The 143,068-nt window shown below is 50.9% G+C and overlaps 1 protein-coding gene across 1 annotated transcript; it reads right to left on the bottom strand.

The window, feature by feature from the left end:
- Positions 1–36,373: 36,373 nt before the first annotated feature.
- CACNA1E (calcium voltage-gated channel subunit alpha1 E) lies at positions 36,374–141,478 on the bottom strand. The gene is made up of 48 exons (XM_054384678.1): positions 141,212–141,478; positions 132,673–132,778; positions 132,028–132,167; positions 119,947–120,050; positions 119,022–119,174; positions 118,232–118,413; positions 101,260–101,363; positions 85,930–86,045; positions 84,952–85,005; positions 84,473–84,595; positions 83,980–84,189; positions 82,539–82,651; positions 82,165–82,277; positions 81,908–82,039; positions 81,534–81,606; positions 81,052–81,169; positions 80,680–80,747; positions 79,201–79,298; positions 75,990–76,046; positions 73,746–74,354; positions 73,371–73,645; positions 72,633–72,792; positions 71,625–71,754; positions 70,615–70,674; positions 70,175–70,281; positions 65,588–65,599; positions 64,078–64,174; positions 62,785–62,945; positions 62,269–62,406; positions 61,525–61,726; positions 61,180–61,344; positions 60,643–60,753; positions 59,572–59,655; positions 59,358–59,483; positions 59,091–59,156; positions 56,433–56,524; positions 55,833–55,998; positions 55,512–55,639; positions 52,755–52,851; positions 46,305–46,410; positions 43,972–44,079; positions 43,617–43,717; positions 43,232–43,338; positions 42,189–42,297; positions 40,264–40,392; positions 38,640–38,820; positions 38,335–38,528; positions 36,374–36,913 (listed from the first exon to the last, which is right to left on the bottom strand). The coding sequence occupies exons 1-48, from the start codon at positions 141,475–141,477 to the stop codon at positions 36,374–36,376; spliced, it is 6,891 nt and encodes a 2,296-aa protein (XP_054240653.1). The 5' UTR covers position 141,478.
- Positions 141,479–143,068: the final 1,590 nt, after the last annotated feature.

The following is a 143,068-nucleotide window of genomic DNA, read 5'->3' as shown; positions in this document are numbered from 1 at the left end:
GCTGACACAACCACCTGCTGTGAGACTGTCACTCAGACACTAGCCCTTATCAGCCACTCTGACCCAGTCAGAGTACAGATGACACACTGAGAGACCACCACAGCTTTCCACAGCTGTAGCCTGACTGACACTGAGGGCAGTCACCCCACTGGTGCTCCATATGCAGGCCCAGAAACCGTGATGACAAAAGATACCGGCACACCTCCCATTCCCCCAGAATTGCTGACAGGGGGCAGTTGCCTGTCACAGACCTACATGAAGTGATGTCCTCCCTCCTTGTGCTGCGGACAAGCCCAGGCTGTATCACTTTTGTGGGGCTGAGGAAGCCTTCTAGACACCAAAAATACCCAACAAGAGATGACATCACTGCACTCACAGGAGGAGCACACTGTTCTGTAGGGTAGTTATCTGGGGAGAACACCTTCTCAGAGTATAAAGCACTCCAAAAGGAATAAAAGGGTTCTCCCTCTGTTACATGTTCAAACCCACCAACTCAATCCTTCTCCAAAATACACCCATCAAACTGGAAGGATATTTGTCTGCTGGAAGTCTTTTGAGTAAACTCCTCTCTTGGACTTATGCTGCTGCAAAGCTACCTAAATGTCCACAGATTCCTTACCTTGCGAGATGAAGACCATTGACATCCAAATGTAATAGGGCTAGGGATGCTGAGCTGTGCTGAGACACAGCTCCTTTTCCTGATCCTCATCCCAATTTCATGCTGGCAACCTGCATCTCAGCGTCTCAAGATTTTTTGTTTGTTGATGTTGTTGGGGTTTTTTTGTGTTTTGTCTCCTCAAGACTCTTACATAGGTTCAACAACTCCAGGGACAATTTGTAGTTCCTAATTGAAAGTCATGTCCTGGCAAAATCAGTTCCACCAGTTTGTCAGCGCAGCCTTCACTACTGCTATTCCACATGATCAACACAAAGTTTTTTATGCAGAGTCTTCCACCTGTATGTTGACACACATTTTTTAACAACACAGGATCACAGAATCATAGAATGGGTTGGGTTGGAAGGGACATTTAAAGGTCATCAAGTCAAAACGTCCTGCAGTCAACAGGGATGTCTTCAACAACTAGACAACTAGATCAGAACCCCAAACAACCTGACCTAGTGATGGGGCATCTACCACCTCTCTGGGCAACCTGAGACAATGTTTCACCAATCTCAGTGTAAAATATTTCTTTTCCCTAGTCTAAATATTTCTCTTTTATTTTCAAGCCATCAATCCTTGTTCTGCCACAACAGGCCCTGTGAAAAAAATCTGTTCCCATCTTTCTTACAGGCCCTCTTTAAATACTAAAAGGCTACAATAAGGTCTTATTGGAGCCCTTGCTTCTTTCTATTCTCAGAACCGGACCCAGCACTGCAGGTGGGGTCTTAGCAGAGAAGAAGGGCAGAATCCCCTACTGGAGATGCATCCCAGGACACATTTGGCTTCTGGGCTGTGAGTGCACATTGCTGGCTCACATTCAATAAGGTGTCTGCAGAGCTTGCTTTTTACCAGGCTGAACAGTCCCAACTATTTGAGTCTTGAGACAGGTTACAGCCCTTTGATCATTTATGTAGTGTCACCTGGACTTACCACAACAGGTCCATATCTCTCCTGTGCAGAGGACCCCAGAGCTGGACCCAGCACTGCAGGATGTCTGCATACAGCATGGAGCTCCAACAGCAGAGGCTGTGCCCCAAAGCCAGGGTCTGCCACACCTGTTGCAGATTTACCCTCACAGCAGCTCTGCTGCCCACAGCCACCAGAGAAATGACTGCACGAGGGAGTGTGAGCTCTCAGTGCACATGAGCAATCCCCAGACATTGAAGGCTACATGGGAGAAGCCTCCAGAGCCAGGACTCTTTGCTAAATCGAATCAGGGGTATGATGCCTGTGCTATGCAGATGAGCTGTCATATTGTCTCCCACACAAAACCATCTCCAAAGGAACCTACACCTACTGCAAATATCCTGCAGCATATGGACATTTATAGGTCAACCTGAAAGAAGTGAGAGTAATGATTGTCCAAAAAAAAGCAGGAACCCAAATAATTTTTCCAGTGTTATTCTGGAAAAGGCAGACAGGGAACAGTCTGAATTATACATACCTGAGAGCCATTAGAAAATGTCAGATCTCCTCTAAAGTGCATTAGAAGTTAAAAAAAATGCTTCCAGCTTTCCTGTGCAAGAAGAGAATGCAGCATGTAAATGATTCCCTAATAAAAATCAGCACTGGAATCAATTTGCAGGCATATTCTAGCCCTCTTTTGTGATGGGGATGGAGTCTGGGGTTTCATCCTAACAGCCAGAAAAATCATCAGGCTGAAACTTTGATAGAGGAGCTGCACTTTCATTGCAGGAGCAACTGTGATGTATAATCCAGGAACAACTCCTGTAATGATTTCACAGCAAACCCAGAAGATTTGTTACCTTTCTCTAAATTGAGCTGGAATGAAAAAATAACTTCTGGTGCCAGCTCTATGAAAACAATACATGTGTCTTGACAGCATAATGCTTGCTGATTTAAAAATGGAGACCAAGCAACAATGCAATATTCCAGGTGTTGGAGGAGGAAGAGGACTGGCAAATCCCAAAGACTGAAACCCTCAGCATTCACCTCCAGTATGTTTCTATCCCATCTCCCAGTTGAATGCACCATCTTCAGTATGTTTTTCTAAAACATCAGCTTCTGAAAAGAGCTAAACCTTCCTTGACTGATGCTTCTGCCAGAGGGCTGAGATTTCTATAATTAGCATCAGAGAGGATTTGGGGAGGGAGCTCTCTTTTTTCGGTTGGGCTTCTTTTTTTGGTAAGTTAGGATGTTGTGTACTTTAAAACAAAACATTTTGCTTAAACCATCAGCTCATGGGTTCCTAATTGCAGAGTGGAGATGAGGAGCGTGTCAGGAGTTGAAAAAACACTAAATTTGCAGGGAAGTGACTGGAACGTTTGCACAGGAGGGGGCAAATAGAGATAAGACAGGCAGTCTGCTGGTGTTCAGCTGCCAGGAAACTTGCACAGCAGAGACTTACCCTTTATAACAGCAGCAAGGGGGAAAAAATAGAAAAACTATAGAAACACCTGCTTTCCCTTCTCTCCTGTGTCTGCAAACTCTCATTAGATGAATTATTGGACCACAGCTTGATCAATGGAGACAGTTTCTTGCCACTGGAACACATCCCTCTCACATCTCTGCTGGGGTCTCTGCATCTACTTCCAGTTGCAGGACTGCACAACCATGTTCACAAAGGTCACATCATTCAAGAGGGAGAGCCCCTCAGCCCTGAGTGTTCTAGTCACCACTGAGATGACCAAGGTGCCTGTCTTTGCCCATTTGTATGAATGTCTTTTCTTTTGGCTCCTTTTTAGTTTTCTTTGTCATAATCCCCAGGAAGAGTTGAGACATCAAAATTCCTTGCCAATAGGCAGCTATTGAGTCCAACCTGGTCATTTCCAGCTGCTGCAGGCTGCCGTTTCCCATTAAAGAGAAACTTGGAGTGAAGATGGTCATGTGGGACTAGGCACACTTAGGGCAGCAAAGAAGCTGTGCCTTCAGCCCTGCAAATCTTCCATGAGAGCCTTTCTCTGACAGGGAGCGGAATCTGTACTGTGCCATGGGTATGAGGTGGCCATGGCAGTGCTGGCAAGGTTCCTGCCAGCACCACAGCTTTCCAGGCTGAACTGCTTCAGCAAAATCCCTTTGCACTGCCCACAGCTACTAACTGCAGGAGGACACCCAACTCACATTAAACACACAAATAATCTCATCAAAACCCCTTGAACTTGAAGCACAAAAGGTCTGTACTGATTTGCATTTAGCAGCCTTCTCGACCTGAAGTATAACAAGCACAGGATCATCTTCTGACTCCGGGGAGATATCACAAAGTGCTTACCTGAAATAGAGGCGTCTCTTCTCCATCTGCTAGCAAAACAAGCTTAACATTTAAAAACTGCCTGCAAGATGGGAGCAAATGAAGGCCTGAATGAGTGCAGAAAGGAACAGAATGTTATAAAACTAAGCAGGTAATTGCTGATAGATTATCTAGAGACACAGGCTAACAACACCAAACGAACAGGGAGCCAGAGCTTTAAAAGAGCTGATAACCAAAGCACAGCTCCAGTGCAGAGTGTGGTAGGTTGGACTTGATGACCTCGAAGATCTTTTCCAGCCTGGCTAATTCTGTGATTCTGTAGCAGGCAATCTCATCCCTGGCACCTCTGTGTTTGCCTTTTTTTCTTTTTTTGCCCCTCTTTTTTTTTTTTTCTTGAAACTCTGCAGTTATTCAGATTACAAAATACCACTTGCATGAATCCAGCTAATGTTAGTCACATCAGTTTGCACTCCACAAGTGCCTCTGTGACTTCACACTGAAAGTAAACCTTATTTTATATCAAACTTGCCAAGTAAAAGCTAAGTTGCCCTACTTTTTTTTTTTTTTTTACTTTTTTTCTTTCCAGAGAACTGAAACTCAAGCTAATGAATCAGAAAATGTAAAACCACCAGAAAACACCTGGAAGAAGAGGTTAAAATTGTTATCTTTATTCAGCTGGAGAACCTATTGGTTATCTGTCCTGGATTTAATTAGTGAAACCCACAAAGATTGCCTTGCTCAGCACAAAACTTTGACCTGAGCCAATTTCAGATTTGACAGGATAAAATACAGCTGCTTAGAAGACCTGGCTGAACAACACTTACATAGCCTGCATGCTGATGAGCCTTCAGAGAGCAACTGGCTTTATGAATCCAGACCTGCTTTGAGGAAACACCTTTGAGAGACTCAACAAGTGTGGGGAGTAATCAGGGCACAGCTGGGTGCTTTGGTGTACCCAGGACTGCCTTGGGGTGTGATTTTTGTCTGCTCTATCCTTTTGGGTGACTTTTAAACTGAAGAATCATGGGCAATGCAGAGCAGCCAACACAATCAAAGCCACTGTCATAGGTAATAACTTCAAGATTCCCAAACTGCTTATAAGTACATGATACTCATATAAAAATTAACGACCCATTGACTGCAAACAGCAAAGTACAAGGCAAAAACAGATTTGTTGATCTATCTATTTGCCATTTGCTGCCTGTCCTCACACAGAAAGTGTTTCTGGTTATGGTTACTGTTAATTGCTTTTTATCTCACAGTGGAGCTAAGAGGTTTCAGCTGAGACAGAGTTTCACAGTGTTAGGCAATTATCCAAACACCCAGATGCACAAAAATTCCCTGGTTTGTAATCTGAACGAGGCAGAACACAACAAGTTATCTTGAGCCTAAAGAGAGGTTTCTGATCTGGAGAAAAAAAAACAAAAAAAACCAAACAAGGTCTGACTGACCAAGGAAGCATCAGGGAAGGTGAAAAAAATGAATCACTGCCTTCTTGTGCTTCATCTGTTACAGCTCACAGATTTAAAATTCATCCACGGGTGTCTGAATTTTAACTCCTCAACAGGAACACACAGAAGCGTTGTATTTTCAAACACTCCCCATCTTCTGAAGACATCCCTCCTAAGGAGGGCTTCCTTCTGCAATGTCATTATCTCCGACAGATCTGCTTTGGAAATTTCCTCCCGGGGCTCCTCCAAGTTGACAAGTGAATTCTCTGCATCAGAAATATTTGTTCAGAGGCTGCCAGGCTCATCAGTCACTTCCCCGAAAAGGAGGCAGTCCAGGGGGGATTCTGCTCTCCCCCCTCCTATTGCCCTTGCAAAAATGATGTTATTGAGGGGACAACAACTATAACCACATGTCTGTACCACTCATCTCTCTGTGACACTGCTCATTTCTCTGTGCCAGGGCTGGGAACAACACTGCTGCCTGGCCTTGGCCCTCACAGCCAAATCACAAACAGAACAAAGGTGAGAGAATATCCTGGACTAGCCTGAGCAGAACTTCCTGCCCCTTGGCACCCACCTGCTTTGGGAGTTACGAGGGCTAAGACACCCCTGCTGGCTACTGACACAGGACTAATGATTTGAGAGCTATCCAGAAGGGAAGCACAAACATCCCAGTATGGCACAGTTTAACATGCACCTTTGGTAGTAGTTCTTGGTGGAGCATAGAGTGATTTATGGTATCTCTGTGAAGCATCATGAGTGGACAAGGAGAAGATGGCTGGATCTCAGGCAGCATCTAGACTGGTGGGTCACCAAAGGCCTCCTCTAACAGCTCCCTATTTACTTCCTTCCTACAGCTCTGCCACTCCATCATTCATCATTAACAAAGCACTTAGGTGTCTTCTCTCTGAACAGTGAGGTTTCTTGTGTACATATAAATCAGCCTCTCTCTAGTGAGAAAGCTCAGCTTTCACCCAGCCAGCTCTTCCTGAAAGCAAAATCTGTGCCACAAGAAGGAAAAATACCTCCCCCTTTTCATTCTCAGACATGCTACATGACAGTCCTTTTATTTTCAAATGCTATTCAGTACTCTTCTTCCCATGTTCACCAATTATTAAAATGATTTTGCTTAGACAGAGACGAGCAAAGTATAGTGCAGCTCCTTCTTGTTGTTTCATCTTCTGTGTTTTTGTCACACAAGAGAAGATTGGATTTGGTCCCTTTGAAAGATGGCTAAGGACTCATTTGTCTTGGTTATTCCCCTTTTAAGCTGGTGCTGGTGTGCTACATGTCTGAAACCAGATGAACCTCGTGGTGAATGTCAGGTTTCAAAAGATGTCACAGGAGAGGAAGTGTTACTAGTTCATCCCACTAACAAAGGTGTCAGGCTGGGTTTTCAGCCTTGCCACCACTGCCGTGTCTATGGTTGCTGAAGCCGATAGATGAAGGTTCATTAATTAACAAAAGAAGCTGGGAGATAATCTTGCAATTAAGTTATTGGAGTGGGACCTGGGAGAACTGGGTGGATTTCTCAGTCCTGGACTGGTTGCTATGTGATCTTACTCAAATCACTGCATGGAGATAAACGCAGAACGCCGGTGGTGCCAGCTCCCATAGGCTGCGGGCGCTGTGGGCAGGGGCTGCCACACGTTGTATTTGCCATTATTACCAGCTGGAGTCAGTTCTGCTCTAAGACAAAGGGAGACAACCTCCCAACTTCAAATACATGTCATGTTCTGTGACTGCCTTTGCTCAAGCTTGCTATTTTTCCAGAATCTCCTGTGATTGACTAAATCACTCCTTTTAGTTTAGTTGTTTTTTTTTTTTTTCCGCCTTTCTTCTGTTTCCTAGTGAATGTCTTTACCTTCTGCTGCTGCAAATGAGAACAGTTTTAATTAGGTGCTGTTGAAATGTCTTTTGCAGTTTGGCATCCTGTTTGCTTTCGCTCCTCTCGTTCTCTTTGCAGTTCTGTTCCTTCCCACATTGCTTATGTTTTCTTGTTTGTGGAAGCTCTTCCTTATCTGCAGAATTTATTCATGCTGCACTTCAGTTTCACCTTTAATAAGCATAAATAGGAGAAAGGACATCTGAAGTCCACCTCTCCAGGTGCTCCTCAAATAGTCCTCTTTACCTCCAGCCTGTCCCTCAAACGTTAAGGGTTTCCAGCTGAACTCAAGGATAAAGCACTCAGCTCACCTCAGTGGATTTGTTGTGTTTCAAATTACATTTCTAAATTACGTGATTTTTTTTTCTACAACTTTAGAGGTCATACACCACCTCTAAAGCCTACACCTTCAACAGAGGTCCAGAACAGTGGGGAACTGCTCAAGAAACTCATCAAAAACTCAAATCCTCAAGGATGGTGCCATTAAAGCCAGTTCATCCCTTCCCTTTCCTGCTCTAAGGCTGAACTACTGGATTTTGCTTTTGTTCAAGTTATCCTTATGGTGTCAGCAGAAAATCTACATGGTCTTCTTTCCCCATGGAGGTTTGCTATCAGTGTCTCACTACTCCATCTTCAGAGCTCCAAGCTGTGAGCTCTGGATATCACAAGTCATTTTTCTCTATTAACCAGATCACTGTTGATCTGCTTACATCCATCTTCTCTGGGGCAGTCAGTAATTTCAGTTAAACTTTGGTATGCATTTTATTTCTAGTTTCATGAGAGAAGACAAACTACCCCTTTTATTCTTCCTGATCTCCAACAGCAATACTACAGAAGTGATAAAAAAACAGTCTGAAGTGAACAGCAGAGGTTGGGCAGTTCACCTCTCTAACATGAGGGCATGGACATCTACACCTCAATCTACCCCAAGGAGAGGATTTTAACATACACAAATTCCATACACAAACTTTTCAGAGGCAGCCTCTGTCATCTCTCATGTCATAGTTTTATGGAGAGGACAGACACTCTTTACCCCTCCCCAAAGGAGTAAAAGAAATCTCTCCACACAGGATTTGGACAGAAGTGGAAATTCAAATGGGAGTACTGTTCACCACTATATACAATGATACAAAACCATACAAAAATACCCAACAATTCATATTCAGCCTCGGCCCAGATCTCCAGTCTGGGCTTCTCCCCAACCTGGCCTTAATCCCCCAGCCCCCCACACCAATACCTCCCTCCCCAGACCCCAATGATGCAGTAAAAATTAGCTCTGCCACAGCCCAAACCAGACCACAAACCTCCCCTGCATCATGAGAGAGAGCAGTCTGCAATGGGAAGGGAGCAGAGAGCAAAAAAGGAACAAACTGACTATGCAGACAGGTTATAGAGAAGATAAAGGTGCAATATTATGGGATGGAATAACATAATTCCCAGTGCCATCCCCCCTGGGACGGATGGGCTGCCCAGTCCCCCGGGAGGAGCTCTCTGTGGTTAGGCAGCTATCCCGTAACCCACAACATCTCCCACCATCTGCTCTATCATTTACCCTATATCTCTATCATGACTCTATTTTCTTTCTCCTGTCATGTTCAGATTGCATCATCTACTTTCTTATTGTTAAAGCCTACCACTTCTTCTCCCACCAAGCCCATGCATGGTGAGCAAGGTTTTTATAAACCTGCCATTTATTGTCAGATCTCTCCATTTACTTCTTCCCTCAACTGCTGACCTGGGCCAGTACCTGTAGAGGAGTGGTAGAGGACAGGCAGTGCACTGTCTGAGCAACTTAGGTTTGGGCTGAAGTCAGTCCCACCAAAAAAAAAAAAAAAAGGGAAAAAAAGGTATTTGAGAAGCAAGGATTTGCAAGCTGGATGTTATGAGAAGTGGATAAACTAATAGTGACACTTCTTTAAAATCCATTTTTCTGAGGTTTGACATAAGCCAGTCAGGAAATCACCTCCTATCACGTTATCAGGGACAACTGCCTTGCTGCAGTGAAATCATTTAGCCAGGCGTGGAAGAAGAGAGGATTAGACAGAAGAAGACTTGGTGCATGATGAATGGGATTTACAGGCAAACTCTCACAGTCATTGCCCTGCCTCCATCCATGAGAGGGTGACAAATATGGAGCTGATCTCTGGGGCACTTTGTCCTGCTGCTGATTCTAATCAAAATGTGAACGGTGTTGCCAGGCTTTCTTTGCTCTTTGGGTTGTCAACAAAACAATTTGGAGGTGCTCTGTGGTGGAATACTTGGCTTTATCCTGACCTTGGGAAGCAGACAAGCTTGCCCCTCCTTCCACACTTTGCTTGTGGAAACACACCAGCATGGCAGTGCACAGCAATTCCACCTCTGCAGTTAGGACTCCTGCTTTAATGCTAGCCAGCAGAGATAAAGAGACTCGGTTTTACTCTTGTGTCATCAAATAAGGACACACATAAAAAGTCAGTATCCTGTAGCTATTTCCCTAGTGAACAGCACTTCACTCACCAAGTGCTCCTAGTTCTATCCCAAGGGGACACCTGTTGCATTTAATTCCTTTCTGCACTTACTGGAAAAACAGCAGCCCTGAACTCTAAGATTAGAGATCTGTTCTGGGCCTATGCCAAAACCCCAAACTATTAAAAAGTGACATTTCAGCTACAGCAGATGAAATCTGTACCCTAAAATCAATTCTTTCAGGATTCCTTTGGAGGATTCAAATCCTTGTTCTGCCTTTTGGTTTGAGTCCTTTTTTTCCAGCACCTACACAGATCCTTTTTAATTCAGGCTTCAGCCACAGACAAAGAGGGACCAAACTGCCACAAAAGGCTCTGGAATGGGATGGCTTAGAGAGAAGTGAAAGACTTTTCAAGAAACCCTTCTCAGCACAGCTTCCTGCTCAAGTTTTCAAACCCAGCACTGAAGTGACCTCCAGAATTATCCAGCATGTTGTTTACTTAGTGGAGGCTCTGACACATTACAGGTTTGCTCATGCTTAATTGAAGTAGGAGAAGCCTTGTATAACTTGGCTCTGACAGGCCCTGTGACATTTTCTTTCTACAAGGGGAAACCTCAAAGACACCCATGCCTGATAAGGTCTGACTGTTTCCACAGTTCACATTTACAAAGAAAATAGGCAAAAATATCGACAGCTACAGGAGAAGAAAGTGAAGCATTTTATTTCCTGTGTAGAGTGGAAACTCTAGCTTCAAAATTAAGGCAGCTAAAAATCACTAGTTGCTTTTCCAAATGCTGGCCAAACAGCTGCTGTTTGACATTTGTGTGTGCAAAGTTACTGTACAAGAAAAGGAAAGAGGAGAGACATGTTTGGAAGCACAGCAGTAGCTTCATGCAGAAGAAAACACATGGCTCTTTCCAGCCTGGATTGTGCCATTTAACACATCTCTGGATGGCAGAGCTGAAGGCATCATGGGGCTGTTCAGCCTGGAGAGGAAAAGGCTTCAGGGAGACCTAATAGTGGTCTTAGAGTGCCTGAATGGGATCTACAAGAAGGCAGGAGAGGGACTGTTTACAAAGGCCTGTAGTGAGAGGATGAGGGGCAATGGTTTGAAATTAGAGAAGAGCAGATTTGGATCAGATGTCAGGAACAAGTTCTTTACCACGAGGGTCATGGAACAGTGGAACAGGTTGCCCAGGGAGGTAGTTGAGGCCCCAGAGTTGGAGATATTCAAGGTCAGGCTTGACAGGGCTCTGGGCAACCTTGTCTGATGGAGGATGCCCCTGCTCACTGCAGGGGTGTTGGACTAGATGACCTTTTGTGTTCCCTTCCAACCCAAACCATTTTATGATTACATCTGATGTGTTCACTGGCTATCCAAGAAACACCAGGGGTGGAGCAGGTCAGCAGTGGTAACACTAGCAGGGATTGCCCTCACTGCACTGCTGGACTCACCAGCTTTTGGTCATCTCATGTGCCTCCTATAAGGACAGGAAAGCTCAAGAGAGGATGGTTGTCCTGGCTGAAAGCCAAAACTCCTCTAGCCCTCATGTTGGGTTTGTTGTACATCACCACATCTGCAGGACCAAGTTCATGTGGGACAGTGGTCATGAAACAGGTGAGCTCCAGTTTGATGCAGGATGTGAAATAGTTGTGCCTTAAGAAAAGCAGCAGCCGTGGCAGAGTGGAGAATAATGCCAGCAGTGTCAATATAACAGTCAGGGAATTCTTACAGCAGATGACCTGGCTAGATAAATTCCAGGTGGTACCGCAGATTAAGTGCATGCCACTAAGCTAATGAAAGCAGAGCCTGCATTTCAGGAGGGCCTCACTGCAGTGTCAGCAGTCAGCTCATTTCTGCTGGTCAAGATAATTGTGATGGAGGAGCAGCAATGCCAGCGAGCAAGAAATCCTCTGAGAAATGGTGACAGATGGTTTCAGGAGACCCTTAAAATAACACTAAGAGTAGGACAGAGGCGTAGATGAAGCCATAAAAACTGACCTGTTGGATCAAATCCCTTCTCCATCACAGCAGAAGGTCCTATGGTTGCCAAGACGTTCAGCTACAATGAAGCAAGACTGATAGGTGCTTAATTAGAATGAAAGATGGGGAAAATAAATAAAAGATGAAAGCCTTTGAGTGAATGGACAGCAAACCTCTGCAAGCAGAGCCTCTAAACCTGCACTTGAGAGAAAACAGGTAATGCTGATGTGGCAGTGGGAGAAAAGCAAAGGAGGTAAGAGTGCTAGGTGCTCCAGACACCCCATGAGCTACCTCAGTACCTGGAGCTTCTTCTGCTGCTTGGGACATCAGGTCTACCCTCTAAGAATAGGAGGCTCATCCTGGCTGTGGGGTGAGGCTGTAAGCTCTTGGATCCCTTCAAAGTTTTCCCCTGACTGCCAGCTAGAAACCAGACACCACAAACTCCTTAGCTTATTTGCCTTCATCAATATTTTAACAGATATTGGTTTTTACTGTAAGAGACATCACTTCTTGTTAATTTGAGTGCTGGAATGGCACTGGCAGGCAGAATACCTTGGCTCCAAACAAACCCTAAGGGAAAAAGGGAAATATATTCCTAAGAACAACAATTGGAAAGAATCTAATTCAATAATAGATTTTGTTTGGTATCATTCTGGCACCAGCACTCATCTTCCTGTTATTTTTAGGTTCTGATGACGCCAGCAGGTTTTGTTGTTTTGTTTGTTTGGTTTTTTATGGGATTTTTGTCTTTTTTTGTTATGCAAAAAAACTCCCAAGGAGAAAATTTCCATAGTTTAATCACATTGAATGTAATCACAATTATTTCTGGAATTCAAGACTTTTTACCTCTAGATCCTCAGCAAAGTACAAAAAGGTTTACCAGAGAGGAGGGTAAGGACTTCTTGGATGGCTTTTGGGGAAGGATAGAGGGATGGGATGAGGAGAGAAAGCAAATGCATATTCACCTAGCAAGAGACTAAGAGGGTTTTAAATGAAGCACATTATACAACCCAAGAGGCAAAATTTGGGTTTATAAGTACAAAACAAACATCAAAATCATCTTGTTTCATGTGACAGCCTCTTTCTTTGTGTTTCTCTTTCCAAGGGATTAGTTGGGGAAGTATTTCTTTGGGGATATAAGCCACAGCAGCTATACAAACCAGGCACCAAATATTGCAGAAGCCTGATCTAGTATTGTTTGTGCTTTCCACTAGCTTGTGAAACTCTTGATCTGGGGAAAGAAAAAAAGAAAGAAAAAGCATGTTTTGAAGAGCTTTTCCCCGTGACTTCCTTTGCCTTGTGCATCCTGGAGACTTATTTTTTTGGTGTGCTAAAGTCTTGATAGCAGGGTGGGGACTGCAAACCCAGAGGAACTCAGGAGGGGCTCCCAAAGAGAGCAAGGGTGAAAGGTAGTGCACCAGCACTCAGGGTGCTGTGATGGGGTGTAAGAGGTGTACCTTCTGAACCCAAATCTCCTCACCTGTACTGACTCTGAAATCAGGAGCTGTTGCAAATGGAGATGGTCAATCAGCCCTGTGGTTCCTGAGCCTTGTTGCCTGACTCATACACCCACTCACCGAGGTGCAAAGGGATGCTCACCTGGCTGTAAGCACACCCATAGCACAGCTCAGGGTCACTATCCAGCTGAAATACCTCTATCCTCTTTCCAGTTGCTGTGGATTTCTTACTCTTCAGTGGAAAAGACTCTTCTCATATTTTGTGTCTGTAGAGGAGCAAGCAAGGAAGGGTTTCACTGAGCATCTCTGTCTCTTCCCAGGACTACCTGGCTAAAGGAAAAGGAAGAGGAAAGCAAACACCACGAGAGCTGCATGTCCAATGATGACAAATACCAGACCAAGGAAGGCCATTATTGTTCCAGGGCTGGTCAAAATGAGAGTTAACCAAGCCCTTCCAAATGAAGGAACTTGTACTTAAGGACAGCAGGATTCATGTCCACTCACTGCATTTGCTGCTAGACTTGAGGCATTTTCTGTACCTGCATGAACAGTTGGGTTGAAGAGACATTGGTTACAGAACTGCTTGACTAAGCAACAAACTATAAATTCATGTTTTCAAGAGATAGTTCAGATTAGATGTCACAACTCAGAGTTATTCAGGACCTCATATTTTTCAGTGGTTAATAACTGGGGAGTTCTTTCTGCTCTGGGTGTGTGGGGTTTTAAATTCTTTTTTCTATCTCCTTTCATTTTTTTTTTTTACATTTTTATTTTTACAATTACAAAAAGTATTTGCAAAACATTTTTTTTTCTTTTCCCAGATAGCTTCTGGCTGCTTTCAAGCTGAAATTTGGCAGTCAACCTGCATTTCTTATTCAATAACAGACACAGATTCTGCGCTTTAAAACTTGTGGTGGGTCCAGAGTGAAAAGATTTTTTTTTTTGCCTTTCCTTTCAAATCTGCATTAAAATCACACATGACTTTTTTTCTTTTTCTTTTTTTTTTTTTTGGGGTGGGGGGGAGGAATTGTGTTTTTTTAAAGCAAAAGATACAACAGAAAACCCTAGGACATGTATTAATGACAGCCAATTAGCCACATAGTGCCTGGGCAGCTCTTGCAGAAAGGGTTTTTATCAATAATAAAGTCGTAGAAGCTGATGAATTTTATAGTGGGACAATTTAATATCGGGGAACTAGATTGCCTTGGATGCAAAACAGAAGTGAGGATGTGTGGCTTTTTGTTTCTCTCGGGCACTACTCCAAAGCCAGCCCACACCAACCCTGCCTGGTGGTTTTACTGTTTGCCAGTCGGTTGGGGTTTGATGTTGGGTGCCCAGTGGGGTGAAGGATCTGGGAGAAGGAGGTTCATTAGCATTGCTGGAGGGGAACCCCTCAGCTGATCCTGCTCCCTCTAGGCTTTTGCATTCATGACCCATTTCCCCGGAGAGAGCTACATTAGAGCAGAAGGAAATGTGCACATCTAATTTTAACTTTGAAGTGGGGGAAATTGTGGTGGTGTTTTTTTTTTTTTTTTCCTGGAGCTCCTTCTTATTCCCCTCCCCCCCCCCCCCCAAATATCTTTGCAGACTTTTAAAAACCTGGTTGGCTTGAATATGCACGGGCTTCTTCAGCTCAGTTTGCTCAGACCAGTGCCTTCGGGTAGCTTTTTGAAAAACATGAGAAATTAACATTTGAAAAGGCATTCCCACACACTCTTTGAGCAGGAAATGTGGCTTCCTTCTCCATCCACTTTATCACTAAGCAGCTTGGAGATAAATAATGGAGAGACTTTCATGGCCATTGTGATTAAACCACATCACTGGGGCTCTGGGATAATCTCCCAAGCGTTTCTTTGCTGAGCAGGGAGCTGCACCTAGATATCAATGTATTGTCTCAGACATTGCAGACAGTCACCCACAGACCTCTGCTTAAGAGTGGGTGAAATTGGACAGGGAGCATCGGACAGGGAGCAAGTCAAAAAACCCATGTGGACATGAGCCAGTAGTGTGCACTTGCAGCTCAGAAGGCCAACTGTATCCTAGGCTGCAGCAAAAAGAAACATGGCTAGCAGATCCACAGAGAGGATTCTGCCACTTTGCTCTGCTCTGGTAAGACCTCACCTCGACTACTGCATCTGGCTCCAATGTCCTCAACACAAGAAGGACATGGACCTGATGAAGCAGGACCAGAGGAGGGTCATGAAAATGCTCAGGGGTTTGGAGCACCTCTGCCAAGAGGACAGGCTGAGGGAGCTGGAATTGTTCAGCCTGGAGAGGAAAAGGCTCCAGGGAGACCTAATAGTGGTCTTACAGTGCCTGAATGGGGTCTACAAGAAGGCAGGAGAGGGACTGTTTACAAAGGCCTGTAGTGAGAGGATGAGGGGCAATGGTTTGAAATTAGAGAAGAGCAGATTTGGATCGGTTGTCAGGAACAAGTTCTTTACCATGAGGGTCATGGAACAGTGGAACAGGTTGCCCAGGGAGGTAGTTGAGGCCCCAGAGTTGGAGATATTCAAGGTCAGGCTTGACAGGGCTCTGGGCAACCTTGTCTGATGGAGGATGCCCCTGCTCACTGCAGGGGTGTTGGACTAGATGACCTTTTGTGTTCCCTTCCAACCCAAACCATTTTATGATTACATCTGATGTGTTCACTGGCTATCCAAGAAACACCAGGGGTGGAGCAGGTCAGCAGTGGTAACACTAGCAGGGATTGCCCTCACTGCACTGCTGGACTCACCAGCTTTTGGTCATCTTCATGTGCCTCCCATAAGGACAGGAAAGCTCAAGAGAGGATGGTTGTCCTGGTTCAAAGCCAGGGCCCCTCTAGCTGTCATGGTGGGTTTGTTATACATCACCACATCTGCAGGGCCAAGTTCATGTGGGACAGTGGTCATGCAATGAGGGGCAATTGTTTAAAATTAGAGTAGATTTGCTTTGGATATCAGGAATAAGTTCTTTACCATGAAGGTAGTGAAACATTGGAACAGGTTGCCCAGGGAGGTAGTTGAAGATATTCAAGGTCAGGCTCAGCAGGGCAACCTGATCTGATGAAGGATGTTCCTGTCCACTGCAGGGGTGCTGAACTAGATGACCTTTTGAGTTCCCTTCCAACTCAAACTATTCTATGATTCTATGTCAAAACACTCACCTTTCAAGCTAGTCTGTCCCTGACAGGCTTCTCTTGCTGGACTGCCACAGTACTCATCTAGGCTGGAGAGGATGCTCTGGTTCCTTGCTTCTTGTCTGCCTTGTAAACATCCTGGGTCCTGACACACCACCAAGCTACTGGTGGCTTAAAGCTACCTCCTGGCACCTGTATGGGCAGGTCAAGCTTTCCCTGGGCAGGGCACCTTGCTTTAAAACACTATGCCTTAGGGCATCATCACCTGAACATGCCAGGCTTGGGGTCTAGAACCTGACTTAGTATCATTCCACAACCCTGTGTCTTATGCTGACAGACTAGCTTGCTTTGAGGTAGCACGGGGAAGGGACTAAAGGCCTTGCAGGAGAGACAAATCTTGAGATACAAAGTTCAGGAAAGGCTGAAGAGAGAGTTTTATAGGTCAAACGCTACCAGACCTACTGCACCAGTCATGGAGACAAAATCTAGACTGTTGGAGTGCAACATCTGGGAGCCAAAGCTCTCCCAAGGGGCGCCTTTCAAAGCAGCTGTAACTAGGTAATGGTGAGCATCACCTTCACAGAAAATGCAAGGAAAAACTAGACCAAATTTGCCATCCAGGCCTCAGCGTTTTCTTGCCCATTTTTGCATGTGCACCAATCTGCCAAGCCAGATGTACAACTGTGTTGTGTGGGCAAACAGGCACTCGCATGGGCAAACATTGCCTTGACGCGTGTGTTCTTATGGGCATGGAATCAGGCGCTGCACAGAGGCAGTGAGGAGAAGCAGGGCTGGGTGAGGGCTGTCCTCTCTCCCTGGCCATGAAAGCCCTTCCACTAATCCCTGAAACCAAGAGTTTGGGACAACTAAGCTCAACAAGGCTCAGAAAGGTGGGCCACACTGCAGGCCCTCCTTTCAACCAGCTTCCCCAGCAGGCGGAACTGTCCCACCTTGCTGGCATTGCCATAGGGCTTGACAAGCAGCCAGCCATGCCTACAGAGAAAGCCATGCTTGACTGAGTCACATCTGAGGTGATGTGATCAGCTTGGATGCAAAATGAATCACATCAAGGTGCTTACCTCATCTCATGTATGAATCCTGTCTTCTTCAGGCTATGGAAGGGCAGCCAAGGAGGCAGGGAAGTGCTATACCACTCTAATATGACATGCAACGCTGTTTATCTTCTTCCATCTATGAATAACCTTGTGCAAGCCATTAAAAACAGGTGTGAAGTAATGCATTTGCAATGCTTTCACAAGCTAATTGGGAGCATTACAACAAATGACTAGGTAATTAACCAGTGTTTCAACCCCAGTAATCAAGGATTGTAATTCTAGCAGAACCACAAAAACTCTGTAAGATTGTCTCCTTTTGGAAGAAAGCACCATTAGCCTTACAGTCTGGACCCTTGTTCTTAAAGCAAATAGAATTCTCCCAGAAACAGCAGTGGGAAGAGAGTGTTTTCCATGGGCGGTGCCCTTGGAGCACCCTGGAGCTGAGGATCTCCAGACATCAGCCCTGATTGCTCCAGCTGAGCAGCCCCTGGGCTGTGGCTCTGGTAGAGTAGGGGAATAGGTGAGGTGGATTTCCTCTGGTGGTTACACATGGCTAGTTTGGGCTGAACACAGAGAATTGCTTAAGGAGAAGCAGGGCAGGGAGAGAGACCTCTTAAAGGACATCCTTCAATCCTCCACAGGCCAGGGAGGCCCTAGCCAGTATGATGGGCAGCAGGACCAACTGCCAACGGGGAGAGGACACCAGCTTCTGGTTGGGGGGGAAGACTCTCCTTCCAGACCCAGTCCACCAGTGTTCATCTTTGTGTCAAATTCTTTGTGTCTATCAATACTTCTAATTCAGGGTCCAGTTCACCATCTGGGTGGAAAATAGAGACATCTTGGAGTGTCTTGGAAAACCCTTGAATGTATTAGTCTACTGAAGGTTGCTTTGGACGTAGCAGCCCCCACAGCCTCTGCAAAGGCCCAAGGTTGCTGAATACCAAGGGTGACTCCCAGCAGGAACAGCTGACAAACACAACCCCCTCCTGCAGCTCAGAGCCTGCTTTGCTGCACTGCTCTCTCTGATGCAGAGGATGCCAAGCTGGCACTCAATTCCTTCTTTAAAATATCCCTCTCTCAGCTCCTAAAACATCCCTCTCCCTCCCCAAAATAAACAAATAAGTTGGAGAGCTCACGAGCCTGGGAACGGGCTGCAGGCAGGAAGCTCTGCGGATGACGGAGCTCCAGCGTCCCACGACGGTGGGGGCTTGTGCATCCTTCTGGCTCGTGGTGGTTTCCGGTCCCTTCACGTCACACCCTGCAGCTCCCCCTACACAACAGCTAGTGTGGGGGTGGTTCACATGGGCACCATGCCAATGTCACACTGGGTGCTGTCAGGACATTGAGATGGGACTAGCGTGGAGTGGCCTTCAGCAGAACCAGGTGCTGCAGGGCTGGGAGCTCACTGAGGAGGCAAATTCTGTGTTAATTCTGGGCAAGAATGACTTACCCCCATTCAACACCACAGTGCATCCCTCCATCCAACTGGCACAGCAAGGAGGGCTGTGTGAGTCAGGTGCTGAGTCCTCACCAAAACTGAGAAGGGCAAGAAGGGGATCTGGTTGATCTCAGCCTCCACCACACATCAAGTGAAGGCAGCACCAAGGGATGCTAACACTGCTTCTGTCTGTGCCAAGTGCCAAGACAGCCAAAACATCTCTCCCTGCCTAGAGCTCCTCTGCCCTTTCTAGGTCTCTGCCCACCTCCTTCCTCGGGAGCAAGGAAGCAGAGTGGAAATGAGAGGCTTTGTTTTGAACAGTACCTGTTTCCATAGAGATTTGTTTAGAAAATGACACGAGACAAAGATGGAAGTTAGCAGGGAAAACAGAAGGGCTTCTCCTTGTGCATCACAGGAGATGTCTCATTTTGCCTACGGCCTTCAGCAACCTCCACTCTCTTGGATGAGGCTGAGTGTGGGTGCATGGCATGAACCCCAGCCCATCTCCATCAGACACAGGAGCTGGTGTCCTCTGCCACAGCTGATCTTCTGGTAAATCCTGGCATCTCTTAGGAGGATGTCCCCAGCCAACCCCTTCTGGAGCTCAGAGGTAAAGGAGAAGAGCCTGGCTGTAAAACAGCAAGAAGATGGAAAGCAGAAACAACATCTTATGGAACAGACCTCTAAGATCATAGAGTCAAACTGTCAACCTAACACCACCCCGACCATGAAACCATGTCCTGAACTTCCATGTCCACGTGTTTCTTGAACACCTTCAGGGATGGTGACTCCACCCTCCCTGAGGCAGAAAGCATGAGAGGCATGGGCAGCAAGGCCTTCCCACCTGGCAGATGCAACATCCCACCCCACAACTGCAGCATCACTCTGCAGCACAGCTACTGGGAGAAGCCTCCCTGCATCCTGAGCGATGCTCAGCCTGTGATTCACCAGCTACATTTGCTGCTCTGCGTGGGACAGGTCAGCACAGCCCCAGCATCAGTGGCTGCCTCTGCCCAGCTGTCCTTTCCTGAGGTGTCTGCTGAGGAGAACCTTGCTGGTCTCTTTTCCTGTGCTTGGCACAAGCCAGGCCAAATTCACCCTGGTACAGCTCCACTGACACCAACGCTGTTATCTGCTCAGCAAGAGCTGACACTTCTGTTTAACAAGGGAGATTAGTTTCCTCCACCCTGCAGAATCCAGGATTTTCTTGTTCTTCTGGCAAATCAAGATGCCTCAGGAGGAGATAAAAGCATGGATGCAATTAGATTCTCTCCTGTTTGCCTTTAATCAGCTCTATGAGGAAATTTGCTCTGTAGAAAATTGTTGCAAACCCTTGGTTACTTCCACAGCTTTCCAGAGTAGGGAAGGAGTTGCAGAACAGTCAGGGTGGAGGGAAAAAGTGGGAAGGGACAAGCTTGCAGGATTCTCTAGCAGTTCCTACCACAAGTAGGTGACAGATGGGGTACCAAGGGACATGGTTTAGCACAAGTTTTGTTAGTTAGATAGTGGTGGGACTCCCTGTTTCAGTTTTCCAACTGAAACAATTCAATGGTTCTGTTCAATGATGCTGGCTCATAGAATCACAGAATGATCTGGGCTGAAAGGGACCTTAAAGATCACCTAGTTCCATCCCCCTGCCATGAGCAGGGACATCTTCTACTAGACCAGGTTTCTCACAGCCCCATCCAGCCTGGCCTTGAACATTGCCAGGGAGGGAACATCCACAATTTAAAATGAATAATAGAATGCATTGAGGTTGGAAAGGACCTCAAAAGTCATCTTGTCCAAATCCCCTGCAGCGAGCAGAGACATCTCCAACTAGCTCAGGTTGCTCAAGGTCCCATCAAGTCTGACATTGAGTGTCTCCAGGGACAGGGCCTCCACCACCTCCCTGGGCAACCTGTTCCAGTATTTCACTATCCTGATTGTGAAGAACTTCCTTCTAATGTCCAACCTAAATCTACCTTGCTCTAGCTTAAAAACTGTTGCATCTCATTCTACCACTACATGCCCTTCTCAGCTGCTCTGGGCAACCTGTGCCAGTGTCTCACCACCCTCATAGTGAAGAATTTCTTCCTTGTATCTAATCTAAATCTATCCTCTGGTAGGAAGTAGCTATTCCCTTCACCACATAGAGGGGTAGAGATATGCTGGTCCCACAGGTTTAGTATAGAACATAAAGGGATGCAAGCAAGGAATTAAATAGATGAGACCTTCTTAGAGCATGAAATCTTGTCTTGAGGAAAGGCAAACCAACCTGGGCAGCATTGCCAGGGCAAAGGCAGCGCACCTGGGCTCAAAGATGCTGGCAGCCAGCTTGTGAGGCTGGACTGCCTCAGACCAAGATGGGGTCACAACCCAACACTGCTTTCATCTGCACACCAGCCTGAACTTTGGGGAGCCTGTGGTTGACTTCAGGCCTCAGGAGTGCCTGCTACTCTGATGGGGAACCAAAGATGGGTTTTTATCAGCATGCTCAGCTGCATGGTGTCTCTCACACATATACCTTCATCCACAGACCAGTACAACTGCCTCCCAATAGCTTATTCCCAGAGAGAACTGGCCATTTTTATGGAACAGGGATATAAGAATGGCAAACAAATTCCTCAGGGAAAGGAACCCATGGATTCACAAGAAGAAAATTACCACATTCTCGAGAGGGACACAGGCTTTGCCACACAGGGAGGCAGGGACAGACCAGCTGGGGGCAAACAAACCTTCTCCTTGAAGAACACCTTCTCCTTGAAGAACAGCAATGACTCAGCTCCATCAGCTGGTTAAAACAACCAGCCAGAGCTGGGCATCTTTTCAGCATGGGAAAGTCTCACTGGGGAGGGGGCAGGAGGTGGCTGCTGCTCGCATCCAGCCTCTGCGAGGCACACCAAGAAGCCAAGCCAAGCATCCTGCTGTGCTTTTTCACAGTCACAGCACCAGCACTCTCCTGGCCACCCTGGAGCCCTTGATGTCACTTTGATGCCACAGCTCCTGTCAGACAGAGCGGCAGCCAGGGCAAGCCCAACTGCTGCTAGTGCTACCCTTTGCCAAGCGTGTTCACAGGCGCACACCGCCCACAGAGGGGCAGAACGGTGGTGTCTCAGCTTTTCCCAGCAGGGCTGGGCAGTTAAAATGCAAGCAAGATTACTCAGTATTATCTTAGCTGGGCACATTGAGAAGTCATCTGCCTTTTGCATTCCTGCAAAACAAGAGGTGCTCTCCGCTGGTGGGGGGCCTCCCAGCTGCCTCTGCATAGCCACTGCTTAAAAAGAAAAATTCCTCCACCCTTGGCTCCACCTGCAAGATCAGCACCTGAGCAGACACACAGCAGCAGGTACCTGCAGGGTGATAGAGCATCGCTGCAGAAAGGGCCAGGACAAGCTGCTCCACACATCTCTGAAGGCTTATGATGCTCACACAAGGCAGGAGTGGCATCACCAGAGGCTTGGGCCACTTGGTCCACCAGACAGCAGCTAGTACTCGCAGGGGACAAGAGCCACGAGTTGGCATCATCCATCTGTGACAGTCCCAAGCACTTAGCAGACACATGGGGACAGCTGGAAGTGCAGTAGAGTGAAAGGAAGAAGGAACAAGGTTTGTATAAAAAACACAGACATTGCATTCACTGGAATGGTTCAGCTGAAGTGACCAAAGCCTGGTAGAACCTACACATGGATGAGCAGGTTGTCAGGCACGCACTGGCACTCAGCCAGGAGGGCTCCTCTTCCTGACTCATGGCTAATAGGTCACTGATGAAGAGCCATCAGGGTCCCTGTGGAAGAAGTTATAATGAGACACTCATGGCTCTGGCTGCTGGTTGAGAGCTCAGAAAATGCTGGAATCCCCTTTTATAGGGGTTCCTTGCTCTGCTGTTCCATGAAGCCCATGCAGAGTGAGCTCATGCAGCCACTGAAGCCTGGTGGAGCACCTTGAGTCATCTTTTTCAGCTGCAGCTGCAGACCCATTGCTGTGCAGCCTCTTTTGTTCACTGGGCAAGCCACACAAACTTTCATGTGACAAAAGAGCCACACTGGGTTTTTTTCTCTAAGTGGGACATGCTGCTTGCACCTCCTGAGATGCAGACCCCCCCTCCCCCTCATGACATCCTGGATTTAACTGATTCCCAGAGCATGGACCAATTGCTGAGTGCACCTTGATTATCTGTGGACAGATTTTTAGCTTTCATCAAAATAGTTGCAGCCATCCTCACCCCAGGGAGCATCCCACCAGCCAACACAAGGCACAGGCAACCAACCAGGCATGCAAACAACTAGTCTGCAGGGAGCCAGCCCAATGCCAGGCAAGCTCAATCTGCACTGGGCAGGCAAGGCAGGCAACCGCTGCCTGTGCGGCGAGCAAGCAAGCTGCTCACAAGCATCTGCTCTCACCAAAGGCAGGCTCTGCTCTCTCCACTGCTAAGATCTCAACACCACCAGTAACTCATGCTTGGAGCCAGAGCTGGGATGCTCAGGACTCAATAACTACCTCTAGTAAAGTCTCCTTCTTCCACAGATGAAGCTATTCATGCCTCCATAAAATAGGATTTGTTTCTCCCACCCTGAGCTGACATGTTTCAGGGAGCAAAGGCTGCCTCCTCCTGTGCATCCAGATGGCATCACCCCCAGGAGCCCCAGCCCTGCTGAGAGGCAGGCTGTCACTGCAGAACACAGCACCACCAAGCCAGGGGCTTCTTGACAGCATCAGAGGAGCACAGGAAGAGCTTTTGGTTAGAAAGTCACAGCACCTTGCAGACATCTGCCAGTGACCACCTGAGCCTTGTGCAGGAACACCACAGCTTTATGGAGTGTGAAAGAGCAGCTCTCAGGTTGCAGCTTCCTCCTTTAATTTTCTCCTTGTACTCCTGGGGACAGGAAAGGGGCTGCACAGGTCACCTCTGACTCTGCTGCTCTCTCCCCTCTGTTTTGCTTTTGCCCTCCCTTCCTGTCTACACCCATCATCCATTTGAGTCCACAGTGACAATTTCATCCTGCACCGCAGCTTATTCAACCAGCAGCACTGCAGAAATCAAGCCAGGCTGAGGTTTGGATTAACAGACCTAAAGCCACTAAAAAAGACCCCACCGGCTGGTACACTTCCCAGTTCCCAAGCCGTTGCTCTCAACCAGCACTGCTGTGCTAACACCAGGATCGTGGGCATTTAGTGCATCCCCTGATGAGTACAGCACAGGACCCAGCTTTCTGCCACAGCCCTAGACCTACAAATTAACCTATGGCTGTTCAAGGGAGGTTTTGCTAATTCCCAGGCTCCAAACTGAGCTACGTTTCACACCTGTCCCCACATGCTGCAGCCTCAGACACAAACACAGGGATAGGCATGAGAAAAAATTCCAGCTGCATCTTGAAATAAATCTAGCTGTAGTTTTACACTCACCTCTCAGCTGTTCCATTGGTCCTGCCATGATCTGTCTCACTACCCCAGCTGTCAGAACTGAGGTAGGCTGGTGGACACTCCCAGGGAAAGACCCTCTTTAGAGTAAATCCTTTCTCTGGAGGTGCAGAGGGGCTGCTGAAGGAAATGGTGAGGAACAAAGGACCTGAGGAGGAGGAGAATGGTAAGGAGGGTCACTGCTGGTGACTTCAGCAAAAAGTAACTCTCCTCTCCATGTCCTGCTAGGAGCCCACAGTGTCAACACTAGTGTGGGGAGGTTGGTGGCTTGGCCACCAGCGTTAGTGTGTGGCCTTTCAGCTTTATAGCATCAAGACAGAGCTCTGTACTGTAGGCAACAATGATCCCATCCAGTCCAGGTACCTGATGGGAACATCATCAGTGACCTCTGTGCCTGCTCCACACGATGCAAGTGCCAACTCACTTGGTTTCCTCTTCTGCAGGACCCAGCCTACAGGTGGTGGGGCTCACTCCTGCTTTTCTGCTGTGCACTCAGGAGACCTGGCTTTGCTTTGGGCTTCTGGAGATTCTTATGGTCTACAGAGAAAGAAGAATTTATGGAAAAACACAAATACCAAATAAGCTCCCTCTGCCTAAGCCCCTGCTTTATATTCAAGTGCTCATGACAGGCATTTGTCAGGAACAGAGAATGCAGCGTTCTCCGTCTGCAACATGTCTCCTTATGGCAGCACTGGCAAAATCAACAACTTGTTCTACTCATGGCTGTGAAATTCTGCCTGGGAGGTCTGTCTAGCCCTCCTGACCTCCAGTTTCCCAGCTAAAATAAGTTTTTGTTGCTGGGAAAAGGGCCAGACTCGCTCCCAGCGCTGATGGAGCATCTCCCCAGCCCCATGCTGTCTGTGGGACAGCCTCCTCCTGGCTCCCCTTGGCCTGTAGCCCTGCAAAGGGGTGGTGGAGCTGTCCTCCTGAACAATGAGCTAACAGAAAGGGCAGAATACGGAGAACCCTTCATTTTCTGGCCTGATTTCAGCCAGGAGATGATTGCAGAACATTGCTTATCCACTTCTTCCCAGACTGAAACCTGACCTGTTCTCATGGCCTGTAATAACATCTCTGAGTTAATTCACTGGAGCTGTAGTCATTTTTGTTCAAAAATATGTCTTAACCTTGTTCCTTTGATGCAGAGGCTGGTCCAAGGGGCAATGGAGGGCAGCAGCTCAGCCCCAGCAAGCACAGCCCCAGGTGAAAGCCTCCTGATCCCCCACCAGGTAACCAAGCAAGCAAAGAAACAAAGGGTTTCTACAGGGGGAAATTTCAAGAAGCACAATTAAAATGTTCTGGCAGCAAGCATCAGCTCCTGCCAAGACCAGAGGATAGATGCCCAACTCACTAGAAGAGCTATTCAGTGCCTCAGTTTCCTTAATTGTGAGCAGGACTGGACACAGGGAGGGTGAAAGCCCATCCTGACCGAAGGTTGGATCCATCTCCACAGTATCTGGTTGCAGATTCTCCAGGAGAAGGGCAGGGAGAGCCCCTCAGCCTCATCACTGCTATTTAAGAGGTGATTCATGGGCCACACCTGGGGACTGCAGCAGCTCCACCATGCACAGCTGGGAACAAGCATCCCAGCTTGGAGCCAGCACCAAGTCCCCTGCAGAGCATCTCACGGGAAGTCCAGGGGTGTGCTTGGTGCTGTCACCTCCATTTCCAAGCCACAGGAGCCCTGTGGTGACATGGATATGTTGACAGAAGGTGTGTACGTGCAGCAAGTGCCAACAACAGGGTCTGGGAGCAGCTCATCCCATCAGGGGCTGCAGGTTTTATCTGCAGAACCTCCTTCTGCTACAATCTCCTACAGCCCACTTGCTTTGGCTGAATATTTCCAAGGGTTCCCTCAAGCATGATGGAGAAAAAATTTCACAGGGCAGCAACAGCTTTACAGCCAGAGGTGATAAATAATCATAGAACAAGTCCATGCTAATGTGAATTGATGTGGAGCACCCAGGGTCAGCAGCTAACCCCAGCTTTGAGCCAGCCATCTCCTTCCCCCTTTTTCCTCAAGCAGACGTGCTTGGGGAGTGCAAAGGAAGGAGAAAGAGGCCTGGTGAAATCTGCCTGCTGTGACTGAGATCACTTCCCAGCCATTAGCTGCTGTCACCGGAGCATAACGCTAAAGCTCCTTCTAGGGCAAGGATCACTAATTACGAGAACAAGGCGGGAGAGGGGGAAATTAGCAAAGGAAATTAGGCAGGGCAGCCTCCTTTTGTCATGCAGATCGTGGTGCGCTGCATCTGCTGAAGCCTAAACCCGAAGCAGAGCAGAGGAACAAGCGGCAAAGGCCTTTCCCCTGCGAGCTGCAGGTCTCTCCAGTGCCCAGGGAGGGTTTCCTGCTGGGACATGCTGCGGGGGAAGGCCAGCCGAGCTCAGAAACGTCCCGTCGGGTGTGTTGGGTATGTTCAAACACCCACCAGCCTCTCGCAGGCACCGGGGAGAAGCCGATGGTGTCAAGCATCAAATCGCTGTCACTAGCACAGCCTGAAAACCCGCTCGAGGAGTTGATGCAGGCAGAAAAAGAGGCTAAGACCAGAAGAGTGGTGGCACATGTGACTGATAATCCCATCTGCCCGTTTCTCTGTCAGCTGTAGGCCTTCATCCCTGCTGGCACTGCTGAGATGTCACAGGCACAGAAGAGCAAGCTGGGCTTCTGCAGCGCTGCTCTGCTTGGCGCAGGCTGGGAACATCTCCCCCTTCCCAAAGCAGCACCAGGAGAAGCAAGGATTTTTCCAGCACTTGTCACAGAAATGTCCCCAGGCAGCAAAGAGAGTTGGCTGGGCATGGGTGGCTTTCTCAGCCTGGTTTGCATCTTTTGTTGCTTTGCTTCCTTGCTTCCTGACCCACTGGACCATCTTCCACTCTTCAGTGATCACAGACCTGGACAGGGAGCTTGCAGTGGGGGGGTCCCTCCACCATGGAGACACCAGGCATCTGGGGATGGGAGGGCCACGAGGAAGCCCCCATTCCCAGCACCATTGTGGATAGCCTGGGCTGCAGGTGGCAGACTGGACATGACCCAAGGCTGCGTCCTCAAGAGGATGCAGGGAGTCATGGCCTGTCCTGTTCCTCACCCCCACATAGCACCCCTTCTGCTCTCACTTCTGCTGCAGAAAGCAGCTGCAGCTATTCCTGCTGGGAGGTGTAAGACAAGGCTTTGCCAAGGGGCAGGGGAGGCTTTGCTAATTCACAGCTCCTTCGCACTGCTCGCGCTGCTTTCCTAATGTGTTCTGTGCTGCTAGAGGAGGTGAGACTTGCTGATACAGCGCAATATCACATGCTGGAGGAAGAGGGACTCAGGCTGGGACAGGACCTTAAAAAATTAGGGATGTGTAAATGAAGCCCACCTTTTCATCAGTGAGAAAAAACTAGAAAAAAAAAAAAAAAAAAGCAAGCTTGATTGCACTTTTTTCCACCCCCTACTAAAGTAATTCAGCAACGAAATAAGGCCATTTGCAAGCCCTTGTCAACACTTCAGAGGCCAAGGGAAAGGGCCAGCTGGGAGCCTTGGCTCTGTTGATGGTCCTGCATGCTCTGTGCTTCACTCAAAGGACCCAGAGCTGTGATGCCATGGCCTAAAGCCCACATGTTTGCCCAGGATTAAACTCCAGTGGGAAGTATAATAACCCTTGGATTTATTTCCTTCCTCTTCATCTCCCCTTCTGGAAAAGAAAGAAGTCCCACATCATTCCTGATGGCCACAATGCAGATCTGTGAAAACCAATCTGAAAATCACATCATCTCTGGCAGATTGCTCCATAAATTCACTGACTGAGTCCCCAGGGAGCACATGTGGGAGGGAGACAGTCTGGCTCAGGCCTGGCTTTAGCAAATAGCAACACATCCTTAACCCTTATCTCTATTCTCTCTGCCTTGCACCCCGAGCAGCAGCAGTACCTCTGCTGAAGTCTGCTGGGTGCTTCACATCCGTGCCCTGGTCCCTAAAGCTGGACCGCTGCAGAGACATCCAGCTCTCAGCCCTGCAGTGGCCTCAGGCTGAGAATACTGAGTGATTCTGACTGCAGGTCATCACTGCTGGATTCCAGTCAGTCTGCCCAGTCCTCCCAGCACCCAACAGCCTGCTGCCAGGGGTGTCTGCCACCTAGAGAGCCCCTCTTTGGTGAGAGGATGATACCAGCTGGAGAAGAAGAGCAAGTAATGCTTTTTGCATTCATTTAGAAGGCAGGAAGTTGTTGCTTTGGGGTTGTTTGTAATCTACACAGAAACAGCAAAGGCAAATGAGCAGTGGGCTCTTTCCAGCTCTGTGGCATTTAGCCAGAGGATGGTGGCTATCAGGCAAGACAAACCCAAGGGAGAGGCAGGAGCGAGACCAACTTTTCCTATCCTCTTGCTCCCTGCTGCCTGTAAAGAAAAAGTTGACACAAAGCAGCTCCCCAAAATTTCCTGGGAGACAACATTTCCCAGCACCCTCTTGCCTGTACTGGTAGGGGCCATTTTCCAAGGCAGTCCATGGTATTTCACATGCTCATGCAGGGTCTGGCAAACACAGCCAGTGCAGATGTGCAGAACTACATCACCCAGCAAGGAAGATCATTGTCAAGGGGCATAAATAAATAACAAGAACAAAAACTACAGATGCTGAACCAGGCTGGGCTGTTCAAGTCCTTAAGGGGAGGACAAGCCTCGTGAGCACATCCTTCTTCCATGGGGAGCCATGCTGGTGCTGGAAAAAAGCAGTGGCTACATATGTTTGCTGGTGGAGCAGATGCTCACCAATGGGAAGGATCACAGAATCATAGAGTTGTTTCAGATGGAAAAGGCCTCTAAGATCATTGATTCCAACCATCAATCTAACACCACTGTGGCCATTTAACCATGTCCCACAGTACCATGTCCACACATTTCTTGAACACCTCAAGGACCTGTGACTCCACCACCTCCCTGGGCAGCCTGTTCCAGTGCCTGGCCACTCCTTCAATAAAGAAATTGTTCTTAATATCCAACCTAAACCTTCCCTGGCACAATTTCAGGCTGTTTCCTCTCATTCTATCACCTGATACTAGAGAGAAGAAACTGACCCCCACCTCACTCCAACCTCCTTGCAGGCGGTTGTAGAGAGCAATGAGGTCTCCTCTTCTCCAGACCAAACAATCCTAGTTCTCTCAGCCACTCCTCATAACAGTTGTCCGTGCTCACCCCTGGAGGAGATGCTCCACTGTGGGGGATGCTTAGCTGTGGAGGGGCTGCTTGCCCAGGGAACCATTGGAGCTGCCAGCCCGTGAGCCATCCAAGCCACGTGGCTCCTGGCATGAGTAAGCACCAACCCCGCTTCAGAGCCTACACATCCTCCACACTGGGAGAACAAGCCTGTAAGTACCATGAGAGGAGTGAAAGAGAAGGAGGGGGACGACAGCCACCCCCAGCATCTCCCCTCAGAGTCATCAGCTGTTTCCCTGCCTGCTCAGCTCCGTACATATGGATCATAAACATCTTGCTGGGACTGGAAAAAGAAGGCACAAACTTTCATTCTGCCAGGTTTCCCCATCACCCCCTTTTGTCCCTTCCTCCTGCCAGGGGCTTGGACTCCAGCATCCTCACATCTAAATTCTTTTTGTTTTGCTGGAGGGGTGAGTGTGGTCATCAGGAATTTGACTGAGGCAGTATCTGAGTGCCCAAGGACTGGGGCCAGGCTTCCCTCACAACCCCCTAGGGTTGCACAGTTGCTGGCATCCTGCCTTAAACATGATCTGGGGGAGTCTTTAGGGAAGAGCCAGTGCCTGCAGTGCTACAGATGCACTCAGCACTCTGTCTTTGCAGGGCAGAGACACAGAGGAAAAAAACTTAATAAAATGGGGCTTTTTCCTGAGAAGGGTCTTTTCCCAGGACAAAGAGCTGGGTTACAGGGGAATGATTTCCTGTGGACCTAAATAAAGGTCCCCCAGGTACCTGGACGCTGGACGAGCTGTGCGCAATGCTCACTGGCACTGTGTTGCTCCTGTATCTTGGGAGCCTGAAGCCACCTTATCAGCTCCACCACAACCCAAGGCTGGAAAGGGCCCTGGATCACACATGAGTAAGATGAGGGGAACACACACAGGCCAGGTTTTGTTGTTTCTGGTGGCCATATCTCCTCTGTGTCCCCAAGCTCAGGTGAGGAGGAGCAAGCCCAGCACTTCTGCCAGCTGCGCACCAGCAGTGTCTGTTTCTGGGGTACTTTTGTTCCCAATTTATCCCCTGTCTCCTGGAGCTATTCTAAGCAGGTACAATCTGCATTGCCATTGTTATTCAGATGATGTACAGATAATTTTAACCTTTCTGTTCCATTTGTCAGGGGGCTTTTTTTAGCCTCTGTGCCTGCCAGGCAGAACGCCAGCTCTCCAACAGTGAAGGCTCCCTGGTTTGCAGCACCAGTTTCCCTTGCTGGGGTGAAGCTCTGCCTTCCCTGTTGCTCCAGGTATCTTTTTCATGGCCACAGGCATGTTAGAGGGTTGGGGAAAGGCAGCAGTGGAGGTTAAGCACTCAGCTAGCTACATCCGTCACTTACCCTGGCACCAGTGCCCCAGGCAGGGCTCCATGGGACGAGTCCATCAGAGACTTGTATGCTCAGTCCCACTTCCAAAGCCTTTGGGGCAGTCCATACCTAAGACATGCACTGCAAAAAACGTTAATGCAGAACTCCTGGCATATGTGGAAGGAAGTCTTCTCCTTACGTTGCTTTCAGCACTAATGCAAAGCCCATGAAGGAGGCTTCACTTCCCTGCAGACCCTTCCCTACAGTCAGGAATGCAGATGACTTTTTTGGTTATAAAATGGGAATGTGTTTCCCAGCCTCAAAAATGCTAGACTTTGCCTCCAGATCCTGCATCCATTGCCCAGGCAAGTGCTCTCAAAGCTGGGCCATCTCTGAACAATCTCATCTAGTTGAAGATGTTCTTTTTTACTGCAGGCAAGGTCGAGCTATATGACCCTTAAGGGTCCCCTCCAATCCAAAAGCATTCTGTGATTCTCTGATTTCCTGAGCTATGTCTCTGTGGAACATAAAATATGCTTTTTAGCACTTCAGGAGCCAAAGAACTGAACCCCAAACCTAAGAGCATTTGGGAAATAATAGGGAAGATAAGCAAAGTGAAGGGCACCTTTGTGGCACCAGGCAGAAAGGGGCAACAGTGCATGGGAGACACACAGGATGAGCTAGGCTCAGAGTTGTCCAGATGAGCAGAGGAGAGCAGTTGTTTTCATCCTTCCCTGAGGTCTTCCCAGCACAGCACCCTCTCATTGCTGGGAAAGAAAAAGATTCCTGTTGAAGAGCCATAAAATCTCTCCATCACTGTGCTCAGCCTGCAGACTGCCCCAGGCTGCTGACTTGCCTCCAACTGCTGCAGGACTTTTTGTGCTTTAAGCAGCTCTGCAAAAAAATGTAATGTAAGACCTGACTTCAGCATCTTTGCTTGACAACTCACCCATGAGCTTTGGACCAGGCAACAGCATCTGCATCCACTTGACATCTCCTGGGTACAGACATGGAGGGATGGCCAAGCTCTCTTAATCCCCCAAAGCCTCAGATCCCAGCAGGTTTTTCAAGCCCTTGGTTTACAGGCTGGTGCTCCCTTGTATTTCTCCAGCAACATGATGCCAACACAGTGCTCTCAGCTTCCCCAGACCAGTTGCAATGCTGCTGTTACCAGATCCTCAGGCTTCTGGTCCCTGCAGCATCCTCATCCCCAGTGCCCCCATCCAGTGTATCTGGAAGTAGGCAGGCATGAACCACAGCTCCCCTGGAGTGACAACCCCTCCCAGACCTATTCCCTGTCTCCTTGCAGCCCCTCTTCCTACCTGAGGACCATGAGGATGCTAGAGGATGCCAGGGCACAGCACTGGCAGGGGATGGTCCCTGTGCCCACACAGGGGAACACCCCATCCTGCATGAGGGGGCTTCCCAGCACAGGCTGTGTGTCACCCCTTTGCTGCCATAAGGACCTTTGGAAGGGGTCCAGCATCTCACCCAGGGTCCCTGCAGTCCCACCACTGTGGGGAGGTTCTGACAAGATGGGGTCCACAGCAGTTCTTTACAACAAGGTTTTATTTTTCTTTCCTTTTGACAAAAAACATTGAAGTTGTACATCGCTGTCGGTCGGTTCGGTTCCCTGGTTGGGCCCGAACCTGTGTGTTATGTTACAACATCCCACCCAGAGCCTGGGCAAAGAGGGCAGAGCATCTCCTACCCACCCTTCCTCAGCCCCAGGAGCCTGCAGCCCCACATGGGGCAGGGGCTTTGCCCTCATGGGGGAACAGGAGAACGGGGCTGGGACAGCCAGCCCAGAGGGGGACTGCAGGGCTCTGTGCTCTGGGGTTGTCTCATCTCCCCACACAACCTCCATGCTCCCTCCAGGAGCTTCACAGAACTTTGAGCCCAGTCCCAGCACCAAACTGGGAACCAGTTGCATGCTACTGGTGAACTCCTGCCTAGGCAGGGGCTTGTCCCTTGCAGGTAGAGATTGAAATGCACCCCATCCCCTTTTCTCATCCTCCCTCCCATGGTCAAGCACAGCCAGAAGTCACCAACGGTGAGCACAGAGGCAGATCCTGTGTCCAGGAAGTGAAGATGCTCAAAAACCCCACAGACCAGAGATTGTACAGAAGCAGAGTGAGTCCAGAGCCTTGAAAAGCAAGACACAGGCTGCAATGGTGCCTGGGGGCTGTTTTTCCTTCCTTTTGGCATAGTCTTTTCCATGGTTCTCCTGGGGGTAGATTTTGGTTTCAGAGACGTGCTTTGGAGGTGCCACCTTGTCCCTGTGGGTCCCTGCCTGCCCTCCCACCACGGGAGCAGGACTGCCGCTACTGCAGGAGAGAGAGGAGCTGACCAATTTGGGGCCACCCCTGGGAATAAAGGGGGCTCCGCTTTGTTTCATGTAGTTTCTGTATATGAGTAAAACACAGGTCTCACACGCCCAAAAGCTCAGGTTTGGATGCCACAGCCCACAGCCACTAGTGGGTGCCCCAGCCCACACCACCACTGCAGAGCATCGCCCCACACCACTCGCCGGTCCCATTGCAGGGCCAAGGAAAGAAAAACGCCTGAAGCTTGAAATCTGCATAAAATGCACCCCCACTCCGAGAGCATCCCTCCCTCCCCACCCACCCAGCAGGCACAGACACAAAAAACCACCTCCTCCCCTCCCTGCGGGCTCTTACTCAGTGCCCGGTGCACTGTCAGACACCTCTCTGCGCTGGGAAGCAGACGATGCCTGCACCTATATTTAGAGCGCGGACGGACAGCATCGCCCCCACCCCCACCTATCCTTGGCACCCATGCAGCCCCATGCTGCCCATCAGGCCGAACTCTGGCACAGGAAGCAACACCCTGGCAGCTTTAGGTTGAAGGCAGGAGCTGCTCATGGATGGCTGGAAGGGATCAGGTGATGCCTAGAAATGGACAGAAGATATTCACGCCATCAGCCAGCAGCATGGACCTTCCCCACAGCTGCATGGAGCATTGGCTCGCCCCTGTGCACCAAGACATCAAGTGATGGAGAGAGCTTCCTGGAGAATTTTGGGATCCTTTGGCAGCTGGAAGTGTCTGGGAAGTGTGGGGCAAGCAGGGCCCATGGAAGTGCTGCCCACCGGTGGGGACCAATCAAGGCAGTAGGAGGTTTTGGTCCCATAAGCAAAACCTGCTCTTTGGTACACAGAGGGCAGCTTGACCATTAGAAAGAGGCAGTTTGGTCCATGACCAAACCCCAAGAGCAGCAGCCTCTGGAGCTGGTGGAATTTGTTACTGGTAAAGCAGAGCTCCTCTGAGGGAACTCACAAAGTGATTGGGGCAGGGGCTGATCTGCACATGCAGGAGTGGGGCAGTTTGTGCCCAAAAGCATTTTTCAGTTGGGAGAAGACATAGATTATCCAGAACCAAAGCAAAGCCTGGCCAGAGCTGCGGATCAGCCAAACCAAGGACCTGGACCACAACAACCTGCAGCAGAGCAAAGCCATAGGCAGAATAAGGGCTGCACCAACTCCCTCTGCCCAGCCCAGCAGGCTGAAAACCACATCATATCTCCACACGCATGACCATACCTGATCCAATCGCACCAACCATACCCCTAGCTCCATGAGGCAAGCCCTTCCCTGAGGCTCCAAAAGCATAATACCCTCTGGCTCCCCAGAACCTCTCTCAGGCTGAGGACAGAGACAACTTTCAACAGAAACACACTGGTGATCACCAAGGTGAGCCACCCACCACCACAAGGACACCAGCACCTCCCCTGGCTGGTAAGAGAAGCATCAAACACACAGCCAAGGGTATCCACAAATCGTTAGAGCTGACAGCAAATAATTATCAGATTAATTAATGACCAGCACTGGAAGGTGGTCCTGTACTGAATCTTAACAGCCTCCTCATCCTCCAGACTATGCTCCTCTCCCAGAGCCCTGCCAGTCTTGCACACCTACCTGCCCCTGTGCTGAGGTCATGGAGTGTATAGACCCCCATGCCACCCCCATGACAACCCCTTCTGAAGGGGATGTCAGCCCTGGGAGCAGGCAGTGGCCATAGCTGCAGGAGAAATGAAGGCAGGGGAGGTGCCAAAGCTGGGCTACTCTGCCTAGAGGACAGACCTCACAACATCATGCACAACATCATCTCTCCCCTGTGGACATAAGAATCTTCTTTTCCTGGGAAAACACAGCAAAGAGGTCTCTGGGAGGCTTGCCACCAACCCATTTGTACTACCATGCCAAGTAAGCTGAATCATAGAATTGTTTTGGTTGGAAAAGACCTCCAAAATCAGTGAGTCCAACTGCCAACCCAACACCACCACGGCCATCAAACCACATCCTGAAGTGCCACATCCACAAGTTTCTTGAACACCACCAGGGACGGTGACTCCACCACCTCCCTGGGCAGCCTGTTCCAATGCCTGACCACTCTTTCAGGAAAGAAATATTTCCTAATGTCCAACCTATCCAACCTGGCACGATTTCAGGCCATTTCCCCTCATACTATCACCTGGTACTAGTGAGAAACCCCACCTCACTCTGACCTCCTTTCAGGAAGTTGTAGAAAGCAATGAGGTCTCCCCTCAGCCTCTTTTTCTCCAGACTAAACAATGTCAAGTCCCTCAGCCACTCCTCATAAGCCTTGTTCTCGAGACCATTCACCAGCTTTGTTGCCCTTCTAAACCCTCAGGGACAGTCCTGTCCTTGTCCCTTGGGCATCCCAGAGTTGCCCAAAGACCCCTCACCACAGCCACCTCTTAACAGAGAGAATCCCATTGCCACCGCTGGAAACATCTAGGACGGGATGAGTGGAACAGTGTGACATTCCCAATGCTCTGCTACAGCATCAGGTGCACAGCTTGGTCCTACCCCCACTAAAGGGGGTGTGGGCAGAAAGGGCCCCGAGGGGCTTCCCAGCATCATCAGATGACCGAAATCAATCCACATATGTGTGTATCTTTATATATACAGCGTATAAATATATATACACCCCCTGTATGTACACACAGAGGCACACCTAGGGATCTCCCTATAGAAATAAATATATGGTGGTGGGAGACAGGATACATTGGCCAGCACTCCCCCTCCCTCCCCCCTGCCAGCTTCAGTACAAAACAGTTGGCTTCGGTTTTGCCCCACTTCAGCAGGTAGAGCCACTCTGGTCTGCCTGGTGCACCCCAGCTCCTCAGCCCCTGCATCCCACCATGACACCTCATCCTTTTTCCAGGCTGGATGAGATGCTCAGGGAGGGAATTCAGAGCAACAGCAGCACAAGCCTGAGAAAGAGAGGGAAGTGGGTGCCCTGGTACCCCCTTGCTGAGACTGGCCTCGAAGAGAGGAAAACCATCAGGATGAACCTTCCTGGGGGTCCTGCTCAGGGCAGGGAGCAGGGCTGCTGCCTGGTGGGGGGGGCTCTCATTAACCCCCCAGCGCATGTGCCTGGCTGGACCACTCTGCCACCCATTAAATGCTTCTCTGTGCAGAAAAAAAAAAAAAAAAAAGTTATAGTAATAAATGAAAGTCAATAGATTTTAATTTTTCTTTTTTTTTTTTTTTTTTTTTTTTTTTGCACAAAGACATTTTTGTTGCTCTTTTTTTTTTTTCCTCCTTCTTTTTTTCATCCCTTTTGCCCTCCATTCTGGTCAGTTTGGGTTTTCTCCTTTTCCCCCGCATTTGGTTTTTTTGGTTTTGTTTCATTCCCAGGCGTGGCAAAGAGCATGCATTGGAGAGGGGCAGGGTGGCATGGGGATGATGGGTTGGGGGGGAGCCGAGATGGGGCAGGGCAAGGAGAGGTGGCAGCTTCTAGCACTTGTCGTCTTCCTCGGTGTCGCTGAGCACATCAATGCTGGCCCCGCACATCACACCCTGCCCTGCCCCTCGCCTCCGCCGCCGGTAGTGCCCGTTGGGCATCTGCCAGCTGTGCCGCAACGGCGGGGCCGAGCCGATGGTGTTGGAGCGGCCGAGGCTGGTGGCGACGGCCGCCTCGAAGGTGAGCGTCTCCTCCTCACCGCAGTCTGAGGCGTGCGAGTCGTCGTGCAGGGCCAGGTAGGGCTCCGAGATGTAGCGCTGCGGGGTGGACTGTCGGCTCTGCTTCCCCGCCGGGGAGCTGGAAGACTCAGGCAGGCCGGCGGCGTTGGGCTCCAAGGTGGAGGAGAGGAGCGGGGATCCCCCTTCGCTCTCCTCGGCGGGCGGGGAGGCGTCTCCGGCGTGCCGCAGCATGGAGGCGTAGGAGAGGAGGGGACGCGGCTTCGGCGGCACCGGCGGGAGTTGGCGGCGGCCTCGCCGGGGGGTGCTGGTGTCCGAGATGGAGGGGATGGAGCTTTCGCTCAGAGAGCCCGTTCCCTGCAACACACCAGGGAACACAGGGGTGATGGGCAGAGCCGTGCACCCACTGCACTCTACCCTGAGCTGGGGCTCCCTGCTGCATCCTCCTGCTTGGATGAGGCCCCACTGCACCCCAGTCTGCCCCACTCCTGCCTGAGAGTTTGCTCCGGGGACAAAGATGGTGTCTGCTCTTGCTGGTCAAAAGGAAAAGCACCTGCAAACCTGCTGCTGGAAGAGCAAACAGCTCACCAGCTGCTGGTCTCTATGGGCAGCATCTCCATTGGTTTCAAGCACACTCAAGCAGTGGCATTTCATGCAATCACAGAATCACAGACTTGTTTGGGTTGAAAGGAACCTTTAAAGGCCATCTAGTCCAGCCTCTCTGCAGTGAGCAGGGACATCTGCAATTAGACCAAGTTGCTCACAGCCCCATCCAAGCTCACCTGGAATGTTTCCAGGGATGGTGCATCTCTCACCTCTCTGGGCAACCTCACCACTGTTTTGCCACCCTTAGTGTAAAATATTTCTTTCTGGTATTTAGCCTAAATCTTGCTCTTTTGGTTTAAAACCATCCACCCTTGTCCTGCCAAAAGAGGCACTGTTAAACAAAAGTCTGTCTCCACCTTTCCTTTAGTCCCCCTTAAGCACTGAAAGGCCACAATAAAGTCTTCTCAGAGTCTTTGCTTCTTCCTGTGCTGAGGACTCCAGAGCTGGACCCAGCACTGCTGGTGGGGTCTCAGCAGAACAGAGGGGCAGAATCCTCTCCCTTAACCTGCTGGGGATGCAGCCTAGGACATGGTTGATTCTGGGCCATGAGTGCACTTTGCCAGCTCATGTCCAGCTTTTCATCTAGCAAGACCCCTAAATTCTCTGCAGGGCTGATCTCAATCTCTTCATCTCCTCCAGCCTGGACTGATACTGAGGATTACCCAACCCAAATATTGGACCTTGCACTTGGCCTCATTGAACCTCATGAGATTCACACAAGCCCTTTGGCCTCATGAGGAACAGGTCTTGCCTGACTAACATAGCAGCCTTCCTTGAGGAGTGACTACATCAGTGGACAAGGGAAGAACTATAGATGCCACCTATCTAGACTACTGTAAGACCTTTGACAAGGTCCCCCACAACATCCTTCTCTCTGCATTGCAGAGATATGGTTTTGATGGGTGGACCACAACCTCAGCAGACAACTGATGCCACAGTGGTGAGACAATCAGTGTGGAGATGCACCCCACTCATCAGATGCTCTGCAGGGTGCCAGCTGCTCCCCAGATGCTCTGCAGCCCTAATCTGCCCATCTCACAGAACGCATGGAGCTGCCAGCAGAGGGAGGAGAGGTGCCACTGAGCTCCCAGAGTTAGGGCTTATCTCCACGGTTTTGGCAAGAAGCTTTTTCTATGCCTCCTTTTGTAATTAAAAGGGATTTTGTCACCCACCTGCCTGTTAGGTGTCTGTGACCTGCCCTCGCTGGGTGACCGGGACTCACGCCGCCGCTGCGGCGACTCGTCATGCGCCTGGGGACTCCTCTCCTCCGAGTTGCAGCGGGAGATATCAGGGGACAGCAAGTGCTTGCGCTCTTTGGATCGGCCCCGCTCTCTGCCCCCCGAGCGATGCCCCTCGGACCGGTGACCTGAAGGACAGCCCAGTCAGTCTGTTGTCCCCAACCCGGGAGCAGAGGGTGCTCACCTGGAGAGGGTTTTGTTGACATTGGCAAGGGATGGGGCCTCCTGCCCTTGCTCACCCGAGTCAGCGTTGAGGCGTCGGGCGGAGAGCTGGAGCGAGGAGTGGTAGCTGCGCCGGCGGGACTTGTAGGTGTTGTCGCTGCTGCGCTCCATGGAGAACTCGTCCAGCCAGGAGCTGTTGGTGCGCTTGTCCCGGATGGTGGAAAACGATCGCCGCATCGAGCTGGTGTCCGTCACCACCTGTGAGCAGCCCCGGCCAGCCGGGGAGCAGGTTAGTGCGAGGCAGGGCTGGGGTGGATGGTGGTTGAGCAGTTGACCAGTTCACCCACCATCACCAGCACACCAGCCCCTGGCATGGGGAGACTCAGAGTTGGGGGAGCAGCCAGTCCAAGCACAACACCCCTACACAATCCTTGCACAAAACAGGGGTGGGAGGAAAATGGTGTTTAGTTTTTGTGCTTGCAAGCTCTTCTGCCCCAGCTGGGAACTGTGCTCCACTAGAGAAGCCAGCAATGGTGGTTCAAGCTCAGGTGTGTTGGGGGAAGAGCAGCAGCATCCCAACCTGGACACACAGGGTAGTAGACCATTGTCCACCCAGGCTGTCTCAGCATCCCTCCCTGCCTTGGGAACAGGATAAAGTGGAACAGAGACATCATTGAGAGAGGGAGGATCTTCCAGTGCCCCTCACTTGGTGCTCATTTTCCTGGATGCTTCCACTTTTCCAGTGGCAGCACTGATCATCCTTGGTTCTGTATTCCTGCATCCCCTTTCCCCACGCTCGTTCCCTCTCTCCCAACTCATGCTATTGTTTCATTGTCACTTTCCTTTCTTTCTTCCATGCTTCTCCTTTTGCCATCTCCCTTCCTCCTAACTTGTGCTCTCACACGTGTTGTGGAAAACATCACCTCCTTCTATATTTTCCTTAGCTTTCTCCTAGCGGCATTTTGCCTCTGCAGCCTCAGGCTGTTCTCCTTGTCTCCTCTCCTCTGTACTGTGTCCTTTGTGTTCCCCTCCCCTCTCTTCTGTCAATACAGCCCAGAAGGCAAAGCCTTGCTTCCTCTTCATGCACCCCCCAATGTGTCAGGACACCTCACACCAGCACTGACACCAGGACCTCTGTGAGAAAGCAGACCCGGAGACTTTACAGCAAAACCAAACCCCATAGAGTGTCTGTGTCTTGGTGGAGACTGAGTACAAGACAGAATGACAGAGAAACCAGGCAGACAGGTGAGAAGGTGAGATGTGGCCTGGGTTCCCCTGGACAGATGGAGAAGCGTATGTGTTGGGACAACAGGAAAGGAGGGAAAGGCTTTCCATCACCTGGGAGATCACCTGAGAGCTGGGATGGCACTCTTCAAACCTTAGCCAGCACCTGAAGCTGGAGGAAATGAGGGATGTCCCACTGCATGGGGACCTGCAACATCCTGGTGTGGCCCTGCTCCACCGTGGACCTTCCACATTGAACCAGGAGATCAATTCCCCTGGCTGCTTTCTGCTGCTGGTGTCTCCCGTGTAGAGGAGCAGCAGATCTCCTACTTGTGCAGCACCCCGAAGATGGGGAGATGCTCTGATATCAGAGGAAGCCATGGGGCTTGCCACACTTGTTCAGCAGAGAGCAGCCCCAGTGTTACCTGGTAGGCTTTGTTTTGACCCAGCACCCATGGGGGCTTTGCTTGGTTTTACCTGGGGATCCACAGTGAGACGAGGCATGGAGGAGGCCCTCCCAGAGACAGCATGGTCCTGAGTGTCCACGGGAAGGTAGCTGCCACGCTTAGAGGGCTGCACTCTTTGAAACTCCCTAACCTCTGGCTCCTGGAAATAAACACACAGCCAAGCTCTTGGGATGGGATTGGAGCAGGGCAGCATATTGCTTCTGCCCCGTTTGCAAGGGACAGCCCTACTTGTCCAGCTTAAGTGGACCAAAAAGGGAGCCTCAGACATCTCGTCCATCATGTCACCACTGAAAAATAATCTCCAATTCACAATCCATTGCACGTGAGTCCAGATGTGGTGTGTCAGGCTTGCCTGAGGGCTAATCCATCTTGAACCTCTTCAGTGTCAATGGAAACCCTGCCTGGACCTGGTAACACCTTGACTGCCCAGGCTTTAACTCATTCTCCTTTTGCCAGAAGAGGACAAATATGTGGGATTTTCTCTGACCCTCTTTTAAAGGCTTTCTGGCCACCTGTGGTACCTTTGCACTTTGGTTAGTTCCTAGTCTAGGGGACTCTTGCAGAGGATGTTCTGTCAAGGCAATGGACAGTGAGGGGCTCTGGACATCTACGAGAAGGAGATTTTAAGGGGAGGGGTTGAGATCTCATCAAGAATCCTGGCTTGTATTAGCAGTATTGTGGCCAGCAGGACCGGGGAAGTGGTTGTACCCCTGTACTTGGCACTGGTGATGGCACACTTCAAATACTGGGTTCAGTTTTGGGACCCTCACTTCAAGAAGGACTGAGTCCAGAAAAGGGCAAAGAAGCTGGTGAGGGATGGCTGAGGGAACTGGGGTTGCTTAGTCTGGAAGAGGCTGAGGAGAGACCTCATTGCTCTCTACATCCTCTTGAAAGGAGGTTGTAGTGAAGCTCAGTCTCTTCTCCCTAGTAACAAGTGATAGGACATGAGGAAATGGCCTCAAGTTTCACCAGGGGAGGTTTAGGTTGGTTATTAGGAAAATTTTTTCCACTGAAATAGGCTGCCCAGGGAAGTGGTGGAGTCACCATCTCTGCAGGGGTTTAAAAGACTTTTAGATGAGAAGCTTAGGGCCATGGTCTAACAGTCACATACAGGGAGATGTTAAGTTATGGTTGGACTCAATGATCTTGAGGTCTTTTCCAACCAGGTGATTGTGTCTGCCACCTCCTCACCAGCAGGACAGTGGCATGGCCAGGGCAGCAGGGCAGGGGTACACAGCTCACACAGAGTACTACAGACCCCAGGGACATGGACTGGGCTGGAGATGCACAGTGGTACAACACTGCATCTGAGACAGTGTCAGGGTGGTGCCCCAGGGCACACACACAGACATGGAGAGGTATATACAGGTATGTATATATATACAGACAGACAGACAGACACTGCTGCTGCCGGCCGGCATGTGTGTGAGGCCGGAGGGGAGTGCTCCCGTGGGAGACAGTTTGATTGACAGCTCACTCTGGGACTGGGGGACACCAGCACTGACAACAAAATGAACATGAATCCAGAAACATCAGATAGCACCACTCTGTATGGGGAAACACACTGAGGCGAGCCCTCAGTGGGAAAAAAGAGCAGCCTGTGGAGAGAAGGAAATCTTACTGCAGGACACTGGACCTTGACTGCAGTTCCCATTCCAAGAGCATTTGTTGCTGCCTAGCCCCACCATTCAGGAGTGGTCCAGGGATGGCTGAGCCCCTCTCCCCAGAGCCCCAGCTGGGGGACACTCAGGGATGCTTTTCCCCTGCTTTGGGTCCACACATGCCCCAGCAGCTGCCACCTCTCTGTGGTGCTTGCTGCCGCAGGGGCAAGGAGCAGCATTTCACCACTGTGCCAGCAGCCCCACACCTCCCCATGCCCACCAGCATCTTCACTGGGAATGCAGACAAGTGCCTGCCTGGCAGTGTGTAATTTACCAGAGACTGGTGCTCCTGGAACTGCCCATGGGATGGATCCATGCACGCCAGCTGGAAGATCTCCTGTGGTGAGAGTGGGCTCAGCGAGGGAAACCCACTTCGGCTGCTCCTGCAAAGACAGGTGACTGTGATGGGACAAGAGCCTCAACTTGTGCCAGGGGAGGTTTAGGCTGGTCATTAGGAAAAATTTCTTCACCAAATGGGTTGTCAAGCCCTTGAATGGGCTGCCCAGGGAAGTGGTGAAGTCACCATTCCTGGTAGGATTTAAAAATCATATAGGTGTGGTATTTAGAGGTATGGTTTAGTGGTGATCTGGCAGTGCTGGGTTAATGGTTTGATTCTAAAGGTCTCTACCAGCCAGAATGATTCTATGACAGTCTGGTCTCAGGAGAGCTAGGTGCTGCCATTGCTAAGTGTTGCTTCTCCAGTGACTCAGAGTTGGAGTGACCTCATGCTTTGCCCCCTAGACCTTAAAGACCCCAGGACATGTTCCTTAGAGAGCTGAAGTGGTATCCAGGCAGGAGAGGACACCGGACACCTGGGGTCCTGTGGCAGCACTGGGGCCACCCCAAGTACAGTGCCGGTAGCTCATCTCATTCCTGTCAACCCTCATCTCATTCCTGCCAAGTGCCATCTCATTCCCTCCAGCCAGGGTGCTGGGATCCTCCACCAACCCTGCACCACCCAAGGATCCACTGCTGAATGTGTCTTGAGGTTCAGATCCATCCCCAGACCCTTCTAGGTAAGTGAGCTTGCACTTAGTGCTGTTATGGTCCTGCAAGAAGACTGTTCCTGCAGATACCTGGCTGTCCCTCTTGGCCACTTCTACTGCTGTTGGTGATGCTGACGCACACCAGCTACCTGGAATCCTGCAAAAGCTTTGTGCTGGGAGCTTTCTGTCCCAAACTGGGTTTCCCCTCCTCTTAGCAGCTCTTTAACCTTCTGTCCATCTCAGCACCAGCTCCAGAGAACAAATGGAGGGCTGCAGGAACAGAAAAGTGACAGGATGACCTCCCCTCCCTTCCTCTCAGAGCAATACTCACAGGCCTGAGAGTGTGTCTTGCTGGAGGTAAGGCAGAGTCTTCGCGTTGGAGATGATTTCCTGCGGCAAGGAGGACGGCTCCATGCGCTGGAACATGGGGGCATTTTTCTGTATTGAGGAAAAGAAGCAGCTGAGCCTGCAGGAAATGTAGGTGAACATCCAGTGCTCCACCAAACAAGTCCCCACTGCTTGGCAAGGCACAGACACGCTCATATTCACTGTCAGGGACCAGGGATGTACATGTGTGTGCCTTGTAGTCACCAAAGCCTACTCTGTAACACCATCTTCAGCCCTCAGCTGCATGTTTGGTTGGGACATGGTAGGAAGCAGTGAGTGGGCTCTGAACATCCCCATCCTGCCCACCACGTGCCCTTGCTGAGCCTCACCTGCTCCTCCAGCTGCTGCCGCTGCTTCTTCGCTTTGCACTGCTTGTAGTAATCCATGATCATCATGGCTGCATATATTTTGCCAACAGTCAGGTCAGAGGCTGAGAGTAGAAGAGGGAACAAAGTAGGGACACTTGTGTGTTAACCAGCATGGATCCTGGGATGCCACAGTCCCGCTGTGGGATAGATAGCCTGGTGACCTTCAAACTTTGCTCTTTGCTCCAAAAGAGAGATGAACACCCAGGTGCTCCGTGTTGAGATAAAATGGATGGAGATGGCTTGAAAGCATCATCACAAACCACCATCTTCATCACATCATCACGTGTAACAGAGCAACTGATGCTCAGAGACTCACTTTTTGGCATGGGTACCAATAGGTCAAGCATCTTCTGAGACAGGTGAGGCCAAATGGTCAGGATCTCCTTTTGAAGCTCGGCATCTAACTGCTGCCAATCTGCACCACCTTGAACAGCAGGGGGAAAAAAGAAAGGTCTATGCGCATCAAGACCTGGCACCATGATCCAGCTGTAAAGACCCCATGCCCTTGTTGAAGTGAGCTTCACAAGCAACAACCAGGTCCCTCCATGCCCAGAGGGCCATCTTGCCTCAGTGAGCCCTGCTCTCACAGGGAAATCTTCCTACCATCCCCATCCATATGTGCCTCCATCTCCCCATCCCCTGCCCTCCCACTCAAAGCTGCCATCTTCAAGCTTGCCTTGGGTCCATCTCTGCAGCTCCAATCCTACTCCAGCCCACACACACCTGCTGCTGCCCCACTTTCTCTTTTCTGGTAAGCAGATCATGTGTTGGTGAAAGAGCAGCTCTACTTGGTTGAAACCCTTAAATCCTTGGTGGCATTGTGCAAGCAAAGCAGAGTTCTCTGGACACTGGTGAAGGGCTTGCTGAGCTTAGGAAGACCCAGGCTCAGAGGGAGCTGTCAACACATGCCAAATGGAGATACCAGAGTCCAGGGCAACTTTGCCAAGCTGTAGGAGATCCAGGTTCAAATCTCTGCTTTATCTAGAGGGCCTTGAACCCATTGATTCAAGATGTAAGGAGCTGTCTGAGAACTGGGCTTGTGCTGGTATCTTGCCCTGGGTTGGGTTTTCTTCCAAAAGCCGAGCTCTTCCCAGGGGATGTTTTATTGGAAATGGCATGTTTCTGCAGAAAGCTTTTGATCTGATGAATCAGAGCATTTCAGCAACAACAATAAAGCAGGTTTTCCTGCTCTGAACATTTTCTCCTCCCTGACAAAGATATTTCTGTTCTCCACAGCCTCAGGAAGCCAAGCATGTGTGATCTTTTCCCTCCTTGGTTTGCTTTGTACATGGAGACAATGGGGAATTCTCTCTCTATCCCTTTACATGGTGGACATCAAGCTGTTTCTGCTCTCTAGAAGCAGCTTTTGGTGGGAAACTGATCACCGCTTCCCTAAAGAAAGAGATTTTTAACAGAGAGCAGTGAAAATTTGCCTGCTCAAGGTAACCACTTCCATCCACATGCCAGGCTCTGGGTGATTGTTGTAGGTTTAGGCCTAGTGCCCTAGTGTCCTAATTATAAATAAGAGTTTTCCAGAGTATTCAAGAGGGTCCAGGGGATGGACAGTCCCCAAGAGTCTGAACAGAACACAAGAGATATGGTTTATCCCATTTCATTGGTCTGCAGAATTTCTATATAGTCTGAAAGCACAGCTCGTTCTCTCCCTTGCTTGCTTCTTTCCCCTGTCTGTGTTTCTGACCTTGCTTGCTTGGCTTGATCATTTGGGTTATAGTAAGGAACAGTGGCAGGAATGAGAGAGAGAGATAATAACTTGTTAGCTGGTAACAGCCCTCTGGGCTTTTGTCCAGGGTGGTGTCCAGGGTGGGTCTGTACAGGGGAGTAGCTGGGCTATTGTCTAGTTGTATATGTATATGTCCAGAGAAGGGCAACGAGGCTGGTGAGAGGCCTTGAGCACAAGCCCTATGAGGAGAGGCTGAGGGAGCTGGGACTGTTTAGCCTGGAGAAGAGGAGGCTCAGGGGTGACCTCATTGCTGTCTACAGCTACCTGAAGGGAGGTTGTAGCCAGGAGGGGGTTGGTCTCTTCTCCCAGGCAATCAGCAGCAGAACAAGAGGACACAGTCTCAAGCTGTGCCAGGGGAGGTTTAGGCTGGAGGTGAGGAGAAAGTTCTTCATGGAGAGAGTTGTTAGCCATTGGAATGTGCTGCCCAGGGAGGTGGTGGAGGCACCATCCCTGGAGGTGTTCAAGCAGGGATTGGACGTGGCACTTGGTGACATGGTTTAGTAGTCATGAGGTCTTGGGTGACAGGTTGGACTCGATGATCCTTGAGGTCTTTTCCAACCTCATTGATTCTGTGATTCTGTATATAAGTATTTGTATGTGTTTATTACCTTTTCTATTTAGCCTATTTTTGTAAATAATCATCTCATTTAGTTTGCAAATGTTGTATGTATTTGTATATGTCTATTACCTTTTATACTTAGCCTATTTTTGTACACAATCATCTCCCTTCGCTTGCAAATTCCATGTAGTGTGGTAATTTACTCCTTGGGGTAAATCCCAGACGATAACGTGGCGCACAACCAAATCACCACAGCGACTGGCCACAGTCTGGCTGTGATGCCTTTAGCTTGTCCGAAGGAAAGCCTCTTGGCTCTGTCCTCTCTCTAGCTCCCTCCCCTCGACCTTACCTTTGGCAATTTTGATGTCCAAGGCTGTGCGTATCAGGGCCATCAAGGTGGAGGTGAAATGGACCGTCATGTCCTCGGCCACAGGCATGTTCATCAGCACCAGTCTCTGCGCAAGAGAGAGAAGAAAACAGCGGACGGAAAACAATATCGAAAAACACATCGACCAGGCTAGAGGAAAAGAAATTAAACATTAAACAAAAGGGAAAAAATAAATTAAAAAATAAAAAGCAACAAAGAGTGTCAAAACAGCACAGCCAAAAAAGAAGGGCAAGGATCACCCCTCCCCCCCGCCATCCTCCCCCCGGCTCCTTCCACCCCAGGACACCGGCTCACTGCCTTCCAGGGCTTCTCCTGCACCCCAGGAATGGCCCCTGAGCCCCCTCCCCACGGCACCGGGGCTTGCCATGGCACCTCCCAGATGTTTGGAGAAAACACACCTGATCCATCAGGGATGTGGGCATGAGGAATGCTCAAGAAGGGGAGAGGGGGCTCAGGTCTCCATTCCTGGGTGGTTTGGCTTTCCAGCTCTCAACCCTTCCCACCTGGGGCAGGGGAGAGGAGGGTCCCTAACCTTCAGGGACTTCAGATCAGCTGGATTCCTCTAGCATGCTACATCCTGGCGCTCCCTTTTTGCGTCTTTCAGAGATGAAGTTTGCCAGCACATGCACAGGGTCCAAATTATCCAAGGGTTGGGGAGGGAAGGAGGGAGAGAAAAAATGCAGAAGGAAAGAGAGAAGGGCAACCAAGGCAGGTTAGGCACGCCATGCTCCGTCCCCACCCTGGGCAGGCGGGGTGCAAACCGAAGTGACCAGATCCACTTTCCAGAGAGTATATTTTTGCTTTGTGAATACCTTTGGGTCATCCCTTCCCTGCCCATTTCTTTTCACCTGGCTTCTCACGTCCTTTCCTTGCCTTCAAGCCTCCCTTTTTCTCCTGGAAAAGTGTGATGGTGGATGTATGCATGTTTGAACACACACCTGAGAGCTGGAGAGGGTGGCAGCATGTTTGCAGGTGTGCAGAAGTCCCCCCTTCACTAGCCTTGGGTGCTGCTGAAAGGGTTGAAGGCAGCAGCCTGTAGCCAAGCTTCACTTTGCTCCAGACCTGGGCAACACATTGATCTGTAGCTCCAGGTCCTGTCCTAACAGCTCCCATCCCACTTCCTTCATGCTCCTGCTTCATGCCTGTGCTGTGAACCAACTGCCAGCCACCACTCCAGAAGGTAAAAAGGGGTCAACTCAGAGGCACTTTCTGAAGGCACCTGGGCTTTGCCTTGCACAAGCCATCCTTGGGATAGCTTGTGCCAATGCACCTGGCTCCTCACACACTGCAGAGCTGCTGCTAGAGGACACATCCTTGCTGCCCATCTGCTTCCCATCTCCGTGGGCTTTAAGCCCTGTTTCTATGCTGGCTGGGACAAGGATGGTTCCAAGCCCAGGGGACTAGGTTGGATCATGAGCTCCTAAGAACTCACCACTCTCCTGACCGTTACAGGGCTGCTCCTCACACCTCATCTTCTCCAGCCTTCCCATTCCCATCCTATTGATGGTTCTGCCCCTCCTCTTCCTTTAGGGTCTTCCACCCCAGAGCTCCCTCTGCTTGCAAGTGACCACTGCAGCATTACGTAAGTGGGCAGTGGAAATCAGCCAGCATGGCCAGGACTCCTCTAAGCACACCAGGCTCCCCAGGAGCGAGTTAAACACATGTTGGATGTCCCCAGTGCCTCCCCAACTCCCCAGAGTCCCACCTCCCAAAGCTCCCTTGAGCCCCGGCTCCTGCTTGGCTCTAGCCCCATAGAAGTAAGGGTTGATCTACCTTATAGGCCACTTTGGAAGGACATCTCTTGCCGAGGCCTAGCGGTGGTGACATAAGAGTCAGCATTTCATACATCTCAGTGTAATGGATTCGGCCACTGCTCATGGAGGGGAAAGGGGAGGGAGGGAGATGCAGAGAGAGAGAGGAGGCATTCCCAGAGAGCCAAAAAAAAAAAAAAAAACACGTACAAACAAAAATAGTACAGGAGAACAGGAGAGAAAAAACAAACGGACAAACAGGAAAAGAACAGGAAACCCGTTAATCAAGGCAAATCATACGTGAGAGACTGTCCTGATGTGGATTTATAGCACTGCTCACACAGACCCAGGAATGCTGGCAGAAAGCAACTCACCCCTCTCCTCTCTGCTGCTGGCCTTGAGTGCCTGTCTCGCTAGCAGTCTGGGTGTCCTTCCTTCTCTGGTCTCAACCCAAACTTTCCTAAAGCCCTCCAGCAGCCCCCAACTTGTCCCACAGGTTCCAGGGCTGTGTGTGAGTGGTATAAATCAGATACACGGCACTCAGGCCATGGGTTATTGAAGACAAGGGTGGTTCGCACCACAGTGCTCTGTGGCCTCTGTAGCTTCCTCCCTCCCGGGCTCGGGGGGACAACCTGGGTATTGCTTTGCATGATGGCCACCTAACCCATAGCCAGAAGGCTGTGTATCCCCAGCTCATTAGGTCTATGCAATTGGGAGGCAGCATCTTGCATAGAAGGCAGTGGGCCAGGGTCACTTGTCAAAGGAAGATGCCCAGTTGCTTCCGTCTGGCTCTGCGGATGGACCACTTTCCCACCATGCACCAGTGCAAAAGGCATGCTGAATTGGCTGAAAAAAAAAACAAAAACTGGGAGGAAAAGTTGTACATGCCATGCTCCCGCCCTGGCTCTCTCCCACATGCGGCTGCAAGTTCCACCAGGTTGGAGTTTAAAGAGTCTCAGCAGAGGCAGCTGTTTGGGCCTTCCAACATTGGGGTTCGTTTGGGTTTCCCAAGAGAGGCACCTAGGACGGATCCCCACCTCACGCTCCTCTTTTCCATAAGGGGACCTGCCTAGGATTGCTGCAGTGAGGAACACTACCAAAAATGGGCCACCCGATGATGCTTTGAGCCCTCTGCCAGGCTGAGGTATCTGGGCTGCTTCTCACTCTCTGCAATATTCAGGAGGCCACTCAAGTACATCTCCCAGGGATCCTGGGCTTGGCCACCTCTTCTACCCCTCATGTCAGGTGTCTTTCCTGCACTGCAGTATTCAGAATGATTTACTGGGCAAGGACAACCTCACAACAACAAAGGCATTGAACTTTATAGCCAGGATACTGCTGGAGAGGAACCCATCTCAGCTGGGATGACCTGGGAGAGAGGGCATCACTGAAAAACTAAGCCCTCCCAGTGGGATTTTGGCCTTTTCCCTACCCATGCACTCAGAACAGTGTGGAAAGGGGAGAAGACAACACCTCCTCTTCTCAGGGGGTACTACTGCTTTGGAAGCAGACTCCTGGCCAGAGAGACCCCCATCAAGAAAAGTCCTGACATTTCAGATGAGAACTAGAAATGGTGACTACCCCAAACAGGAGAAATTTCGGAAGGAAGCACAGAACAGGCTGGGCAAGCCATCCCCTTTGAGATCTGACACACCTAAACAGGCTGGAGAGAGGATGGATAAAAACACTGGAGAATATTAAGTAGGACGAACAAGAAGAAATATCCAGGTCCAGGTGTCCTTAAGCAATGCCTTGGCAGAGCTCGATGTGCACCAAGCTCAAGGTGTCTGAAGGGGAGAAGATAACTTTGAAATTTTCATGCTCAAGAATGTTGTGCAGAAAGGAAGCAAGAGAGTGATCTTCCACCCACTCCTCCTGGCAAGGGGGACTGTAGCACACCCAGCACACACCGGACGTCTAGTTCCTACTGAGGTTCTCCATACAGTGAAGGAGGAACAGATTCTCATGAAAGGAACATCAGTAATCAAGAAGGACCACAGGAGAACTGTGATGTTCTCACAGAAGGGCTGCAAGCTTGGCTGCTTCTCTGAGCAAACATCTTGAAGTGTTTTGAGCAGCACAGTCATGCCCAGAAACTTCATCCCCATGGAATGAAGTGCAGGCAGGCACATGGAATGATATCTGTCTGAACAAGATAGTTCCCAAGAGCTGGTCCAAGCACAAGCATATCCTTGACAAGAGAGCTGGCCATCTGTTCTGTGTCTGGATGGAGATATGCCCTGTGGCTATGGCTAAGGGTGGCCTGTAAAACCACCAGGAAGTGATGGCTTGGTCCTGGTGCTCTGAGAGAACCCTGTGAGTGATGGAGGAGGAAATATGGGGGACATCTGTCCTCCTGTGGTTAGGAAATAAGTACTGTGTTGTACCAGGCTGTTAGGAGCACAGCACCAGAATATCAACTGCTGTGAGAGGAGATACAGGAATGGATATCCACAGGGGACATGAATGCCTGTAGCACTGTGATCATCTCAAGGGCTGCTTTTAGAGGTCAAAGGTGATGTCTATCTCCTTGGCTTACTTTGCATGACTGCTGGAAGCAGATGGGTTGAAGAAAGACAGAGACAGCCTCAAAGAGTGGAGCTAACAGCCAGGATGCAGTCCCAGCAAGATGTATTACAAGATCTGCCCTCACAAGCATAAGGACAGAGCTTGCTTGCCTTACACAAGAAGTCTTCCTGCATCAGTGCCCCTTTGTTAGTCCACTTGCAGATGGCCTAGTGGGTATGCTTCCACACCATGCTGCACCCTTGTGCAGAGTCAATGAACCTGCCCAAGAACCATATCTTCCAGAGCAGGCTGTCCAGCACTCCATAACCAGGTTGGTGGTTGTTTCTGCAAGCCATCATTGTTCCATTGCATGGTGTGGGCTCCAGGAAGGTGAACCTGTGCACTGTGATGTGCAGTTCACCATCAAGTTGATGAGTGGGGTTGGCATTTTGGGATCTGGAGCCTAGTGGCAAGATGCAATGACTGTATGGGTTTTCTTTCTCCCTCAGTTGCCTTTTGGGAACTGGGCAGTAGGAGTCACTGAAAATCTCTCGTGTCCATGCACAGAGGGGAAGAGACCAAGGTAGCACAAAGAAGAGATGGAGATATTCTCTCACACATGACAGCAGATGTTCTGGTCTCTCTCTGCCTCCATCTCCCCTTGATTTTATCCACCTCCAGTGCTCTATCCATCCCACAGAGTCAGCAGAAAGTCCAGACTGCTGCAGGGCTCCATCACCCCAGGAAGCCTTATAGGCACTTTTCTGAGGTCTAGGCAATCCAGGAGAGGAATGTTCACTGCTGAAGCCCTCATGTCCATTAAGAATGACAAGAAATTCTTCCTGAAGGTATCTTCTGTCTGCAGGGACCTAAGCAAGCGTCCTCAGCAAATCTGCCACCTTCTGTCAGAGATGCAACGAAGAGTGGAAAGACTGCAAGGAGCTCCTCCATGAATGGATAAGCCACCTGAGATTCCTACAAGAAATCTCCTATCCCTAAAAATACCTCTTCATAAATGAGATGATTGAGCATCCAGGTGTTGTCTTGCTTGCTCTGCTTTATTTATGGTGGTCCACTCCAAGATTTCAAATGTGTGCACAATCCCCACAACCAGCTGTGCAGTATGACAGACCCATTCCAGGGATGCTGCCTGGAAGAAGCATTTCTGATGTGGTGAAAATGACATGATGGCTATACCATGCCACATCAAAGAGCCCTCTTCCTCTGCAGAGGAAAGATCAGCAGCTGGGCGCATTTGAGGTTCCCTCATACATCTCCTTGGATGCTGTGAGTAATGCAGAGGGAAAACCAAGCTCTGTGATTCACCTTTTCATACCACAGACCCAGACACAGGCAACGTGGTGCCTCTGAGAAGGTGGCTGGTGCAGGGTTTTGTTCAGCTGTCACCCCAAAATCCAATTTTATAAACCCCTGCAAGTCAGAGAGACACAAGGAGGCCAAATCACTGCTGTGGACTCAGGGCCAGCAGCCAGGATCTTGGCTTAAGCAGAAGAGGAGCTGTTGAGCTCCAGAGATGTGTCCAGGTGCCACCACCTCCCAAGCAGGTCCAGCAAGCTAAGGGCAAGACTAATAAGAGTCCTTCTCCCAAGAGATGCAGTCATGTGTCCTCCAAGTGCATTTGGCACAGCATGATGTCCCTCAAGGACAGAGGTCACCCAGGCCTTCCTGTACCCCCCGCCCAGTCCTCACATTCCAAAATGCTGGCAAAGTCCTCAATGACCCCCTGTCTTTGCTCCCCCACTTCACACCCCAGGAGCAAACCACACCTAAACCCCCCAGAAGCATCCTGCTCTCACGTGAGGGCACTTTGAGAAGCCAAGCAGAGATGGTGGCATTTGTCCTGGCACTTTTCATAGCTCTCTGTGACAATGGAGCCTGGGCAACGGGACTGGCTAGGGGATGCAATTTGTGGCAACCCACCCTGGGAGGCTCTGAGCCCCCCCTGGCCCCACTAATGCCTCCCCTGGCTGGGCAACAGCTGCTGGCTCTGGGAGGCCGCGGACCTCTTTAAACTCGAAGGAAAGCAACGTCAGGGTTCCCTCGGGAGGCGCGGTGGCGGTGGAGCAGGGGGAAAGGAGGGGTGGATGGTGCGTCCCGTGGCCAGGTTGTGGCGGAGGACTGGGAGGCAAACCTTGCACGCCACCCTGTAGGGGCAGTTCTCTCCTAGGCCCAGAGGAGGCGAGATCACCCGAACTAATTTGTACATATCCTTATACGAGATCCTGCCGCTGCAAAGGAAGCACAGGTGGGTTAATAGGACACTGAGAAGGTGGGGGGGAGGATGGAGAGCTTAACCAGGGGATGCTGGAGCCATCTGTGGGGCAAGACTCTCAAGGGTGCATGGCTTTACTCCTGCTGGCTCTGCCACACCCAGAGAGGGGAAAGCTATGAGCATCATCTACTGCCTTCTCCACCATGACTCAGCTCTAACCTCACCACACTGACCTGTGCAGACCCTGATGAAGGATGGTTTTGGTGTTAAACACCACCCCATCGTGCTTCCTCACTGTGCCCCTGGCCACCTATGCCTGATGGGAAAGGGCTGGGAGTTTAGATGAGGTGAACCTGCAGCCACCAGGAGATGTTTTGATGGAGCTGCTTCTCAGCACACCACCAGAGAGCCTGCCCTCACATGGCCAACTCTCTAGTCCCCACAGGGTCTCAGGGAGGTTGGCAGCTGAGTCACTCATATCTCCAATATCTGGGGAACCTGAGATAGGGAGAGATAATGTGACCAGCTGGTGACTAGTGCTGTGGCACTAGCACCTAGGTCTGTGGTGGTCCAATCTTGAGCTCTGACCACCAGAGCACACTCTGCCAAGGTTACACATTGTGAGAAGCAAACCCTCCCGTGCACATGCCCCTTCTCGCCCATGGGAGCACATCTTCCCTGACCCAGGTGCAGTCCCCGCAGGATACAGCTTGTATCCCTCCTGCACCAGCTGGAATAATGAAGCAGTCAAGGTGGAGAGCTGGCAGGAGAAGGTGCAGGGGCTGTTGGATGCTGAGAGCCCCACTCCACTCCAGACCAGAGCCCTTTGGGAAGCAGAACCATGTGGGGTGGAAGTGCTGAGGTGCAGCATGCTGCAGCCTCCTGGGCATCCTTAGACAAGCTTGGAGGGAAACCACACGAGGAGGCAAAGAACAGCATTACCATCCTACTCAGCCAGCATCTTTGCCTCTGGTTTCTCCTTGCTCTTCTCCCATCCCCTCTCCATTGCTGGCCAGAGCTAACCCAACCACCCCTGAGACCTTCTGGTGCTGGGCAGCTTCCTTGTGAGACCTTCATGTGATGATCCCAGTGTCAGGATGCAGACCTGGTTCCCCACTCAGGTGATGTGACTCATGTGGATGTACTCACCCGTTCCTCACCCAGCAACAGGGACCGGGGCTGCCCCCACAAGCCCAGCACCACCACCTCCTGTGCATGTCCCCTAACCACTGACATCATGGCTAAAGGGCATGGCTTTCTCAGAAATCAGAGAGGTGCATGGCATTGATAGGACAGTTCAGGCATGCTTCCACAGTGACTGCCCTGGAGACCCAGGTCACCAGCATGGGGAGCAAGAGTGAATCAATTACCTGGTGCAAAGAAATCCTTCCCAAAAGCCACGGGTCAAATGTCCCACACCAAGAAGATGGGTGTTTCACTTCTCTCACATCCTTTCCCTTCTCTAGTTGTCCATCAGGATATCTACTCACCTGTGGTGACCTCTTTCCCTTGCACAAGGCATGCTGACGCACTAACAAGCAAGCCCACCTGCCCATGGGGGACTGGCAACAGCAGTAAGAGTGCTGGAGGGGGCCATGCAGGAAGGAACCTGGTCAGTGCTGAGCTGCATGGGGCTGGACAGAAATGGTGGAGGAAACTATGCCAGGAGCTGATGGAATTAGGCATAAAATAATATCTTGGCAGGGGCTGCTCTCTCAAGGGGCAGGATATTATCAGTGGAGATGAAGAGTCTCCAAAGGGAGCACATGTGGCTGCCAAGGACTCTCAAACTAAGATTGCCCATGCTTCCTGGCACAGCAATGGTGGGTCATGGCTCTAAAGAGGCTGCCTCTGGGCTGTGGAAGGAAGGAAGAGGCCACAGAAGATGCTCTGGTAGTGTTGGGGCTGAGTGGGGGGGCAAACATGCTCCCAGAGCTGCCAAGGGCTCCAAATTGTCCTAGGGATACCCCAGATCATCCTGGAATGGAATGGAGGAGACCAAGTCCTCTGCAGCAGCAATGGGAGCAGAGCCAAAGCCTAGCCACCAGACTGTGCATGGCTGCTATGAACCCACCCCATTGCTGGGAACAGGCTGCTGCCTGCACATGGGAGCCCTCTTTGCTGAGGTCCTCACCAGCAAAGACATGAGTGCAGGAAACAAAGCTCTCCCATCTCCAGAGGGATGAGTAGGCTAGCCAGCATAGGAACACAATTCCAGAAACCCAGACAGAATTCAAAGTTCTCCACAGGTGACTTGGCAGGACCCCATCAGTCCCCCAACATCTCCCCATGGCTGGGAATAAGTCATGCTCGTTCCTGCTCTGATGGGGTGCTGTGGGTGCTGGGTCCAGCTGGTGGAGCTGGTCTGATGGTAGAGGTACCCAGAGGGTGCACGGGGACAGGGAAGGAGGCTGAGATGGACCTGCACACTGGCCAGGGAGGAGAGTAAGTGCAGCAGCCTCCAGCACTCCATGGAAAACTGTGAACATGACCCAAGACACCTGTGCTGCCAGGCACTGTAGGAACTAACTGCTGCCCTTGTAATGCCCATGGGTGAGAGCAGCCCTTCCCTGACCAGTCCAGGACCACAGCTGGTTTCCAATAGCAGAGCAAGGAGATATCTGTATAAAACCGTCTCTGAGAGGTTGCCTGGGAGAGGAAGAGCTGGCTACATACCACGCTGCTCTGTCATACTCTGCCCAGATCCGGACAAACTCATCTAGGTGGTGAGGCCCCAGGATGGAGGAATCCCGAGTCAGATATTCAAAATTGTCCATGATGACTGCCACAAACAGGTTGAGCATCTGAGTGAAAGGGAGAAAGACAGAGAGGAAGGAAAAGTGGGAGGAGAGGGAGCAGAAGGGAATGGAGAGAGAGAGAGAAAGAAGGAGAAGTAATGGTGAGAAGATGGAAGAAGATTGCTGACCTTATGGTGGAGATGTAGGTTGGGAGGCTGATGAGAGGAACCCCCAGGGCTTTCAGGGAGGAGGAACTCACCAGGAAAGAGCAGAAGAAGATGAAGGAGACAAAGTAAACGTAGGCCAGGTCGGTGCCACAGCGCTCGTTCTCATTCTGCCCAGACGTCGCTGTCGTGTCCGGCTCACAGCCTTTGCCCTCCAGGCAGGACAGCATGATCTCCTGCCACGCCTCTCCTGTGGCACTCCTGCACCCAACACAGCTGTGCTCAGCAGCTCATGGTGGCACAGGATGGAGCCAGGGAAGGATGCCCCCAGAAGGTTCTTCACAAGAAGCTGTGTAACCCCTTGCCCAAATCAAAACACCTCTCTGGTGTGCAGAGGAATGAGGAACTGAGTTAGCAGTGACCATGTTGGACCCACATGACAGCATCCATGCCAAGGTGTAGCTCCTGGTACACAGAACACACTCTCCCCAGCCAGTTGGTCCAAAAAACTGGGGCACAGACAATCTTTTTGGGGCAGGGTCAGGAAAAAAAAGGGTTCCTAAGCTCCTGTGGCCCTGTGCACTCCCAGTTGGACTCTAGCACCAAAAGATGACCTCCACCAAAGAGTGTGCTGTGAGAACCTGCCCAGCCTGCACCCAGAAATGCTGCCCAAGGATTTTTCTGCGGTTGCTCACCTAAAGAGGAGCATGAGGGAGCCCAGGAAGCTGCGGAAGTTGTTGTGCCGGTTAATGTGGCTTTCCTCATCAAGTTTGATATTGCCAAAAACCTATAGGAGGGAGAAAAAAGGACTCAGTTATTCAGGCAAAAGCTCAGTGGCCAGGAAGCAGCTGCACATTCAGCTTGGCACACTACAGGAACCTATCTTGTGCCACGTCCATCGCTGTGGGCATACCCAGCACCCGAAGCAGCTGACATCCTCCCTCTCATACAATCTTCCATGGAAAAACACCCAAGCACACAACCAGTGCACCAAGGAGCTGGCCTCGAGCAGGGAAGGAGATTCTTCTCCTCAGCAGGGATTTGCAGTGGGCAGCAAAGGTTGAGAGAGGCTGAGGTGCCATGGAAACAGGAGCACAGAGGACTTGGGATCAGCTATGTCCAACTGCTCCACATCCATCCCTCTGTTGTGCTATGGGCAGTATCAGAGCTCCACACAGCACCCAGAAGTCCCATGGGTGCTGGAGGTGCAGGGATGAGTTGTACCATCCTGGGTGGGTGCTGTGTCATGGTCCTGGAAACTCTCATGAGCTTTACCCTTGGTGGGGGAATGGTTCACGATAACAGAATGGTAGTGATTGGAAGGGACCTGTGAAGATCCTCAAGTCCAACCCCCCTGCCAGAGCAGGATCGCCTAAAGGAGATCACATAGGAACAGGTCCAGGAGGGTTTTGAATATCTCCAGAGATGGAGACTCCACAACCTCTCTGGGCAGTCTGTTCCAATGCTCTGCCAGCCTCAAACCAAAGAAGTTCCCTCTAATGCTTAGATGGAACTTCCCATGTTCAAGTTTATGCCCACTGACAGTGGAGTTCAGCACAGTGGTGCAAACCAAGATAGGGAAGGAACAGACCAGCTGCTGACCCACCACAGAAAGCCAGACAATCACAGAACGCCAGGTTGGAAGGGACCCCAAGCATCATCTGGTCCAACCTTTCTAGGTGATAGTGTAGTTGAAATGAGCTGGCCCAGCACCCTGTCAAGCTGAGTCTTAAAACTGTCCAGTGTAGAAGAATCCACTGCTTCCCTTGGAAGACGATTCCAATCTCTTAACTGTTCTCATGGTGAAACATTTTCTTCTGGAGTCCAATCAGAATCTCCCCAGCAGTAACTTGTACTCATTGCCTCTTGTCTTTTCCGTGGGATTCATTATAAAAAGGGAGTCTCCATCCTCCTGGTAGCTACCCTTTATGTACTGGTCCATGGTAATATGGTCTCCCCTGAGGCTTCTCTTCTCAAGGTTGAACAAAGCCAGTTCTCTCATCCTTTCTTTATCTGGTAGGTAGGACTACCATCCCCAGAGCCAAAAGAGGCCATGAAACCCCAGATGTGGACAATATCCTATTAAAGACCTTAACCCAAGGCCACAATGGCACATAAGAAATGATCATAGAGTGCCTCAAATAGAAAAAATGTGCTGTTGTTATGTTAAATATTTATTCCACTTTCCATGGACCTAAAAATACACCAACTGCAGAGTATTTTTTTTTCCCTGTACAGGTTTTTTGGAATGTGTAATTGTAGAATATTTTCTGCCTCCAGCTATTTTGCTCAAATAACGCCCACAGACTTTACTGCTTAGGGATTTGTTCACAATGGTGTCAAAAAAAATATATAATAAAAAAAAAATAAATCAAATACTACCACACGGCAGGGATGGGGGCTGAGTCAGAGGGTGGTTGTTTAGCACCAAGAACACCTGGAGCCGGTGCTGAGAGGTGTAGGACAGAGAGGCCAAGACCAACCATGGGACTCTCAAGGTGGGAGAGAGGGGGTGGAAGAGATGAAACAGCAGCACTGCCAAGCAGCCTGAGTGTGGGGACACTTCGCTGCCTGCTACCTCCCCAAAATCTGCCCGTACTGGCAGAGCGCGGCAGGCAGCGGCGCTGGGTCCTGCGGCAGCTCGCTCCTCGGGAGGCTCCGGAGCCTAGGCGCTCAGAGTTGAAGATGCTTTGTCAGATCTTCAGCATGGGATTTAGTCATCACGGAACCCAGCCAGCCCCACGGCACGTGTAGAGCTGAGAGGTTTAGCTCACATGCTTCTTATTTACCAGCTGGAGCCTGGAAAGCTTACATCTTGCCATGCTATGCAGACCTCCCACCACCTGGTAGGTGCAACAGCACAACCGGATCATCACAGTGCCCCTACGCAGAGGGCCAAGGTGGAAGGGCAAGGTGCAGGGATCACCACCACAATCTGGCTTCTTGGACAGGAAAAGCAGAAGGCTGCTCACCAGGTCCCTCAGGCATGAAATCCATCTCTTGGGGCTGCTAGGGACTTGGTCATAGGGTGTGATTTCTACATGAAGAGAGGGCAATTTGAAAGCAGCTGCTTCACAGGATCACCAGCTGAGCCCCCAAGGCCACATCTCCAAGGGTACAAATTGGGAAGGCAGCTGTGGAGTCTGACTGAACAAGCCTGTGGCAGCTCCCCCAGGGCATGCGGCACTGCAGCTCCTAAACAAGCTGTTCTACCCTCGGGACCTTCCTGGACACGGTGACTGAGTGAAGCAATGACAGGCAGGCACTAGGCAGGCTACTGTGCATAATACTGAGGACATGCTGGTCCAGCCTGTCAGAGCCAGCAGGATGCACACTGAGATGTCTGTGCTCACCTGCATGCCAATGATGGCATAGATGAAGAAAAGCATGGCGATCAGGAGGCAGACGTAAGGGAGGGCCTGCAAGAGAAGCAGATGAGTCATCTCAGTTAGCACAGGTCCAGCTCCAGAGGAATACAAAAAGCACAGTGAGCAGGTAAGCTGTGCCTATCCATCTCCCGTAGAAGTCAAGAAGTCAGCAAGAGCTTGAGAACAGCCTGCATTTGGAAGCAACACCCCAGCACCATGGCCTGGGAGGAGACCAGGGCACTTGTGGCTTACCTTGAAGGACTGCACGAATGTCCAGAGCAGGATGCGGATGGTGTAACCCTGGCGCAGCAGCTTGATGAGCCGAGCAGCCCGGAAGAGCTTCAGGAAGCTCATGTTGAAGCTGCTGGTGTTCACCAGCTGGGAAGAGATGAAGAAGGTCAGAGGGAGGTGGGACCTCCCCACCCCCCACAGCCGTACACCCTGCTGCTCCCAGCCCCTGCTTCACCTTGGTGTCTGTCAGGATGATCTCCGTAATGCTGCCGATGACCGTGATGAAGTCAAAGATGTTCCAGGTATCTCGGAAATAATTCTGCAAGAGAAAGGAGAAAGGGAACATGGATTGGAGCTCGGGAATGGCAGGTCTGAAGGGAGCTGGGATGTGGGCCAAGGCTGCTTGTGGACAACGGTGATGGCAACAGAGACCTTATCACCTATTTGTATGCGGCCACAGCATGGATCACTGTCCTGTGTCTGAGACAGTGACAGATCTGAGCATGCCTGCAGCAAGCAACTTCTCCTGGGAGATGACTCACCCACCCAACAGGCCAGGCTGGTGAATGGGAGTGGGAAAAGCAGCCAGAACCAGTCCTGGTCAGGCTGCTACAACTCATCAATGCCAACCTTCACAGCCATGAGGATGCTTTACTCTCCTCTTCATCAGCATCGGGACCCACCTCAGACCCTGATGTTTGCGCAGCAGCTGGTGCAAGACCAGACCTGACCATGGCCCATGCTGCTGAGAGGAGGGAGGGTGACTAGAAACCCTCCTGCTAGTGGACCTCATCTCCCAGTATAGATTAGAAACAGGAAAGAAACAACGAAAGAACAAATCTGACAGCTGCTCATAAGCAGCAGGGTAGCTGAAGAAAAGGGAATCCATGGCTTCAGATCTTAAATGATAGGACTTGAGTGTGTGAACTAGGAAGGGAGAACTCACTGCTGGTCAGGTCTGGTCCAACTAATACAGCCCAAGGGCAGCAATGAAACAGCATCGCATTGCTATGGAGGACAAGGAACCACAGCCACCAACATGATGGCAGTAGCTTCAGCACAACTGTTGCATGGGTCCAGAGAAACAAGGCAAAAAGTCAAGCAACAGTGTAGCTTCCCCCACCAGCATCTGGCAATAGGAAGTTCAATGAGAACCAAAGAAGCCATTCCAACCTAAAAGCAGCTCTCAGGCTAGGACCCAAAATAAATAGCAACAACCTCACATTATTAACACCTCCTCTATGTGGCCTGTGTGCTGCCAAAGCCTAGATTAACACCCTCATCAAGAACAGGAGCAGCCACTCACCAGGAAGCCAAAAGCAATGATCTTGAGGACACACTCCAAAGAGAACACCATGGTGAACGCAATGTTCAGGTACTTCAGGGCCAGCTCATAGGTGTATGGAGCAGAGTAGTACTGATGGAAAGAGAGAGACATTGATAGCCAGGAGGGAGCCTGCCAGCCTCTTGGTTGATGTCTGTCCCAGGAAGACCTGTACTGATCTATGTTCCTTGCCCTGAGTGACTCAAGGCTGTCCCCTCTCTATCCCACTTTCCAGGACAGCTGCTGCTCCTTCTAAGAAGGAAGCACAGAGTAAATTCAGATCTTTCTGCGGTAGTTAAGAGGTCCAGACAGTCTGGGTTATCTCATTTAGGGAGTATCAATCTTGCCTCCAGTTTGGGTCATGTGGTGTTTTAAGTGCCTATGCCAAGGGCATACGTCCTCAGACTCTTGTCTCAGAGCATCTCCTAGAAACAACAAAAATACCTTCCACTCCCATCCTGACTGATCCTCCTTCTCCCCACTGGCCCAAAGAGGACAGACTCGCTCTGACAGGCTCACCTTCATCATCAGCACCACGGTGTTCAATGCTATCATGGCCATGATGGTGTACTCGAAGGATGGGGAGACCACGAAGTGCCAGACTCGGTACTGGAAGGTGTGCCGGTTCTGGGGCATGTACCGCGTGAGGGGCTTGGCGCTGATGGCAAAGTCAATACAGGCCCGCTGGAAAAAAACAGCATGGATTAGACCCTGGCTGATGGCTGCCACACTTCTCTCCTCCATGAGCTGGGCAGGCAGGTGGCTCATCGCTTTCTTACACTTTTTCAACACCCAGGAAGCTCCAAGCTCCCAAACTGCAGAAAACACATGGAAACGTCCTCTTCCGCCCTCCCCAGACTGTACCTCATTCTTCTCTAGACTGCACTCCTCCATCATTTTATCTCCTTGCTCTTGGAACGTAATGATGATGAGAGCCACGAAAATGTTGACAAAGAAGAAAGGGAAGACCACAAAATAGACAACATAAAAAATGGACATCTCCATGCGATTGCTGCGGCTGGGCCCGCGATCCTCCTCCGTCACATCCACTGAATGCTGCAGCACCCTGTGGGCAGACAGGAGAAGAAAAGCAACCAGAGATATGCCCATCAGGACTGCCACCACATGGTGCTTCTCGGGGGACCCACTTTGTCCACAGTTGCAACAATGGTAAGATAAACCTTTGCCTTAATGTGCTTTACAAGGACAATTCCTAAGTGACTAGAGCTTGTTTTACTTGGGCCTCTGCTGGAAAATGGATTTTCCAGTGCTTCACCTACAGAGAAGAAAATTGCCCAAGCTCACATGGGCATGAAGAAAGGGCTAGTCCTCTGGTCTTGAGATAAGATCTACCTCAAAGCCACAGAAGAGAAGGGACCATCCATCATTTACTCCCGAAGGAAGAAGCTAACACCAGCCACAGTTCCAGCTCCATATCGGGGGCCTAAAGTTCTTTTGCCCTGATGTAATTTCTAATCCTTCCTCTCCTTCCTGCCCAGCAGGTCTCTCTTTTGCTCCCACCTGGCTGTCGCCAGTTATTAACCCAACCGCCCCAATGGGGACATGCCCACCATAATTCAAGGGGGATGAATAGAACAGAATACTCACTGGGGCCAACCCTCGCCCGTGGAGACTGTGAACAGGGTGAGCAAAGCCCAGATGATATTGTCGTAGTGAAACTCATGGCGTTTCCATTCCCGGCATTTCACTTCCATTTTGTTCTTCTCATGATCCACATAGTTGCCTCTGCAAGGTGGAGAGAGAGCAGTGACCTTGGTTTTTAGGCTGCCAGACTATGAGACAGCAGTTTTAAACCCTGGAGACAGCATGTGTGTATGGTGGGGACACAGACCCTGGAGGGAGAAATGAGGAAAAGGCAGATAACAACTGTGGGGAAGGAGAAAAGAGAACAGGATCAAAATAGAGGGCTCTGCATCCTGCATCCCCTGCAAGGATGTCCAGTGCTGACATAGCAATGGGAAAAAGGCTCAGGCCAAGACATCCACCCCAAGAGACTATGGCCAAGAGCTAGTCATGAGCAAGGAACCCAAAGATGACATTACTCAGCACCCTGCCTTTGCCAAAGGTGTCAGCAGCACTGGACCTACTGAACAGGGCACCTACATGCAGTCCTTCTCTGTGTCCTTAGAGCTGTCAGTGCAGTAGAAAAACTTCCCCTTGAAGAGCTGGACAGCAATGACAGCAAAGATGAACATGAAGAGCTTGTAAACGATGAGGATGTTGAAGACATTCTTGAGAGAAGTCACCACGCAGTCGAAGACAGCCTGCAGGAGAGGGCACAGCTCACCATGGGGTTTTAGCAAAGGGCAAGATCAAAAGCTTCCTCAAGACTACCATTGAGAAAGATATTTCCTATTCCTGGGGTGGAAAGGAGGGAAGACCTGGGCTTTCTCTTCCTCAAGGGACTATTTCATGAGTGACATATGCAGACACATGGACATCAAGCAGCCCTCGAGACAGCAGCAGAGACAGATATTTATATCCTCCAATGTTCTCTGCAACCAGGTCAGCAGACAGGGGACAGCCCTGATGATGCAATTAGCAGCTCTCAGGACCAATTAGTAAACACTTCTTTGTTTCATACTATCCCAAATAACAAGGCAGAGCAAATTTCCTCTGTCTGCGGTGGCCTGTGTAGCAGCACCTCCCAGGCTGTGCTCTCAGCCCTCCTTCTCACAGCACTTTAAGAAGGAGAGAAATGTCCTTATTCCTACTTCCTGGTGAAGACAAAGGTGTCCAGAAATGACCTGACACAGGCTAATCCATCCACTGATTGGAAAGAAGAGCTGGGGTCAAAACTTATGTCTCTGAGGTGCACCCTGGGTGTTATCCATTAGCCAAACATCATCTTGTGCAAAAGCCTCAGGGTTTCCTCAGTCTCTTACTCCTTTCTGGCTCCATACTCCACCAGATAAGGTGGGAAATCCATAATCCTACCTGTGCTGCATAAATAATCCCTCTATTCAGGTGGGAAATCTTGCTTTGGTACAACACCATGACAGCACAGCACACAAAATCCTGTTGTTTGCAGGCTGCTCTGGTGGGAAAGATAATGAACTTTGGAAAGAGATTTGAGCTCTATCAAACCAGGGCAGCTTATTTTATCCAAAGAGCATCTGGGCTTTGGTGTCTTCTGCCTGCTCTAGACTCACTTTCCCTGGTAGAGGAACTAACTCTGACGCCTTGCAAGCTCCAGACTTGCTTGCAATGACTCATTTCACCTCCCAATATGAAGGAACCTGAAGGATGTTGTTTGAAAATGGGGCTCCTAAACCACAGCAAATGCTTTGGAAGTTATTTGCTCATCTCTCACAAGCAAATCGATGCATGTGGTCCCAGCACCCACCAGTCCATGCTGGAGAAGACAGATGGAAGGCAGGAGGTGGGGATCATTACCTTCAGCTTGGGTAGTCTCTTGATGGTTTTCAGGGGTCTCAAGACCCGTAGCACACGGAGAGACTTGATGGTCTTGATATCCCGGCCTTTGTTGGTCCTACCATGTTGGAGGGAAGCACATGGACCAAGAAATAAAACAGAGAAACAATGACCTTAAAGACCTGTGCCTGAAGCTCAGGGATTTTCATCAGCTGACAACACACCCCACCCCAGCATGCATAAGGATGGGAAGAGGAGAACCAGCAATCACAAATGTGCAATTGCTGAGTGCTCAGCCCACCCAAAGGAGTCTCCTCCACCACATGTGCTGACAGCTGGCAGAGATGAAAAATGAAGCAATCCCTCTCCTCCTCAGCACTGGCACCTTTCTCCTCAGATTCACCTAGGGAAGGAGCTGTTCTGAGCTTGGTTTCTTTGCACAAATCCTGTCTCTTACGGCTTTCTGCCTCATTCCATCAGTGCTACCCAACTTGATCAGCCTAGTCTTCCATTTCACACCTCAGCCCTCTCTTTCCTTATCCAGCTGCCTCCACCCCAAGTCAGCTGAGGGAGGGAGAACCTACTATCAGGATTATTTAGAAAAGCAGCACTGAAAGCCCTCTTGACCCTCATTTCATGAACATGGTGGTTAATCCCACAATGCAAGGGTTTTTTTTTTATTTGTCTTTTAAGTGAAGCCCATGGGCTGGATCCAAGGATGTAGAAGAGAGGTTCTGGTGAAGGTGGCACAGTTTGTATCCACCCAGCACCCCAAAAAAGCAATAAGGAAATGACTTACAATAACAGATGCTCTGAATTACACAGCTCCTTTGTGAAGGTTAATGCAACAGGGAGTGCAATAATGGGCTTAATCGTTAAGAGATGTAAACAAAACCACTAATTAATAGTCTTCCCTGGGAGCACAGCCCCACAGGTGTATGGGAAGCAGCTGCACCAACAGCCCCAAGACCCACTTTACATCTCCCATCTCCTGCTTTGTCCAGGGTCAGGGCCCAGGTAAGCAGCTGGGGCACCTGACTGCAGGCTGGGGTGAGGCTTTGATGGCAGTGCTCAGTTAGTGTAAGCTGCTACCAAGGACAACTCAATTGTAGTGCTTTACATCTGCTCAGGAGGGACCTCTTCATACCTCAGGAAACCTCCTGTGTATTTGCTTGAGGCCCAACATGAATATGGGATATAGGGCTGGATAACACCCAGAAGAAAGCCTGGCCTTGCTGTGTCTATAATTGAGACTGAGCTCATCTCAGCCCCTTGAGCTTGGCATGAACCACATCCCATGCCCTTTAAGGGCAGTGCAGGCAAAGCCCCCACTGGGACAGAGCCTTCAGCTCTGTAGTGACACCACTTCTCCTGTGTCCTGCTCCCCCTGACCATGCTTCACACCATCTCTGCAGCATAGGAGCACAATTAAGGGTCAGCAGAGGCATCAGGCAGATGGACACTTGCCTGCACCCATCCCCCCCACTCTCCCCAGGTTGGCACCCCAGGGTGACCCATCTGGCATAGTTACCCCAAAGCATTCCTGTCGGTGATCCAGCCCAGCAGCCACCAAATAGCATCAACAGAGAGAGGGGAAAAGAGAGAAGAGAGGGAAAAGGTAAGAAAAGTGTTGGGAGAGCTGCACTGGGACAACTGCAGCCTCTTGGGTAGCTGACTGCCACCCCACACCTGGATTGAAAGGCATGATGAGTAGACCATGTTGTGTCCTCCACGATGGGGCTTATCTCCAGGGAGGGACCCATCCAGCAAGCTGGGAGCCCCTGCCCTCCCTGATGGAGGTTTTGGGAGGGGGTTGCATAGTGAAAACCCTCCTGCAAGAGGAACTCAGGGACAGTGGGACAAGAGGCAACAGCAGGTGAAGCACACAGAATCATAGAATTATTTCATTTGGAAAAGACCTCTAAGGTATCTAGTCCAAACATTAACCCAACACCATCACACCCATTAAACCATGTCCTGAAATGCCATGTCCACACATTTCTTGAATGCCTCTAGGGATGGTTAACTCAATCACCTCCCTGGGCAGCCTGTTCTAGTGCCTGATCACTCTTTCAGTAAAGAAAATTTTCCTAATATCCAACCTAAGCCTCCCCTGGCAAAATTTCAGGCTACTACTTCTCATTCTGTCACCTCAAGCCAAGAGTTGGGGAGGTACCTCAAGGCTTGGCCCCAACTAGCCACAGGTAGGTGCCTCTGAGGGAACATATCTGCAAGACCACAATAACTAACTCTGACAAATCACCTCCAGCAAGAAATCCACCAATTAAGAGCTTGAGGCACAGTGTGGGATCTCTTGAAGCCCAGTAGGATATCTGATTGGACAAGTTAAGGTGGTCTACAAGGTCTCTAGATAAAACCAAAAGCCTACAAAGTAAAACATTTCTTAAAAAACATAAAAATAACCCCAGACCCTGGCTGCATGTCAGTGAAACAGGTGGAAGGTGTGTTGAAAAGGTGGTAGATCAACTCTGGAGCACTTCTGTGATGGGATACCAGACCTCTGTCCCAACTGTCACATTGGGTTATATTGCAGTACCTAGGGTCCATTGCTTCCAAACACCACTGCTGACAGGCACAAGGAGATGATTCTCAGCAAAGAAAGAACCACCTCTGCTGGGTACCTCTGGGTGGAGAATCATAGAATTGTTTTTGCTAGAAGAGATCTTTCAGATCATAAAGTCCAACCATTAACCCAGCACTGCCAGGTCACCACTAAGCTGTGCCCCTCAGCACCACATCTACACAGTTTTTAAAGGCCTCCAGGGATATGAGCTCCACCACTGCCCTGGGCACCCTGTTTTAGAACTTGAGAACTCTTTTGGTGACAAAACTTTTCCTAATATCCAATCTAAACCTTCCCTAATATCCAACCTAAACCTTCCCTGTTCCTATCTCTTGTTACTTGGAAGAACAGATCAACCCCTACCCTCATTCCAATCTCTTTTCAGGGAGTTGTAGAGAGCAAGAAGGACTCCCCTCAGCCTCCTTTTCTCCAAGCTAAACAACCCCAATTCCCTCAGCTGCTCCTCATAAGACTTGGTCTCTAGACCCTTTAGCAGCTTCACTGCCCTTCTTTGGCAACTCCTGCTTTTGCTCACCAGGTAAGACAACATAAGCTGACTGACTACTCAACCTTTCCACCAACCTTTCCATCACTCAGCCTTTCCAGCTGCTGCAAGCCCACAGGCCCAGGCATCTTATCCTCTTGGCAATGCCCCCTCCGAGTGTGCCACAGGAGGCCAAAGCAAGCAGGGTCTTTAGTTCTGGTTCTTTCAGCTAATTTGATTTGAACTCTTGGGAGATTTACACTTGTGCATCAGGCTTTTTGTTTTGGCTGCATGTGGACTGATGCTGTCGCTTTCCACGTGGCGAGTCTCAGATGGGCCAAGACAGCCTTTCACTTGGGATTGATGGGCTCTCATAAGGCAGTGGACAAGCTGCCATGGCACACAAGGAAATGGCTTTATGGGTGGCCACTTGCTTACTGATGATTTGGATGTAGTACTAAAAGCCCAGCAAGATGATGGTGGCACTGCTGGAGTAGCTCAAAGACCTCCTGCTGTTCCCACAGCTACCCAGGACCCCCGCAGGAAACCTGAACCATATGCAGGAGGCAAAAGGGGTGGAAAACTCAAACAGCACAGCATGTCCCAGCACTTCTTCAACCAGTGCTGGACCTGGCCACCAGCCACTCTCACCCACATAATCACCACAGCCACTCCATGGGTACCACTTTGTCCACCCAGCACTGTGGATGTGAGGAGGGGTAGAAGGAGGACATATCCACCCCAGGCTCACATCAAAGAACTCATGGAGGGAAAATAAAAGGAGAGGGATACAGATGTCACCACCAGAGTTTTTCTTTCAAGATCAGGATGGAGGGAAGGTGGGTGACAGGTTGGGACACATGTAGCTGGCAAACATCCCCGGAGCTGTGTCAGCAGCGGGCTGCCACAGGGAGAGGCAAGTGTCCTTGTAGCTGCTTTATAATGTATAAACCCACTGGAAATCGCTGTGGTTCCTTTGTTCCCCTCACATCTGAAGCCATGAGATCATCTGCCCCAGCAGGAGCCACTGTCAGATGTGGGGGAGAGGGACAATCCCACAGGTTTACATTGTAGAGAGCCCTCATCTGCAACACAGGTGACTCAGTATCTAGCCAGCTATGGCTATACGAGTGGGCAGGAGACACAAATACTTGCTGCAAAAGGATGTGGAGATGCAAAGGTACTTTTCATGGGAGGGGGTTCAGTGCTGTGGCTGAAGGGGGTGCTCACCCTTGAGAATTCAGCTGCACCATGGCCAGAGGGACCTGTCTTTCCTTTGGGAGGCTGGGTGGAGGCAGGCAGGTGGCAAGCAGGACTGGAAAGGGCATTGGAGCTTCCCTTCATGCTTGGCACTGGCAGGCAGAGACCCTGCCAGCTCCAGGGGCCATCCCAAAACTGTGTCACCTTTGTGGGGTGGAGACAAGGAGACAGTAAGCACCAATTATGGTACTGTTAGTGGTGGTGAGGACACTCATTCACCCGGGAGCAAGCTGGGCCATCAACCTATGTTCATCCAGCCATCGAAAAGCCATGATGAAAGATGCCTTGGAAAGAAAAACCTTCCTTGTCCTCCTAAAGACCTTCAAACCACCCAGCACATCTTCAGGCTGCTGATGCCCTTGAGCCCTCACAAGACATGCTCTGAGGGGCTGCCCTGGCAGAGAGGAGATCAGTCAGAGCTTGGAGATGCTCAGTTCATCCTCACTGTAGTCTGGGTGGCCTACCTGGTGCTCAGAGCCAGCAGGACCTGCCCCATGCTGGTCTTTGGTCATCCCCCTGCCCAGCCCAGGGGCTGGTTCATCCCTGTGCCGAGCAAGCTGAATTCTCCTGTGCTCTTCCTGAGGAGAGAGCAGCAGCTGCAAGCACTGGGCAAAGGAAGGGGTGAGGAGGGTGAGGAAGGCAAAAGCAATGAGGCAGGGAGGGTGCAAGTGGGTGAGAGCAAGGGGAAGGAACTGCCACCCAGCCTGGGGTGGGATGGGAGGGATGGATTATGGGCTGTAATCCATCAAGTGGCCTCGGGGCTCAGACCTGGCCACCCCAAGAGCCTGGCACAGTACCTGGACAAGGACAGGGCTCCAGTCTGCGTGGCTGCCAGGCCCTCCCTTCTCACCGGCACTAACACCACTGCCGCCAGTGACAAAGGCACAAAGAGAGAACAACAGTGTGACAAAGGAGTGTGAGCCTCTCCTCTCTTCTCTACTTCCACAGGCACTGATGGGGCCCTGGGGACCAGGGGGTGCCCCTTGCCCGTGTCACATTGGCACCCACTCTCTGGGTACCAGCACCTCCCTGTGCTCACACTACACCACCTGACCCAGTTGGCAGCATGGAGTAGGGCAGAGGGACATATGAAGCTCATCCCCATGTGTTCCTGCCCTCCATGACATGGGCACAACAGACATCAAGCCACTCTGTGCAGGAGGACCCACAAGTGCCACAAGCTCAGTAGCAGAGCCCAGCTGCAAGGTGATGCTCAGCGAGGACATGCTCCAGAGCAAACACAGCACCCTGCCCTCAGCACAATGCTGCAGAGGGAAGTAAACATAAACCCCACCAGTTGCATCCCTGTCTCTGCAGGGCTCTGGGGCAATGCTTTTCCTTGGAGCAGAGGAAAAGCCACCAGTTAGAGGTACCATTTCCAGCACTAACATGTTCAGAGGACAGCTCCACCTGGCAGACTGCTGCTATTGCTGTCTCTGTGAGACCCAGAATGTGAAGCAGGTAACCAGCTCTGCCACCTTTTCCCCTAACAGCCTCTTCTGTACTCTTTCAAGACCACTTTCACCACCAACCTCATCCTAGTATCTCCTACTTGCTTTGCTTTGCCCCTGCCTGCTTGCTCACCAGCATTGATAAACAAGGAGAAATACATCTCTGGAGCAGCCAGACACTGCTACCAGGAGACATCCCAGAACCAGAGCTGAAGGGTGCAGAGAAATGAAAAAAAAAAAAAAAAAAATCAGGGAGTAGCAGCCATAACACACCATTGCCTCCTCCTCCCACCCCAGTCAAGAGAAGGTTAAGAGCTGAGAAGGATGAGAGCCACTTACGCCAAGGCAAAGGCCACCAGCGCTCCCACCACCACGATGAAATCCAGGATGTTCCAGAGGTCTCGGAAGTAGGAGCCATCCTGCAGGATCAAGCCCTGATCGATCATCTGCAGGGGGGGAAAGGTGAAAAAAAAACAAGCAGAGAATGAGCAGCTCAGCCATCAAGTCAGAGTAGCTGCAGGCTGGGGACAGGGACATTGCTGGGGAGCAGAAGATCTGGCTCTAGACCCTGGCTGTATGTCTCGGAGCAACATATATTGGGAGCCTGGAGACCAATAAAAGCAGTGCTGATCATTTTCAACTCCTGCTGCTAAGAACCAGGTTTTAAAGTCTTCATCATCCAAATTTAAGACCAGGACCAGAACCAAAAAGCAGAGCTGGTTCCCATGTGGATGCAGGACACAGCATCCCCAGTGAAGCCACCTCACAAGGTCTCTTACCTTGATAACCATCTCAAAGGTGAAGACACCGGTGAAGACGTAGTCAAAATACCTCAGGACCTGCAGAGAGAGGGCATGGCAGCTCTGCAGCAGCTGCCATCAAATGGGCTTACTGATGCCCACCCAGACCTCATTACCTCCCTGTGCTGGGACTTGCGTGGCTCACGTGCAGACCAGAGGGTCAGTTTGCTTGCCCCAAACCCAGTCTGTTCCCTAAGAGTTTGGGACAGCCATAAACGCATAGTGTGTAGGCAAGAGATAAACATTTCCCATGCATGGTGCAAGAAGCTCTGAAATCATGCTGCAAGCTGGAATCATGCTCCCCCATACCAGTCCCTGTGCACACCAGAATCTTCCCAGTTTAAGCTACTTTACTGTTGAGAAGGCACCTTGGTCGGCTCCCCAGGCTGTACACCGTGTGTGTGGAAGGCTGAGAGGGATTTCCAGGGTTCATTAAGGAAGGGGATGGGTAGAACTGAGAGATTTGGGGCTATTCAGTCTGGAGAGGAGAAGGCTCTGAGGTGACCTTATTGTGGCCTTGCAGTATCTTGAGGGGGCCTACAAGAAAGCTGGTGAGGGACTTTTTAGGATGTCAGGTAATGTTAGGACTAGGGGGAATGGAACAAAACTAGAAGTGCGTAGATTCAGATTGGATGTTAGGAAGAAGTTCTTCACCATGAGAGTGCTGAGCCATTGGAATAGGTTGCCCAGGGAGGTGGTAGAAGCCCCATTCCTGAAAGCTTTTAAGGCCAGGCTGGATGGGGCTCTGAGCAACTTCACCTAGTGTGAGGTGTCCCTGCTTATGGCAGGGGGGGTTGGAACTAGATGATCCTTGAGGTCCCTTCCAGCCCTGACAATTCTATGATTCTAAGTCAGACCCCACGGCACAGTGCAGGAGCTGCCACCCAACTGGACCGATCCATCACCCATATGGATCCCACCATGGAAGATAAAATCCTCCAGGCCCCTCTGCATGCTGGCTGGGGGAAGCAGGGGAGGTTTGCAATCACTTTGTTGCGGTCGGAGTTGGTGAGGACAGGATCCTCAGCCGCGAGGGCGATGCTGCTGGCGGCGATCACCAGGAGGATGCACATCTCGAAGTAGCGCAGATTCACGATGTAGTGGCAAGCCCTCCGCACCCTGCCAGGAGACAGCCCACACCCCGACCTCTGAGTCCCAGGCATGGCCCACCTGCAAAACCCACCCCACATCACCAGCTTCCAGGGCAGAAAGGTGGCCAGCAAAGTCTGAGGAGCAAAACAAGAGAGCTGGAAGGATGGTTTGGGCTTGCTGATCATTTTGGCTCAGCTGTCCCAGCCCCCAAGACACCCCACAACCAACCAAGGGGAGCCCCAGAGAAAATGAGGTGCTAATTCTTCTAGCCTGATGGAGCTGGACAGGAGCTAAGAGGGAGCAGAAAAGTGCAGAAAAAGGTATCAAGAATTCAATAAAAATCAGAGCTGGCAATCAGCAGTCAGGAGTAAAAACTATGAGTGTGGTTGGAATAGAGGGAGAGCACTGCCAGGGCTTGGGGAACACCATAGCTGTTTATGCGGCCTTTTGGGAGATATTCATCCCCCTTCCCAAAGGGACTCTCCATTTGCAGGTGCCTAAGACCTCCCTAAGAAGGATTCTGTAGTAGAGACCTTCTCACTCTCTACAACTACCTGAAAGGAGGTTGTAGAAAGGAGGGGGTTGTTCTCTTCTCCCAAGTAACAAGTGATAGGATGAGAGAGGAAACGGCCTTGAGTTGTGCCAGGGGAGGTTTAGGTTGAACATTAAGAACACTCAAAGGGTTGTCAAGCTGCCCAGCGAAGCAGAGGAGTCTCCATTCCTAGAGAAATTTTCAAACCATGTAGATTCACTGCTGAGGAACATGGTTTTGTAGCGATCTGGCAGTGCTGAGTTTGCAGCTCGGGTTGATGACCTCATAGTCTCTTCCAATCATAAAGATTCTGTGATTCCCCCTTGCAGCCCTCCCCAGCCCTGAGCTCCTATAGTCCAAAACAACATCTCACGGGTTGGTGGTGCTGAAGATGAACATGGAGCTGTGCGGCACCATCGCTTTGCCTGTCTCGCTTTTCTCCTTCTTCCGCTTCTTCTTCTCCATCTCCTCCTCATCCTCTTTGGTCTCGGCCTCCTTTAAGGGGCTGGCTTCACCATCTGTCTTGTTGCTAACTGCAGGAAAGCGAGAGCCTTTGCCTGGTCTTGCACCTGAACAGTGCTTTGAGGTGTCCCTGCCACATGGTCACACATGCAACCTCCCCTAGGTTTCAGCTTTGCATCCCCATGTTGTTATGGAAAGAGGAACCAAAAGGCAAGACACAAGCTGCCGGGATGAGCAGACTAAAGGGGTTTTAACCAGGCCAGCTTCTGTGGTGCTGTTTAACTGACAACACCATTTAAAGCTGCTCACCTTGCCAGCAGGATGCTGTCAGGGGGATTTACTGGCAATGAGCAGGGCAGAGGCTGTGGATGTGTTAGAAAAAACAGGGAATGCAGGTGTTTTCCCTGGGGCAGAGATGAAGGAGGGATCAGGCAAAGGGGCAGACAGGAAGGAGGTGAGAAAGAGAGAATCCCCCCACAAGTCAGTGACACATCAGTTCTGCATTTGGGCTCCCCTGCAAAACTGTAATGCTGGAGAGACATGCTGTGGGGAGCAGCAAGGAAAGCGAAAGCCCTGCAAGAGACTTTCGGTCCCCACAGGGTCCCTGAGGGCCAGGAGAGGGGCTCAGGAAAGAGAGATGGGTCCTCACTCTGTACCACAGCGGAGTCGTGGACATCGATCATGATGGTGGTGCTCTCCGTGGCCTTCTCGGTGTTGGGGGTGATGGAGGAGAGGTCAGGCTCACTCCGGCTGACAGTGCGGCTGCCCTCCAGTAGTGCTTGCTCACTGGTATCTGGGCTGCTGCAGTCCTGCTCCATCAGGCTGTCAGTCTTGCCCCGATGAGGCTCAGGTGCTGCTTGTGAGGGGCTCCCCTCCTTGGTGGTCCTGACCAACTCAACATCACCTGCAGGGACCCCATTTGTCCTGCAGGAAGGATATGGGGGGGAAAAACAGAAATGCCAGGAGATAAGCAGAGAGGACAAGGAGCCACGGGAACTGCAAGATGCCCTCTTTGGGTACCAACCTGACAGACTCCCCACTCATGTCCGGCTCCCTCTGAATCAGTGCCTCTGTTGCAGCTGCATCCCCGTGGTGGTCCCCATCTTGTACCCCCTCCGTGGCACTGGTCTCCTCCAGCCCCATCTCTTGGCTGGCCGAGCGGCTCCCCAGGGCACTGGCTGGCTCCTTTCCCTCCATGCGGGCTCTGCGGTGCCGGCTGCGCCGCTGGCTCTGCCTCATCCTGGCTCTGTCCTCGATGCCACCTCCTGCCCCATCTTGCTCGCCCGACTCACAGTTCCCATGGCACGACCTCTGGTGCCAAGACTCCTTGTCTCTCTTGACGCGGGGTGATGGGCTCCTCCTGTCCTCACCCCCACCAGGGTTGGCTCCTGGGGCTGGCTGCTCTGGTCCCTCAGCCCGTGGCTGCTCACCCTTGCTTCCCTGCTCCTCAGCACATTTCTCCAGGGTGACACCATCCCCCAGTTTCTTCCTGCGGAAGATGCTGGCGTGGGGGTTGATGAGGGGTGGCTCGTCCTTGTTGATGCCCTCCTGGCTGGACATCTGCATGTGCCGACGCAGCTGGCTGGTGCGCTGCTCCCACACCGACATGTGGTGCCGACGGCGACGCTCCCGCCTGCAACGGGAGACAGCAAGGTGTTGGCATCCCAGCTGCCACCCTGGTAAGAACCCACCCTGGATTTAATTTGGAAATCCCAGGAAGATAGAAATGCCATCCCCAGGGCTACGGACCGGGCTCCTGCTTTGTCCCCCCAAGGCTCCACAGCATGACTCTGGTGCTGGCAAGGGCTGTACTTCTGCCCCTTCAGAGGACATCAGGGTGAGGAAGAATGAGTCCCAGCAGCCTCACAGCTGCCCTGAAGCTTGCAGGCAGCATGCCCAGCTTGCTGGGAGCAGCCAGCACGCCAGCTTGCCCTGTCCTGGTCAGGAAGTGACCACCTTGCGTAACTGCCGGGGGACCTTCTTAAATACCGGCAATGTCCTCTTGCTGCAGCCAGGGATCCCTCCTTGCACTGGGAATGTCCTCACAACACCAGCTCCTTGAAGCCAGGCTCCTCTTAGGAGTGGTGTTACCCTAATGGTACAGATGATGGTGATGAGGACTCTGACAGGAGAGCCAGCCTGGTAGCAAGAGTGGCAGTCCTGATGGGATGGGGACAATGAGTAAGAGAGGAAAAGATGCCAGGTCTGAGACCTGCTTTTGTCAATGACAGAGGGCCCTCTGAGACATGTGGCCAGAAAAGGCTAGAAAAATGATCAGAGGGCTAGGAACACCTCTGCTATGAGGACAGGCTGAGAGAGTTGGTGTTCAGCCTGGAGAAGAGAAGGCTCCAGGGAGAGCTTTTTGTGGCCTTTCAGTACTTAAAGAGACCTTTAAGAAAGATCAGGACAGACTTTTTAGCAGGGCATGTTGTGACAGGACGAGGGGTGATGGCTCTAAAATAAAAGAGGGAAATTTAGACTAGATAGAAGGAGGAAATTTTTTACACTGAGGGTGGTGAAACATTGTCCCCGGTTGCCCAAAGAGATGGTAGATGCACCATCCCTGGAAATATTCTAGGTCAGGTTGGCTGAGGCTCTGAGCAGTCTGTTCTAGTTGAAGATGTCCCTGATGACTGCAGGGGCGTTGGACTAGATGGCCTTTAAAGGTCCCTTCCAACTTAAACCAGTCTATGATTATATTCTACCTTTCTGTGATTTACAATGGATTATGTCACCAGGCACAGGAGGTCTCCCCCTGTCCCTGTGCTCAGCTGTGCTCAGCCAAGACAGCCCTTCACCCAGCACATCCTGGGTAGGAAGCCTGCACAGAAGCCTGAGGAGCAGTGGGTTTTCCTTGTCTGAAGCTGAAAGAGCTGTAATGGGCTCCTCTATATGGCTGCAGGTGTGCTCTAGGGGGGGCTGGGCTCTGCCATGACACCTTTGCAGCTCCATAAACCCGCACACAAACACCCTGGAGAAGACAGATGTGCCCTTCCCAACCCTGGGGAACACCCACGAGCACACAGGTGTACACACACAGCTCCCCCTGGGCAGCACCGCCCGCGGGCGGTGGGGCACGCAGGGACCCACGAGCACACGCGCTCACAGATGGGGGTGCACACGAAATAGAGGCACACACACACACGACCCCCCCCCCATCGCCCCGCCAGGGAGGCCAGAGGGGAGCAGTGCGCGAGCCGGCCCCGCGGACGGACGCACAGACAGCACAGGAGCCACAGACGGACACGCGCCCCCGCGGCCCACATACAGGTGGCTGCTGCGTGGCTCCCACATCGACATGTGGTGTCTCCTTCGCCTGTCTCTTCTGGGGAGGAAAAACAAATGGGTTCAATCCCCCTTCACCCCTCCTTTGACTCGGGGGAGCGATGCAGAAAGGTGCCCCCCCCACCCGGGGCAGCTGGCATCTCTGCTGGCCCATGGATGCCAGAGTGCAGCAGGCAGCAGTGAATGCCCTGCAGGTACACAATTGCACACCAGCTTCGAGCTGCCTGCCAGGCTGCCTGTGCTCATACTCATACCCTGTGGTCCATTCTGTAGTGGCCACAGAGCCTTCTCCACACTTTCTTTGGCAAATTTCCAAGCTTGCCTGGATGCATTCCTGTGCAGCCTGCCCTGCTTTTGCAGGGAAGTTGGATTAGGTGACCTCTAGAGATCCCCTTCTACCCCTACCATTCTATGATTCTGTGATTTGATGATTCTCTGCTGGCCAGTTGTGCAGTGACACAAAAAGAGTTGTGCAGGCTGCAGCCCCTCAGAAGCTCTAGTACATCCTTGGATATTTAACAGCTCTTTCAAACTGTTACAAATTCATTTCTCTCAAGCAACATGTGGCAATTTAAGAGGAAGCAATGCCTTGAGCTGCTCAGAGTCATCACCATGTGGGTTGATGCTGCCCTGAGAACACAGAGGTGAATGTGAAACCGCCCCACTGAAGCAAGGCATGAACCTAGGGTTGAGATTCCCCTTTCACCTGAGCAGCCCTGACACAGAGATTAACAGGACTGTCAGGGCCCTTCACCCACACCAACTTCAGGCAGCTGGAGAGAGTCAAAGCTTCATCCAGTACAGGAAAGATTTAGATAGGCACAACTCCAAGCAAACAGCCACAGGCACATGTAGATATGCATGTCGTGACTTAAGAGGCTTTCCCAGTTTGCAAATGCCATGGCTGTGTGCAGGACACATGAGTAAATAGACACCAAACACAGGAGACCATCTGCCCATGTGCCCGCAGAGCTCACGCAGGCAAGATGAGAGATATGGGAGGTATGGGACGCACCTCGCTGCCATCCTGTGAGTACAGCGATGCCCACAGCCCTCGGGTGAGTCACAGTGGTCAGTACCTCCTGGAGCAGCCCAGTGTGACGCTGGAGGCGGGGAGCGCGTTGTGTGCCCGCCCGCCGTCAGCCCCCCAGCAAGGGCCGAGCCTTCACAGGCATCCGCACAACACGTTAGGCACCAGCACATGACAGCAGCCGCATGCGTCCATCTGGCCACCCACTCTCCAAACACAGCCCCGAGCCATCTGCACTGCCAGCACTCATGTACCAATACAATACCCCGAGCAGCACTGTGGCCGCCCACGCCAGCCTGGCCACGTAGGAGCTGGCAGCCCCAAGCACCACTGGACCACTCCACAGGCAGAGGAACGCCTGTACTGAACATGCCTGTGCTGGGTACACACGTAGAAACGAATCCATCTCTGTCTGCACACATCCAGAGAACAGCTTGGCTTCACCACACTGAGTTTCCAGCAGCCCTTTGGTACTGGCTTGTGCCATGCTCCAATGCCCTCACTGTCCCTTCCCAGCTGCTGGCATCAGTGTAGCACCACCAAAAGCGCAACAGACCTGATGCTGAAGATGGGGGCACCCATGGCATTGCACTCCATGCTCTGTCCCTGACACTGTCCATCCTAATGGAGGAGCAACAAAATCTGGAAATATCAATGCCTCCTATTTCAATGCCACTAGGACCACAACGAAAAGTTGAAGATATCTTTTTCTAACCAGCTATACTCTAGCAGGGATGTGTAGCATGGACAAATCCTTGAGTGTCTTTGTATAGTCCATCTCTCCTTCTTCCTGCCCTAATGCAGACTGGCTCTTCCTCTTCCTCTCTCCTGTCTGCCCATTCTCCAGTCTCTTCTGCAGCCTAAATTCCTCTACCTCCTCACTTCATCCAATGCTTTCCCACCAATAGCCAGAGATGGTCATGATCCACAGACTTTCCCATAAACTCCCCTCCAAGTACTTGTCCAGGCTCAGATTAATTATGAGCATCCCATTACTCCCCAAACCTGGGTAATATCTGCAGCTGCTGGGAGACCATGAAGGGTCTGTAAGTACTCCCAGCTTCTGCTGCCTTTAAACACCTGGGTGATGCCTGCAGGATGGAGGACCATCACATCCCACCACTGCCAAGACAAAGAGGCTGCCTCTGACCCTGTCCAGATCAGAGCTTGCCTGAGACAGCAGTTTCTCTCTGCAAAGCTGCAAGAGATTCTGCCATGTATGAGCTCGGCTGGGTTTCAAAGCAGAATGAAACCTAAAATTCCTTGGGAAGAGATTCTATAAAAATAAAATATATATTTAAAAAAAAAAAAAGGAAAGAAAAAAAAAGAGTCCTTTCAGCCATACTAAAATGTACTGTTTTGGGAAACAAAGCAAACAACCTCTTTCTAATGTTGACTTTGAAAGTTTTATATGATTTAGACCATATGATGCTGCAAAATAAAGGTGAAAAAAGGCATCCAGAAAGGAAAAAAAACCAGATTTTTCTTCTGCTGGAACACAGAGACAAGGCTCCTTAACACCATGTTGGCAGTTTACATGGTTCAGGACTTTTTTTTTTTTCTTGCCTAAATCAAATTTCTCTGCAGTCAAAGGTGGTTTCACAAACCTGCTCCATCTCTCATAACCACATTCACTAACAGGGAAAGATCCTGGGGGAGATTTGTGACAGTGCTGCTCCCTTCTCTCCAGCTGCTCTCCTGCAGCTTTGCCATGAAGAAATACTCTTTGGGAACAAGTATCACCCCTCTTCAAGAAAATCTTGAGACACCTTCCTCTTCCCCAGCCTCCTTCCCCACCTCTAGCAGCCGCCCTGAGTGTTAGAGCTGTTCATTTGGAGCAGAAAGTCTCTTTTAGTGGGCTTCTGCCATGCCCAAGCACTGACACTGTTGCTTGGGGCAGCAGTTGACAGCCCTATATCCTGATCCCTGCTCTGACACCACTCTGAAGGAACTACTGCTCAAGTGGAGCATGCTCCTAGATCTCCATCCATCCATCTGTCCTCAGGAAGACACCCAGAGAGGGAGTCACTCCTTGTGGGACCATTTTTTCTTGTGGCAGTCCCACAACCAGCTGAGCCAGGCTCCACTTTCAGCTCTTCATCGTGCTTAGAAGCCCCACTGGGCTCAGGGAGGCACCAGGGTAGCAGTGGGAATGGTTACTCACTCGATAGCAGGCATGTTTGGGGCAGACATGGGACTGACTTCTTTGGCTTTCTGAAGTGCATGCTTCTGATTGAAGGCCTCCTCTTCCTCTTGCTCATCCTGCAGAGGAAAAAGGGGAGCTGCTTAGTGAGATGATGGGGTTTCAAGGAAAGGTGCAGCCATCAGAGGCATTGGATATTTTATGTACCCTAGGTACTAAAGTGTGCAGGAGACACAGGGAGCACCACCTGTATCTCCAGAGACAGCCTTTACTTTATTATGGGGACACAACTTCCCCACGAGGTCAGACCTTACTGAAGGCGCCAGAGCTACTTAAATCAGTAAACCCAGCCCCCTCTAGGCAAGAGCCGTGCAGCGCCCTCTAGAACAGCCTCAGACGGTGTAGATCAACTCAGCCCTCCCTCCTCACAGCCACAGGGGCAAGACAGGCATCCCCCTCGATGGAGTGGGAGGCAAAGCATCCGTGAATGACCCCGGCAGAGACTGTATTGCTTTAATGAGTACGGTTGTGTCTCCAGAGCAAAAAATGTCATTAGGAGTCATTAGCGTGCTTTCAGCCTTTTCAAAAGCTCAGCATTCCCTTAATTGATGCTGCTGGCACGCCGCGGGGCTCTCCCACCCTTCTCATCCCAGCAACAGCCAGCAGCCCTTGGAAGTCCCACCTGCACCCACCGTGGGAAGACAGGGACCCCAGCACCCCCTGGGCAAATGAGCACCAAGCTCTTCATTTGCGCTAACAGGTCAGATTTATAACATCATGAAACTCTCTCAGCTTCAAGGACCTGAGTAATAGGCATAGGCTCCACAAAACAAAAAAAGGGCCTTGTGGGATTGTTGGTCCCCTCCAAAGAGCAACGACCCTGCCAGCTCTTGCCTACTCATCGTTATCCAGATGGTGCCCCAACGTTTTAACATTCCCCAATTATTTCCCAGCATGGTCCTAAAATCAAGCTAAGCCAAATAACCCTCTCAAGCACCATCCTAATTTGCACTCTAAATCATGTCCACTGCCCTGCAGACAGATGGGGAATAAATATTGACACCACCGGAAAGCTCTTCCTGCTCCAGATCTCCGGAGTGCTTGGGTGAGTAACTGTCCCTGTATCAGCCTCCATCAGACAGATGAAGGCTATCTCAGTCTGATGGAAGGCAAATGAAGATGGGGAGATTAAATGGAGAAATAGTTAAGCCATGCTTGATGGGCATTGTGGGTGGTCCTGGAGAGACATGAGACCAGCAGGTTTAAGCACTTTCCTGAGTCAGAGTTTAAGTGGCTTTGCTCAGCAATGTGCGTTTGGGCTTCCAGGGAACATGCTATGTACCCTCCCGGCGGAAGAACTCCCATTTCCAGGTTGATCCAAGCTCAGCAGAGACAAGATGGCCTCAGCTCTGGAGTGAGGACTCCAGTGCCTTTCCTGCTGGCCCCACCTTTACTATCTTCAAATCAGAGGGAGAAGAGTTAGCAGCAAGCAGGACATACCTTGGTGAGCTCCTGAGCATTGGCCAGGTTGTCCACCGCGATGGCCAAGAACACATTCAGTAGAGTATCTGCAAGCAGCTAAGGATGCACAAGGCACATGTTAAGGACATGGGTGTCTGCAGCCACCAAGGGAGGGTGGCCCTGACAGCTCCTCAATAGCGAGCAGCCAAAGGGACAACTCCTCAGCCATCCCATATACACAGCCCTCAGTTCAGATCCCGACAGGTCCCTCTCTGCTTTTAGGATATCCAGGGCTGCCACACGTGATAGGACTCCCTCAACTGGGAAAGGAGGAAGGACTGGTGGGTGAGGAGGCAGATGCCCTCAGAAACAGGGTTGTCTCCAGTAAAAGCACAGTAGCCAGGTGGATACAGTTTCCAAACAAGGTGAGGACGATGAAATAGATGGAGGACCACATGCCTGAGCGAACACCTCCCTGCGAGCGGATGCCATTGTACATCACCTCATTCCAGTCCTCACCCGTCAGGATCTGCAGGAAAACAAGCCAGCATCTATGTCACCTGCACCTTCTTGTCACATGGACAATCCCCCTGATCTACCCCACCAAACTGCAGCAGCCAAATGCAGAGACTGTGCAGCAGATAGCCCAGCCCTACAGCTGCAGCTCTTGAGGAAGGTGTTGGACACTGCTGAGGATTTAGGTCTCATCAGAAGAGTTTTGAAACTCTTCCACCAGGCAAAATGGAAGTGGAAGTGTTTCCATCCATTGTAGGAGAAGAGAAAGGATGCAACAGAAGAGAACTTGTTTGGTTTAGAGAGCCCTTTCCAGCCAGGGGTGAGTAAGCAGAGACCCAAGACCCTTTGGCTGTGTCCCCTTGAAGCTCATCTCCTACCTGGAACACTGTCATGATAGCTGCAGGAAAAGTGTCGAAGTTGGCCGATGGCGTCCCATCAATGAAGTTGAACCTGGAAGCAGAACCAGGAGGACGCAAATGGGCTGGAGTAGCAAGGTCATCAAAACTCTGACTGATGGGCTACCAGCTCTTTTGTGCTTTAAGAGGACCTTTCCCCACTTTAAGGAAGGTTTCCTGAGCATTTGGTGCCAGAATCCAAAATGAGTCCAGCCCAGAGGCACCTGCCCAAGCAAAGACTTTTACACAGGAGAGATATCACTGTCAGCAGCAGGCCAAGAAGCAAAACTACAGTCTTCCTAGGCACTTAAGAGGGCTTTAACACTGAGAAATTCCTTTTCCTGGACTTAACCTACCTGCCTCCAAACAGCTGCATTCCCAGCAGGGCGAAGACTACAATGAAGAGGAAGAGGAGGAAGAGCAGGCTGATAATAGACTTCATGGAGCTCATCAGTGAGACCACCAAATTCCTCAGGGATGCCCAGTACCTTAAAAAAAGAGATAGTTCTGGAGCACTTACAGAGATACTAACAGGGGAACAAGAGTGACTGGATCTGGGCTGTAACCACAGTCCCAAGACGATGGGTGACAGACTTGGGTGGTTGGTACATACTTGGTTATTTTGAATATTCGCAGGAGACGAAGGGCTCGTAGGACACTGATCCCAAAAGAGGTTCCTGGCCTGAAGATAGCCCAAACCACTTCAAAGATGCTTCCCACCGTGACCTGGGAAGTGCACAAACCCATGAGTCAAAAATAGGCTCAGGACAGGCTGGTGCAGGAAAAATTCCATGTGCTGGAATGTGAGCACCCACCACCCTCCTCAAGACTTGGTGTCTCAGTCTGGCACAGGTAGGCTGTTACAGCAGAAAGGATTCCCCTGCACACTGCCAGGGCCATCTCATTCTTCTCTCCTTTGGTACCCTGCACTACAGAAACCTGCCAACCATCTCCCCCTACACCCACAGCATCTCTGGCACCGCTTACCCCACAGTCGAAGCAGTTGAAAGAAGAATGGAAGTAGAGGCGTGGCCCCATCCCGTACATCTTTAAGGACATCTCCAGAAGGAAGAGCCCAAGAAACAGGAACTCTGCATAGTCTGAAAGAGAAAATCCAGGCAAGCTACCCTCAGTGTGCCAAGCTGTGAGGGGCATCCTGTATACATCCACTCATAGCCCACAGACCACATCACAGAGATGGCACAAGTTCAGGACCATGCTGCTTCCCCAAGAGCTCAGGGTTTGGGATGAGGGAAGCTTGTCTGCAAGGAGCTAAATTCCATATAACAGACCACAAACTCCACAAGTTAAGCTTTCAGGATAGGTACACCAGTGTCCCACGGGGCTGAGAAGACCAGAGATGTCTGGCAAGGTGCAGAGCATCTCTTTAGCATTTTACAGCAGTGGTTGGGGTGTCTGCAAAGACATTGACCACACAACACTGTAGGGGAATATTAGCAACCTGGATTGACATCATTTTATGCCTGAAACTTGGCCAGGGAAACTGAACCCAACAGCCAACAGCCAGTGAAAAGCTTCTCCAGCTATTTCATGAACATTAGCAAGCAAGAGTCTGGCTCTTCACCTCATCCAAAAGATGCTTCTCACCATGACCAGCTGCCATATCACACCATGGCACGCTGAGATCCCGGCAGGCCTGAGACTGCTAATGCAGAACTGAGGAGAGCTAGTGCTTAACAGGGACATTTTCAAGGTAACAACAGCAGAACTGAGAAAGCAGCACTGTCTCTACTGCAGCAGTTCAGGAGCAGCACATGGCTCCCATGAGGTTGACCACACTGTTCTGCCATTAGTACCATGCTGGAACAGACTTGGATGTACCACCTCTGAGACCTAACCTTGTATCATGGCTTGTGGTAGGCTGGGTGATGCTCCAGTAACTATTTTCAAGCTTGGGATCTCCATGCCACACTCTGCATCAGAATTTTAACCAGGTGGTTCTCCCATGACCAGTCCCAGCCCTGAAAATCCATGTCTTTCCAGCGATTGCTTGTGGAAATTCAAAGATGGATCTCCACCAAGCTTTCCATCACCACTATTCACAGTTTTTAGGACAAATCCAACTGTGACCTGCAGGCTGTTTCTCTCTCATGACAAACACGTGAGACCCGAAGGGCATGAGTCTAGTAAAACTCCTCCATGTGTGCTCACAGGAATAAGAGCCATCAGTGGCCACAGAGCCAAGGGCAAAAATGAATTAAGTGGCTACACATGGTCCCTTGCTATCAACAGAATATTCCCCACCCATCTCCAAACCAATGTGACTCTGGTGGGATCCATCCTCATGTGCCCCAGTGCAAGGAGTGAGAGTATGCTTCAAGCTCTGGCCATTGAAGATAAGGCAGCTGCAGAAGGTTTTACATGTCCAAACAGCACTCTCACACATACACAAAGCCCAAAGACTCACAGAGAAAGTGGGTGAGCCAGGCTGGCTGGTTGTGATGGACAATGGCTACGCAGGCAGTGTTTAGAGCCACCAGGCTCAAGACAATCCAGTAGAAGACCTGGGATTTCACCATGTGGCGAACGGAGATGCGCAGGAGTCGCTCCTTGTGCCGTAAATAGGAGGCACCATCCACTCTGGCACCTTTGAGGCCAGAGTGACTCAAGGGATTACCTAAGAGCAAAAAAGGGGGAGAAGAAGTTGAGTGCTTCAGTCAAGGTGAGAGAAGGAGTTGGGTGCTCCAGGGTTCCCTGCAACATGAGATAGGACAGATGGCTCACACACACTGCTCTTATGGGACATGACCTATCCAGACAGCTTTTGGGGGGTCTGCCCCCTTTGCTGCCTGACTAGCAGAGATGGATGATCTGTGACAGTCTCCATGTGCTGAATGTGACTCTGATAACTCATTAAGCTGACAGAGGTTTTGGAGAAACAAGCTACAAAGTGCACTGACCCAAGGTTGGATGGAGAGGTCTTCTCTGTGCCAGTCTTCGTTCGCCTACGGAGGAGATATCAACACAATGCTCATCACCTGAGGCATCCGTCCGGTTCCTTTTGATGGTGGCTCGCCTAAGCACTGAGACGAGAAGAGGAATAGGTGTCGGAGCCACGGTGGCCCAACTCTCAGTCACTGACTTATTGGACTAGGACCTGGTGATCAGTACCCAGATAACTCAGGTCTGGTAACAGGACAGAAATATCCAGGTGACCCTAGTCCAGAGTTATCTTTTGTGTGGGACCAGACACCTCCTGGCCTCCATGTTCCCTCAAGGGTCATGCTGTCAATCCAGCTACCCAAACCTCTCTCTTGGGCTGCAGACCCCACTGGGGCATCCCCAGACCTCCCGTCACAGCTGGAAGATTCAATCTCCAGCTACAAGCAAGCAGAAGGAAGAGCAGGCAGAATTTTAGGTAGGGCATTGCTTGTCTTACCTTCCAAGGCTGAGGTCCCAGAATTTTTGTTCTCTTCAGCCAGCATGACTTCCTCTACGCAAAACACACAGTTCAGCATCAGGAGATGAGACACCACTGGCTGAACACTCGCTGCCTTGAACCTAAGCACTTTGCCCAACCTAGATATGGTTGTTTCAGGCAAGCTCTTGACAAGAATTGGTTAAGTGTCCAAAAGCAAATTCTGGAGGGTGACAAGTATCATTAACTCCACTAAAGTTGAACATCACAGACAGGTCTAGGGCTCATCATCCCAGCCCAGGACCAAGGCTGAGGCTCAAGGCTCATTTCAAGAGACTCATCCCTTTTCAATTCTTCATGCTAAATGAAAGTGTAAAACCTCCCTTCCCAGAGCCAAATGCAGTGACTTGATCCCCATGAAGGGCTGTGGCAGTCTGGGGGACTAGCAACCACAAGTGGTTGTGCCTGCCTGAGTGTCATCAGGAAACCTGAAAACCTTCACTGTCCCCAGCCCTATCTCAGGTTCAGGAACCCCAAGATGGGAACTAGTGATTGCATGCCCTCCAGACTGCTCTAGGAGAAGGTTTAAGTGGTAAACCACTGTCACTGTTCACTGCTCTGCTTCCTACTGCCCACTGCTGCAGGGAACTCCAGCAAACATCAAGAGAAGGAAAACCATTGCAGAAAAAAAACTGACAGCCATGATGCTCACAGCCTCCCCTGGAGATGTAACATGCTTCATGTTGAAATTAGGACAGTTTCCTGCCACAGAACAGGAGGTTTCACCAGCTGTTGGCGATGTTCTTGCTTGCCGGACCACCACATCTTCTTCTGCTGAGTTCTCCCAGGCACCCAACACCGTAGTGGGAACACCTGTGCAACTTTTGGGTTGCACTGGATGATGGCCCAGGATCCCTTCCCATCCCCACCGTTCTTCATGACCAGCAGCCTGCTGTGCCCATTTTTCCCACTGGGACCCCCCAGCCCAGCAGCCTTTACCTGCTTTGTCTATCCAAGCCCGGTAGCCGTTGAGCTCCCGCTCGATCTGCTGCTGGCGCCGCAACTTCATGAAGGCTCGGCGGTTCTCCACTCGCTCACGCTCTTTGGCAAACTCCCTGGGAAGGCAAGGGCAGAGGAAGGTGGTGAGAGCATGGCCAGTGGGCAGCAGGATGCTCAGGAAGCTGGGGCACCATAGGGCTGGTGGCAGGGACCAAGAGTGAGCATGAGCCAAGGTGGTTCAAGCTGGGGAGAAGCATGGCCACCCCAGCCATAGCACAGCCAGAGGGTGGGTGAACAATCAGAAAGGAGCCTTCTTTGCAGGAGGAAAGGACTGGGTAAAACTCCTGCTTGGTCACTCAGCCCTATGTGTCCTAAGTGGGAGCTGCTGCCATTCAGGGAAGATGCTCCCAGAGCCACCTCACTCCGTTACCAGCTCAAGCTTCTTTTGCATGTTAGTTCAGGTAATAAAAACAGGGCACTGTGGGGAGGCAGCTTGTCGAGCTCTGCAGTGGGCAGGAGGACAAGCAGCACCTCATGGGCTCTGTGAAGGCAAGGGCATGTCAAACCCTGGACAATGCTGGCCAGAGCTAATTCCATACCCACTACTCATGCAGGTGGTGCACAGAGGTGCCAGCATCCATGTGCCTACCTGAACTCCTAAGAACACACGGAAACACACTCCTCAAAACATAACACATGATTTCATCTATAGCCTAGTCCACCACTGTCAAGGTCAGGTTGGATGGGGCTCTGGGCAACCTCATCTAGCTGAAGATGTCCCTGCTGACTGCAAGGGGGTTAGACTAGATAACCTTTAAAGGTCCCTTCCAACTCCAACAGTCTGTGATTCTACATGCAGCTAGGGCTATATATACCTTCTCATGTGTTGTTAAAACACCAGACCATGATGGTAAGCATGGTCTGCTTTCTGGTTTGCATACAGCTGCTGCCATATGCAGGAGACCCATGCAGGTTTTTTCCACCATCTTGTTATGAAGAATCACCTGAAGTATATATGCAAAGGCTATCACACACACACAGAGAAACTAAAATACTTGGCAGCAACCTATACAAAAGAGTTGTGGACAGGCTGGAAATTGTCCAGAGAAGTGCCACAAGGATGATCAGAGGACTGGCAGACCTGCTGTGTGAAGAAAGGCTGAGGGAACTGGATTGGTTCAGCCTTGAGAAGAGAAGGCTCAAGGGAGACCTTATTACCACATGGAGCAGTACATAAAGGGTGGCTACCAGGAGGATGGAGACTCCTTTTTTACAAGGAGTCCCATAGAGAGGACAAGGGGCAATGGGTACAAATTACTGCTGGGGAGATTCTGATTCGACTCCAGAAGAAAATGTTTCACCATGAGAACAGTAAGACATTGGAATCATCTCCCAAGGGAAGCAGTGGAATCTCCTACAGTGGACAGTTTTAAGACTCAGCTGGACAGGGTTCTGGGCCATCTCATTTCAACACATTATCACCTAGAAAGATTGGATCAAATGATCCTTGGGTCCCTTCTAACCTGGCATTCTGTGAAGCACAGGGGCAGCGATGTAGGCAACCTCACCCCATGCCATGGGCTATATGCAAGACAACACAGCCAGACCTACCAACCTGTGCTTGCATACACCATGTCCCTGGGGCATCTCAACCTACACACTATACCTCTGATGATGATCGCATTTGCACATAAGCAGCATCCTTCACACCAGACATCACCTCAGCACACCCTTCCTGCCTTGGTACATCACCAGCAGGATGCAATCTGCTGGGTGCAGCTCCCTCAAGTCTTGACAGGCACCGAGCACCAACTGCATGGAGTAGCCCAGCCCATGCCCCCAGCCCCTCCTGGTCCCAGGCTGCTTGGAGGAAAGCATAAGTGTGAAGAACAAATAGCACTGCTCTCTCTGCAAGAAAAATGTCTCTCTCCCTGGAGACTAGCAGTAATCCCCAGCTTCCAAAACCAGGAAAAAAAAAAAAAAAAAAAAAGAAAGATTCAGAAGAACTGCAAGAACTGGTCTGTCTGCTGCAGAGAGAGTTCAAGTGCACTACCCAGGCTGAGCTATTACACCCTTAATGCTGTGTGGGCTTTTGCATGTGTGTGTGTGTGTGTGCGCTTGTGTGAAAAGCCCTGAATGTTCTCTACATCTCTTGTTTGAGATCCCCAAACAATTCAAGCAATTTTAATTCCACCCCAGGAAGGTGAAGTTTCCTGCCGCTCTGGCATTAAGCATCAAATGACTCTCCCCCTCCACTGCTCGCTTTCAGACTGAAATGAGACTTTCTTCCTGGGGCAGGGAAGGGGGAGAGAACAAAAACCAAGGAAGAGAAAAGCAGCCTAACTGAAGGAAAGGAGGGCGGGAAGAGACGGGGGAGAGGAAGGACCTCCTGCAGCCAACAGCAAAATGCACTCGCAGCTTTGGGCATGCAATGCCAAAACCCTCCTCGCCCTAGCTGGAGGGAAGGCAGGACCACTTTTGGTTGTGCCATCATCCTTTACTGGCTTTTGTTAGCAAATCTGGGATGTCAAGGAATGAGAAGATGCTGTCTGCAGCCAAAGATAGTTGGGAAGTTGCCTCTCTCCCTCTGGTTTGGTTTATTGGTCCTCTGGTGTGTTGAATGTCTGTCCAACAGACATGGGCACAGCCAGCACCTTGACAGAACTTTTGCCAGCAGGACCCCACAGATATATTCTGTGATAAGGAGCACCTGGAAAGCTTCCCATGCTTTACATTAGCTGGGAATCTGGCCCCTCTCTGCCACATCTGTTGCCCACCCCCCTGCCTTTCAGCTCTTCCTCTGCTGTGGCTGGTGTCACTTTTTGCTGCATGGTGAGAGAAGGCATCATCATCTTGTGTCCATGATGAAATCCAGCCAGGAGGAGCAGATGAGCTTCAAATCATCTTCTCCCAGAAGAGGGACTGGGATCACCTTTTCCAGTTCCCCCATTGCTGAACACCATTTCCCCCTTACCCAACCCTTTGCTTACAGAGCCCTGATTTGCCAGAAGCTGATGCCACACACATCCAGGGACAAGGCAGTGATGCAGCTGCACAGTGTCTCCGAGGGAGACAGTTCCCACACACTTGATCCCTAATGGAGCTTAATTGCTTTTGTCCATTAGAAGGAGGAAGGGGTGGTAGAGAGGGGAGGGGGAAAAGAAAGGGGGGGAGGGGGGAAAAGAAAGTTAAGCTCGAGTTAATGAATTATTACATTTCAGAGAGACACGTTACTGAGCAGGGCAGCAGCGGGGGCTGGTGACATCTGAGAGTGGGTAGGCGATGCTGACAGATCAAGGATTGCTCAGAGCCAATTTGCAGCAGCGGGTAGAGATAATACTGTGTGAGAGTGAGAACAGGGCCAGCACTGCTGACTGACAGCTGCCTGGGAAGGCGCCAAGGCGCAGGCAGGGCCGCATGGTGTTGCCCAGAGAGCCAGGTGCTTGCCACCCATTGGAGGGCTCTGGGCCCCAATGGGTTTGGGTCAAATTACATAGTAAAAGACTAGGCTAGAGCAGGCCTTTGAGATCATCAAGGCCAATCATTAGCACTAACACTGACAGCAGTGTGCTCAGCTGGCCAAGAAGGCCAACAGCATCCTGGCTTGGATCAGCAATAGTGTGGCCAGCAGCAGTAGGGAAGTGATTGTGTCCCTGTACTCAGCACTGGTGAGGCTGCATCCTGAATACCAGGTTCAGTTTTAGACTCCTTACTACAAGAAAGACATTGAGGTGTTGTAGTGTGTCCAGGGAAGGGCAACAAAGCTGGTGAAGGCTCTAGAGAACAGCTCCAGTGAGGAGCAGCTGAGGGAACCTTGATTGTTTAGTTTGGAGGAGGCTGAAGGGAGACCTCACTGCTCTCTACAACTACCTGAAAGGAGGTTGGAGTGAGGTGGGGGTTGGTCTCTTGTCCATAGTAGCAGGTGGTAGGATGAGAAGAAATGGCCTGAAATTGTGCCAGGGTAAGTTTACGTTGGATATTAGGAAAAATTTCTTTGCAGAAAGCGTGGTCAAGCATTGGAACAGGCTGATCAGGGAGGTGGTGGAGCATGGCAATTTGGGACATGGTCTCATGGCTATGGTGTTAGGCTGACAGTTAGACTCAATGATCTTAGAGTCCTTTTCCAACCAAAATCATTCTCTGACAAGCATTTGACTAAACCATATCACTAAGCACTACATCTACACAACTCTCAAATACCTCCAGGAATGGGAACCCCACTACCTCCCTCAGCGAGCTGTTGTCTAGGGATGGCCTAATTTTGCTTTGCAAAGAGTCTAGGGCTGTACTGCTCACCCTACAAGAAACCTCAGAGGACCCCAGCACATTGCACAGTTCTGACCTGCAACAGTTCTGTTTGTCCATTTGAGTGTCCTGGCCCAAAATTCTGATGCCACCAGCATGAAAACATCCACCCACAAAAGCTGAGCTCCATTTGTGCCTACCCTGTGTCATTGCAGCCCTTCCCTGTTGGGCCTTGTAAAGTCAAAGGCATGCAGCGAGTGATGGAGGTGAGTGCTGAAGGTTGTGGTGGGAGCTGGGGAGCAATGTACCATCTGTCCTCCTGCATGCAAGGGCACAATCCATCCATACATTGTACCCAGCCTGCCAGGGTGACTGGAGCACAGATGGTTTGCGTTCCTCCTTTGCCTGAAAATTCTCCTCTACAGCCTTAGCATTCCCTTCACATGGCTTGAGAGCGTCTCTGCTCCCAGCAGGAGATCTTGAGGGGACACCACAGCATTTGGCCACCTTTCTCCTCGGGTCTCTGCACCCTCACTCACAGCAGGCAGCCATGCTTTTGCAGCATCAGTGTGCTCTGCTCAAAGGATTAGAGATCCCAGGTCTGGTTTTAATGGGAGAAGAAGCCAGGTGGGCACATCTATCTTGAAAATGGGACCCTTTTTTGAAACAAAACAAGTAAAAAGGGAGAAAGAACCCACCCACCCACCCAACCAACCAACCAAAACCAAACAACACCAAAAATCCCACAAGGAAACAAACAACCAAAAACCAGTTAAGGGGAAAAAAAGAAATCACAGATACTGCATCCCACCTTTCTCCTTTTTTGGAGCTTCTTTGAGTTCAGAGCAGGTATATAATGGTCAATATATAATGCATCAATATTGTGACTTCCATGGTCTGAAGCAACAAGCCAACCAACTTCAAACCCCTCAGTTCCTTGCCTTTTGCCACCAACAAATCCATTCCAACAAACCAAAGATCTCTCTCAAATAATTCAACAAATTGGTTTAAAATGATATGAAGCAGCAGGAAAGAATAGGGTGGGAGGAGGAGAAATACTCGATTACAGGCTGAGGATGAGACAGCAGTACCATGGTGCTGTGAAAAAAAAAACAAAACAAAACATATATAACGGGATGTATAACAGGGAACACCATCTGTAAGACATCAGGTAAGACTGCTGCTTTCCTCAGCACTCGTGAGGTCTCAGCTCACAGCTCTGCTTCAGGTTTGAGCACCACAATTTGAGGAATAAACTGCCTTCAACTCCCAGGAGGGTGTCAGAGGAGGTTATGGGACAGAACCGACAACAGACGGTTTGGAAAACACGGATGAGACAGTTGCAAACCAGAGGGATCAGATGGTATTTACCCAAGAGGTGTAAAGGAACTCAAGTAAGAGTGTTGAACTAACTGTGCAGTCTGTAACCTGGTGCTTCAGCTCAAACAGACGGTGGCAAGCAGGCATAGCAGAGCTGGCACTCAGCTGGCACAGGATTATTGCGCTGAACCAAGAACTAAGGCTAGAGCAAGGTGTCCAAAAGGTACCAAAACCTTTGCAGAGGGACAATGTGCTTCACCTGTCTGCTTTGAAGGAGGCAACATGCTTTCTGGATAAGGGTCAGAGGAGATTCAGAGCTCTGTCCAACCTGACCTTGAGCAACCTGAAGATAGGATCATAGAATTGTTTCATCTGGAAAAGGCCATCCCTGGCACCATCCCTAGAGGTGTTCAAGCAGCGTGTGGACCTGGATCTTACGGATGTGGTTTAGTGGTGGCCTTTCAGTACTGGGCCAAAGGCTGGACTGGATGATGTTGGAGGTCTTTTCCAACCAGATACGTTCTGTGATTCTATGACCTCTAAGATCATCAAATGCAGCTGTCAACCTAAACACCACCACAGCTATTAAATCATGTCCCAAACGGCCATGTCTATACATTCCTTGAGCACCTCCATGGATGGTAACTCCACCACCTCCCTTGGCCACCTGTTCAAATGCCTGACCACACTAAATGGAGGGAGGGTGGGCTTGATGACCTTCAAAGGTCCTTTCCAACCCTAACTATTCCATGACTCAAAGATTCCTTAACAAAGATGGGCTGCCTCAAGAAAGTCTTCCCATGAAGGACTAACTGGTGAAAAGAAAGAATATTCCCAAAAAAGGGAAACAGAAACATCTTATTTGTTGTATTCCCTCTCAGTGGTGGCCATGAGCTTTAGCTCATGCCTGTGTACCTCAGCGAGGGTTATGTGTTCGCTGTGTGGTGACAAAGCTGCAGCGGGAAGCAGAGTGCAGAGCTGACGATGCGAAAGAGAGCACATTTATAGCGTGCCAGCAGACACCCCAGTTGGGGGATGAAAAGCTGACAAGCTGTTGGCGACATCAAACAGTGAAATGGGAAGGAGCTGGGAGATACCAGCCCTAAGATCACCCATTACATCACTGTCCTAGTTAAGAAGGGCCAGATGCTGATGGTTTTCTTCTACCTTGGATAAACCTTGTGATCGACTACCTGGATTTCAACCAGGCTTTTGATGTGGTTTCCCACAGCCTTCCCCTAGAGAAATTGAGGTGTTGGGTCTAGGCAAGTGGCTTGTGTGGTGAGTGGGAACTGGTTGATAGGCTGCACCCAGAGGGTGGTGGTAAATAGCTCAAACTGGCAACCTGTCATAAGTGGGGTCCCCCAAGGATTGATATTGGGCCCAATGCTCTTTAATATATTAATAAGCAATCTGGATGAGGGTATCAACTGTACCCTGATGAAGTTTGCTGATGATACCAGAGTGGAGAAATGGACACTTTGGAAGGGAAAACCATCCTGTGGGAAACTCCGTAGAGGCTGAAACACTGGACTAACAAGAATATTACAAAGTTCAACAAAGCCAAGTGTATGGTGTTGGGAAAATATAACTCATGATTGCAGAATAGGCTGGGATCTACCTACATCCCTGAGATGTCAGGGGAACATCTCAGTAGAAAGGGATTTGAGGGTCCTGGTGGACAACATGCTCAATAGGAGTGAACAGTATTCTGCAGTGGAAGGCTAGGTTACATCAACAAGGCTATCATGAGCAGCAATAAAGTCATTATCCCACTCTGCTTAGAACTCATCAGGCCACATCTGGAATACTGTTAAGTTTTGCTCCCTACCATACAAAAAAAAGATATGGACAGACTGGAGAGGATCCAGAGAAGGGCCACCAAGATGATCCAAGGACTGGGCAGCTGCCATGTGAGGAACAACTGAGAGAATTAGGTTTGTTCAGCCTTGAGAAAAGACCTCAGACCTCAGTTCCAGTATTTAAAGGGTGGGTACAAAGAAGATGGAGAATCCCTTTTAACAAGGAGTAATAGGTGCATGTTACTCCTGAGAAGATTCCAGTTCGACACAAAAGGCAATTTTTTCACAATGAGAACAATCATTGAAATATTTTCCCCAGGGAAGTGTTGGAATCCCCAGCATTGTCCACTTTTAAGATTCAGCTGGACTGGGTGCTGGGCCATCTTGTCTAGATCCTGCTTTTGCCAAGAAAGATTGGACCAGATGATCCTTGAGGTTCCTTCCAATCTGGTATTCTGTGATCAGATTTTATTATAGGTCCTTGCTGATGTCTGTCACTTCTATCAGGTTCTAAAAGGGCTTGTATTGGATAGGATTGATACCAAGCAGCATGAGAAAATCAGAAAGACCTCATCATGCCAGTTTGCATTGACACCCTACACTAAGAGGAGAAGTGAACAAAAATGGAGGCAAAAGGGACAGGCAATGACAACACGAAGACACAGAGAAAAGGCAGCCCAAATGGGAAACTGTCTCCATAAGTGGGGAGAGGACAGAAGGGCTCCAGATCAGCAGCCAACCAAAGTCAAGATTCTCAGCACCAAAGAGCTCGTTAAAGAAATCACTAAGAAGACTTTGGCCAACGTGGCTTTATGTAGAGCCCAAAACAACAGGGACAGGGTCACTGTTGGCTAGTTATTATGGGATCTATCAGGTCCAAGCTTTGGGCAGCTTTGAAGACAAAGTTCAAGGATTCAAATAATTCGTATTTGATGGAGAACCAGAGCAGAAGTGGAGACACTGAAATGACTCAAAGCAGTAAGAAATGCAGAACTCACTTTGCATTTGCTGATGGGGAACACAGCACACTGAATAGCAAGGACTTTAAATATCTCCTCTCTTCTCTCAAGTAATCCCTGCTTCTTGTCTGCAGTTAGCTTCAGGCAACAAGCTCTCCTTCATCCAAGAACAGGTTTTTGTCTTCAAACAGGCTTTGTCTTCAGCTCAACCCTGCTGTGACCTTTAAAAACCAGACAGGGTTTCCACAACTCTTAGACTGGGCCTAGAGCAACCAACAGTGTGGAGAGCTCATTGTTTTGAAGGAGAGGCAAATAAATGACAAAAAGGACAAATACCAGCAGAAGAAGCGAGCCACAGATGTTCCAGTTGTAGAGTCCCCATTTCAGTGTTTTTCCAAGGTGCTTTCCAAGATGAGGTTCACATCTCGTCCCTCTTGCTCAGAGAAGCCTGCAGTATTGCACCAGAGGCAGCAATAGCATGGTCAAGAAAACTACAGCAAGGTGGTGGAAGCTGTGGTAGCTCCAGCAGCAAGAAGCAGAGATGGAAGCTCTGGATTTTATTTGCCTCTTATCAGGCAGGGCTGGTACAAGCAGTGCAGCTTCACTGCTTCAAGAGCCCCGGGCTTTGTTCACAATCACTCCCACTGGCTCATGCAGTGCTGGGGAAATGTCACTCCTCCCCTTCCCTGCTATGCTCCAGTTTTTATCCTCTGCAAGTGGAGAACAGCTTTATGGTCCCCCTTTGCAAGTGACAGCAATCTGCAGATGAAAGGCACACAGCCAGTACTACAGATGAGTTACAGCACAGAGAAAAAAAGAAAACCAACACAACAAACTAATTTACAACATTTTATCATGTTAACTTCCCAAGAGCATCTGAGCACTCTAACTGATGCCTTCAACACACAAACACAATGAATTCAGAACCAACCATCAAGCATGAAACCCACAATGCATCTGCTAGATATGTCACTGCACCACTGCAAAACAAACAAACAGCCACCCACGACATGCAAAGAACTGATAATGCCACAGGATCCATTCTCAGCATCCTGCCCTGCAATCCCTTGCAAGGATGGAGTGGGTCTCGGAGGAACTGGGTGTCTCCAAAGCCATCCACCAAGTCAAAGAGCTGCAGCAATGGCCTCACAATTGCTGTCATTACCCAAGATGATGGAGATTATGATGATCTGGAACAAGCAACTCCAAAAGCTGAGCAACCTGCTGTAGTTGAAGATATCTCTGCTCACTGCAGGAGGATTGGACTAGATGACCTTTAAAGGTCTCTTCCAACCCAAAACATTTGATGATTACATGTAAAGCAATCCGTAAGCAAGAATTATCTGCTGAGTGCTCTGCTGAGAGGATCTAACCCGAGGCTTTTCACCCCCAGTCCACATACAACAGGCAGTCCACAGAGAAGATTTGCAAGGAGGCACAGATAAGAGCAAATCTGAAGAGGCTGAGACATGCTGGCAAATAATTTGCAAAGAGAAATCAAAGGGAACAGTCACTGAGTTGTCTCTTTGTTGTGGATTTATTTTAATCCTGCCTGGCTGGCAGTAAGAGGAGTCATCACTCCCCGTACCACCGGGGGACACGGCACACCAGACTCGTGTGTCTCTTGTTTGCAAAGGGCTTGGAGGCCCTCTGCAGAAAGGTGGTACAGCAGAGCAAGGCAGAGAGTCAGTCATTGAATATGGATGCCCACCTGGCTGCTGAATAGAGATGAAGATCTCAAAGGCTCCTTTGCTTCACTCATGTTCAAATACCACATCAGTGACACAGGAGCTTTGCCAGAACAAAGGGACAAAGTGTGGCAGTTTCTCACCAAACACAGCCCAACCAATATGCCTCCCGTGATGGTGCTGGGGGACCTGACAGGAGACATCACAGTCCTCCTCCCCATTACACCCACATCCTCCATTCAAAAGCAGTTCTAGCTAGTGAGTCCCCAAACATACAACTGGTACAGCCATTTTACATCTCATCTGAGCCACTCCTTGAGCTACTACAACCATTAAAGAAAAAAACCAAACACCAACAACTCTTCCAAGCTTTCACACTTCTGATGGAATATTTCTCAGGCATGTTTGTTGGCATCTTGCTATCCCTCATGATCTCCCCACAAGCCTTCCTGCATTGTGGTGACATGTCTCCCTGCTTTCCTGTCCACAAACCACCTACCTCCAAGACATTAATCCTCTTCCTGGATGTTTTTGGCTGCAAACCATCTGATCCAGCTCAAATGCGCAGGGACCAGGTTTTGTGTAGAGCTGGTAACAAGTCCCTGTCTCCATTGAACATGTACACTTGTTCCTTCAGTGTCCTTATTATTAATTGCTATAAAAATTAATTTTATTCATCATTTGTTATGCCTCAAAATTGGATGGAGGAAAAAAAATAATTCAAATTAAGTGAAGTGAAAAGATTTCAGAGATGGTACAGAAAGCTCCTGAAGGAGCTGAAGAAAACTCTCCAGAGACTAGGAAGGCAGCACTAACCCAACCTGAAAGAAGATCTTAAGACAAAGAAATCTTGCCAAATTGATCCTTTAATTATAACATTAGTCTTTTCTTTAAAAGGCTTAGTGCAAGAGCTGGGGGTGGGGGGCAGAAAAGATTTAAAGGGAGAAAAGACTGAACATCACCAGGATGAGTGGAAGCAATTAGGAGGATTTAAATTATTCTCTTGTTTGGTACAAGGTAGATGGATTTCACTTTTCTTGCCATTGTGCTCAACTTCTTGCTCTGCCAGTAGCTTCCAGAGGTCTTCTTTTTTGCAGACTTAAAGATCCAGCCTTCCTTCCGTCAAGTAACATCCCCTTCCACTCTGCACTCTCTCATCTCTTGCTGCAGACCATGAATTCCAGTGATTATAGTAACTTTGTCCCCCTAGAAAGAGACTGGAAGTACAAGACTGGGTAGGGGAAAGGAGTTCACCAGAGCTACAGGTCTACCTCAACTGGAGAACAGATTCTGCAGTGAATCTGGGGATGATGAAAAGGAGACAGAAAAAAGTCAAAACACAGCCTGTCTGGTATCAGAAACTCCATGACTCCTCAGTGTTACTCCTCCAATCAGTGTTACTCCTCCAAGCATGGCTTATTTTTTATCTTCACCCTTTCATCTTCTTGCTCTCAATGACAAGCTGGATATAAGCCAGCTTCTTGCCAGGAAGGACCTCTCTGCAGTGGCTAGGACAGTTGAGCTGTGGTCATTACCAGGATGGTACTGTTGCTGCCATGGCACCATGGATGTTGCAGGCAGTGGGCACTGGCCAGTACAGCTCTTACCCAGTCTCTGCTGCTCTGGAGATGCAGCTTGAACACACAGATCCAAACTGTGTTACAAGAGAAAAAACTGAACAGCAAAACCCCACCCATTTCACAAGGAAGGAGAAGCAGGTCTTTGTAAATCTTCACTCCATGGAAAGTGCAACTTCTGCATCCCCCTGACTCAAAGCCAACCAACCACAACAGGCCAGCAGCTGTAAGGTGGGAGGAAATGGCTGCAGAACACAGTTCTCTCTCTCTGCACTTTAGAAGTTCTCCTTGGGAAGAGGTGCAGAGTTATGGCTACACCCTGCCCCACTGCAGCAGGGTGCTGGATGACACCAACCTCAGACCACAGGACAGCAGCAGGCAATGCTTGGTATGAGTCTTAGCATCTTCCCGAGCTCCCAAATCCACCAGCTGCCACCTGGCAGCAAACAGGGCGTTTCAGCTGATGCTCCATCCTCGCTCGCTCCCACTGACTCTCTCTTTTGCCAGAATTATTTCAGTAGCTTGTGTAGCTTTAAAAGCTGAGCAATCACATCTCCTTGGGCTTCATACCTGCTCTCTCAAAGAGGAACAGAGCCAATTTTTTTTTCTTGCCTGCTTTCCAGTTAGAATTAATTGATCCGTAATTGCACCCATAGAGGGGGAAAGTTAATAGACACAGTAAAATAAATGCCAAAGCCCCAGCAGAACTGGCTCTGGAAGCCCCTGCCTGGAGTGACTCCATCTCCTCTTAATAGCGTTGCATGCATGTGTGCGCCTTCATATTTAGAGAGAAAAATCGAGGAGCCGTGGCATGATGGAAATCATTTCTTCTCCTCTCCCACATACTTTGTGCTTAGGAGCAGATGGATCCAGGCTGTTTACATCACGGAGGTCATGCCTCAGCTTAACAGTTGGGGAACTGACTGTTGGGAGAGACGCGCATCACAACCAGAAGATTGCTAAATCTGGGCTCCGGCAAACTTCTGATGGTGGCAAGTTAAACATACAAATGTCCTCCTGCAGCCTCTTTGCATTCAAGACCTGCCTGGGGTGTTCGATTGTTTCCCCAAAGAAAACCACTGCAGAGATGAAGCGAGGGCAGAGAGGCAGCTCTGCAGCAGCTTGCGAGCGGGAACTTGGAGAAGGAGGCTGGAAATCCCAAGTGGACCTTGTTATTCGCCGGTGCAGATGGTGCAGTTTGCAAGCAAGGCAGGTCCAGGTTTCTGCAAGCAGGCTACCAAGGCTCACCGCTCACCACTGCGCCCTGAGGTAACAGAGTGACCGTGATTTCAGCTAGCTGGGCTGCCTGCCTTCCCCCAAAGCAGCCTTGCAATGCTGGGGAAAGGTTTGTTTTCCGTGAACATGTTTCCATGGAGCTCATCCCCAAAATGACATTCTCTCCTCCCAGCTCAACCATGCAGGGGGATCTGGGCAGACCCTGCCTGCTTATCCAGGTCACAGGCTGTGGGATGCTAAGGGCACACCCTTCCCTTCATGCAGCAGAGCCAAGTACTTTCTTCCAGCACAAGAAGATGGCAAGAAGTGTTAAAAACAATAAAAACTAAGCAAGCAACAGTAGCAGCAAAGCCCTTCTTATTGCACTGAAGGACATATGTTGTCTACATGAAGATGTACCATCTCACGCTTCACGTCCCATGCCTCTATGGCTCTCAGGCATCAGGGTTGGCAAGAGGATGCTTCACCACTGCTGAGGTCCTGCACCCACTGAGCCACAGGACAACATGTGTTTGCCATTGGGTGGCAGAGCCCAGCTTGCCACCTCCACTTGCTCACCTCACTCAGCCCTCTGGGGAGCTGAGCAGTCGAGCTTTTCCCTAGGTATCTGGCACACCACAAGAGCATCTCCATTGCCAATTAGGCCACCCACCCACTTGCATCCTTCCCCAATACAAACCCTATCAGTGATAAACAAACAGTGGAAATGCCAGCCAGTGCCTGGGAAGAGCCCTAGACAACTGTGTCCTACTCAGTGGGCACAAGAACAGCTGCCTTGCACACTCCCAGAGCAGAAAGAAACCAAGCATGGACCAGAGCATGGGCTGGGCATCCCATCAGGCACCCTGTGGTCCTCCTGCCAGTGGTTGACTTGCAGGTTAGAGTGATGAAACTTTACCATGTCTGCAGGCTGCTCTCAGCCTCATGCCAGCACCAAAAGCTCCAGAGTGCACCCAACGTGCTACACCGGAGAGATTCAACACAGCAGCAAGAGGCTTTTCCAGCTGCCCAGCCCCAAGCTTCATGGAATCATTTTGATTGGAAAAAACCTGTAAGATCATTGAGTCCAACCATCAACCAGCCCCACCATGGCTATTAAATCATGCCCTAAAGTGCCATGTCCATATGGTTTTTGAACACCTCCAGGGATGGTGAATACACCACTTCCCTGGCCAGGCTGTTCCAACTCTTGACCAAGTTCTCTTCCTACTTTTCCTTCTCTGGGCAAGCTTCCGCTTGACACTGACATCTAGCTGGACTTTGCTCAAATCCACAAGCTGGATGTGGCATAAGAACTGCAAAAACCACTTAACCCTGCTTGGACATCCTCATCCTCCATGAGGGCTCCCTCCCTGCACATCCTCATCCTCCATGAGGGCTCCCTCCCTGCAAGACAATGGGAAGTACTTTCTGCAGCCTGTTCCCAGAGTCTCTGGATTCAGTCAGACCACAGACCAAGAGCTGGATAAACTCAATCCACCACCAGATTCTGAAGTGTAGCCTACTACTCCAGAAGCACTCCTAACACCACCACCACCACCACCACACCTCAATGAATGGAGACACCAAGGACAGTGACAGAAATGACCAGGACCAGTCTCCATATTGATCCCTGCATCAAAGGGCTTTCCAGCTGGCCAAACCAGTGCTACAGTAGCTTTTTTCTTTTTCTGCCATCATGAGCAGTTATTTAAAAAATGACCTAATGCAGGGCATGATGTCCCTGCTTCCACCGGTGGCAAGGGCAGAGGAGCCCACAACCCCCTGCTAGTGCAGAAGAGGACATGCTATCTCCATGCACCAACCCCTGCCAGCAGCTGAGGATGTGCTGATGCAACCACAGTTCATTGTCATGGAGACAAGAAGTCTTTCTCTCTCCAAACCCAGCTTTATGGCTTGGATTAAAACCTCCTTTCCCCTGGGAAGAGCAGAAAAGCGACAACTGCATTGTCCCTACCTTCCCAGCTTTTCCATGTACTCCCCAGACACTTCTACCTGCATCACTGCTCATCTCTCACCAGCACTGGGCATGTCCTCCCAACCACGGCCTGCATGGCATAGAGGTGCCCCACATCATTCCCAAACCCATCCCAACCCATGCCCACCACACTCCACCAGCCAGCAAATGCCTGTCCCACTACAGACACATCTTGGAACCAGCACATTTCCCTAAGCCCCCACCACATCTCTCCCCTCTCGCAACTCCCAAGCAACCAGAAGATCAACACTGACCACTTCTTGCAGGTGGCCAAACCCTGGAGCTCTTCAGCAAGGCAAAATAACAAGAAAACACCTTTAAGGCTTCCCCTTTCCCAGCTCTTTGGGGAGTGAAGGCATTAAGTTGAGCTGAGGAAGGATTCTTTGCTGTGGGGCCAGTAGGGTTGGAGGAGATAAGGGTAACAAGCTACTGGGGCTCAGGGACAGACAGCAGCAAGAAAAATCAGGGGTGCTCAGAGACGTGGAACAGGCATGGCCTGGAGAGGAAGGATGGCATCTCGCTTACCCTGACAGCACTCCCAGGACAAGGTTGAGGACAAAGAAGGATCCAATGATGATGAGGGGGATGAAGTACAGCCAGTTCCAGGTGGCTCCTAAGGCATCATTGGTCTGGAGGGGAAACAAAAAAACAAAAAACATCAACACCAGCACCCAGGTCAGTGGGATGGTGTGTTAGCTTCAGCACAGTTGCAATTCTTTCTCCAGGCTGACCACACCAAGCTCTTATGGATGATGTGTCCATGACTGTCAAACCTTGATGGGCACGAGGTGCTGGGGAGCTCCCAGTCACCTGTGCCTTGATGCCCCTAGGTACATCCCTGCCCACAGCCTAGGGGTTGGAACTAGATGTGTATGCCCCAGTCACACTCTCCTCTGAAGAGAAGTCCTCTTTGGGCAGGACCACTCTACTCTGGCTCCCCCTACTATTCCTGCAGGGGGACAGCCAATGTAAGACAATGTCAGAGGTGCAGAGCCCTGTAGCTCAAAGTCTTGCCCAACAGTTAAAAAGGCTGCTGGCAAGCTCTACTCAATGCCTCCAGACATCTCTTCAGTGAGGCTTTTAACCCAGCAGTTCCCCTCTGTCCCTCACAGCTGCTTCCCAGGCCCCATTTGTCCTCTGGTGTCAGGCACGGCGCACATGACGCCGGGCAGGAGGGTGATGCGGCAGAACGTGACTGTCTGGGGGAGGTGGTATCAATCTTGTTGCAATGAAAGGCTCTTTCTCTTTTCTCTCTCTTCCCCTCCTCTCCCCGTGCTAATTAAGCCCTCATCTTCGTCTGAGTCATTGGCACCACATCTCCTGGTCGGCCAGTGCAGGAGCCAAGATGAGGCTCTGCAGGTGGAGAAGCTCCTCTCCAAGACTCCACCATGCTGGCGTCTTTCTCTGGTGACCATGGCATCAGCAGGAACCTCGGCATCCTTGCTGCCCTGACACTGAGCCCAAGGCAAGAAGGGTGACACCAGCACATCCCACTGCAGACACTGATCACAGCACTAGGAGGTGGATGCCATGGGCAGAGGTGTTGAGGAGGACCTGGAACACAGCAGCAGTTAGGGCTTTGAGGTTGGGAGAAGCCTCTGAAGAGACTTATCAGCCTCCTCCCTCAGCACCAGGGAAACCACGCACGTCGTCTTAAGGCCCTGCACCTTCAAGAGCCCTGGGCTGCCACCAGCCCCTTTCCTCAGGACCATGGGAGAAGTGAACAGAGAGAGGTGCATGGGAATCCCATGAAACCAACATTCATCACCACCCTCCAGAGACACCCAGACCTCCGTGCTCTGCTCTAACAGCACCATTTGCCATGGTATAAGTCTTCAAGGCATCGTGCAACCCCTCAGTCTGAGCTTGGCTGGGCTTCAGCTCCATGCCAAGGTGCTATTGGGTACCTTCCACCTGTGCCAGGATTGCTCATCTTTGAAACCAGCTCCTGCCCAAAACCCACAGGCCTTCCCTAAAGTCCTTGGCACAGAGGATGCAAAACAGATGAACTCATTTCTTACAGGTGAAGAAGACATCTTCCCCCAGGCTTGGGCCATCACTATTCCTCCTTTGGTCTCTCCAGCAACACACAGCAGGAGGTGGAGGGGGATAAGGTGATGTAGCAGTGGGCAGTTTCCCCAGGGCTATCAGCCAGCAATACCAGCAGTAGCACCCAGACCACCTCTTCCTGCACTGTCTTGTGGACATAGCCAAAGCCGGTGGCACTGAGGATGGGCAGCCAGGAAATGTGAGGCAGGGGCTTGGCAGCACCCTGATGGAATGAGATTCCAACCTCTATGTGCTTGTGGGTACCCAGCTCCCATGGGGGTGGAGGTAAAGGGGGATTAGAGAGATTTTAGGGGGTTGAGGCATGTTTCTGGCACTGCTAGCATCCAGTAAGTCCAGAAGAGGCACTGCTAAGGCACAAGAGGGCATGGGGAGCTGTGGTCACCAACCCCACAAAAATCAAGTACACACTCCTGGCCAAAGCAAGGTCAGAGATGGTCCCAGCCACCCCAGCCAATGACAGCAGCCCCAGGAAGAGTTCTGCCCTGAGCAGCCAAATAGTCACCCTGGCTGGTGCCAGCTTTTCTAGGATCTCTCACAAAAACTTCCCAAAGTACATCCCAATGCACCCTTATGAAACCAGGGGCTGGTGATGTCCAGTGGCTGCAGTGACTTCAGACTGTAATCTGGTACCTACTGGGTCACTTCAGCTGTCAAAGTTTGCCTCTATTTTCCCCTACAATCTGGAAGAGTTGCTCTAGCACTCTTGCAGCACCCAGGCTGCAAGGGCCAACAAGAGGGCTTGTTTGGGAAACACAAGGGACTTGGCATTTCATAGGCTCTACATCTACCACTGCTTCTCCAGTCCATGGCAAAGAGAGTATGACCACAGAGCACCCAGAGCAGCAGGGCATCAGCACAAACACAGAAGGGGATGCATTCCCATCTTTCCATTCCCAAAGCTAAAGCACATCTACCCAGAAAACCAAAGCAACCACCATGTCTGGCCATAGGTGCTGTCAGCCCAGTGCTCTGCCCCAGAGCACAGCAGGTTTGCCTGGAGGGAACACATAGACTGCCAGGATCTTGCCAAGTTGCTGAGTCCAGACCCCCTCGTGGCACGTGACGTCCCTCAGATTTTGCCAACACTATTCCAGCTGGAAGGCTCCTCAAGCAGATGCATTAAAGGCTGCTCTAATTTTCAGCCTAAAAGTATTTGTGGTCACTTTGTACATCATGCTGTTCTTTTGGCAGCATTGGCCTTTGGCTGAAGTAGCTCTTCATTCCCTTTCTCATGATGATATGTTTATAGGTAGCCATCATGGCCACTCCCAGCCTCTGCTTTGCTAGCCAAAGCAAGGTTCCTCCAGTTCTCTCTTACAGTTCTCTCTTGCTCTCCCTCCCTATTTTACCTAGCAGACCCTTCCCTGCTGCAGTCTAGGGTCAGTTCATCTTCCCAGGACACAAGAGACCTGAGTGAGTCATTCTGATGGGTCCTACTCTGTCTCTGCAAGAGATGATGGTCCTTCCATCCTGCAGTCACCCTGTGCTCACTTGCTCATCCCCTCCTCCTCCACACTGCGACTTCCCAACAAGCAAGATTTGGGCTCCTAGGAGATATCTTTGCTGTTCCTCAACAAGCACACGGCTTTCCATTTCTCACTGCATCCCACATCTCTTCCTTCAGCCCTTCAACTCCTCCAGCCTGGGGTGGCAGCCTCCATACCCTTCCTGCCCCAGCTCCATGAAGCCACCAATGCTAGGAGCAGGAAAGCCTGTGAATTATCCCTGTAGAGTCCCACTGGTCACCACTAGCCACTACGTCCCCTCAGCACCATCCCCACACTGCTCACTTCCAGCCAGCCTCGCAGTGCTTCTCTTTCCTTCCCCTCTTCACCACTTCATTAACAGTTCCACAGAGCAAAAGCTTTACTACAAAGAGCAGCTCTACACGTTTCCGGGTCTCTGATGCCAGGTTAGCCTGGCATGACCTATCTTTGGCAAACCCATGATTCATTTTCCTCTTCTGCCTTCCAAATCTGTTCCGAAATGGCAAGCGATCGAGGTCAGCCTTACAGTCCTATTCCTGCCTGCCTTACTTTTTTTTCCCCCTCCTCCCCCCACCTTTAAATATAGGCTTTGCATTCGCTGTTCTCCAGTCAGATGGTGCCTCCCCCAACTTGATGGAGTTGTTAAAAATACTTGTTACCAGACCTGCCATTTCATGTGCCAGCTCCCTCCAAGCATGGCGGGTGGGGGGGAAGCCATCCTGAGCCCCAGGCTGATGGGCATGATGGTTTCAGTGCTTGGCTTCCACATTGGCTGCACTCATGGCTGTGTCCTCCTTCCTATTACCCAGCCTTTTGTTGCATCTGTGTTAACCAAAAACCAGGGTAAAATATCCATGCATGCTCAAATCTCCCCAGCCACTGTTTCACCTTCCATCTGCGTCTTCACAACACCCCTTTGAGCATCCTTCATGAAGTCCACATCAGCATGACTTCTTGTGGGTCCCATGGCACTTTCCAATTTCTTTAGCACCAAGATGTGGTTGTCTTGGCTGAGCATCCTCTTTCCCCACACCTTTGAGGCATCACCCCTTGTAGGGCAGTGGTTCATTACCTTAGACCACTGTGCCTTCCTACAGGTCTTTTTCTGCTTTGCTGAAGGTCCCAGGAGGTCATCATGTGCAGAAGTGAGGGCAGACACAGGGAGTTTAATCCCCAAATCACACAAATGCTGTAACTCATTTAATGAAGAAACTCCTTGCTCCTTGTACAGCAGACCAGGTCCCGTCACTCAACAAAGCCCTTTGGGAAACAGAGGAGCTGCCTGATGCCTGATCTTTGCCGCTTCTTCCCTTCCCTTTAAAGACAACCACTTTTCCATTATGCACCCCACAATCTAATGCACCACCCCCCAAACTCCCCCATGGCCATCAGACCAAGAAACACATTTGCTACTTCCTCCAGACATACCCAAAACACCAACACAACCAATGCCTCCTCGCTGGTGAAGACGAAGGAGCCACCACTTCCCTGAGGGACGACACACCCCAGGGTGCTTTTTAATGCCAAGACATTGATGGAAATCCCCAGTTGGAGCTGATCCACCACACTCACATCTCAGACATGACCCATTCTGATGCCAGCAAAGCCTCCAAACCTATACATGACACCAGCAAGGCATGAAAGCAGAACCCTCATGAGGAAACACAGCCAGCATGGCAAGTCCCCACACAGCAAAGGAACCCCCACCAGCTCCCACATGTCAACCCCTGGCACAGGGTTATTCTTTCAGCAGCTCTTGTGTTGTTTTGTGGTTTGATGGGTTGGAATTTTTCCCAAAGGGCAGGAAAAGGCATAGGGAGCTGCAGAAGCAGGTCTCACTCAGGGGGCCAGAAGCCTAAAGAAATCTAAATATATACCAAGAGTTGAATGTAAAGCACAAGCTCACAGCCCACATGTACCCTCCCCTCAGGCTGCACTCCTATGGGAAACTTTAGAAGTTCTTTGCTATAGGAGAAGGTGAGAAGACCAGAGATAAAAAAAATCATAAAACCAAAATCCTCACAAATTCAGACTCTCCTACCTAAAAATACACAGAGAGCATGTTCTGCTGGCTCAAGGTGACCTTAATGGCCACTCATTCCCACCAGTTTGGGGAAGAGTTTTGGGGACCAAGGCCATGGGCACCAAACTCATCTGAGGAGCAGCAGGATCCAGGGAGACACTGGATTTCATTCACACAGAGATCCCTTCTTGTGGATTCACCAGTGTCTAGTAGAAAGGTTGAGCTCCCACTTTAGGCTTTCCTTGGAGATCAGGAGAGCTTTCTGACCCTTCCCATCAGGTGATGTGTCCTGGAGACCTCCATGTCCATCTTGGCCAACATCACCAGCACACAGTGATGCTAGTCAGGTCCCCTCTCCAAATCCATCAGCATTAGGAGAGAGCTTCTGTAATTTCTGTTTGAACTCAGACCAAAACAGCACATAATTAGATTGAGTTAATCTACACTCATTACTGTAACCAACTGGCCATGACATGCTCAAGGGATAGAGCAGCAGTGCACTGCAGGGAAGAGGTGAATCCACAGGGCCTCCAGCAGCACAAGTGGACCCATTCTGCTCTCATCATAGTCCTCTGCCAGAGATCTCCCACCTCATGAAGGCCCACTGCAGGCAGACTTGACTGGGCAGGGTGACCAAATCACCATGGCTGGGCAGGAGAGGTCTGTTTGTCCCCCCAGCTCCAATCCTTACAAGAGGCTTTGGTGATGATGAAGAAAGACAGGGGGCTTTTCCCTGGTTGCTGTGCCTGCTTTGCCCAGCACTTCCCAGGGGCTTGCTGCCTGGCACTGGGGGCAGAGCAGACCTGCTGGGACAGCAGGTGCAAAACTACCACAGCTGCCATGATTTGTACACCAAATCCTCGGCTCAGCAACTCACCATGGGCTTTGCCTGGTGGTGACACCCACCATACCCCCTCCACAGGTGATGCCATCATCCCCCTAGCATCATCTCTGTGGCTCCTAACCTGTTCCTCCTTGCAAACCATGGCTGCATCCAGCTGAGAAACACATGCAGGCTAGCAAGAACAGCTTCAAAATCTCTATATCCCAGCAAAGAGGGGAGAGGGGGGGAATTAAAGATCCCTTACAGGAGATTTCTTGGCCTAACCAGTTCCCTCAAAACCTTGACACCCATTGCCTGCTCTTCCCAGCCCAGTAACAGATCTCTCTCTTCCCTTTAATAGCAGTAATTTGATCTCCAGCATGCAGGACCATGCCTCACTCCCTGCCAGCCCTGCCTGGTATCCATCAGAGACCCCAGCACTGGACAAGATCTGAATGAAAATGCTTTGCTTTTCCCAATCAGCTTAATGAGGAAATTGGTACATTTCCTTTGCAGGGCCAGGGCTGGCCCACGGAGGGACACAGCCTGCCACAGCCACTTTATCAGGTTGTTGTGGAAGGGTGGGCAGGGACAGACAGGTGTCCCTGCAGAGAGGTGCAGGAAGCCCAGTAACGCCTGTTTCTGTGTGCCCCTTTTTAGCAGGGCCTGTTGTGACAGGACAAGTGGTGATCGTTTGAAACTAAAAGAGGGAGATACAAGGAAGACTAGATACAAGGAAGAAATGCTTTACAGTGAAGGTGGTGACATATTGGCCTGGGTTCCCAGAGAAGTGGTAGATGTCCCATCGCTGGGAGCATTCCAGGTCAGGTTGTTTGGGGCCCTGAAACAACCTGCTCTAATTGAAAATGTCCCTGCTGACTGCAGGGGGGCTGGACTAGATGGCCTTCAAAGGTCCCTTTCAACCCAAAACATTTTATGATTCTATCTTTCCTAGATGCAAGAAAATCCCCAGCTCCAGCTGCAATGTTAGGTGATCAGTTGGACTTGATGATCTTGGAGGTCTCTTCCAACCTGGTTGATTCTGTGATGATCTAGGGCAACAGGCACATGCGTAACCTCACTCAAGAAGCCCAGCTCACCTCAACACCCCCAACCATCCAAACCAGACACACAACAGCATGTGCATCAACACAGAGGTGTGGAAACTGCTTCACAAAGCCTCATCAGCACAATTTCCAGCAGCAACCCCACTAATGAAATTACAGGTCCTGAGCTTAACAAAGAGGAACAATGGAGGGGCCTGGCAGCACCAAGACACCTCCCCACCTCCTCTCCATGAGCCTGGAGTTGTTGGGCAGTGCTGGAGCATTGGTATTGGAGCATCAGTGGCTCCGTTAGCCCTTGACTTTCCCATTCCTGCCGTCAGGCAATCTAGGAGTGAGACTTTTCCCGCGCAGGCAGTGAGGAGGGTGTGGGCAGAAGCTTCTGACAGAACATGCCTGCAAAGCTGGAGATCCAGCAGACACAGTTTGTTTCTTGCTGTGTCATTTCAGCACACACACACAGGGAAAAAGGGGGGATGGGGTGGAGGGAGAAAAGAGGCAGGAACATTTGGCAAGCTGGCGAGGGTCTGGCTTTGCTGAGTGTGGAGAAGGAGAGAAGAGGGTGAAGCAGGCTGACTGCCACACACGTGTCCCTTGGGGATAGGCTCCAGCGCCCACGGCTGGCAGCACGCGAGCTGCCAGCTGGGGCACCAACAGCAGCCATTTAGGGAAAATCAGCTCATTTCCTTGAAAGTTAGGAAGGTTTTAAACCTTCAGGGTGGAACTTGAAGTCTGCTTTCTGAATCATTGAATGGTTTGGGTTGGAAGGGACCATAAAGGCCATCTAGTTCCAACCCCTCTGCCATGGGCAGGGACACCTTCCACTACACCGGGTTGCTCAAGGCCCTGTCCAACCTGGCCTTGAACACCTCCAAGGAGCAGGCATCCATGACCTCCCTAGGCAGCTTGTTCCAGCGTCTCACCACCCTCACTGTAAAGAATTTCTTCCAAATCTCCAGTCTAAATTTGCCCTCCTCAAGCTTCAATCCATTCCCTCTTGTCCTATTATTACAAGCCCTTATAAAATGTTCCTCACTAACTTCATCACATTTGAAGCACTTGGTCTTTATTATTTTGGAGGAAAAAGCAGGACAAGGCTCTCTCCTACAGTGCCACAAGTGCTGGGGACTTTGTGGCAGTCCCTGTGTGCCCCCCACCCAATCCCCCAGCACACCCTGCTTTGCCTGCACAGCCAGGAGCACCAGGAATAGCTGCAGAGGCATTAAGATCTATGCTTGCTACCAAGCTGCTGAGAGCACTGGGTGTTGATTAAATTTTCATACCTCCCTGACAGGATATTTTTTGTGTGTTGTGTTTTAATTTAAAACACACAAGAAGGGACTCCTTTTTTTTCCTTCACAAGCATTCCTGCTCAAGAGCCTGACGTCATCCCAGGGCTCAGAGGGGTAAAAAGCTAAGTGCTTTCCCCCTCTCACCATCCCTCCCATCTCCTCCACTCTCCAGTCTCTCTCCCTCCCCCTCCTCCTCTTCCCAGACACCATCTCTAGCCAGCACCACTCCTTTCTGGAAGCCGACGTTACCCATCACACTCCCAGTTTCACGTTCCACAGTGCCTGAAGGAGCTGCAGAGCAAACTCAGCCCTGGTGGCACTGCTGTACTGAGCTCCTCCAGTGCTTTGCCCATCACCATGGTGCCAGGGCAGGTGGTGTTTGTAGGGGCTTTTGCACCACTTGCCCTCGCAGTAGAGCTCCCACAACCCTCAGCATGGGCCAGCACCACTAAAGTTCTCATCTTGGGAGCAGGGACCTGAGAAGACAGGCACCCATGTTCCAAGGTGCTGCAGCAGCCCCTGGAAGCACCAGGGCTCAGGGAGGTTTCTAGGCTCAGTTCCATGTGAAAGCAATCCTCAGCAGGAGGACAAACTCATCCCTGTTCAAGTAATCAGTTTTTCTGGCCCCTGGCTGCCTCACACAAAGCTGGGCATTGCCATTGCTCTCCAAAAGGCAAGAGGAGAAACCCGCTCAGACCTGCATGATGCTCAGATCCCACTCACACTGGTCATGCATAGGTGTGTCACAGAGAGCAGCTGAGCATACCAAGTGATATTAGAATCACAGATTGGTTTTGGTTGGAAGAGACCTCAGAGCCTTGTCCAGCCTGGCCTCGAACACTTCCAGGGAGGAGGCATCCTCAACCACCCTAGGCATCCTTTTCCAGTGTCTTACCACCCTCACAGTAAAGAATTTCTTCCTAATATCCAGTCTAAATCTACTTTCTCTTCCAGCTTCAATCAATTCCTCCTCATCCTATCACTAAAAGCCCTAGGAAAAAAGTCCCTCTCCAGTTTTCTCAGGTACTGGAAGACTGCTCCAAGGTCTCCCTGGAGCTTGCTCTTCTCCAGGCTGAACAGCCCTAACTCTTCCAGCCTGTCCCCATACAGAAGGTGCTCCAGCCCTCTGGCAATGACTGTGAAACCCCAGGAATTTACACTGACAAGTGATGAGCAATTTTGTGTGCACACACATCGAAAAACAACTGCTGTGCACCAGGTCCCTCCTGAGTCCTGGCTGGTGCAGTTGGGTACCTGGCAGGGAGCAGGAGTGCTGAGCTTTGCACCCTTCTCCCATTCATGTGCTCCAGTGTGGCCAGTGGTTTAGCACACCTGCCCTTCCCTTCTCAGAAAGCATGGATGTTTCACTGTGTTTGAAAACCAAGCTCCAGCAGAAAATCTCTGAAAAAATCAGAAAATCTCTGGTTTGGTGCTTCAAAACCAAGCCAAGTTCTGAAAGCCCAACCCTGCGTCTGTCCAAGTTCTGAGCCACAAACTGCCCAGGGCCAAAGGACAGAAAAGATTTTTACCCCTTCCCAAAGGAGTAAGATAAAAATGCTCTATATTGATTGGATGTTTAAAGGAAATTTCTATTTACAAAGGTATACAAAAGGCATTCAGGTAGAAGGAATACACTTACAAACTAGGCTCAGTCCTTCACCTGCACCTACCAAGCCAGAGCCTTCCAGAAACCTTCACTCCCCCTTAGCCTCAGCAGTCCCAAGAGCAGATCAAACTTCTCCCTGCCTAGGCTCAGGCCTATCGCTGCCTCACCAGGCCCAGTTGTGTAGCTGGAAGTTTCCTGCCAGCCAAGAAAGCCATCCCCCCACAGACCATGAGATAAGATGCACCCTCTTCCTGGGGAGGAGAGAGAGAGATTGGCTGTACACCCTCCTTAAATAGTGAGATACCAGGAAACGGAATACAATAACAAATTACAATATCCTGGGACAAACTGTCTGTCCCCTTGGGACTTTCTATCCTTTGGAGGACTTTTCTTTGTGGTTCTACCAAATTAACTCTTGATTTCCCTTAGCCTACCACAGTGTCTAGCAGTGTGAAACCCTGACTGGGGCACATCTTGCATGTGATGAGATTCATCTTGCATGTGGTGACATTTATCTCGGTCCTTTCGCACCCCACATTTAGAGAAGACCTCAAACACCACGGTGATGCTGGGCTCTGGGGTGTCCTCCCTTTGCACCATCCTGGCCACAGCATCTTGTGTGTGCTGGAAGCACATGGTGGTTGAGTCACTTTCCCTGCCATCTCCCTTCCTTGCAGCAGCTCATGTTCTACAGCCACTTTCACAGAGCCTCTGCCGCCAGGCTCTGCAGGCACGTTGTGCACCTCACACCTCACAAGTGCCTGTGCAGCTGCTCGGCTGCTCAGCTCTGCATGGGGCTGCAAGACCTCCACACTCCATCTCCCCCAAGGCTGTGCCACACAGATCTTCCCACAACCACAGCCTTTTGCTGAGTATTTTGGAAGCTGCCAAGGATTAAGATTTAGATTAGATGTTAGGAAGAAGTTTGTCACCATAAGGGCAGTGAGACATTGCAACAGGTTGCCCAGGGAGATGGTGGAAGCCCCATCCCTGAACGTTTTTAAGGCCAGGCTGAATGTGGCTCTGAGCAACCTGATCTAGTGGAAAGTGTCCCTGGCCCATGCAGCAGGGTTGGAACTAGATTATCCTTGAGGTCCCTTCTAACCCTGACAACTCAGTGATTCTGTGATTCTCTTTCGTCCAGAAAATGTTCTCCTCCTGCTGCAAAAGCATCCCAAAGACTCCTAGCATCCAGCCATGGCATCTTCTAAGGCTCCCTGAATCTTTTGCTCTCCTTCTTCCCTATAACCTCAATCACTTGTGCCACAAGAGGCCTTTTGGGTTTATGATCAGGTAGCTCCTGGTAGCCCTTGCCATGCATTTTCAATTAGCAGCATGGCTGCACTTCCAGGACTGATGTAATGTGTGTGCTTCAAAGGCTAGTATTTTAACTACTGTTGTTAATACACAGGCCCTGAGCAAAGTCAAGTTGGCTTTTTGCATGACCTGACTATGGCTTGGTTATCACTGCCATGCAGCCACTCCTGCCTGCCTGCAGCTTGCTGTGACTCTCAGGAATTTACTGGAGCCAAGTCATGAGAATCATAGAACTATTGAGGTTGGAAGGAGACCTTTGAGATCATTGAGTCCAACCACTTGCCTTGAGCTCACAATCCCACCACCACTGCTACCCTGCACCACTAAACCAGAGGATCAGGAGTTCAACCTGATGGCCAGATCCATGCAGGGAAAGAGTTTTTCCCAGCACAGCAAGCTCTGGTTCTCTGCACTGGTCATGCTGCATTTGTGAAACACTCAGAGCCTTTCCCAGCATGAGCAGAGGGTGGCCAAAGCTGGACACGTGGAGCCTCAGGGGAGACATCATTGCTCTCTACAACTAACCTCAAAGGATGTTGTAGTGAGGTGAGGATCAATCTCTTCTCCCTAGTATCAGGTGACAGAACAAGAGGAAACAGCCTGAAATTGTGCCAGGGGAGGTTAGGGTGGGATATTAAGAAAAATTTCTTTCCTGAAAGAGTGGTCAGGCATTGGAATGGCTGCCCAGGGAGGCGGTGGGGTCACCATCCCTGAAAGTGTGCAGAAGTGTGTAGGCATGGCACATGGGGACATGGTTTAATGACCATGGTGGTGTTAGGTCAACAGTTGGATTAGTGATCTCAGAGGACTTTTCCAACCAAAACAATTCCTTATTCTGTGCTTCTACATGCCCATGCTTGTACTCGTGGCAACCACATGCAACTTCAGCAACTGCTTGCAACTGCAACCACTTGCACCTAGAAGCAGCCTCGGTTCCTGTGAGCGATGCTGGCAGGAGGTGCAGGCAGCCCTGGCTCCCCTGTCTGCATCCATCCATCACTCCTGTGGCTATAGACAGCAGCTTTCTCTGTGCACTTGTTTTCATTAGTCCTGGACTCCCAAATTCCTGACTGGGAATTGTGGTTCTCATGCAGCATGGATGGTGTTACCAGATCTGGCAGCTCCAGAGAGCACAGCGCAATGCTCCAAGCAAGATGCTGGGACAGGCAGAGCTGGCCTCTCTCCTGCAGAGCCCACCAAACCAGCCCACAGCCTCAGCACATGCTTGCCACGGGTGGTTTTCTTCCCATCTCAGCTCCCGGCAGCGTGGGGGGAAGAGAGTGGCAGTTCCTGGCAAGCCAGGCTCCTCCTCACTACCTGCAAGCACAGCAGCTGAATGCTTCCAAAGGGGAAAGCAAATAAACAATCTCAGTGAATAAATACAGCCTCAAGAGCCCATGGCTTGGAGGAAATAACTTCAAGCTCCTCTCCTCAGTGCTCACCAGGACCAGGGGAGTCAGGCTGAGCATCCAAAGCTATCAGTCTCACCAAGCACCTGTGCCATGCCCAGCCACCCCTTGCTGTGCTACCCAGCCCCTCACCAGCTCAGCTACCCTCTTCCCAGACCCCAGCATCACTGTTTAATGACAAAGCTGCAACCTGGCCCATGCTGGTGTGCCAGCAGAGGAGAAGTAGGACAGCAAGCCTTTTGCCAGCTTTATTTTTCCCTCTGGTCCCTACAGAAATCAGGATTGGTCTCAAGCCACCAGGAAAGAGGCATCTGCTCCAATGTAAGAAGAAAAGCAAAATACTCCTTATTCCCTGTTTTTGGACCACAAAGACAGCCAGGGGAGTCAGAAAGGCAAAACTCCACTGTAAAAGAAGTCGAAGTCCTTCAGACTCCCAGGAAGAGGAGCTGGAAAAACCATAAACACCCCACAGTTTGATACTTTCCTTTCTTTTTTTTTTTTAATATTTTTTTTTTAAACACAGACTGTGGTTTCTACCTTGACAGGCAGTTTTTCACACAGGCAAGGCTGATGAAAGCAAGGTGAGAGAAAAGCACATCTATGAAATATAACACACATGGCAAGCACCATGGGGCAAATCTGCTTTGTGTGATGCAATCTACAAATTCCAGGAGCCACTCTTCCAGACCTTGCAAAATTGTGGGGAAATAGATCTTAAAATCATGACCCAGTTCCACCAGGGAATACTGTAGTGAGCAATTTCTTTGAGAGATTGTTCAAGTGGCTTTCCTGAGATTGCCCTCTCCTCTGCAGCAGCAACCTGCAAAGATGCAGCCTCCCACTGCCTTACTCCAGTGGGAAAGCTGAGAGTCCCCCAACAATTCTCCCCAGTCCTGGGGTGTACAATTATAGAACCTTTTTGGTTGGAAGAGGCATCTGGGCTCTGAGTTTGTAGATGCTGCTGTGAGGTCATGGATGCTCTCTTCCTGGAAGCATTCAAGGCCAGTTTGGATGAGGCCTTGAGCAACCTGCTCAAGTGGAGATTGTCCCTGCCAATGCCAGGGTGGGTGGAACTAGATGATCTTCAAGGTCCCTTCCAACCCAAGCTATTCTATGAACCTATGAATCATCAAGTTCAACTATTAAGCCAGCACTGCCAGGTCACCATGGCCCTAAGCACCACATCTACGATGCAAACACTGAACCACATACCTGAACACCACAACTAACATGTAAGCACCCAGAGTATGCTGGGCAAGGTCCATGTTGCTTAGCATGGTTAGCTGCTCTGGTTTGCTGCTCTGAGTGACGAAGGTGACAGCAGAGCATCCCAGTAGCTTTCTGTACCTGCCCACCCCTTCTCCAGCATCCCCCAGGGACTGTATCCCCCATGTGTATGCCTCATTTTGCTATTAAAACAAAGGCAGAAGCTCATTTTGCTGCCTCCCAGGAGCAAAAGGACTGAGCACCCAGAGCCTTTACAAATTAGAGGTATCCTGCAAGACAGTCCTTGTCCCTGGGAGGGTGGGAAGCACAGTGTGACAATGCTGGGAACAGTGTCCATCCCTCACCACCTCCCACAGTGAATCGGCAGCATTTTATTACTAAGATCTCAATCCTCATTCAATTAAAAGCCAAGGAAGGTCCCTAATCCCTTCAGTTACACATAATGGTTCCTTGCAGAGGAGAGGGAAAGGGAGGAACCTTATGATCCTGGCCACAGGGGACACGGTGACAGAGCACATCCACCCAGCATTGCAACTGGAGCTGGGAAGACTATTTGGATACCACGGGTTGCGCCCCCCCAAAGTGTGCCAGAGAGCTCCTACTTTAGCAGCTATGGTGGTAATCAGGGGATTCCAAAGGGTAAGTCTTGCAGAGAGTGTGGTCCTCAGTGTTCCCAGCAGCATCTCCCACGGTTACCTTCCAGCAAGATTCAGATGGAGGATCAGTAAATCTCAGACACTGAATAGATCAGCTCTGGTAAGGACACCTTACCAGACTCTCTCAGGAGCCACTGCACAAACTCCTGAGGTCAATCAGACCATAAATTGCCCATCCATGTAGCTCATCAGCTCCTGCACACTGCAGCTGGGGATACAGCACAGGGAGTATTGCTCTTAATTGCTCCAGGTGCCAAAGGATGAGGAGGAGAGGACATGGGAAAGCAGCCTCTGACTTTTGCTGAGAGATGGTCATTAACAGAAGAAACAAGGTGCCCGGCAGGTCACTGGTGGTGGGCATGCACAGCAGTGTGAGCAGGCAGCAGCTTCCCAGCCACACTAAAGGCAGGGGAGCCACATGGTCAGACAGGAAAGATCACCTGCCCTGCTCTACTCAATTATGCATCTGCAAAAGGTGCTGTAGTTAAGTCTCTAATCCCACTGATTCACCAGAAGCAGCCACGAAATGGTCTTTTTTCAGGCTGAACACCCAGGTGGTTCAATCCTGCCTAATCCTGTCAGCAAGATCCTGACACTGCCATCTCTTTTAGGAAGAGGAAAATCAGATCCTCATGGTAAAGTCAAGCTTTTGCCATGAACTCCAGAGGGATCTAGATAAGCTTGGAAAATGGGCTCAGCTGAGATTTGTGCAGTTCAATGAGGCCCAGTGCAAGGGTTGAGGCAAATTCTGTTATTGATACAGGCTAGGGGATGATGGGATTGAGAGCAGCCCTGCAGAGAAGGGCTTGGGGGTGCTGGTGGGTGTAAGGACGGACATGAGACACCAACAGGCACTCGTAGCCCAGACCCAGTGGTGTCCTGAGCTGCATCTCCAAGAGCATGGGCAGCAGGTGAAGGGAGGTGATTCTACCACTCTACTGTGCTCTGCTGAGACACCACCTGCAGTGATGAGTCCAGCTCTAGAGTGCTCAGCACAAGGGAGACATGGACCTCCTGTTGGAGAGTGGCCAGAGAAGACCACAGGAATGATGCAAGGTCTGAAGCCCCTCTGTTGTGAGAACAGGCTGAGAGAGTTGGGCTGTTCAGCCTGGAGAGGAGAGGAGAAGGTTCCAGAAAGACCTTTTTGTGGCCTTTCAGGATTTAAAGGGACCTACAAGAAAGCTGGGGACAGACTTTTTAGCAGGGCCTGTTGTGACAGGACAAGGGGTGATGGTTTGAAACTAAAAGAGGGAGATTTAGACTAGATAGAAGGAAGACATTTTTTACAGTGAGGGTGGTGATACACTGGCCCAGGTTGCCCAGAGAGGTAGAAGATGTCCCATCCCTGGAAACATCCCAGGTCAGGTTGTCTGGGGCTCTGAGCAACCTGCTGTTGTTAAATATGTCCCTGATGACTGCAGTGGTGTTGGACTTCAAAGATGACCTTCCAAGCCCAGCTGTTCTATGATTCTGTAACTCTCCCCTTTCTACCCTAGTCTGAATTTCAAGGTCCATCTATATCCTGCACCTCCAGAAGGACCCTGGATGGACGAAGCAAGAAGGGAAGCCCAAAGTCTGGGCAGAGCAGTGCCTTCACCTGGGGTTATAAAGCAGCTTTTCTGCTTGCACCAAAGTAAGTATCAAAGCCTCTTTCCCCACCACAAGACATCCAATTTACCTCCATGGAGCAATGCCACTCTGCCAGTCTCTGGGAACCAGGGTCTAAAACATCCCTGGTATGATGATGCCAAAATTGATGCTGGAATTAGGCTGAACTGGCACGGTGGCTTCCAGTCTATGCACCGAAACACACGTGCATAGCCAGTCACCCACAGAGACACCACACCTGCAGCTGCTTTGCCTCCTTCCAGCTTTCCTCCTAAGTTGCTCCCTGGACACCACAAGGGCCTGGTCATCAGCAACTTCAAGCAGCTACAAACCACAGAAACCTAGCCCAGCCATGGCTCTGCTCCATCAGTGCCAACAGATGTTTGTCACATGAACACCAAAAGCGCCAGCTTCTGTAGGACACCAAAACACTGCCTCTGCCCCAGAGAGGGGTTCTGAGCCCAGATCCCGGGTTTCCTGAGGCCACTACAGGGATGCAGGCACATCCACCACCTGGACTACAGGGAGATTGGATGTGCAGTGCCCAGAAACCATCTCCACTCTTACAGAGCTGCCCTGGGGAGCACAGGAGGAGAAGGGAAGGAAGGGTACCTCCCCCATTCCCCAGGGACAGCCCTGGTGCAGCAGGCATGGTGCAGTCCCTGCTCACAAGGTTTTGCTTTCTACAACAGGTTGCACAGCCAGGCCAGGGATGGGGCCAGAACCTTTAGATCTGCCTTTGCTCCACATGAAACAACACACCTCTTCTTTCCCCATCTCCTGCTCAAGTGGGATTGACTGAACCCATTTTCATCAGGAAGGATCTCACAGGTTTCCAGGACACAGAAATACCATCTCCAGCTCCCCATCCCCATTTCCACCTGTCCAAAGAGAGCCCAGAACAACAGTACTCACATTATACAGGACTGTGGTCCACCCTTCCATGGTGATGCACTGGAAGACGGTCAGCACAGCAAAGAGGATGTTGTCGAACTGCGTGATCCCATCATTGGGACCGATCCACTCCCGGCACTCATAGCCCGGGGGACAACCCTGCACCCCACAGGGATGGGGAGGGTCCAGTTCTTCTAGTTCACCTGCAAGTACATATCAGAGAGTCAAAGGAGGCAGAGTAAGAGAGAGGCAGAGTGAGAGAAAGGTGAGGAGAAGAACTTGAATGCAGGCATGCTTGGGGCAGAGCAAGGGACAGAATCACAGAATGGTAGGGGTTAGAAGCAACCTCTGGAGATCATTTAGTCCAACCTCCCTGCCAAAGCAGGGCAGGCCACACAGGAAGGCATCCAGGCAAGTTTTGAAAGTCTCCAGAGAAGGAGACGCCACAACCTCTCTGGGCAGCCTGCTCCAGTGGTCTATTACCCTCACAGCAAAGGAGTTTTTCCTCATGCTGAGTTGGAACTTTCTGTGTTCCAGTTTGTATTCATTGCCCCCTTGTCCTATCATTGAGCACCAGTGGAAAGGGACTGGCCCCATCTTCTTGACACCCCAATGGGACTAGGCTTGGCTGTGCACAAACTGCTTCCATAAGAAATTGGGACATGCTGAACACAACTGGGTGATGCCTGTTGTGCATGAAGCAGAGTACAGGACCTTCTCCATCTTGCCCTTCCCACAATAGCAACCTGTGTTCACCCCAGCTGTTTTTCACCCATGGGATGCAAAGTTGGTGCAAAGCCCTGCTGCCCACCTGAATTGTTTGTGTAGCAGGCTCGATGCAGCTTCCCACTGTAAAACTCCAGGCCAATGATGGCAAACATGAGGATAGCGAAAAAGAGCAGCAAGCCGATCTGGAGGAGAGGCACCATGGCCTTCATGATGGATTTCAGCACAATCTGCAGGCCTGGGAGAGGAAAGAAAAAGCACAGCTCAGCATGGTGATGCCCATCCCCTGCCTGTGGCAAGTCCACCCCACCTCTGGCAAGAAAAGGTCAGTAAGCAGAGAAGACAGACAGTCATCAACACATCTGATGTGTGTGCTGGAACCTCCAAGTCCAGCCTTGAGGATCCCTTTGGGCAGCTAAGGTCCCTGGGATGGACCAAGTGGTCATCATGGTAAGGGGAAGAGGGAAGGTCAGGCTTCAGAGCAAGGCACCAGAAGGACTGTTTTCTGGATCTGGCCCCTGCTCTGATGTCTTGGCCTGTCCTTGCCCCACTTGGACTTGGTGTGATACAGCCCATGCAGCTCTGTCCCCCTGGTTGCCCCCAAGGCACGAATCCAGCACACCGTCCAGGACAGGAAGGATGGGAGGACTGATGCCAGCAGCAGCCTAGTTTCTTTATTTATCCCTATGCTGGCAGATGAAATCTTGCATAAAACCCCAAAATCTCCCCTGAATAAACCTCAGCCCTGAAAGGATCCACCCACTGCCTTCTGGGCAGGGAAAGGGAGCTGCCAACAGGCCCCAGAAAGCCACCAAGCCCAACCTTGTACCACCACAGAGCAGGGAGAAACGTCACCCAAGGACACCAAATGCTGCCATCCCAGACCTCCCACTGCATGGGGAGGTTTTCCCCCCTCATCCTTGATTGCACTCTACTCCTCTGAGTTGGCATGAGGACATCAGGGATGGGTATGGACACCCCGGGAGGAGGACCAGGAGCATCCAACTTACTGGGAATGCCCGAGACAAGCTTCAGAGGCCTGAGCACACGCACGGCCCGCAGCGTCCGCAGGTCCACGTGAGTGTTGAAGTGAGTCCCGGCGGTGGCAAGGATGCTGTGGGCACACAGGGAGACAGCGGAGTTATCCTGGGCAAAGCCCTCTGCCATACTTGGCGTCAAGAGCCATGTCCTCACGCTCTGGGAGAAGCTACAAGGAACACCATGTCCCCAGGCAGGTACAGAGATTCAGTGCTTGCCAAAGCCCCATTTGGCACTGGTGCTAAAGCTCACGGGTCGCTGTGCTCACCAAAGCCACCCGTGGGCCATCCGGTGCTGGTAGAATCATAGAACGGTTTGGGTTGGAAGGGACCTTAAAAGATCATGTAGTTCCAACCCCTCTCCCATGGGCAGGGACACCTTCCACCAGACCAGGTTGCTCAAGGCCTCATCCAAGCTGGTAGCCCCACATCGATGCCTTCTACACAGCAGGATGGCTGGGTGCAGCCCCATGCTGCAGCTCTGGCCATCACCCATGCCATGTAGTGCAGCACTGGGGTCTCCACACTGACAATGTTCATCACAGCTGTGTGGGTTTAACCTCCTTTCCAGAGAGGTTCCAACAATGGTGCCCCAGAGATGAAGCTCACTCCCCTTGCAGCTCCCCAGCAGATAGCTGCTCCAGCTTTTTCCACACGTGGAGCTTCCTTAGAGTCCCACCTCTGGGACTGTCATTGAGCTGAGATCCTCACATACATTCAAAAATCTATAGTAATTGAAGTTTGATGACCTTGGAAGGCAACTGACAGGCACAGAAAGGACTCCAGAGGTTTTTCTTTCAAAATACAGACTTTTTTTGAGCCCATCTCTGGAAAACAAAGCAGGGCAGAAGGAAGCTGCTGCAGAACCAAGTCCAGCAGTGGAAATACTCAGGGCCACTGCACTTGTTGGAGGGACAGAGCTGGTGCTGTTCAGGGATGCCAGCAGAGCTACAGGAGCACAGTAAGGGGTGTTTGAGCTGGTGGTCTCCCATCTGGGCTCAGTCCCCAGGGGGCTGGGTAAGGAGGAGGAGGTGCAGGAGCAGGGGATGGGAGAGGAGCAGACAGGTAGGAGAGTGGGGACAGAGGTAGGTAGTAACCTCAGGGTTGTTTGCAGCAATCCAAAAACTGAAGGAAATTGGGTCATTGTTCCACTAATTCATCTAATTACAGGCCAGAGCAGCTCGCTGGCGCGCTGAGCAATTAGCACTCTTTCTCTCCCCCTCTCCCTGAGGTACAGCAGGTACCAACCTGCCCCTCTAGAAAGGCAGCTGGGTTTCCTAGGATACCCCAGCAGCAGAAACCCTCTCACATCAGCAAACCAGGTTGCTCCAACCCCCTTTCCTGGCCTCCTCTTCCTCCCTGCCCCAGCGCAAGGGGTTGACTGCAAAGTCTGAGCAAGTATCTGGGCACCTCCCCAGCATCACTCACAGCTTCCCAGAGCTCAGACTGTTCATCCCTGATGTATATGGATATCTTTTACCCTTGATGGCACCTTCCCATTCCTCTGTGCCCTAGCCTGTGACCAACCCCCACTGCCCACAGGGCTGACAGGAGCGGAGAAAAGGGACTTAATTAAGTGAGGAGCACCCAGAGGCTGGGGAGAGCTGCACTGTTAAATTGTTTGTAAGATCAAAATCAATAAGTATGATAAAGCATAGCCACTCCACAGCATGTGGGAGAGACGAGCACAGGCACTGTCATCTCTTTCCTGCAACCTGCCAGTGAGAGCAGAGCAACCCAGTGCTCTTCAAACCACAGGTGCAGAGGACACACTGTGCCCAACACTGTATTGCAGGCTCTAGGATCCCCATTCAGCTTTTGCTCCAACACCTGGCATCCAACCAGCCTCCTAAAGGGATGAGAGAAAGGAATTTGCATATTCTGCATTGACTCCAGCTAGGGCTAAGCATCTCCAGGAGACCAGGGAATGGGTTCACTGATGGAAGCCTAACATCATGAAAAGCCCAGCCAGAAGGCAGAAGCAAGAGCTCTCTCCTACAGTCATGGAGCCCCACAAACCATGGCCCTACAGACCCAGGGGGAGGATGGAGCCGTCACCATTCACAGCTTCACCATACATCTCCTCCCTGGGACAGGACCATTCCCAGCCACCCACTGTGGTGGAAGGGATCAGAGCACCCTGGCTGCAAAATCCTCTGCTAACCCAGATTTGTTTGAAGGGCTCTGGAGCCGCCGCACCGAGCCTTCAGGCAAGGTTCAGGCGATTTCAGGGCACTCCTTCCCTGCGTTCTAAATTAGCTGCTAAGAATGGGACTCCTCTGTGGCAAGGTTACATGCTCCTTGTCCTCACTGGGGGACAAGGGACATCACGAGATCTTTCAGAAGGGGGTTTGGACAGATCACCTGAGTGAGGTGGCTGCACTGCAGACATGTCTCCAGACCAGCCACCACTATGTAATAGGTGCCTGCTGCAGGCACAGCAAGGGTAGATGCACTGGGAGCACATGCTGCTGGAGCTGCTCCCAACACCACCACCCATCCCAGTGCACCAAGGCACCCCAGAGCCCCCCTAAGCAGCCTTGGACCCCCTTTAGACTAATTGTGGTGGGTGGGAAAAGCCAAGCAACCTTCCAGGCATGAGAGGATGGCTTCTATCTGACTTTCCCAAGCCCTTCAATGGCTCTAAGTATCAAGCATCACCTCTCCCTGATAGCTGGGCTTTACTAGCACACACAGACACCACCACGTTACTGCTAATCATAAACACAACCCTCCAAACACACCCTCTTGCTTCAGACATCAGCATCTCACTTGTCAGTGGCTCATTAACCTCCCAACCCTTTTCTCTTTTTTGTTTTGTGCAGGAAGGCACCCAGCACAGCTGAGCTCTGATTTATTTATTGATACTAGTTAAGGTTTCTTTCTGGGTTTCCCAGTTCAAGAGAGACAAAGTACTGGAGACAGTCCAGTGGAGGCTACAAAGACGATGAGGGCATTGGAGCATCTCTAATGAGGAAAGTCTGAAAGACACAGGGCTGTTTAGCCTGGAGAAGAGCAGACTGGGAGGGGATATGATCACTGCTGATCAGCAGCTAAAGCTAAAGCAGTGGAGAAGAGGGTAAGGCCAGACTCTAGTCAGCAGTGTCCAGTGACAGGACAAGGGGTAACTTGCACAAACTGGAACACAAGAGGTTCCAGTATGAACATGAGGAGACACTTCTCTGCTGTGAGGGTGCTGGCACACTGGAGCAGGCTGCCCAGAGACGTTGTGGAGTCTCCTTCTCTGGAGAGATTCCAGACCTGCCTGGACATTGTGATCCTCACCAACCCGTTGTGGGTGAGCCTGCTTTAGCAGGGGAGGGTTGGACTAGATGATCTGCTGAGGTCCTTTCCAACTCCTACCATCCTGTGCTTCTTATAGCTCCTCAGGATGCGTGGTGCAGAGATGGGACTGGGGCTGTGACAGAGCTTTGTGCTGATGCAGAGCAGCAGCTCCGGTATCTGTGGAACAATTTAAAGCCTTTTCGAACACGTACAATATCCACGTCTGATGTGCTAATAATTATTCTTTATTTTTAGGCAAGGACCCAAACTAAAATTACATCTCACCATCCAAGTTACTTGAAAAAAAGCTGCCAGATTGGGCTATAAAAATCCCAATGATCTCATGCTTTTCATCATATGTACCGGAGAAAAAAAAGAAGGAAAAAAAAAAAAGAAAAAAGAAAGAAAGAAAAAAAAAGTGAAGGCATTTTTATAGGTCACCCAGGCAAAGGGGTTAGTTTTACTTCTTGGGAGGAAAGGGAGAAGAGAGACTTCAGGTGGAGAAGATAGCAGAGAGGAGAAGAATGCAAATGAGAGAGGAGGCAGGATGGGAAATAGATGCTAATCCCCAAAGTATAATTGAATAGTGAGCAATCACCAGCAGACAAAAACATGCTTTCAGAGAAAAATAAAATAAAATAAATCCAATGCATTGTGTTTGCAACCAGGATGATTATTCTATTTTATTTCTTTCCAGGCTCTTGAATTAAGGGCAAGCTCCTGCCAGGCCCACTGCACCTGCAGGCTTTTGGGGTGGCTGCTGGAGAGCAATGCTCAACCCTCAGGCGCTGCGCTCCAGCTCTCAGAAGCTGAGCAAAGTGCATGCCTTCACCTCCAGGTGAAGACCTGCTCCTATGGGTTTCTTCTCCAGAGTGGGAAAAAAAAAAAAAAAAAAAAAAAAGAAAAATCACATTTAGAATGACTCTCTGCTCTTTGAGACTTGGAAGAATGAACCATGAGTGAAGCTTGATGACCCAGCCCACACAAAGCCTTTTTACTAGCACAGACCCAGCACTAAATCCGGGCACCATCACGTGTTACAGCACCCCTCCATGCCTCTTCTGCCCATGCCAGGGGATGTGCATTGCACCCACTCCCATCTCTGTCACCATCAGCCCTGAAGCCTCAGCCCTTGGGGACAGCCCGCACAGCTCAGGCCACATACAATCATTTTGGTTGGAAAAGACCTTTAAGATCATCAACCCAGTACTGCCAGGTCATCACTAAACCATGTGCCTCAGTACCAGATCTATATGGCTTTTAAACAACTCCTAGGATAGTGACTCACAGAATCACTATGGTTGGAAAAGACCTTACGGTCATCAAGCCCAGCCATAACCTAATATCTCTTTGTACACAACTGCTAGACCACGTCCCTTAGCTCCTTAGCCCTTAAAGGTCAGATCAACCCTGGGATTCATTCCCCCTCATCCCAAACTGATCATCCCTCAGCCATTTCCATCAGGGACCACTGCAGAGGCACACGCAGATGGACCATCTGGGGTATGCTGGGTGGAGGGAGGGTTGGGCTGAGACAGACTTATCTCAGCTCAAAATCTGGGGCAGGGAGGGTGCTGGCTAGCTGGCTGGCTGATGTGCAAATTAATATTTATAATTAAGTGGAAAGGCCCCTGAAGGCTTGCACTGCCACCTGACTCTGTGAGGGAGACTACTTCATAATTAATAGACTGGTCAGACAGCTCACAGAAAGTGAGTTACCTGATGGATTTACCCCATTCTGCCCTTTGCTGCTGCTCAATCGATCCCTCCCCTCTCTGCCGATAGTATCACGAGTAGCAGCATGTACTCTGAGGTCCAAACCCTCCTCAAGGCAGGGCCAGAAGGATCAGATTACCCACTCTGAGCATGCCCCAGCAGAAGGTAGTGGTCCTGCTTTGGGTATGCCAAGGGACAGGAATACTGGGTCCAAGCCCTGTCCTCAGCACAGTTCAGAGCAACCTCAAAGCCTCCATCTTCTTTGCTTTCTTTTTCTAGGTTTTGGGGCCATGACACAAGTGGATGGCAGTGCTGCAAAGCTGCTGATCCCATCTTCCATGGCAGCTTTGAGAGCCCTTAAGTGGTCACTAATATCTCCCTGTGAGGTGTGGTGAGGGCAAACAGCAAAATCTGCCTTCACTAGCTTTTGATCTCAGGGTTGAAATGATCCCACAAGGCCACCTCTTTCTAGGGAAGCCTCCAGGCTTTGGTGCATTGAGGAAGCATCCCACCTGCACCCTGTGACCTCACACCTCTGTCCCACCTCTGTCCCCTACAACACCCCTTGGCAGACGCAGGATTTGGCAGGGGGAGATGATGGTGGTGAAATTGCTCTTGCACGTTACAAGGCCTGGTGCAAACCTGAAGTCATTCATTAGTGGGAGGTCGGTGAGCCAGCCCTACAAGAAAACATAGCACAGGCAGTCATGGACCACAGCAGCAGCTGTCTGAATCCATGCCAAAGGAGTGGTCTGGGACTCCAGGGACATCCAACCAATCCTGGGTGAGGATGTGGTGGAAAATAACTCTTTTCCCCAATCTCTGAGCCAGGCTTTTACCCCAGGACACCTCTGCCCATGGCAGCACAAAGAAACAGTACATGGGGACTTTGCAGCTTGGCCCAAGGCTCCCACTGGAGGACAAGAGATTCACCCCAGTCTGGGAGCCCTGTAAGGGCTGTGACAGTAGCTTCTGGGGACCACATGGGGTGGAGGGCTGCCTGGGAGAGGTGACAATGTCTCTGGGAACTAGCAGCCACGTAGGAGGGACTGACTCACTCCCAGCCACCAGGGAAGAGGAGCTGGGAAGGACAGGGTGAAGCACATGAGCATCATGTGGGCCAGATTGTGTGCAAGGGGAAGGCAAGATGCCTGTCTCCCCCTAAAGCCAGAGCTGTGGCTATACCTGCTCAGAGGTCCTTCCATGTCCCCTTAGCTCCCTTTTCCCTCATGCCATCCTCTCCCTAGGCCAGGGAAACAGCACCGCCCTTTGTATCAGGTGCCGATGTCAGGCACGTCCTGTTGCCGTGGCATATGGCACATGAATCATTCACAAAGCTGGGGAATTAATTATTCATCCAAACGAAAGACCAAACACTTTACTGATTGTCCTGGAAGAAAAGAGCTGGGAAGGGGGTGGGAGATGGGGTAGGCATCAGGTCAGAGACCAACACTGTTCATGAAAGAATAAGAAGGGAAGACGTAAAAAAAAAAAAAAAAAAAAAAAAAAAGAGAAAAGACATTTTGTCTGGTGTGATAGAATCACAGACTCATAGAATTGTTTGGGTTGGAAGAGACCTTGAAGATCATTGACTCCCTCAGCCAGTCTAACACCACCATGGCCATTAAACCATGTCCCAAAGTGCTGTGTCCAAACATTTCTTCATTTCTTGAATACCTCCAGGGATAGTGACTCCACCACCTCCCTGGGCAGCCTGTTCCGATGCCTGACCACTCTCTCAGGAGAGAAATATTTCCTAATATCCAAACCTAACCTCCCCTGGCACAATTTCAGGCCATTTTCTCTCATCCTATCACTCGTTCCTTGGAAGAAGAGACCAAACTCCACCTCACTACAACCTCCTTTCAGAGAGTTGCAGAGAGCAGCCTCCTTTTCTCCAGCCTAAACAATCCCAGTTCCCTTAGCTGCAGCAGATCTGTTCTCTAGATGCTTTCCCAGCTTTGTTGCCTTTCTCTGGACATCTTTCAGGAGCTCAGTGTTTCTGCTTTTGTATTTGGGGTTGCCTCTTTACTGGTTTACCCTATAGGGCCGCACCCCTGGCAGTAGAACACACTCCAGCAGCATAATCCTGTTGGGATGCTGTGCTTGTGCCCCAATCGTTGAATCCACTCCCCCAGACTTCCTTGCCTGGTGGTGTGCTGTCCTCCCTCAGACAGCAAAAGGCAGGTGTCAGCACTGGGGGTCGAGCCTGCTCCCAGCACACACGGACACAGGGTGGCAGGCATGCTGCTGGGGCCAGTACCCCAAACCACGACGGGGTGCAGCCTGTGAGTGCTCACAGAATCATAGAATTGTTCTGCTTGGAAAAGACTTTTAAGATCATTGAGTCCAGCTGTTAATCCAGCAGTGCCAGGTCACCACTAAACCATATCCCTCAGCACCACCCTCTACACATCTTTTCAATCCCTCCAGGGATGGGGACTCCATCACTTCCCTGGGCAACCTGTGCCACTGCCTGTTCAAGGACCTCCTCTCCATTTCTGTATGTCTGAGTCTAAAAGACCACCTAAAACACTCAGAACTTGGGTTGCATGAGGTGCAGTAAATATCAGAGGGCAAAATATCTTTATTCCTGCCATGGGGGAGCCCAGGGGGACTATGAAAAGGACATCAGGTACCTTCCAGGACAATCATTCCAAAATCCAGGCAGCACCATATCAAAGAACAACCTGCCCTCCTCATCCCCATGCTCACACTGCAACCCTGAAGCAAAGAGGGAAGCAGACTCCCAGGAGCTGCTTCACCCCAGCCACAGCCGAAAATCTGGGCACAAGTGCGTGCAGGATTTCATCAGGAGGTCAGAAGGAGAGGCTGGACTCATGACTGTCTTTTGTCTTTGCAGAGAGAACTTTGGGTTTGGGGCCAGCCATGCAGGCTTGGAGAGTCTGGCTTTCCTTTGCCAGCATGGGCTGGTGCCCGTCTGGTCGGCTGAGGGTTTGCTAAGGGCATGGTGCCGGTGATCATTCGTTCCTATCTTCTGTTGGCCATGCTCCACCCCACAAAATCCCTTAATGAAAACCACCATGCCTCAAGGGCTTCACAGAAGGCATCCAGGTGTAGCAGCTGCTATTAAAGCCTCCAAAAAAATATCCAACCCTGATGCCAGCTCTTCCTTTTAGAGACCCCGCTGTATTTATCCTGGGTTTACAGCTGCTGCTTCCCCAGCTCCTGAGCAGCACAACTTCACAAGGGCCTTTTCATTTCCATTTGGATTTTGTTCTCCCCCCATTGTTAGGAGTGTTCCCCCCACCCCTTCCCCTCTCACGTAAGGTGTTATTGTATTACTGCTGCAACTGCGATAAAAAAAGCCAGCGCGGTGCTATGATGCTCAGGCACTGGAGTGTGTGAAGCACACACCCACCTGGATATATTTTGCAGAGGGAGTTTAACCCCTTTTGTCCCAGGAACTCCTTCAAATATGGTATAGAACAAGGTGGGCTGGATCAGGATACTCACCCTCTATTCATGATACTAATAGCACCTGGGGATCAAGGAGCTGATGCTCCACTTGCTGATGGCTGAAGGTCCTTCTCAGGACCACCAATTAAGAGGTCATCAAGCTCCTGCTGCCTTTTCAAAGCATTTCTGAGCAGTTTTCCCCTTTCTTAGTCCAGGACACACAGCACTGAGCAGGTCACAAGTCCAGCTCTAGGCAAGGCAAGCATCAATGAATCATAGAATGGTTTGGGTTGGAAGAGACCTCAAAGATAATGTAGTTCCAACCCCTCTGCCATGGGCAAGGACACTTTCCACTAGATCAAGGTGCTCAAGGCCCTGTCCAACTTAGCCCAGGGAAGGGGCATCCACAATCTCCCTGGGCAACCTGTCCCAGGTTACATCCCCAAAGCCCAGGGGAAACTCAGATGTTCCCTTCCTTGGCTCTACCTCAGAACAAGTTATGGTATTTTATTCACATTTTTTGATTAAAGTATTTTAGCTGGGGGAGAAGAGGGCTGTTTTTTTCAGGCAGCAATGATGATTTGGAAACCACAGGTTATAAACAGAGTGGATTTACAAATGTGCCTATTAGTTCCCCAGTGGAAGCCTGAGCATCAGGGAGTTTTAAGTGGGTGTTGATTTCCACCGAGATGAAAAATCTGGATTTATTGACGGAAGAAGCTGAACCCAAAGAAGTGCCATCCATTCCTCCATGGGGTCCCAGGAGGCCGCTCACAGCACCAGCCCCTCATTAGGCTAATTTACACCAGGAAGAACATGCCCAGGGAATCCCACTGCTCGTGGAAAGCCCAAGGTGGTGTCTGCAACCCCAATGCCACTTCTCCCACTGTATAAGTCCAGAAAGGGAGAGTAATACCCTGTGATACTCTTGTAGAGACAATGACCAGCAAGGATCATGCTAGCTCCCTCTGAGCCCATGGGAAGTGTGTCCTGTTCACATGGATAGCCTCTCTGGTCCATCATCATGGGATGTATCAGCATCCCAACCCAGTCAGCACATCCTGAGGAGAGCACTATCCTACACCGCTGACACTCACAACGTCCCTTCCTCCACAGCTGCTGCCTCTTGCTGGGTAGCAACAAGATCCCAATGACTGTTAATTCTCCCAAGCTTGATAGTCTCTGTCCAGACACTCACACACGAATCAGGTATGAAGTTTTTAGCCCTTGAAGATGATCCTGAACCCACCAGCCACACATATTCCCCATGCAGCCTTCACCACCCACCTTACGCAACTGACGCAGCGTGAACCGCCAAGCGCAAACCCTCTCCCACAAGCTGTTTGCAAGTCATTTGCCAGCCAAGGATTATTTGCTGAAGAAATTTGCCAGTAGTTCAGCAGATCAAACAGGCAGGATTTGCTTGCAAGGGGGGTGCAACCATAGTGCTGAGAAACACCAGCTTTGTCAGCACGCCAAGGCAAAAGCAAGAGCTCAACAGCAGAGAGCAGCCAGTGACCTGGTCCAACCTAACTCACAGCGACCCAATCCCCCCTTAAACTGGTCCAGGAGTAAATTCCTGCCTCCTCCACCCATCATACAACACAATTAGCCCTGGAAGCCTGGTGACCCCATCCCAGCATGCACTGGCTCTGCTCAGGGAGAGCTGATGAGTAACCAGGCATTTGTTGGAGAAGGTTTCATCCCTCTGGAGAAAACATCAGGATGCAAGGAAGGTGACAGAGACAAAGCAGATCCCAGAGGATTGTGTCCCATAACCAGTGGGTTCAGTGGGACCTGGGCACCTCCTGCAGGGTGGCTGGCAGGGCATTAACAGTCCTTCATGGTCAGTTGATTCCTTGGCATGGGGCCCAGCCCGGCACAGCAGTGAAAGGAGCTGGCGAGGCTTTAGTGAGTGAGTAATTGCTGAGCGCTGACTCAGCACCGGCTCGGTTACAGTCAGCTTGCCCAGAACCATGGGGAGGGCACAGAGAGGTCCACAGTGAGCTTCCTGTGCCATCCCACTGATTCTTCTTGGCCCAAGCCCCAGAGAATGCCAGGGTCAGGAGACACCAATGGGCATTTCCAAGCCATCTGCCTACTTTCCACACACCTAGCCCAGCCCTGCAGCTGCACAGTCAGATCAAGACATCCCTTCTTTTTGCTACCAAGGGTGATACATGTGCTTACTGTCCTCAGAGTTGTGACCAGTTATAGGACCATCTTAGCCCAGCCCAGCTGCTGTGCCCAGTTGGTGTCCTCACATCACCAAGCACACCCGGCAACCGAGCCCTCCCATGAGAGACACTTTGCAGATGCAGAAGAGCCAGCAGCATCCTGTGCAATGGCTGCATTGCACACAGGCAGCCTCTTTGCTGCCCACCAAGAAGCACACCAAGACACCTTGCCTTCACCCTCAGACATGGTTCCACCTCCCAGCAAGGCCATCCAGGTCCACATTGGACTGAGGGAGTCAAAACATTCCCAGTCATGCTCTCAGCAACCTTGTGTCAAACACATTCCCAACCTGCACCTCTCCACACTGGACAAGCAGCAATCATGGTCACATCTCTGGCAGAACCAGGCTCAGCATCTCCCTTCCTCCTCCAAATGCCCAAACAGGTGTCACATCCCATGTGGTGCTGCCACTGTGCGAGCCAAGTGACAGGACTGTGCATCAAGCAACTCAGGAGACACCCCAGGTATCTTGCATGGCTCCCATGCCTCAGTTTCCCAGACAGCCCTGCAGCTGCTCTGCACCCAGCAGAGCTCATGAAGTGCTCAGAGATCCACAGAGACCATCTGTTTGTACGCATCAGACCAGCTCCTCTGAACGCAGCGTTTCCATCAGCATGCAAAAACAACTGCCACAAGCCAGGCACTCCTTCTCCAGGGTCCCTTAGTGGCTGCAGACACCAGTTCTGCCCCACACACAGCAAGGCCCCAGGAAGGTCACTCTGGGGGGTTTCTCCTCCAGCCAATTGCCACTGTCTGGCTAACACAAGCTCAAATTCTTCGGCTCGTTTCTATGTCACCAGCACAGCCCAGCACACCACAAGCAGGACTCAAATCTGGGCCACATCCCTGGCAGGTGACACCACCAGTGCCCGTGAAGCTCTGTGTGCTACCACCCCCAGCATCACTGCTGCATGCTGGGATGCTGAGTGAGCATCACCTGGGAATGCAGCCCCACCCAGACCTCATTTCTAAATCCCCAGCACCAGGCCAAGGGTGGAAAGTGCTTGGAAGGCAAGAGAAGAGATTTTCTTCCTCCACAAGTAGGGTTTGATCAAAACCTCTCCCAGACCATGTCCAGTTGCTTACCAGGCCATGCTCCTCACCTCATCCCATGCCCAAACAGGTGACAGATGCCAGGCTACCAGCTGAGGAAAGCTTTACATGACATCTTCAGAGCCAGCCCTTCTCACCCAATGAGGAAACAACCATCAGCAGCCCACAGCCAAGCCACACAGGAGCCTACAGCCTAAGGAATCATCCTCCCCTCCCTCACCGGGATGAGGAAACACCACCAACAACAGCTAACCAGGGCCTTGCCCCACATCCTGGAGCTTGTGGCTCCACTAGGACAAGCCCCTGTGCCCAGCTGCCCAAGCTGAGCAGGGCCTGACTCACCCGCTGAGGACCACGATGAAGTCCATGACGTTCCAGCCGTTGCGCAGGTAGGAGCCCTTGTGGAAAACGAACCCCAGAGCCACGATCTTAATCCCGGCCTCAAAGCAGAAAATCCCAATGAAGTAAGGCTCTGTCTTCTCCTGCCGGAGGGAAACCAGGCACACAGTGAGACTCACAGATTCATAGAGTGGGTTGGGTTGGAGATCATCTAGTTCCAACCCCTCTAGCATTAGTAGAGAGAAGGGAAGAGTGGGGGCAAACGGCACCAGCCATTTCATACTGACCCAACTCACATCCCATCCCACCTTCCCTGGACCCATCCTCTCCCCTCTGAGAACTTTCCCAGCCCTTCCTCAGCCAGCACCAACCACAGAAATAAAAAAGGGTGGCTATGACTCACTCAAGTTGGCCAGTCCCCCTTCCCTTCCCCACTTTTTAAGGAGCTTAAACCTTCCTGAACTCTTTCAGTGGAGGAGGAGTGCATGACAGCAGCCTCAGGAAGGCTGGAGGAGCTGGTCCCAAAGGAAGCTTCCTGCCCTACCACCCTAAACCCAGAAGAAATTGGCTGGTAGAACAGGGTGACGCCCCTTACCCACCAGTCCCCACCAAACACTGGGCAGAGAGGGACAGACGTGGGGAACTTACTAATCTCCGTGACATGGGTGTCTTGTCATCCTCAGGGAGATGCTGCTCAAGGGCCAGCACGATGCAGTTGGCAATGATGGTCGCCAGGATCATGTACTCAAAAGGAGTAGAAGGAGAGTTAAGGAGCAGAGAAGAGATGGATGACATCTTCAACCCACCAACCCACTTCCTCTCTCTCCTTGGTTTCACCTTCTTGTTAGCCACCACCATGGCTTTCCCCACAGGAACATGCATATACATAGCCCAGCATACACCACCTGCTGCTCCTAGGCAGGAGGATGAAGCCCACCTTGGTACTGTTTGGAAATGAGAGGGATGACAAGAAAACCAGAGACCTGCTGAGCCTCATCACCTCCTTCACAAGTTCATGAGACATTAACCAACAGCCTTTGACAGGCTGTGAACTCTCTTCGGAGAGAGACGCTACTTGTGGAGGGAGTCCAAAAGATGGACACAAGCATGAAGGTGGACAACCACGCTCTGCCTAGGCTGGAAAAGGGTTTGTCATGGTCCCTGGCAGTGTCAGGGAGGCTCTCCCTGTCATGGCATGCTGATGGCCAGGGCTGGTATGTCCATGCATGTTACAGCGCTGCTGTTTGCCTTCTTTCTTCCATCACGCATCAGCAGGATGTGGAGTTGGAGAGCACAGGTGCCATGGGCTATCAGCAGCTCTGGTTCTAAAGCATCCCCATGGGAGGCACCAGCCTGAGGAGGATGAAGCATCCCTTGCAGGTGCCAGGGATCTGACCTTGACCAGCCCACCATGTGCGCTGTGTTGTCAAGGTGGATGTGCCCTGGGAACTGAGGATCCCTTGCCAAGCACCCTATGGGGAGCAGAGTGAGCCCAGGCAGTGCTAGGAGCCACAGAGCACCAGGATGAGCATTCACAACTCAAGCCACTGATGACACCAAAGCTTCTGTTCAGGCAAAGTAGAAATTCCCTATGGAGACATCCCAGCTCAGCCACGCTTCAGCAAGACCCCAAGAGGTAGCAGCAACTTATCAATAGGATCTGGTTGGACCTTTAGAAGCATTCTAAATCCTACAGCCATGTATAGGGCTTAGGCATCCTTCTCCAGGAGCAACCCCATGCCAGGACAAGTGGCCGCAGATGCTAGCACCTGAGAACCTGAGTGAGTGGAGGAAAGGTCTGGAAAGCACCTTAAACTCAGCTCTCTCCAGCCTTTTGATTCAGAGGGGTGTGGAGCTCCCTTCTCCTGCCGGGCCCACTGCCAAGCCCGGAAAACAAAGCACTTTCAAATGACAGGATGGCCATATTTTTCCAACTTCCCATCCATCTTCACCACATCTTTGCAACAAAAGCCCTGTTGTCCTCAATAATGAAATGAGATAAGATTCATCAGCATGCAGCACACTCCTCCTCTACTCCCTCCATGCCAAAGCACTACAGCTCTACTACTGTCACAACTGGCATCAGCTGCCAACTCAGGAGAGGATTGCTACATTCCCAAGGCTCATGTCTGTAGAAGGCAGATGGGATCCCACTTGGGAGAGACTTGCTTATGAAGAAATCATCCATGTTTCCACTGACCCAAGCCAACATGGAGACCAGTGCCCTGGATGAGCCCTTCTCTACCACTCCAGACTCAACAGCTTCAGGTTTGCCCTGCTCAGGTCAGCAGGTGATAGAAGCCCATGCCATCACCCCGGGAAAAGGGATGATTTTCTCTTTTGCAGCCTTACCTTTTGGCCACCAAAGCTGCTGACTACAGCAAGCTGCTTTAAACCAGTGGCCCTGGGCCCCTGAGCAAGAGAAGACATACCAGTGCTGGCCACAAGCATTGGAAACTGGAAACCATGAAGCGATGCCAGCGGCAGCAACCCTGGCAGCACTGACCCTATGCTTGCTGTGGCACGTGGGCAGGGTGGGAACCATGGCATCAGAGCAGGTCCCTGGAGAGTTGGCTAGGATGGGCAGCCAAGGAACGCCAGCAGGAGCTGGGATGTATTTAGCCTGGTAGGGAGAAGAGCCAGGCAAGATCCAGCCAAGGCATTTAAAAGGCCACTCAATGAAATTAATGATTGCTAAGTTAAAGGCAAACCAGAAGAGAGAGCACGCTGCAGAGCTGGCTGCTGCTGGCTCACACCTTGGTGCCAGCCTGGTACACATCACAAGCGGCTCCCCATGCTCGAGGGGAGGCCAGACCCCTAAAAGTTTTCCCCTGAGGTTGAAATCAAGTGAGGATTTCATTGAATACTCCTACAAAAACCACACACTTTCCCTGCTTCCCTGCTCTGGCCACACTCTGGAGCCAGTACGTAGCTCACGGTGCCTGGCCCTGTGCCAGCAGCCTTATTGGGGTCTTTTTTGTTTCATTTTCCTGAAAGTCGGCGAGCAATTACCAGAGGTTGAACAGCAGGCAGGGCGTTAGAGGGTGGCGCAGCCAGCTCCCCAGGCACTAGGCACAGTAGCCTAGATGAGAAGTGTGGAACCAGCACGGCGCGTCCGTCCGTCCGCCCCAGCACCGCTAACCCCGACGAGCACCTGGCATTCCTCCTCACTCTGACTGGCATCTCCCTCCCATAGTCCCATGAGAGAAACGCTCAGGTGGGAAAAACCCAAATTCTCCAAAGCCAGCAAAAAATGAGCCCTGCGCAGCAGTGGCTGAGGGGCTCAGGACCACCTCTAATGGCTCAGCTCACATCCATAGTTCCTTAGTGGCTTCAACATCTAGATTGCCAACATGAGGACACTGCACATCTGTCACAGCCCCAGCATGGGACCCTGTCCTTGCTCCACCTCCAGCAAGTGTGTGGCATGTGGGTCAGCAGGTATCAAGTTTGAGTGAAATAGAACAAACGCCAAGCATGAGGACACTGCCCAAAAGTGACTGTCCCAACCCCAGTGGCTCAGTTTTCCCAAAGATCCAAGCCTAGGTTATCACATCTCAAGCTGGGTGAGAGCTGCAAGGCATCAACCCTATGGAAACAAGTTCCTGTAGCTCCAGATCTGCCAGGTTTGGGGAGGTAAAGGTTAAGAAAACCCTCCACAAGGGACAGCAGGAACATCTGGCTGAACCAGGGGAGATTTTATCCACTCCTATCAAGCAAGCATCCTCCCAGATCAAGGCTGGAGACTGACAGACAATGCTCTATTAATCCTTTGTTTCTTCTCTCATTAGATGTCTAATTACACAACCTTCCAGCCACCCAAAATTCAGGGTAGCACTCGCCTCTCTCTGAGCCCAGCAATGGAAACCCTCCAGCCTTCTCCTCCTCCTTCGTCTGGCTTCTGGAGGATCATTAGGGAGCCGATAAAAATAGGTTTTCTTATTGATTTATCTCCTTTCCCCAACACTCTCTCCCCTGTACCGTTGACTTGTTTCCTTAGCAACTTGGCTGATCTCAGTGCACACCACACCTGCAGCTCCACACTTCCCTCCCAGTGTGTTTAAGGTGGGGAAAGTACCCTCCAGGACATGTAGACCATCCCTGGACTCATACCCATACTCTAAGCTCATCCAGAGTAGGCATTGTGGGCTAATCCAATGCCTGAAGGTGGAGCTCCAAGGTGGGTCTGGTAGGAGCAGTCAGGGAGCACTAAGGAGATGACCAGCCACTGGTGGATCCTTGCCTCCAGCTGTGATCCCCCTTCTTCAGCTCTCTCCCCAGCCAGGAGCAAAAGCCAGCCAACCAAGATCTGCACTGCTAGTGCAGGGAGTGTGGCCAGCTCCAAGCCCTGAAGATGAATTTATGTTGCTGATAGAACACTGATGCAACTTCCTCAAGAGACTGGATGTGAGATACACCACAGATGTAGGTGAGGGCTGGGAGCTCCACCTCTTTGCTTGATTGACCATGCCTTCTCCACAGGTGGGGAGGGAGCAGAAAAGCCAGAGGAGTGAAGTCACATGGACATCTCCAAAAGGGTGCTTGGGGAAGCCTACCTCAGAGGGCCAGCAAAAAGTATGGGAATGATTTAACCCTTTACCCTGCCTACATCACCCAGCCCAGCTCAAACATCTCCTAGAAACTTGTCTGTTTCCTGCTGGTCCCTAAGGCTTCCTCAGGACCTGTTGCACCAAGGGGCTTTCCCTGTTCCCCAGGAGTCAATGAGATGGAGCTTCAGTTCCTACATCTGTACACTTCATCTTGCTGGCCCCAATCCCACCACTCCACAGAGACATGGTGTAACAGGAACAAAGACCTGTGGTCTTCAACATCCACCACCCTCTTGCTCTCAGCTCTCCAGCAGAAAAGTCAGCACCTCCTCTCCAAGGCTGTTTTCCAAGAGAAACCCGCAACACTAAATGGAGCAAAGACAATGAGTGGTCCTAATTCAGCTCTGGGATTCCCCAACCCCATAGCACCTCCCTAGCAGGTCTTTGAGGACATAAGGGATCTTCCCCTAGCAGATAAAGCTGCCACAGAGCCATATCCTCTCAGGGCTGTCCCCATCCCTGTACCCTACCACCCAGCGCTCCTGGTCCATCCATGCTTTGCTGGGGTTGACACAATGCAATGTCCTGAGGAACAAGGGTGCTAACAGCACCCAAATCTTCTCACCACACTCGGAACATGAACCAGCTCTTATACACTCATTACACAGAGCAGAGCAGGCTCAGGAGAATGATTGTGGGCTTGGGGTCATGCTCTTGTCTCCACACAGCTCACAGGGAGCATCCAAGCAAGGCGCTCAGCCTGCCTAAATCTCACTGCATGGACATGCCTCCTCTGCAGCCATAATGTTGCTGCTTATGATTCCAAAACTTGGCAATCTGGTCTTCACCCGAGGCTAAACCAAAGACAGTGCCAGGCAGGAGCTGGTCGTGGCAGAGCCCACGCTGCTGCCACTCCGTAGGGGTGCGGGCGCCTGCCTGCCACGTGTGAGCAGCTCCGTGGAGAAGCCTCTCCTTCTCCCCTACCTCTCCCTGCACTTAAAAACTGGAAATCAAATCTCTCTCCTCCTCCTTTTTTTTTTTTTTTACCCCAAACAAAAAAGAACCACATCATGTGATTTTCCTGCCTTAACATCAGTTTTTTAACTTTGGTTGCCACAGCAACAGGATGCAACTTGGTGTCACCATGACAACAGCTGCCTCTGTTTAAATTCACCATCTGACAGGCAGCCTCTCTCTCCCCGGCTGTCAAAAAAGATGGACCTGCCATTACACCTACTCGCCCCTCCCCCTTCCTCCCCCCCCAAAAAAAAATTCATTTTAAAATCTGATGAATGAAGAGCACAGAAAACAGCTTTGGAGGAAATAAAATTATTAATAAAAAAGAGAGAGAGAGATGTTCTTGGGCAGTGCAAGCAGGGAGCTGCCCAAGGATGGCATGACATGGTGCAGCTCTTCCTGTGGGGAGCCCACACCTGCCAAAATCTTGGCTGGGCAAAAGCAAAGCTGTAAAAGATGCTTGCCCAGGTGGGGCATAACTCTGCCAGGGTACCCAAATCGTAGTGACCATGCAGCACCAGAGATGCTTGGGTCAAAGTGGGAGTCACCTTGAGGAAAATGGTTCAGGTCCACAAGGGTGTGCATCCCATGGAGCAAAATCTCCATCCCTGTAGAACCAGGGATGTGCACTGGAACTGTGCAGACACCTTGGCTGCTCTTGGCCAGCCCAACACCAGATTTGGTCTTTTAAAGGGCTGAGATAGGAGAAAGCCCTTGCTGCAAGGAACAGCAAGGTCCCCAGAGAACGGGTAGACATCTCTCTACCTTGCAAACCAGGGGGACAGGTACAGTGCTTTCAGCCAGAGGCTGTCCTTGGGGACAGAGCCAGAGCCACACAATGTCATCTGGTCCTTCTAGGGTGGGAGAGGGATCTTATTCAGGTCAAATGTGATTAAGCGAATGAAGAATGGAGCAGATATAGATGAGCTACAGCCCATCTTGTATGCTAACTGAATTGCAGCTTTCCAGGCAGCTAAACAAATGAAATCAGGACTGAAGACCTGGCCATCAGCAGGAGGAGAGCAAGCAAGACCCGGCTGTTTCTGAAGAAGAGAAGTAGTGTTCCTACAGCCAGAAGAGCATCTGCCTCACATTTTGGGCAGGACCAGTAAAAAGAGCAGCTCCAGTGGAGATAATGCACTGGGCAAAGAACTAGGCAAAGATTGGTGCCCCCATGAAGCTGCATCCCAATTTCAGTTTCTTGAATTTCTCTTTCTTCCCCTCCATGCATCATCCCTATTTACACTGGGAAGCCAAACTGCAGAGGCTGCTGGTTATAATTATACAGTTACCCAGCAGATATACAGGCCTGAATCACCAGTTATTTTTAGCCCTATTACCTAGTCAACTGGAGCTGGATGAAGAGCCTCCACTCCTCCCCGCACTCCACCCCAGCCCCCTTGGCTTTCCTCACTGCCATGCCCATTCCAACCTGCAGCATTGGCCGTGTCCTTCCCAAGGCCAAAAGCTCTCACTGATTGTGGCCAAAATCCAGTGCCTGCCTTCTCAAACCATCCTTGCCCTCACCCAGGAGAAATGCCACAGGCTCCAGGCCAGCCAGTTGAAATGCTCACACGTTTTTCCTGGCCCTACCAAAAGGTAACAGCTTTGTGTGCCAGGCTATAACTACAAAGATGGGAACAAATTGCCTGGCCAACCTCACCAAACTCCTCACCAAAAAGCCTCATCCAACCGCAGCCCTCGAGAGCTCTAAGGAAGGCAGAGGAGCTGCGGGGTGGATGAGTTCCTTTAGAAGGAGATGGCACAGGTGAGGCTTGCAGCACGCCCGTTCCCAGCAGTCACACGGAGATATGTCACTTACTTCTAGGAAAAAAACACACATATAAAATGATCCCTCATGCATTGCAAATTCCAGGGAAGAATAATGCTGGGGAGTTTTTACTGCATGGTGGTGAAGCTCGAGTCTCTAGGAGACAGCAGCTGCCTGGAGATGAGACATTGTGCCGGCACGGGACCCTAGCCCACGCAGGGAGTGCCAAGCCAGCAGCACCACCCCAGCTCCTTCATGCTTTAAACGAAAGCCAAAAGGGCAAGGGCCCTCCTGCACCATGCTGAAAGAGACAGTGAATAATTTGGCATGTTCTGGGAGAGCAGGCAGGCTGGCCTGGCCACTGCCCTACATGGCTCCCAGCCCAGCTGCCACGTCCCCATTGTCCTCACTATTGCACCTGTGCTCCTGCAGCCACCCACCCAGCACGCACTACCAGGAGGGGCAGATTTAGAGATGCCATGGAGAAATCATCCCCACCTTGAGCTGCCCCTTCACCCACCTCGGTCACCCCCTCCTGAAGCCTGGGGGATTTGCAGCTTCTCAGCCAGAACCACAAAGTTCAACCTGACATGTCAGAGCTACAAAGGGACTATCTCCCTGGTGATGGCTCAGCAGGGTGGGCAACCCATCCTGCATCTCACCAGAGGGTTTCCCCAAGCTACCTGTTGCAGCAGACCAAGGAATTGCTGTTTGGCACCAAGGAGTCACTGTTTGGCACCAGGACATCACTGCTTGGCACGGGGGTGAGCTTTCCTGCACCCGCCGGGGGAGCTGGCAAGTTAACCAACAAGTTGCAGGGAGAGAAAGCAGCAGTGTCAAGAGCTGCATGTAATCACCACTGCAGAAAACAGTATGGGGAGGGTCCTAAAGCCAAAACGTGGCCACATGGAAGTTTTCAGGCTCAGCTCCTTCGTGGGGTATAAAAGCCCAGGAGGGGAACTCAGGGGGGTAGCAAGGCGCTGAGCCCAGGCTGACTGGGAGCTGTGTGCTGCGGTGCTGGGCACTGGAGAGGGCGCCCTCAGGGAGGGTGGGAGGTGAGAGAAGAGCACAAAGGTGTATGAAAGAATGGAGGAGCCGGGGCAGGGGGGGGTCAGCACCCTCCACCCAGCACTAGGAGGGGAGTCCCGGGAAAACGCAGTCCCTTGTGCCAGCCTCACCAGGGGCCATAGGACACATACAGAGAATATTAGCATCTTCCCATCTGCTGCAGGGAGGGATCAGCCAGTTCCTAGAGCTGCCACAGTGGGGTCTGGGGACTGCAGGGTGAGGATGGCTGTGCCCCTGCCAGGTGTGATCAGCAGCGAAGAGGGCACACACAGGTAGGCACAAGAGGGGACAAAGCCATCACCCAGCAGGGACTGAAGACTGGTAGGCTCCTGGGGGATCCAGTCCCAAAGGGAGGGGTGGCTCTGGGAGGGGTGGCAAAACTCCAGCAAGACACTGAGGCACAAAGGAAAGGCCACAACCCACCCCAGGCACACGCACACAGACCATGCAGGATTAAACCGGCATCCTTGTCAGCACGGGGGGGGGGGGGGGGGGGGGGGGGCTTCCAAATCCAAGCCTGAGGAGGGGCTGAGGGGCTCCCCACAGGAAGAAGGTGCTGAGCTCCCCACGAGGCACCAAGCGGAGCATGGGAAGGGAAGCAGCAGCAACAGGGCGAGGAGAGCATCCCCGGGGAATGGGGCACCCCTCCTCGCACGCCGAAGGAGAGCAGAAGGCAGGCGCTTACCTGCCGACTAGTGCCACACACACGTGTCCTGGGCGGCCACTGAGGCAAATCTGGGGAGCAATGGGGGGGGGCTTGCAGGGGACGCAGAAAGGATATGGCCAGTCGATGAGCTTCTTGGCATATTTCCTGACAATGTTCTCTTCCCCAAAGAGGAAGAGCGATCTGTTGACGGTGAAGCAGTTCTGCCGGACGGGGATAGGGTTGTACAAAGCCATAGTCCGGGCTCTCTGCGCTTTGGTTTGCTTGAAGCCTCCGGGGGATCCTCCTGCAGGGGCAGAAGGTCCTTGTCGACTCCGGTTCTGGTCAGAGTCCCCATCTCCAGAGCCCAGCCTGCCAGCCACTGCCTCCCCAAAGCGAGCCATCCTGGAAAAAAAAAAAAAAAACAAACCACACAGGTGAGCCAAAGCAGCACTACCAAGGCGGCAGAGAGGGGGGATGAGAAGGGGAGGGGGGAGGGGGTTGCAGGGCGCAGTCCCAACCACAGCCCCCTCCTCCTCTCCGGATGGTGCTCAGCTCCGTGTCTCCTCCATCTCTCTGGGGGAGCAGGCACTCGCATGGAGAAGAAGAGACGGCAACGCGGCACCAGCTCAGCGCCTCCACTGTGGAACGGTAGGCAGCCGGCTGCCTCCAACCCCCTTCCCCAAAAAACGACCACCCGGGCAGTGGGGAGGTCAGGGAGTCGTCCTTCGTGCTCTGCAGTGGCTGCAGTGGCTCGGTCACTAAGTACCTTTTGCCATCAAGCAAGGGGTTAAACCCAGCCACATCCTTCCCACCGCTCTCCTTTTAACCCCCCTCCAGCAAGGCGAGTCCGGGGACTGCCTGCCACCAGGGAAAGGGCTGGGATCCAAGATCCTTCCATCTACCCCATCGCAAAGCAAGACGCAATTTGGTACAGCACCCAGCACAGCAACGGAGGGGAGGCCAGGGGAACAGGTTGTAGCGTGGTCCAGCCTAGTTGGAGCCAAGTGTCCAACTCCCTCCTCCAGACTCCATCTTCAGCAGCCTGCAGGAGCCCGGTCACCCATCGGTTGGCTTCCCCGGGGCAGCGGGCAGGGACGGTGGGCAGAGCTCCCACCTGCGGTGGGCAGGGATGCTCAGCCCTCGGCTGCCAGGGCCGGAGCTGGCAAAAGGAGATGGTGGCTTCCCCGCAAGAGCCGGGCCACGAAATTCAAGGCTGCCCGAAATTAAAGGCTGCCGCGCCTCTGCAGCTCGGGGACAGCTTGATTTAATGAAGTCAGTAGCAACACACGCGCACACAGGCGCGCACACGCCCGCACGCCCGGCTCGCTCCCTCGCTCCATCCAGTGCATTCTTTTGGCAAGCACGGGAGATGCCGCAAAGGAAAAAAAAAAATTCAGAGGCAAGGGGAGGGTCTGAAGGGAACAAAAGGCAATGTGGGAGCAACACCACCACCCCCCTTTCCAGCCCTACAAGAAGCCCCCCTCCCCAGCTTTGGCTGCAGAGGGCTTTCCAGCACATGGGTGCTTCTAGGTGAGTGGCAAATCTGGGGGCATGGAAGGGCAAAGGGGGGTTTCTGCCACATTGCTGCCTGTGGAGGGGGTGGAGGGGTTCACCCCGTCTCAGCCTGCACTGATCATCTCTCCAGCCACATCCAGTGTGCTCCCCCCGCCTCGGGAAACTTCGAGGCTCCCTGTTGGAGCCGCCCCGATGCCCGGGGAGAACCCTCCTGCTCACTCGCATACCGATCAGCCTCCTTAGCATCCCACCACCACCTCGGTCTGTTCTTTATGACACTTGATGTCGCCCAGAAGCAGCAGCAGCAGCAGCTTATGGGAGAGGTGTAAACAACCTGGTGTGGATGTGTACCTGCAGCAGCTGCCACAGGGCAAGGAGATGAGGGGGGCTTCCCCCAGCCATCCCACTGCCCACCATGGGCAGAGGACCAGGGATGTTGCTGGTGCTGCACCCTCACCTCTGCAGCTGTGTGGGTGG

Source organism: Indicator indicator, chromosome 10 (assembly GCF_027791375.1).
Source record: "Indicator indicator isolate 239-I01 chromosome 10, UM_Iind_1.1, whole genome shotgun sequence".
NCBI classification, from domain to species: Eukaryota; Metazoa; Chordata; class Aves; order Piciformes; family Indicatoridae; genus Indicator; species Indicator indicator.
This window is presented reverse-complemented; position numbering and strand designations above follow the sequence as displayed.

Excerpts from the sequence above, each read along its gene's own strand:
- CACNA1E (XM_054384678.1), bottom strand. The coding sequence starts at position 141,477 with ATGGCTCGCTTTGGGGAGGCAGTGGCTGGCAGGCTGGGCTCTGGAGAT. Across the intron at positions 119,175-119,946 it reads GCTTGTCTCGGGCATTCCCA|GCCTGCAGATTGTGCTGAAA; the intron begins GTAAGTTGGATG and ends TTCCTCTCCCAG. Across the intron at positions 42,298-43,231 it reads CAAGACACACTCTCAGGCCT|GAGCAGCCGAAGTGGGTTTC; the intron begins GTGAGTATTGCT and ends CTGTCTTTGCAG.